We start from the raw sequence: 144,179 nt of genomic DNA, 5'->3' as shown, positions 1-144,179 counted from the left end.
AAAAATATATTTTTGTCTAAGGGTGCTGTAATTATCGTTGATTTTGAGCGATTCCTTGAATTTTTGTGTTTTGGGGTGATCAGATGTGTGAATGCACTCAACATTGGCTAAGTCAACTCATTTAATATCTTAATAGAAGAATGTCGTGTGAATTATTTTGTAAAACTTAGTGTGAACGTTTTCATAAACATTTTTTGTTCTAAGGGCTTTGTAATTATTATTGTTTAATTTGTTTTGGGATGATCAAATATATGAATGCGCGTAACATTGCCTAAGCCAGAGTCATTTAGTATCATAATAGTAAAATGTAGTTTGAATTAATTACACACATATTTTGTCCGAAGTCTCTCAAAAAAGTGTTTGTTCGGAGATATTTGCTTGAATTTTGGGATTCCTCATTAAAGAATAGCCTCTTAAGTAGGCTTAATGATTTACAATCTGTTGGCGGATTGCGGCGATCGGACGATGTAGCCTAGCGAGAACTCAAACCAGCATAAATATGTCAATTCGAGGATGTAGCCAACCCGACTAGTGCATGTAAATGTTGAATGCAATGCCCCAATGGCTATGCACTGAGGTGAAAAGTGTCACTCTAAAGCCAAGAAGCAACTAAGGGAAAAATGCCTAAGTCTCCTGTACGGTCTATCTTTCACTCTAATGATAGTAGAAGTGCCAAATGAGATCCAAATGACATTTTTTAAGCTTGGGCCCTTGTGATCATCTGGAGTAATATCAAATTTTTATTTTTTGATCCACTACTAGATGGTATTGCCTCGATTATATTCAATGTTACTTTTGCTCCTTTGTTAGGGTTCTTGGGGCAATCAAGAACTAAATGAGTGATCCCACACTCAGAGCAATTTATGCATTTACCCTTGATTTCATTCTGAGGACAATCTCTCATCACGTGGTCACAACCACACTTATAAAAAGGTCCTTTAGGTTGCTGAGGTGCTCCTTGAGCAACCCTTTGCTGAAAAAAAGGTCTTGATCCAGTTGATCCTCCATTAGCTATAAATAGCAATGTGCATTTGTCCAAACTTATCTACCTTCTCTTGCAGCATGTGCAACCATTGTTGGTGCGCTTGTTAGAAGCGGCTAACACAAGATACACCAATTATGCATCAAGCGACAGATATGCTATGGATGTACATAATATTTCCTACTCACTTTGTATAAGGTCTTGGGCTCATTGGGAGTTTCAAAGTTGTTTATGCTAGCTACAGGGCTCAAACTTAAACCCATAGTAGAAGGGATTGTGGTGAAAGCCTTTATAAGGAAGCCTTTATGCAAGGAGGCTTCATTCTTGGGTATCCACTCTTTAGGAACCACTTTTGAGAGCTCTCTCTCTCTCTCTCTCTCTCTTGAGTGTTCACTCTATGGATGGCCTAACCTTGAGCCTAATGTCCATGCTTAAGAGGCTAGAGCTGATCCATTGTAATTAGAGAAGCTATTCTTAATCTAATCTCTACTTTCTCATTCTTCTATTCCATTATTTCATGAGGTAGTTTCACCTTTCTCATTATTCTAGATTTGAGTGTGTGTGATGACTTCTTACTTATTAACCACTCTTATCCTTCTATGAGCATTCCATTTGTGATGTTTAACATCTCTAATTAGGTTGATTCTTAATCTTGTAATTAGTGTATGTACCCTATTGTTTGCTTGTGTGTGGATGGGTTTTATGAAACTCTAGCACCATTCACCTTGCGTGTGTAGCTTTTGATGAAGCACATTGTTAGCATGTGGTGATTGGAGAGGCTAACACCAATGCAATTAGTGTGTGCTTGTTCAGAATGTGCTTTGGGATTCTAGTCTATGGTAAATTGGACTTTGGTGGGCTTAATGTGTGTAGGAGATGCTTGGTTGATGATGTAATTAGAGTTAGTGATTCATGGATAATCTCTATTGCATTGGATGAGCATACTCTTGAATCCTCTCATTCAATACATCCAATGCTCGTGCTTCCATGCCATAGCCGGTTTGCCGATCCTAGGACTGAAGTGTTTTTTGGTCTTGGGTTGATTAGGATATGCTATGGTTGCCCTCAACATTTGGCGCCATTGCCGGGGATGGATAACCTAAGCTAGTGAGTATAGGATGTTTGGAATAGAGTAATATCACTACTAGTTTCATTGGTTGTTGAGTGGGTGTAACTCAATTTTGATTTGATTTGATGATGTTGTGCAAGAAATTGAAGCTAGTTATGAATACCCCAAACCCCCAATTTCACTAACTTCACACTAACCCTTGCTACTTTTGCTTCATTTCCATGCTAATTGTATTAATTTCATGCTAATTTTTACTAATTTTTTACCAACTTTGCTAACCTAACCGTTCACACTTGATGTGTAATGTATGTTCAATCCCCTTGTACACTACAACACTAAATGAAGATATCGACGCGCCTATATCGACGGCCATGCCTTTCCACGCGTATATCGACGACATTAGCGGACGTCGCTATACACATCGCAATGTGCGTCGATATACGCGTGGAAAGGCTTTATTTTCCACGCGTATAGCGACGCGTATATCGACGCCAAAAAATTTGGGAGAAAAAAGCGAAACCCGCGCGCAGGGGCCATTTTCGCCTGCTCGGGTCTTGGCCCAAACCTGCTGCGCAGGTGTTATGTCCATCTCCGCCCTCACCAACCCCTCTCTCTTGCTCTCTCTCTCTCTCTCTCTCTCTCTCTCTCTCTACCTCTACATCGTGTGTGTGTGTGTGTGTGTGTGTAGGAGAGAGAGAGAGAGAGAGAGAGAGAGAGAGAGAGAGAGAGAGAGAGAGAGAGAGAGATGTGTGTGTGTGTGTAGGTAATCAAAGAGAGAGAGAGAGAGTTTTAATGTATGCTTAGGAAATTAAAACTAAAGAAAAAAAAATTAAAGAGAGAAATGAAATGAAATGTTATATTAACGTCTTCGAAAGGCCAAAGTGACCTATGAGACATGAGACAAGAAAGTTACAATGTGATGGATCTGATACAAAGTCAGAGTAAGAAGATGACAAAATAAAATATTATGGAATCCTAAACTGCTGGGTGTGGACTAAACGGCTAAACGAGCTAGTTGGGATAGGTAGATCTCCTCCATGGTCAGTACTCTGACCGGACCTTGTGCATGTCGAGCCAAAGTGACCTAGCTAGATCCTCTGATGCAGCCTCTGTCGATGTTGTGTAGTCCTCCGCAGTCGTGGGCGTCTAGATCTTCCTAGATCAGTCGCTCGTTCGATCATTAGAGAGATAGGGAAGTAGAGAGCAAGAGAGAGAGAGAGAGAGAGGTAAGTAGAGAGAGAGAGAGAGGAAATAGAGAGATAGAGAAAGAGATTTATATATATATACACACACACACACACACACATATATATATATATATATATATATATATATATATATATATATATAGAGAGAGAGAGAGAGAGAGAGAGAGAGAGAGAGAGATAGGGAAGTGGAGCTCCAGGAGTTATGGCAGAGAAATAGAAAAATAGAGAAATAGAGAGAGATAGGAAAATAGAGAAAGAGGGATAGCAAGAGCGAGATCGAGAGAGAGAGAGAGAGAGAGAAAGAGAGATAGGGAGAGCGAGATCGAGAGAGAAAGAGAGATAGCGAGAGTAAGATCGAGAGAGAAATAATGAGAGATAGGGTACGTAGACAAAGAAGAAACTATGGAACTAAGAGAGGCAAAGGGGTTTTGCCTGCTACATGCATTGCCATGTACACCTGGGAGTGCACGTATGTGTCTACCCATATAGGATTTGACCAATAAAGATGAGATTTTGACCCGGTGGTCCTGATCTCCGTACACCCCTGGACCGAGGTATACGGAGATTGGGCAAGACTAGAGAATGCGAGGTAGTTTACATTGTGAGGAGTATATATATATATATATATTAAAACAACATTCATAATCATTGTAGATGGCAACGTCATCAACTAACATGGAGGAAAATATTGCATGCTCGTGCACGCTCTACAAGTATCAAATCCTGCGCAAGCGTAGGATATGTAATGAGCATGTGCACAAGTACGGAGAGTTTGCTAGAGAAATCGTACAGAATCTGCGATACGACTACTACGAAACGGGCATTGATTTCCACGACATGACACCTACATCTAAGAGAGAGAGAAAAAAAATATTATGTGTGAAGGTCCGACCAATATAGAACCACGGATAGAAGCAGAAAAGGGCTTACAGACAGAAGACGACGGCATGGAGGAGATGCTGGATGCCTTCTTCCAGACAAGCGAGGAGAACGCGAACGAAGCAGCACCAAAAGCCGTGCGCCTATCTCCTGAAGACATGTTGAGAAAGTTGGCACGCCAACCAATCTATGAAGGCGCCAAAATATATGTGCTTCGTACTTGTCTGGTGTTTTTGAATCTTCAGTCAGTGTACGGGTGGTCAGATGCAAGCGTCACTACTTTGTTTAGGTACGTAATTTACAAAAGAGATTTTCCGATTGCAACGGTGATGTGCTCGGAGAGCTTTAATTTTAATTTAATGTGGCTTAAACAGGTTATTGCAGGAGCAACTTCTCCCGGCTGATTCGAAGGCTTGGAGGCACATTGAAGATACTTGGTCACATTTTAAGAGTGAACCACGCAATTTGCGTTTGGGCATGGCAATGGATGGAGTCAATCCATTTGGCTTGAGAAGCTCGTCATGGAGCACTTGGCCTGTGTGCCTTATCAATTACAACCTCTCGCCGTGGCTTGCTATCAAGAAGGGTCATTTGATTTTAAGCTTGATTGTACCTGGTAAGTTCAAAGCAAAAAACATGGATGTTTATCTAGCTCCACTAGTTGACAAGCTCTAGGAGTTATGGCATGGGATCGACATAGCAGATGCGGTTGAACCAGTAGGACAACAGCATGCAAGGATCCATGGACTTCTTATGTGGACTATGCATGATTGGCCAGGATACAGAGAAGCTTCTGGTAATGGTTATTGATTTACAAAATTCTCGCTATTCGCAAGCCCTTTGCCTTGGCCTGATTCATGCTTTGATATATGCAGGACTAACAACTTCGGGATACAATGCATGTCCAATTTGCGGGCAGTCTTTGGATGTGCGCTATTCTACCTCTCTTCGAAAGACGATTTATCAAGGCCACCACCGTTATCTTCCAGATGACCATCACTTGCGTGAAGGCCAGCTTGGTCGCGTCGAATGTCGTCCTATACATGTACAAGAGCAAATAGATTCTACAATGACTTGGACAGATGCGAGTGACACATTTGCTCTCCCCGAACATTGCGAGCAAGTGGTCTTTGTACCGGACTCTCGAGAGCGACAATGGTGGTTTGTGGTTCAGGTTGCTCTAAGAAATAAACAAGCATTTGAAGGGCAAGATCTCCAAGAGGAAAGTCAGTCAGACGACGTCCATACTACTGTGACATTAGATGAGATGGACGAAGGTATGGCAGAGGAAGCTGACAGATATACGAGGGATGACCTAGACCAGCCAGAATTGACACTTGTAGATGAAGATGCAATGGATGAAGACAATCTGCCAGAACGAGTTGGGGCAGAGTTATGTTTGCAATTAGAGATAGACGATGATATGGTGCAAGATCTTATTGATGATGCCTCACTCGTTGAGGCTTAGGCTTGTAAGTGTTTGTGTGAAGACTTTGATTTAAAATTAAGCTTAAAGTTAATTTAAACAACTGTTTTCTGACGCTTTATTTTACTTTCTTTGTGCAGGACTTTAGTATGGCAAACGAGATTCTAGATCCCGCTTCCATGAGTGCAGATGCATTCATGGGCTTCGTTACACGGATGACGCCTGCTCAGATGGTAGAGGCTTCTCAGTACTGGGTAGCCAGAGGCACGGGTACTACGCCTCCGGGCTTCACACCTGAGGGTCCGACGCCTAGGGGGGGATGCCTACGGGGTTCAGGATGCCTATGGGTACGACGCCTTCTTCTCCCATCACGGCCGCTTCGACACCTAGGGGTGGGGCAGAGGCGGGTACGTCCTCATCTCCACAGCACAGGCACACTCGCCGATCTCGGCGATCGTCAGGTGGAGGTGGTGGTTGTTGTGGAGGAGGGTCCACAGATGCTTCGACCCCTCCTCGCTCACGACCCCCGTCTTACCCAGGCACACCTCTCGACACACCTCTTGATACACCTTGGACACCTTGAGGGGCACACGATCCTAGTGCCTCCAAGCTCTATACTGTACGGGGAGATGGTTCTGTTGACATGGATAGAGTTGGGACTGAGATGCGACAGCGGATTCGCCAGCTCGTGGAGCTGCAGTTTTCGACCAGCATTCTGACGTCTTGGGATCAGCAAGAAAAGGAAAAAGTCACTTACATAGTGGAGACCATCCTGAGAGAGTACCAGTCTGCTCCGGGTTCTTCCGTTGTTTCGGCGCGGTGGATCAAGGGTGTTGCATGGGACACCATCAAACATCGACGAGATGCAGCTCGGAAGGCTTTCAGGACCGGCTTGCCGAAGCCTTCGGGCATCCCACAGGAGACGTGGCTGTAGATCAGGGAGGATGAGCGGACAGCGGCCACGCAGTTCAGACAACAGCGTGAGACCGCGCAGGTACGACAGATGACTAGGGGGACATCTCATCTTGGCAGCGGAGGCTTCGACACCTTTCGCTATGAGTTTGTGAGTTTCTAATCCAATCTTAACTATGGCGTTTTTTAAAACGCGATGAATCATGTATTCTTATTACTTTGATTTTTGTATAAACGCAGAATCTTGCGATGCATTGAGCTCCATCACGCGAGGAGGAGTCAGATGGATATCGCAGAGGTATCTATGAAGTACTGAATGATCTTGAAGCTTCAGGAGCGCCTGTAGACTGGGAGGCCTTACAGTCTCGCTGATCACTTGAGGTGAGACGTTAATATGTGTGAGTTGATTTAATTAAGTCAGTATATGTGAGGTAATATCAATACTAATTTTGTGAGTTGTCCTATGTGCAGGTTGCGACGCCTAGTCATTAGTGGACCAGATTTCATCTATATGCTTTGTGAGACACAGACACGCTTCTGTGTCTCTTTTTTGTACAAACAGTTAGTGTTCAGACAGTTATTGTTTCCCCTATGGTTATGATTATTGTCATTGTCATTGTATAGACAGTTATTGTTTCTCTTTCTGATTATGCTTATGGTTATTGTTAATTTTGTTTATGGTTATGGTTATCTTCATTATGGTTTTGATCAAAGTGGTTATAGCCGGTTATGGTTTTAAGTTATGGTTATGCTTTTAAGTTATGGTTATGGTTCGTTATGGTTATGCTTTTAAGTTATGGCTATGCTTTTCAGTTGGTACGGTTGTCTTTCATTGGCCTTAAATCTCATGTGAGATCCTACATGGATAGCATGTAGGAGGCGTATACATGATATGGTTTTTTTGAAAAGTTTATGTAAAAACAAAGGGAAGTCTGCTGAAATTTCTGCGCGCAGGAGCATGGTTGATATTTTGGTGCTGCTCGCTTTCTTGGGCAGAGGGTAGGAAGTCTGGTTGTGGCTGTGTCCATCTTTTAACTGGGCACAGGCCAGGCTACCTGCCCTCTGCCCAAGAAAATGTTTTTCCTGCTATGGTCGTTGCTATGCGTGTCGCTAATAGCGACTGGTTTCACAGCGACGCGCATAGCGACGGGCCGCGTCGATATCTGCGTCGATAACACATTTTTTGTTTGTAGTGGTAAGAGGTGGAATTATCACTTTAATCAAGTTAATTGTGCTAATTTATGCTTTATTTGATGATTTGAGTGTTCGATTTTTGGCCTACAATGGTCAATTTTGGAGCCGATTTGATGGTGCACACACTTGTCTGTTCAATGATGCATCTTTGCATGGATCAAAGGAATAGCTTGGAGTGTGATTATGATGTAAGTGCACTCACTTGCTCATGTCAATTCTTGATTGATTAATGTGGTTCAATGCTAATTATTTGCTAAAATTAGGTGTGTAAATCAATTGACCTACACTTTGCACCTAATTTGATTCACTTGGAATGAAATTGATGGCCAAATTTTGACTAATGAACTTTGTGTGTGTCAAGATAATGCTTAACTCTCATCAAGAATTCATGTATGTGCATAAAAATCATTGTGTGTGTAATGCACCAAAGAGGGAAAAACTGCCAAAACATTCAAGTGTGTGTGCACCTAGCCTTGAGTGTGTGCATGCATATAAATTGATGGAATTCATGATATGTGAGTATGCAATCATGTAATTGATGTATATGTTAAGCTAATTCAATCATTGGATAAGCCTAAATGCCAAAAAATTGAGCAAAAATTGAGTGTGTGTGCCCATCCAAGACCACTTGACTTTCAATGATTGATGGTCAATTGGGACACCAAATGCTTTTTGATTATGAAATGTGCATGAAAAGTGTGTGCAATCATTAGGTATAAGCCTAAATGCATAGCCAATTGAGCCAAATTTGAACTTATGTGCTTAATTTTTGAGTGTGTGCATTGGTTGATTGGGTCAAATTAGTGTTGATTTTTTCGAAATTAAGCACGCGTGCATTCATTTATGCTTGATCGACTTTGCAATTTGGCCATTGCAATGAGGAATTGATGGATTTTTTGCATATGATTTTAGTTTAAATTTGGGTGTGTGTGCCTACTCAATGGCATTCAATATCCAAATTGGGGATGAACAATTGGTAGCAATTACCAATTATGATAATTAGTAGACCTAAATATTAGAGTGTGCCATTAGGAAAGAAATGGACTCATTTTTGGGCCTTTAGCTCTAGTGAGAGAATGCCTCTTAGCCAATAGGAAGAAGGCTAACGTTACGTAGAAAAGTCTTTTTTCTCATTTTTGAAAATGTCCATGAAAATTATTTTGGTGAAATTGTCATCCTCACCAAAAAAGTAAGGTGCTTGATAGTGACATCTTGCACAAGCGCCAAGTGCCTTTTTATGACCCGATGTTGCTATCTCGCACAAGCATCAATCGCCTTTTTGTGAGGTACCCACAATTCAAATTCGAACGGGTCGTACTCGATAGCGAGAAATAGGTCCTATTTAAAACTATGAAGAGGTCAGACCAAGCGAATAGAGGCCCATGAGGAGTCTCTTGGGCCTCTACTCACTTGGTACTGACCTCAGGAGGCCCTAGACTTGAAGAGGCTATATCTTGAGCTAGAGATGTCGGATTTTAGTGTTTTAAAGTGCTATCCTAAGGTTTTTTGACGTTCTGGATGCATCCGTGGTGTTCTTTTTGTATTTTGAAAACATTTCTTATGTGTTCTCTACCCCTCTACTCGCTTGGTACTGACCTCAGGAGGCCCTAGACCTAAAAAGGATGTATCTTGAGCTAGAGACATCTAATTTTAGTGTTTTAAAGTGCTATCCTAAGGTTTTTTGACGTTTTGGATGCATCTGTGGTGTTCTTTTTGTATTTTGAAAACATTTCTTATGTGTTTTCTCTCATCTCACATCACAACACTCATTAAGATTCACAGACATGGATTTTTGTGCACACTTAAGTTGGGCTCTCGCAAAGCATTTTGTACGAGCATGCATTTAAGTAATCCAGCATACTTTTATGTATGTACTATGAGAAATAGAATTCCAAAAAACAACTTTTATATTTTTTAGGATTACCTCTCTCTATGCTGAGTTGGCATTTCTTACAGGGCCCAAAATTGAGTCCAACTTTCTCCTAATGTGACTGATCGATTTGGGATTTGAGATGAATGACTCAATTTGTGCATAATTGGGGATGATTGAGGTGCAATACCATTATCACATATGCTAAATTGATTAGACATGGTGTACGTTTAATTTTCCATAATCACGTATAAATGATGAACCCAAATGGGAATTGATTGATTTGGAAGTTGGATATGAGCAATTCAAAATTACAATGATTAAAATCGGATAGAAATTGGATTTTGAGAAGTAACATGCACTATATTCATGTGTGAATGCAATGCTTGATGTAAACGGCCTTTAATATCAAATTTTTGAGATTGCATTCCTATATGATTGGGTTAATTATGTATGATATTCTTTCAAGAGTCGAGATTTATGTTCTCTCCCTTGTTTTTTGGATATAAGCTCCTCAGGAATTTTCCCTTGCTTCTCACTCTTTCGTCCTTCTTAACCTCGCTTGCCTAGCTCAACATCATACTCACTCCTTTTCTAGGCTCGTGAAGCCGTGAGACCCCCTCCTAAAGGGAAATTTTCAGAAATTAAAAAAAAGAATAATAATAATAACTTAATTATTGTGAGCATGCTTGGCTGGCCAGTTTTGGTGCTAGCAAAACCCATACACACACACACCCCATGCCTGGCTTTAGCATGGTAGCTTTTTGACTTGGCTCAGCCCTGCATTCTCGCTCACATAGAGTCATACATACACACACCCAGCCTATATCAAGCTACTCTCTCCGACTTTCTCTTTGTCATCCACACAAGCTGCCAAAAAACTGCATCGTTGTCACGTACACACACGACAGTGGTGCCAATTACGGCCATTACCTCCTTGGCGCATGTGGCTTGATCCTTTTTCTTGATGACTCAAAGAGCCACCAATAAACCACCAAGAAACCATAGCATGCACCAGTTGCACCCATCATCATTTCCCTCAAGACCCTCCATCATCATCCTTCCATCTCTCTCGCGATGCCCAGCAGCTACTCCCCAACTTCTGCATGGTTCAGACTATACACTTACACTGCTGCCTTCAGGCTTCAACCCTTGTATTCAGAAGCTCGATACCATCACTTCTTGTCGTGACCAGGCCCACACACATTGTAATTATCAGTGATTCACCATGTGCGGCCTACTATTGGAGGAAATTTAGTGCGCCAAGCTGTTGGTGCCTGCATTTTCCATGCCTACCCACACCATCCTCAACAATGCTCACCCTTCACATGCTACCACTCGAGGCCCACATATTACCCTATTTCATCAAACAACCACACCCTCCCTGAGCTACGGATACCATGCTTTGGGATGCGGCACACACCGCTCTCTACCACACTTGCCCCCCTTCCAATACCTGCGGATTGTGCCATCACATAGTTCCACTTGCCTGGCCATTGCATTTACATTCACAGGCCCCGAATTCTCAACCTTCGGACCTTGCTCTCTACCTGTATCGTTGCCCCTCTACAGATCTGATGAACCATAACTCAAACATCAATGTGAAAATGAATTAAATCAAGCTTGTATTTTTAAAATTAAGAAAAAGCCTGACAATGTAGGTTGCAAGGGTCATTAAGTGTAAGTGATAATTCATGCTAGCTCATAGCTTGGTCTAAAGTGAAAATGTTTTCATTCAATGCCAACTTTTTTGGAGAGCTTTAAATTGGAAAATTTGGCTTTCAAGAGCCACTTAATTTCATCAAAGTTGTATTATTTTTTAGCTCTTGGATTGTTTTAAATTCCATATTTCAAGTGAGCTAACACTTAATCAACTTTTTAAATCATGCATGAGAGATTGTAAAAATTGCAAAACTTGCTAATGAAGAAGCATTAGCTCTCTCAATTTTTGATGTGTATGCATACATTTTCTATCAAAGAGAACCATGTGCATAACCAAAAGCACTTTTTTCCCTTGGGTTTTTTCCCTTTGGAAAATTCGGGTATGCAAGACCCTAGCTTTAGGTTTTCAATAATGTTTTCTGTGTGGCTTACAATAAAAGGCCTTTGGAGCTTGTGTTAACTCTAAGCTTCAAGAAGCTTAGCACTTTGAGGCATTTTGAAGCACTTCTAAGAACTATGAGGCTTTTCAAAGTGTTTAGGGTGCTTCAAAGTGCCTCGAAGTGCTTCAGAATGCCCTTGTCAAGCACTAAGAAGCAGTTAAATGTGCCCTCAAGTTCTTAGAAGTGCTTACAAGATTTAGTAAGCACTTTGAAGCACTTCTAAGGGCTCGAGGGCACTTTGAAACACTTATTATCACTTTGAGAGTTTTCAAAGTGCTTTGAAGTTCCCTTGTTAAGCACTTTAGAGTGGTTAAATACCCCCTCCAGTGTTTGAAAGTGCTTGCAAGCTTTAATAAGCTCTTTGAAGCAATTCTTAGCACTCTGTGGAATTCTAAATCCTTTCTAAGCACTTTGAGGCTTTTTAAAGTGTTTAGAAGTGTGCTTCAAAGTGATTAGAAGTACTTCCAAGTGCTTAAAATTCATGTAATTGGTAAATTGTACCTGCACAGTAGTGACTTCCTCCTTTATATTTTAAGCATTTGATAACACACCACTCTGGCTCAGCACCCTTGTGAGTCCTCTGATCTCAATTTCTTTTTAGAGGACAAGAGTTGCATTCTCTGTTGGGGCTGCATTCAGTGCCCGTAGCTCTGCTCTCAGCCACTCTGTCTCCATAATAATTGGAGTACAAGCATTGTGGCTACCTTGTTATGCAGCCATAAATCATGCTTCTCAGCCAATACGACCTTAATGGAGGCGACCTTGTCTTCAACTTTATTGGCTTGGCGGTCAAAGTCATTGGCAATTCACTCAACCCACTCTGTGTACACGAACTGGATTGGGACTTAAAATTCTTTGATGGTAGGTTGGACAGAGTAGCTCCGTAGGAGTCTACACCAAAATCCCTTTATCCTAATAATATAGACACACCATAATCAGACTTGAACTTCATCACCTTTCTATTCAGGCCCCCCTTTTGCGACTTCACATACTCCAATATCATTCCACTGACAATGCCCATGCAATCTTGTGGTCTTCAGGAGCTACTTTGATAGCAGCACAATTTTCATAGGTAAACCCCCTAGAGAACTTTGTCATGAGTTCACCGTTGGAAGGGATGGCTTGGTACACTTTTTGGTAGACGAGGTGACAATCGTTGTAGATGAGGAAGACCTTCGTCTTCTTCCTCTTACGGACCTTGAACACAGTCAACCATTGGTCAAGTGGAAAGTCCACTTCAGTGAGATCCTTGGGCATCTTGCCCTCAAGGCTCAAGCCATACTCCTCATGCAGCTCTGATTCTTAGAAGCAAAAACGTAACATGTTAGCAGCAAGGTACCACAGATACCACGAATACCATTTTTTGGAGTTCTCATTGTAAAACACTTATTATTTTGATAAAACAAGTATATTGTAACTCCTATTTTCTGAGATAAACTTTGTGATTGATGAGCCAAGGCAACAAGCTTCCAGATTGTATCAACCTGTCATTACCCATCTTTGGTAGAACTCCTAGATTATTAGTTTTGACCACTAAAAACCTTGGCTACGGTATAAAAGCCAATTTTTGTAAGTTGTTATCAAGTTTTGGATAATGAAATACACAGCGTGAGCTAACGGCGCTCACTCCTCTCCTTCTCGCGCTTCCTACTCCCTCCCCGGTTCTCACATTGCAGTCGTGTTTGTTGCATTACAACCGCAGGTAAGAGCTCTACGCATTGACGTAAACACATCACAGTATTTCATAATTTTTGGTGTCGCCGACTCACAGCCTAATTTCATCATAACTAGGAATTTACACTTTCCAAATAAAAAACTAATGGCATATGCGGGGTATTGGGGCATCATTGCTAAACATTTAGATGCATTCTGGGTCAAAAACAACTAGGTCAAAAATCCACTACTGTTAATAATCACGATTTTTGAACTTGACCTAAAGTGGGGTTTGAGACCATAAGCATGTGTGCTTAGGTCTCATAAACATGTCCTAGAAGTTTCCTTACATATGAATGTCATTTGATGCTGCAATGAATGTGGTTTGTTTGCCGATGAGCGATTGGCTTTTGGTGATTTCAGTCACTTGAGTGTAGCTTGAGTTAGATGCAAGTTGTTAGTTGTTTTCCAAGAGATTGACACCCTCTTGTAACCTCTATGCACTAGTCGAGTCAGCTTCACCCCATGGATTGACAATTTAATCGTGGTTCTCGCTAATACTGCAATAAGATAGGATGGTGAGGTTAGACAGCGTCCCACATTTGGCGCCACTTTTTTGGATCGAAAAGACCTAAACTAGGGAAAAACATGAGCGTCATGTGAAGTTATCCTTTAACTTCCTTTAGGATCGCCTAGAGTTCAAAACTTTTTTTTAGAAACCGCATAGCCTAAGATTGTCATCTTTTGTCGTGTAGAGGTAGCTTGGAAGTAATCGTACCTGTTGAGTGCCTTTAGGATTGTAGGATTATAGAAATAGATTAGGATTTTGAGAATGATTGATAGACGAGATAAGTCTTAGATCAATGCTCAAAAAACCATAAAAGACAAGAAAACGAGTGTTTGTGGACACTTTTCACAACCCCATTGCATGAGAATCTAGGAGTAGGGTAAGTAGAATCCGAGGTGGATTTCAAAACATTGCTCTCTATGAAAGAATCATTGTGAGTTGTTATTGGAAGTTGCAGAATTTCAAATCTATGGCTAGAAATAGCATGAAAAGACTCCAAACGACTTAATCCGACTGAAGAGTAAGCTTAAAAGTTGTCTGAACCAGTGGCTAAGCTCAAGGACACTTTGAGGTAAAAATTTCAAGAGTAAGCCAAAACTCAGATTATTTACTTTTTCTTAACATTTTAGGCCAAATTAAGTTTTGACTTGATTCATAGGCTTAAAATAGACCATAGAAAAGACTGTCGATTGAAAAATTACAAAAATTGGTTCATTTCAAGCCTGAAGTTGCATGTGTACAAACAACTTTTGTAAAAGCACAAAAGATTTGGATCACCAAACTGACAAAAAACTGGGTAAAAAATAAAGTTTGTACTGACTTTCTAAATCTTGAGTGTAAATTGCGGAAAAATTTGTCCAAACTTGTAAAATTTGATTCATAGGCTTATATTGAGGTTACAAACATGTGTACATGCTCAGTTGACCAAAAAGATACAAAAAGTTATCAGTTGTAAATAATTGTAATTATTTCCATCTATCCCATTTTTCAACTTTTTTGACCAAGTTGGCATACCACTAGTTTTACCATGTTGTAATAAGATCACAAACCAAATTTGGTAAAGATTTGGATCATTGGATTGAAAATTGTGACCAAATTTGCAAAGTTAGTCTACAGACAAAAAATTGATGACCATTTAACCAAAACTTGTCCAAACTTGTTGAAACTTGGCTAGAGACCTTAACTTGACGTGCTTAGCAGATCTGTGTCAAAGTTAGGATAAAAATTTACAAACCATTAGCTGAAGTAAATAATGACGATTATTTACATCTGCTTCAAAAAGTGAAAATTTTGCATGTTTGAGCATACCACATGGTCAAGCATATCAAGTAGACCACCCAAATCAATTTTGGTGAAATTTGGATCACAAAAGTGAGACTTAAGCCAGATTCTTTAAATCACACTCTGCGAACACAAAAAAGTTAATAAACTTGAACAAAAATTGTCTAAACTTGTTGAAACTTGTCCAGGGACTTTAACAGGTTGTATACGTGCCAAACCAAGCCCAAAAGTGCAAAAAACTAGCAAAAGTAAATAATCACGATTATTTACTATTGCTACCCAGGGACACCAGTTTTGACTTTTGAACTTATACAGTGTTAAACCAGGATAATACAAAGCCACCGGGCAATTTTCGGTTCAATCGGATCCAAATTGGTACATGTTCACTCAGTTTCCAAGTTGTAGATTCATCCTTTGATGTTTTGCCAAAGTCGAATTTGAAAGTCATTTGTTGACTACCATAGCTTGATTTGAAGTAATAAACACAGACCAACCACAATAGTTAGCAAAAATTATACAGTCTTTATAGAATAATAGCTAACTTGATTAAATTTGTACAGGAATCAGGTTGCAGATGAGGAATCTGTAGCTTGACTAAAAGTTGCAATCGAGTCAAGTGGAGAATGACAACAAGTCAATCCAAAGGTAAGTACTCTATCCAGGGCTTCACAAGTCTTTATGAACCTTAGATCTGGTCGTGTACTAGGAAACCAAGGCATATTTGGAGAAACCTCCAGTAGAGTATCCATCGAAGAAAGTGTGAATCAAGGAATTCCTTGCACACTATTCCGGAAGAAGTCTCAGACACTTTTTTTGATTCGACGTCCGAAATGTCTTCTTATTCGACTCACTTGGAAACCGGAACGACAATGCGCTATAAGCATATACTCACCTTTTATAACACTAATCTCCATGGAGCTCAGGTTTACCTGGATCCTAATGAGTACGCTGTTTGCATTGATGACCATTGTATTGAGCTCGAAGAAGAAATTAGGGCAGACAAACAAGGAAAAATGTACATAGATCGAAACGAAACTTAGTATTTACAAGTTGAAAACCTTGACATTATAGATAAATGGGGGTTAGAAGTAAACACCATAATCCCAGATATGTCAGTGAAAGAAGGACCACCAACCTTAGAGTTCGAGGGATACGATCAAGTAGATTTGAAGCCTTTGAAATGGCTTAGTACGGATGATCCTAGGATCGGAGTCTACTGTTGGGAGAATAGAAACGTAAAAGATCTTTTGTGGACTTTGCATGCCAAATCAAGACAACTAACAGCCATGAAGATCATCTATATCTTCAAGATCAAAGATAAGGGATCAATAGACCTACCAACCTACTTGTTTAGGGATTCTTATAGCAAGGAGATCTAGGTTTGGCAACCTAGATGTAAAGATTGTGTTTGATCGTACTATGTTTGATGCATTTAAGAAAAGATTTAAAGAGCCCTTATCACAAGGGGTGTTCATAAAAGCCACATAGAATGAGTCTTAGCATGAGAAATATTGGAGTACCATCTTCCATGCATTTAGTCGAGATGAAGTGTTTTCAACCAATGGATTGCAGCCTATCTTTTGTATATGGTATGCACTTTGGTACAACATCTATCAAGCTTTTCTTTGAGATATAGGGTTTGTGGCTTATTACCAACATCAGATAATGCAATGTTCAATCTTGACAGCACTCGAGAGAATACTAACTCTTTTACTACCTTCACCCATAGTGGTAGGCTAGTTTCTAAAGACAAATGGAGCTTTCCACATCAACAAGGAGGACATAAATGGAGGACTCTTTGTACAATCTTGGGGATCATGATTCTAAGTATTTTCTTGGAAGGAGCTAAAGTAATCAATTATCCTTTCACTTATGGTGGTTACAAATCCTATCCATGAAGCAAGAAGTTTTATTATTAGGACATTGCAACAGGTGACTATCCTATTCTTTACCTAGGATCTTGCAGGATATTGGCACAAAATTTTGGAAGTCGTAGGCTTCATCTATGTCTTCAAGATCAAAGATAAGGGATCAATAGACCTACCAACCTACCTGTTTAGGTATTTTATAAGGGATTGGATATTGCAACAAGGACCATAAACAATTCCAAGAGATGAACACCGTGAGAGATCATATGAGAGTAATGTTAAGAAACCAAAAACCACCTCATCACAAAGAAAACCGGGTGACACTAAGGCCAGTCTAGGGCTACATGAGTCACTATTTCCAACAGACTGGTTTGAAGGACTTGAAACAGGACCAACTGCCAGGAGACCGAGAATTGAACCAAATAGACACGTCAGACCAGTTGATTTTCAGAAATGTGTCATGGCACCGGCAAGGCCGGACTAGACAAGGGCAGGGCCGGGCTAGGCAGTGTGGAAATGGAGTCCAACTAGGGCAAAGGGCCAGGGGCTATGCTATATAGTGTGTGGAAATGGAGTCCAACTAGGGCAAAGGGCCAGGGTCTATGCTATATAGTGGGTGGTTGGGTGGTCGACTCCTAGGTTCTAGTTCCCCTTGTCTAACATTGGTATCAAGAGCTTGGTTTTGTTTTGGGAAAGGCACATCCCTGAAGGAGGAGAGTCACACAACCTTGCATGATCATGTTTCATGTTGGGGTCACCAAGTCGTGGAACACCACTCCTGTGAGGAGGATGACAGAGCAAGCAGTCCGTGGGCAACCCCCCTTGCAAGGAGGAGCCACCGAGGCGGACGTGCATCAATAGTGCCCCTTGCGGGCTCTACGGCTGCGCGCCGGGCGGGGGAGCACATCAAAACACTGGGCCGATGCCCCTTGATCACCACAGTGACGGCCACTGCAGATTCACTTGCTCGCGCGATGCTCTGAGCGGCCATAGCTGCTGTGTGAAGTTTATTTCCCGCTACACGGGCGCCCAACCCCTTGGGGGTTAGTGGCCACACCCAATTTTCAACACTAAGGGGCGGTACCCACAGTAGGTACCCCATCTCCTTTCTGGTGTGTTGCATGTTGCTACACAAGGGCAAGGCCCTTCTAATCTAGGGCAAGGCCCAAATGTTGATATGTTGCATACTCTCACTGCAAAAGAGGTGGATGAATTGTTGGAAAACACCAAACCACCGATTTTTAAGGGAGAAGACCAAGACCGCAATAAGGATGCAATGAATATCTTTCTCAGCAAGTGGGATGGAATTCACGCCTTGCGGCGTACTCCAAATGCAGTCAGATCTCTGCAAACAAGCTTAACTCTGAAGGCAAGGCCTACAAATGGTGGATGTCTCTCAAGGAGAAGAACATCATACCACAGAGTTGGGTAGCTTTTGAAGTTATGTTTAGCAAAGAATTTTTTCCTACAAATGAGGCAGATCGGAATTGGACGGCTTGGGACACATGTTCCATGCACCAATACCCATCATTTCTTGAATATCTCTCTCACTATCGGGATGTTATTCTCAAATTGGAAGTCTTAGATAACTTTCAACAAGTACCGGGGTTTGTAAGAGGTCTGTCTGATACCAGAACTTAAGAAGTACGTCAAGACCCAAGATCCTAAAACACTTGAGGAAGCCATAGTGAAAGCACATATTCATGATGATCTATATGAAAAGAAAGCACATAATAGTCACGTGCCTGCTAATACACATGGTAATACACGCACTCAGTATGGGCACAATAAAAGGAAATTTTTAGTTGCCAATTCAGAAGCATCTAAAAAACCCAAGGGGTCCGGGGGTCCTCTCTCTCCCGAGGACTTTGATAAAGCTAAGAAAGAAAAATTATGTTTTCAATGTTTAGGAAGGGGTCATGGCAAAAAGGATTGTCCCAAGGGGAAATCTGCTACTCATGGCAAGGAGAAAGTAGTGCACACGGTGCAACTGCTACTTCTTGAGTCTTCCTCACACTTCTCTATAGTGGAAGATACACACACAAAGGTGGTACATGAATGGTGTCTCACAGCTTCCATGAGGCAACAAGCCTTTGGACCACATGAGTTAGTATGTATGCACAGGTCTCTGCAAGGCCACAAGGTGTGCATCTTGGTAGATGACGGTGCTACTCATAATTTCATCAATTATGGATTGGTGAAAAAACTCAAATTTCCTCAAACTCCGTACCCACCACTACAAGGTAGCAATGATGAATGGACATGATACCAAAATATGGGATACTCAATGTCGCACTATTCTGTTTGAAGTACAAGGTTACTCCACGTGCCTGGATTTTCAAGTTATGAACATGGAAATGGAATTGATGTTTGAATCCCATGGTGCACGTGTGTTGTTGTTAGGAGAGAAGGATATACCTTCATCACCATTGATTTGTACCGCTCAGCTTATGCAGCTCGTTTCTAATAATGAAATAGATCAAGTTTTCTTGTGTTACTCACTGTCTCATTTTCTTTTTAACATTGAAACTGTTGAACATTCCTCAATGCCGCATGCTTCTCTTTCATCTCTTCCACCAATGGCTAATTCTAAAAAAGAAAATGTTGCTAGTGAGTTACAAAAATTACTAAAGGAATGTTTTTCCTAATGATTTGCCACTAGGATTACCGCTGACACAATCGGTGCAACATAGCATCGACATGGTTGCAGGCTGTAAAACTGTCATTAAACCTCCTTACCGTATGAGTTACTCTGAAGCTGCTGAGGTGGAACGTCAGCTTGCTGACTGCCTTAGCAAAGGGTATATACAACCCAGTTCTTCACCATGGGCCTCTCCTATCCTATCAGTGAAGAAAAAAGACGGCAGTATGTGCATGTGCGTAGACTATCGTGGCTTAAATACGGTTACGGTTAAGAACAAATACCCATTGCCCAGAGTAGATAAGTTGTTTGAAAAACTCACTCATGCTCGCATTTTTACAAAAATAGACTTGCGGTCAAGATATCACCAAGTCCATATTCGACTTGCCAAGATATCCAAAACTGCATTCCAAACACGGTTTGGACACTACGAGTTATTGGTGATGTCCTTTGGGTTAACCAATGAGCCCTCAATATTCATGACACTTATGGATAGTGTCTTGAAGCCGTATTTGGGCAAATTTGTCATTGTTTTTCTCGATGACATACTAGTCTATAGTGCTTCTAAAGAAGAACACTTACAACATCTCAGGCAGGTGTTTGAGTTGTTACGCACAAAGAAATTATATGCCAAGGAATCTAAGTGTGATTTTCTAAAAGACGAAATTCACTATTTAGGGCATGTTATTTCATCTAATGGGCTATATATGGATCAATCCAAAGTGGATACCGGCCTTCTCCTAAAAATCTGGAAGAGTTACAATTTTTTTTGGGATTTGCAGGTTTTTATCGAAGGTTTGTTAAAAACTATGCTAATATTGTTGTTCTCGTGACAGATCAACTAAAAGGCAAAGGCAAAGCTTTTCAGTGGGGATCCGCTCAACAACACAGTTTTGATACGCTCAAGGATGCATTAGCTACATCTCCCATACTAGCTATTGTAGATCCTTTGAAATCATTCATTTTGGAAACAGATGCCAGTGACCGTGCTATTGGAGCAGTCCTGTTACAAGATGGACGGTCGATTTCATTTGAAAGCAAGAAGCTTGATGCAGCTCAGCAGAAGAAGATATGCTAAGAGCATACGTCAGCAAAAAACAGCCAGGCTGGGAAGAATACTTACCTATTCTCGAGTTTTCCTACAACAGTGCTAAGCATGTCACAATGAGATTTAGTCCTTTCATGCTCATGTATGGGTTTCAACTTAGGTCACCAATTACGGTGGGGTTGGCAACCGAAAAACTCCAACAGGTAAAGGATTTTCTCCAAGACCACATGGATATGCTCAAACTTGCTCGTCAGAATGTCTGATAAGCACATGATCGGTATAAGAAGTACACTGATGAGAAACGTCAGCAAGTTACCTTCGAAGAAGGGGAGGAAGTATTTTTACGTATGCCAAAACATTCAGAAAGTCTGAAAACTGGACCAACACCTAAATTATCTCCCCAATATTGTGGGCCTTTCAAAATACTCAAGCGAGTAGGTGATCATGCCTACAAATTATTTCTATCTTCACATTCTCGTATTCATCCGGTGTTTCATGTAAGCCATTTACGTAAGCGGTTACATGGGGACGACAATGTCATTGACCAACATATTTTGGTAGATTTCATTGAACCTCCTACCTTACCGCATGAACCTGAATGTGTTCTCAATTATCATGAGTTGCGTACATGTCATCATGTGCGTCAACATGCCTTAATCAAGTGGAAAGACCGACCTGAGGAAAGTGCCACTTGGGAAAACATTGTTGTTCTTAAGAAGAAGTTCCCCACTTTTGTTTTCGAGGAGAAAAACTCTTCTTAAGGGGGGAGTAAGGTCAGGACATCGGCAAGGCCGGACTAGACAAGGGCAGGGCCGGGCTAGGCAGTGTGGAAAGGGAGTCCAACTAGGGAAAAAAGTCCAGGGGCTATGCTATATAGTGGGTGGTTGGGTGGTGGAGTCCTAGGTTCTAGTTCCCCTCGTCTAACAAAATGGGTCAAAAAATAAAGTGGATCAAGGGATCCATACGACCACTTAGCAAGCTTTAAGGAAGTGTTAAGAGCAGAACGTATATTCAATTTCCATACTCAATTCGAGGGGTTTGGAATGACATTAGAAGGAAAAGCATTGACATGGTTCGAAAACATTCCACCAAGGTCAATCATGGATTTTAACACTTTAGCTCAAGGATTCGTAGCTACTTGTTCCAAAACTGGGATCAAAATAGTAGCTCAAATTTAGAGATTTAAAGAGAAACATGGTGAGGTTGTTAGGGATTGTGCAACGCGAATGAAGCAATACATTGCCAGATGCCCAAATCTAGAGATACTTGTAGAAGAATGATTGGTATCGTTGTTTCTAGAGGGACTGCTAAACAAAGAACTTCATGCTATACTCTATTTCAAGAATCATACAACCCTAGAAGCATGTGTGTCAGATGCGATTGACTTAGGAGACAATTGTGAAACTTTCAATGAAGAAGATGTCCCTAAGGATAACCAAAGCAAGAAACAACATCCACTAAACCAGCACAAGTGGGAACAGCTGCTACATCACCGCTTTCAACCATAGAAGATATGCTCAAAAGATGAACGACGTGCAAAAAGCACCTATGAGGGGACTAGGACAAGGGATACCTCAACAGGGACAACCAAATAGGCCACAAAAATGATGTGCAATCGAGGATAAATGGACCAACCATGATACCCATGAGTGCTACTTCCGTCCAAAGTATGATGGCAATATTCAATACGTGCCCATGAGGCCACAAGGACAACCCATGTACAGATATGAGCCTAATATGGACCAAGCTCAAAGACCTCCAATGGGTATGGAAAGACCTCAACCTGTGTTGGGTCAACAACCTTTGTATCCAGGACATAATGTAGTGCATGTAAAGCACATGCAGTCTGAAGGAGTCTAGATGAACAAGCACTAGTTCCTGTTACACCTTATGCATAGCCTAGTCCATTTATAGTAATGGTAGAAGGAGATTGGTATAATTCACAGCACAACCACCACCAATGGAGGAACCTATGACTTATGCTCCACCAGAGCTCGCACCAATGTATTATGTAGCTAATCAAGGTGTCAAACCTCCAATGGTAAGACCCATGGTTAAGCCAAGAATGGGAAACTGTCACAACTGTGGTGCAGATGATCATTGGAAAAATGAATGCCCAGCGCTTGACAAAAAACTCAAGCCTATTGAAGCTTATTGCATACAATGTTGCAAAAAGGGAGGACACTTCCCAGAAGATTGTCCTAAAAATACTTTAAACAAGGGTAAAACAATAGTAAACGTAGTCCAAGTGATACCTAGTAGCTCGTCTGAGAGTGAACCGATTTTTCCAATCAAGGTAATCACTAGAGCTCAGGCTAAGAAAAAGAAACAAAACTCCTATGATGATTCAGAGACTGCCTCTCAAAAGACCAAAAGAAGTAGAAGCAAAAGGTATGAGTTGAGAAGATAGAAACGAGTTGAAATCGAGGAGAAAGCAAAAAAGCTATTCCAAGAAAAGTGAAAGAAATTGGAAGTGAAATCAAGGAAACAACCGTGAAATCTGGAGGATCAATTTTTGTTGATAAAATTTTTTAGCCTATTAATGCAGCCTTGGAAGCTTACCAAGCAGGACTTAAAGCATGCAAAAACATGGAAAACAAATGGAAGAACTATCCTTCTCCAGACATGGAAGCAGCTAAGCTTGAAGCTTATCAAAATCTGGTAAGAATCACGCAAGAAATGCTAAAAAAACAAAAACCCAAGCTTGAAAGTATCCCAAAACCTGAGGAGCTTGTGTTAAGAGACACTAAAGAAAAATACAAAGTGGTGGTAGAGCCCCACCTAGAAACAAAAGAATCAAAACTTATAGTGCCGGACAGCGAAGACACCTTAGACGGAATTCCATTCGTGGAGGAAGACTAGCCAGGACACTTATGGGAAACAGTTAGAGAAATCAATGATGGGAGCCTCACTCTAAAGTCAGCTCCTATAGAGGAAGTTTGGTTAGACAACCTACCTCTTGATATGAGCATGTGTGACATTAGGAAATTTCAGAGGTCATTTGGAGGGCCATATGAAGAGAGAGAATAATAGAGTGCGTCCAATGAGCACGAAGGCTACGTTACGTAGGAAAGTACGTGGAAAGACTCAAAAAATAGGAAAATAGCATAAAACTTTCACGAATCTAGGATTATAGCATCGTAATTTCCTACCTTTTACCGAGCTTTTAAGTGCTTGCATGTGGTCCCACTTCTGATATTCTCTTATGGTCATTAACGTAATGGAGGGTGACCATTAAGCCCGCACAAGATATTGGAATTCTAAAACACTTTCCCTCCATTAGAATGCTTTCAAAGTGAATCTCCCTCCACTAAAGCTTTTCTCTGAGAGCTATGGCTTCCACGTCTTCTCGCCCAAGAGGCTCCAGGTGTTTACTGTCTCTCACACCAACAACCAACAACTGCACTTTGCCTAGAAGGCCAAGTAGTAGCATATCCTCAATTACAATATCAGCTTCAATAAGTGCAGAGAACCAATGGGTTGGACAAAGGATAAACAAAGGTTCATGGGTCCTCATGCAACCAAGAAGACCCAAGAGGTCTAGTGGTATCAACATTTACCGCTCAGCTTGGAAGGCCAGAGTGTTGGATTTCAAAGTTGAAATCGGCAAAAGATCTGTAAAGGAAGTTCTTGTTCAGCATGTGTTTACCCATCCAGAGGTGATAGCAAACGGTGGAAATGTATCAGATATACATCAACCACGTTGCAATTGTAAGTACTCTTGACATGTGAACTTACTGATACTCTCATTTTAACTTTTCTTATATATTTTGCAATGTTTCTCCCGCTTGTTATGAGCAATGTCTCCATTCTTCACAGCTCAATTACATTAGATTTGTCATTTGTACTTATTGATACTCTTAGTTTAACTCTTCTTATATATATTGCAGATGTTTATCCCTCTTCTTATGAGCAATGGGAGCCTGTGGAGTGCATAATAGGCCTCTTCCATGTTGTTCATGCCCACATTGGTTCTCTACAATATTCAGGGAGGAGCAGCAAAAGACTGGCTGATGAGGGAATATTTTTTTATGACCACTTCTACCAACTCAGCTCAGGGAATAAGAATGGCATGTTGGTGAAAGTGCCTCTACCAACCGATTGGAACACTGTGGACTGGCCAATTCCCGAGGAAACAATGGTGGAGGCAATGCGAAGTAAGCTCTACAAGGATATACAAAGGTCTCTACGTAGATCTATTCCCACCAAACTGGTTAGAATTGCAAACTTTTGTCTTGTTGCACTCTTCATAGAGCTGTTTCATAGCTACAACATCCGTGTTACGAAAACTATGTTCATGTGCAAGTCATTTCAGCAGTCATCCTGTGACAAACTTCTTGACAGAGGATGGTATGCAAAGGAAGAGATTGGTTTACGGTGTGAGGTCGTGCTTGATACTCTAGTTGTCAAGTACATGATTGCAAGCCAATCACTGTTACTCTCGTTTTGGTATATGCGAAAACAAATGCTCAACGGTAAGTACATTCCTATGGACCAGGTTTCTGCAGGTTTGGAAGATAATCCTGCTGTGGATGTGGAAGTGATTGATAAAGCGCATGGCCTACTATTGGTGGTTACAATAAGGGAGCTATACAGTCTTCAACATTTGCGGCATGACATAATTGAAGAGTCAATGGACAAGGACCTATCAGATTTTTCCTTTTTCCTAGCTGGCCGTAAGGTGATGCGGCGAAGGGAAAAAGATATTTTGTGCAAAGAGTGGGATGGTCAGGTTGAAGTAGTGTCAATGTAACAGATATTCTTGTGAACCCAAGTGTATACAAATGACTTTCAAGACATGAAGTTTATTGAGCTCATTTTTCAATTGTGCCCCGTGAAAAAGTGTGCTTGAAATACATTTCTTTACCATGTCAAATCTCTCTCTCTCTCTCTCTCTCTCTCTCTCTCTCTCTCTCTCTCTCTCAATGTTAGACAAGACAAAGACATGATAGAAGAGTCATCTTAATTCATTACAAAGTACAAACTCGTCCGTGAACAATGGACTGAGATACAATTTCTGTAAGTATGGAATCAGAATGTCTTCAAGGTAAAAATCGAAGGAATGCCCCTCGAAAGAAGGTGGTGAGATAGTTGTTCCCGGCGGATTTAGTTCTCCCTTTTCAGGAGTATCATCAATCAGTAGTGTATTAGTTGCATCAAAGGGTACACCGATTTGGCTAAACGGTTTGTACAAAAGAGGTAAGTGTGGTTTTTTAGGGTGGTAGTGGCGCTCAACGGTAACGCATTTTCTTTGATCATACAAAAAGGAAAAATCTGACGTGTGAGCGTGGCATACACTGCAAACTATTGTAACTAGTGGCGACAAGTTTTGCCTTTGCATTGAAGACCATATGGCAACTCTGAAGCGCGGAAGAAGAAACTGAATAAATTCCTTGGTTCCTGGACGAACCACGACTCGACAAGTTCCCATCCGAAACGTTTGCAAATCCTCAAAGGGTTCTTTGTCACCGAGAGGCACCCGCATCAGCAGCAATCCATTGACGTCCAAGATAATCAACCTCTGTAAAAGTTGACAAGTACATATAAGTAGTTAGAAGCTGAACATATTTTGCCATACTTGAATAGAGATTACTGGAACAATCGTATCTACAGGTAGCAAGGGTCCATACTGGGTCTCTGTAGTGTTCATGTCGTTGTTGCTCTCCTCTGCTTTATCTTCATAGTCATCATTCACATCTTCATCAGGGGTCTCCCCCATGACTCTTTCTGCCTCGTTCAAGGTTTCCTCCAAGGTATTTTCCTCTCCCTCGGTTGATCGGCTTGCCTCATACATCCTTGCCTGATCCATATCAGTTTGCTCATCCCTAGGCCTGCTTTCCTCATCCATATCCTTTTGCTCATCTATAGGCCTGCTTTCCTCATCTTGGGTTTCAGACATAGGCTCTTTTGGCTCCTCCACTGGCTGACTTGGCTCTTTCATTGTCTCCTCTGGTTGTACACTAGCACCTTCCATATGCTCATTTGACCTTTCCTCATCCTCGGCTCTTTCATCTTCTGTTGATATGACCCCCTCGGCCCATTGTGATTCCACTGTATCGGATGTAGGGGTTTGCCGTGGTGGCACGTCATGTTTGTTAGATCAATAGTGCGGTCATCCAAGCCGCTATCTTCAAGCTCTCTAGGGCTAGACATAGTAAGCAGGTGTTGTATTAAACCTACCTGGTATCTTTGCAAATAATCATATGTGTAGTTTTTTAAAGCACTCTGCAAAATTGAAAGACCACATCGTGAGAATTCTTTTATAGACTAAACCAAAACTAACTGAATGCATTTCCAAATGGGTACCTTAGTCATGAAAGGTTTTAATGCAAAGTAGCTTTGCAGGACATATTCTTCATGGAGAAGACATCTCCAGCCGCAAGAATTTCCATCGGTTTGATTTGGGACAGGTACATCTTTGATTGGGGCCTTGTATAATTCATACCTTCCACATAGCTTGCCATAGGCAAGCAACAACCTCTTTATACAACTGCACAAAGCAATGTCAAGATGTTAGCATGAGGCTTCAAATTTACATGGATATCTATAAGAAACACTTTCTGATACAAAACACTTACAGCCTAATTTCAGGGTGGGTTCCTTTTATTGAATTGAACACCCACACTGCTGGTTGGTCAACATCAAGGCATATGAGACTCCAGTGATGGTTGTTCTCATATGGAAAGATGATGATCGTAACTTCCAGCATAGCACAGTGGAGAAACCAACTCTCAAAGGTCCCATATGGACTGTTCTTTTTTCTAATAATCACTGACATTTGTGGATCAAGAAGAAACGCCTCTGTGTGGGTGTGCAGCGGGAGTTGACTTTTGATCAGGCTGCAGAGACTCTACCTGAGTTAGCAAACCTATTATCTGAGTTTTCAAAGCTAGCAAGATAGTAACACTTAATTAAGACAAGCATAGATAATTGTGTCTGAAATCTGAGCATCTGGATTCTACAATAAATTAATGTCCACTTTTTCCAGAGCTAGCTTTCTGGCTCCATCTACAAATGGTATCTCTGCAAGCAAACCATCCTTCATTAAAAGTAGAGTTTCTTGATTGCTTGCCTCTATGGACAGGGTCACATTGCATTCTGTTTGCCTCTGGGACTCCAGTGCTACTTTTGCTTTCTCCTTAAGCTCTGCTTCCCTCATGTCCTCTGTTTGGCGAGCAATAGTCTCTGCCCTTGCCCTTGTATTCACATCATGTGTGACCTCTACAACTGTGAGTTGTGGCACTAGATCCGGGGGGTATAACAAAATTTCCCTCAGTTTCTTATCCTTGCAGACATTGGGGACCAGTAGTTTGTCATACCTCCACCTTATTCTTTTCAGTGTCTCACTATCTTTGTCCATTATAGTAACCTTGTGGGCATGGGCTGCAACAATGGTCATGTCACTGAAGTACTCCAGTAGGAAGTCCTCTGCTGCTTCTTGTAGAGCCATTAATGCCACCACCTTCCACCTTTTGGTGCCCCAGGTAGCTTCTTCACATATGGACCTCACCATCCTCTGGAAGGGCAGCTTTGGTATGCATAAATCTACACATTTCTATGCCTTTCTTATTTCTCTGAAAAGTCCCATGCAGGTTTGTAACTTCTTCACCCTTGGCCCTTTGAGAATTTTATTGGGTTTTCCAGGTCTTTTCTTTGGGGTTGCAGATCTGCTACTTGCTTTAGATGCTAATCCTGGTCCCTCGCCTGCCTTCCTTGCAGTGGCTTTTGTTCTAGCCATTTCACTGTACACAAAAAGAAGAGTCTCTCTCTCTCTCTCTCTCTCTCTCTCTCTCTCTCTCTCTCTCTCTCTCTCTCTCTCTCTCTCTCTCTCTCTCTCCTTTCTATAACTTAGCATATTTAAATAGAGAGAGAGAGAGTGAGAGAGCCCATTACTAAAGGCACGCGTGGAGCACGTTTTGACCTCAACAAACACCTCCGTGCGCCGTTAGTATAAGGTAAAAGAAATACTCAATCTCTCTCTCTCTCTCTCTCTCTCTTCTCCCCGCCTTACATCCTCTCTCTATAACACTCATACATACACTGGTCAATGCACAGTACTAACGGCGCGCATAGAGACATGCACACCGGTTATGCCTCTCTACGCGCGCCTTTGGTAGAGAGAGAGAGAGAGAGAGAGAGAGAGAGAGAGAGAGAGAGAGAGAGAGAGAGAGAGAGAGAAGAGAGAGAGAGAGAGAGAGAGAGAGAGAGAGAGAGAGACTATGTGTGTGTGTGTGTGTGTAAGTTATATTTGTGTGTGTGTCTCTCTCTATGTGTGTGTGTGTGTGTGTGTCTTTGTGTGTGTATGTTATATTTGTGTCTCTGTGTGTGTGTGTGTATGTTTCATATGTGTGTCTGTGTGTTTGTGAGTGTGTGTGTGTGTGTGTGTATATGTGTGTGTGTGTATGTGTGTGTGTGTTGTGTTTGTGACTGTTTGTGTGTGTTGTTTGTTAAGACTGAGCTTGGTACTGTGACAGAAACAGAGATAGAGAGATAGAGGCAAAGGCAGAGGGAGAGGCAGACCTTCGTTATGTCGATGGGTCGGCTTGCTGTCGGAGACGCAGACGACGGCTCTTGCACTCTCTCTCTCTCTCTCTCTCTCACTCTCTCACTCTCTTTCACGAGGTGTGGTTTTTCTCTCTCTTGACCTCTATATATGACGTACAAAAGTATACGGTCTCAATAATGACCGCACGTGTGACAACATGCAATTATACTCTAATTTATAGTAACACGTGGGGTGCCACCGTGTGTATCCGTTATAAGTGTGATTTTGAGAGAGAGAAAGAGAGAGAACAATAGAGAGAGAGAGAGAGAGAGAGAGAGAGAGAGAGTGAGAGAGCGAGAGAGAGAGAGAGAGAGAGAGAGAGAGAGAGAGAGAGAGCCATAGAAAGAGAGAGAGTGATAAAGAGAGAGAGAGTGATAGAGAGACAGAGAGAGAGAAAGAGAGAACAGATTGTGAGAGAGATAGAGAGAGGGAGAGACACAGATTGAGAGAGAGATAGAGAGAGGGACTCCTTACTCTCAGAGAGAGAGAGAGGGAGGGAGAGAGACAGAGTCAGTTTGACACACAAAAAGCAATGGAGGAGACACCTCCCTTGGAGTTCCTGCAAACCCCACCAACAAAAGGTGATCTCTCACTCTTTCTGTCTGTATTTCCAACAGTTGGTTCAAATTGTGTGTGTGTGTGTGTGCGTGCATGCGTGCATGTGTGTGTGTGTGTGTGTAAACAAAGAAAAACCCAGACTGTTGTTCAACACACACACACGCACACCTCAACACATACTTCCATAGACAGAGACACACACACACATACACACAGACACACACACAGAGATATACACATTCTCTCTCTCCCTCCCCTCTCTGTCCCCATTACTAACGGCGCGCAGAGCCAACCAAACACTGGCTGCAGCTCTCTCCGCATGCCTATAGTATAGTTACATCCTTATGCGCCTTTCCCTCAATTGTACTTAAGGCGCGCGTAGAGAGTTGCAAAAAGCACGTTTTCATCCTTGCACGCCTTTAGTACAAATAGACACATACAAAGAGAGAGAGAGAGAGAGAGAGAGAGAGAGAGAGAGAGAGAGACTATGTGTGTTTTTGTTTGTGCTTTGGTGAGAGACATATATATATATATATATATATATATATCTGAGAGAGAGAGAGAGAGAGAGAGAGAGAGAGAGAGAGAGAGAGAGAGAGAGAGAGAGAGAGTGAGACTTGTCATGTTTCCTGATGAATAGGATTAAGGTCCAGTAGGCAGAAGAGGCTGAAACCAGACCCAAAGCTTGTGCCAGGATTTCAACCTTTGCAGGCTCAGTTGCTTAATGTTTCTGCCAAAAGAACTGTTGACTTTTGTCAGGACATATCTGAAGAAAAGTCAATTGGTGAAGATCAATCAGAGAGGTCACCAGGGCAAGAGGATCCCTCACCCTACAAGGCTGTGGTGCCCTGTACAGTACTTCTGAAGAAAAATACAAGAAAGAGGAATATAGACTTCTCAGATGATGCAGATGTGCTAGAAAGTAGTCCCTGTGCAACTAAATGTAAAGCCAAAGAGGATGTGTCTTCTCCGGAAGACCCAGCTGCAACTCATGAGAGGCTGTTTGATTTTGCAGCATCTTGTGGTGCTGGGGACAAGTTTGATCTAGTTCATTCTATGTTTAATCCAAAGTTTGACATTGAAGACCTGTTAGCTCAGCACAGTAATTTCTTGCAGTCCTACAGAGATAAGTTTGAAGTGATGGTGCAGGTAGGGAGGGTTGTTCTGCCTGCTATGACTCTTGTGCATTTAAATGACTGTGGTGGAAAGGGACAGGGACTGAAGAAGTATTGGGAATTACCACCTTCTTGCCGACATTCAGCCTGCCCTTTGCATCAAAAAGAATGCAAACTCATTCAGGAAGCCTTTGGCTTTATGATTTACCTTAACAGCCTGTTTGGATTCCTCATGCAGAATCCTGATGAGGTGTTAGAGGAGCAGGATGCAGCACCAGATGAAAAATGCGAGGAGAAAACTCATATACAAGAAGTCGAGGAGGTTGAAGACACGGTCGACCTTTAGGTTGAGGCAATTGAAGTACAAAGAAGTAAGATGCTCTCTGTGAAAACCACAGAAATCAAACTTCCATTGGATGTCAGTAACTTCACTGAAAAGCATGCTCAGATGATGTTTCCTGCTGTGCCTGACTTCAGGATTGGAGACAGGACCTATATCTTCTTACATGATGTGCAAAGTGTCTTTTATTTAAGGGAGGATTTCTCCCTGGCTATTATTTCCAGAGTCCAAGAGGAGAGGAGTGGATTTGTTTCAGAGGATAGTAGTGATGATGAGGCAATGGAAACATCCAGCAATCCAATGGAATGCCTTCGAAGATGCTTTGAGAAAGCTGAAAAATACAAGGAGACACTACCTGATGAAGCCACCTTCCAAGCAATAAGACAAAGCCTAAGACCATCAACAAGTAACAAAGAAGTGGAGGATTGGTTTAACCATTCAGGTCAGGGGTCAACTACATCTGTAGACCTGTGGCAAGAAAACCTCTTTCTGCAGGATGAGAGCTTCATGGTAACTCTCTCTCTCTCTCTCTCTCTCTCTCTCTCTCTCTCTCTCTCTCTCTCTTTGTGTCACTTCTGACATGATATGTGCAGTCTTGGATTGCTGACAAGGATGACTTCCTTCGGCGCCGGACTCGAGAGTATCGAGGAAGGGATGCGGCCCTAGCGCAGTACCTTTCAAAGCTTTGCGAGTCGCCGATAGTAGTTTTTTACAATTCCATGTCACAAGAGGGTTCAATAGCAACTTACACATTCAAGACACTATCACGCTTCTTGGGTGGACCGGTGCTGCCCAAAAGTGCAGATAAAGTCATTCTTGTGGACAAAGTGTTTGCTAGAGATTGTTTTGGTTACTGCCCGGGCTATACAGGTGGTCGGGCAGCGTATTACTACACCTACACAGCAATGGCACTAGCTCTTGGTAGACAAAGCCCAGATGAAATTTTAGAGTATGGCAAACATCTCATGATTCGTTACAAGGGTGACGTGCCAAAAAACAAAATTAAACCTTCAAAATCTTGATACACTTCAAGTAGCAATTGTATAAGATCATGTATTACATAAATTTTGTACAATGTCATCCACTCAGAGTATCTTTCTCCACTTGTGATTCACATACACCATTGTCTCTCTCCACCTTCGTTGACTTTCACGAGCTCCGGAGTTGTTGTATGCCATTGATCTTTTAACTTTTTGTTGTTGTAAATGTCTGATGGCTTGTGCTGTTGCTGAATTTGCCAAGACTTCTTTTGCCTGCATTCGATGAATGATTCTACGATAGAACCATTCAAATAGTTCTCTCAAACCGTTAGCCTTGATTCGAGAGCCACCATGTCGTGTGTGCCTGAAATAAGCATTTCTCGCCATGTAATGAGACTTTTCCATCCCTTGGGTATTCCATATTGCTGGGTTCCCATACTTTTGTATAAAATATGGTAAATTATTGAAGATGATGTGCTGGATATGAAAACAGATTAGTTAGAATGTTTTACAGTCACATATTTGCACATAAGAGAGAAAGAAATACACGATAATACCATGTAGTGAGAATCTGGGTGTCTGTCCATGCTGTCTTGAATGATTTTTTCAGAAGGTTGAGATTTTCCTTGAACTTGTTCATATCACCTTGTGACCAGTCATCTTTGTCGCACATCAAAAATAGGATGTCTATTGATCGCCAAACCTCAGCCTTCGCGTTACGAGTAGTTGGTTCTTGGTCTTTGACTGCAATATGTAGCTTTTTCCAGCTCTGATACTCTACCTTGCTAACATAAGATGTGTTATATATTTTTCCATGTTTTGTTAGCTTCGGATCTCTTGTACCTTGGGGCTTAGATAAAAACCTCCGTGCCTTCACCCCACCGATGGATGGTTTGCATGGGACATCCTTCTCAGCAGTTGATCTCTTTTCATCCCGCTGGATTTTCACATTGCCACCATGAAGCCCCATATCCGACAGTACCATTTCTAAGCACTGCAGGGCTACTTGTCGTTCTGCGGAGTTCTTAATCTTCCAAGCAAACCCGATGTATAAGTAGACCGATTTCTCCACAATTCTACAAAGGGCATGCATTGTACAAATGTGGACATTCACAAGTGGTATTTTCAAAACCGGTCGAAAAGCAGGATCCTCAATGTGACGTGTTGGAGCTTTTCTCCACCACTTTGGGTCCATGACCTTTGCAAGCTCCATGCAGAACAAACACGGCGACTTTGCCATTGCACCCATTCCACAATTATACATGCACTTTAATGTTTTGAGGTCACCTGCAAGATGCCACTGAACTTGAAAGTCTCCCCTTCCATCTAGACGTAGTACCTCTCCCTGGTTAGTCTGTCGATCAATCACCTCCGTAATATTAGTTCGATGGAACACCCAATATAGAATCTCATGATCTTATTTCTAATTTACCTGCAACACAAAATAAATGAGACTTAAGTAGATATGAACATTTGAGCTTACCTGAGAATCTTGCTTACCTCAAATGCACCAAGCCACCATATGTTAGATTCTGATTGAACACTAAAATATAAAGGATCATCACTGGGACACTTTGAGAGGGCTCTATTCATTAAAGTAATAGTAACACGCTCTAGCTTTTTCTCTTTAACAAGCTCACACTCATCCAGTTTTAACACAAAATGTAATACCCCTCGTGACTCTTCAAATGTGATGTTGTAAAACTCCACCATTCTCTTCTGTAATATCCGCAGGTCCATAAAAATATTGTTGAACTCATCATATGCCATGTTTGCTCCATGGCCACTGTAAGTTGCTTTAATATGAAAGGGCTGTCCAAGATAGTCTCCCTGTGCCTCGTTAAGCTGAAGCCTCTCTTTCCAAACACTTGAGGCTGATGGTAGAAGTTTGGATTTTATACCCTTCCTAACAAAGATGGATGAGACAGACTTTTGGATAGCCGAATATCCTCTTTTGCTTACACCAAGTGAATCAAGTGTGCCTTGTTTCTCTTTTGCAGGCACTGAGTTCTCTGAAATAAAGCGGTCCACTACATTTCGTTGTAGGACCTTAAACTTCTTGTCATGTACTATATCTGCTGCCAGGCTTCTACTTATAAGTGGCTTCAATCTCTTTCCTATATTGGCTTTGGCGTCAATGTTTTCCTTGTCAGGATATATTGAATCTCTACATGAAGACAATGCATAAGTAAATAACAGAAAATTTGCTTCACTAACACTATTTAGGCACATGAAAACAATGAATAACAAGAAAAAACAAAAAGATTACTTAACTAAGACAATGTAGCCAACCAAGAAGCATCACCTTAATGCTCGGATTCTTTTCTTGAGACCTCCTGATGCAACCTGCAATGTTTCAAGATTGCGCAATTTCTTCTTTCGGATACGACCACCCAAGATGGTGTCCTTCATTTGACAACTTCGCACCTTTCCTTTCAGTTCTTGTACCTCTGTTTTATGTTGCAAAATGGTAACTTGATCTGTAGAATGTAAATGTGAAAGGCGAACAATCTCACATTGTTGAGCGTGGAGAATGCTCTTGTAAGTTTCAGCTTCTCTTGTAAGAGATTTACAATAACCCAGAAGGCCCTTTTCTCCATCACCAACAAAGGTCAATAAGCTTGTAGGATTGACAAACGATGGAGACGCATTAGTCATTGGATTCTTAGGGTAGAGAGAGCCTCTCGTCCAGATATCTATGTGTTTAGCTCCCTGAGCTTTGAGCGTGTCTATGGAAGCGGGAGGTATATGTGTGTTTGTTTTACTGCGCTTAATCAATGGTTGGTACTCATTGTCCAAATCAATGTGAAGGTGATATTTGACTCATTTCTGGGTAAAATTTGTGCCATATGAGGAGTGCGCCATTAGCCAAATGTGCAGGTTTAATGGAAAGTGAATAGCGGCTGCGCCTTCGTCCCTCCATGTTAGCCTCATTCCCTACATATTGACGAGGTTCATTCAATGCAACTGAAAAGAGGATTATCCCTCAATCACTACGAACGAATGTTCAGAAGAGTAAGGAATCTACTTAAAGTACACTTTTTGAACTTTTACCATGAAAGACCCAACTCTTTTATTTGCCATTTTTTCTAGAGAGAGAGTGCAAAAAATACATTTTCTTAGAAGGCCTTCCAAATGACCTCCGAAATTCCCTAACTCGTCCCCACCCCGCCGTATCAAACAGTGGATTTGATGGTGAACATGGTGGCCACTAGATCTATAGCGGAAGCAAACAAAATGGTTCAGGGTTCAACTAGCGGATGATCTCTCATCACAAAGTGAGTCGAGTTCGAGCCTAGTAGCAAGGAGATCTAGCTCCACCTCGCAGGGGAAGCGTACTTAAACTATCTAGCGATCCTAAGACCCACCTTCCAAGAGGAGAGAAATCCCGAGTGCCTTTTTCCCCATGTTTCAGAGGCACGTACACTTGATACTTCGTCGCTCTAGGGGCAATGAGTATCACTAGTGTCGATTTAAACACTATGGGGACAGAGAGTTCTCGACCAATTGGGACCACCCATCTCATAGGCATTGGCAACCTGAGCCAAGCCCCCACTTTCCACCCCCACACTCACACTTCCTTGTGTGACCTAATTACTATCACAATGATTGTTCAACATAAACATTCCTTGATTAATTTCGAATCACATTGTTCATTAAGATAGCCCTGCAATCAGTATTGCAAAGCGGCACCAAGACAGTATTCTAGTAAAAATTCTACTCAAACTTATTCATTAAAATTCCAATGTTCTAGAGGTACAACATCCCCCCTCCAGCGAGAGTTTACTCCTCCCGTTGTCGCCTAGCTGCCCATACAACTAGGTATGTCCACCGCATAGAAAGCACGACATGGAAATTCCCACCACTTAACCAGCAGTCGTGGGTATCTACCGCTTAACCAGCAATCGTGGATTCAAGAGCCCTTAACCAGGAACTCTGCCCCTTGTGATCAGGAGGGGGTTCATGACTAATTCAACATTGGAAATAGAATGAACATGTGGAGCTAAATTTTCCCTAGCAGACATTCTTTCCTATTGCAACAGTATATCCGTCAATCATTTCTTTCCTACTTTAGACTTTAATATACAAATGAATTCAATTGCTGAGGTTTTCGTCGAATTTCTCCAACATGTTTGGGGATATGTTCATTCCTAGCTAAACGTATGCAATGTTAAATTAAACAACTTGAGTAAAACTGTGATCTACCTCTTCCATTTCTTTGTCATTGGCTCGTGAAATGGCCGGTGCTTGTTCGCCCATGGGAGCTTTTCCCTTTCCATTCACATTGCTCGTTCCCGCCTCGCGATCGTGGGCACCACCGAAGTGTGTTCTCTTAACCGGGGCCATTTTATACTCACTACTTAAACTTGAAGAAAAGAACTAAAGTGCGTGATTAGGGGCTGAGAATCCTCTGATTTTTGTGATCCAATGAATCCTCAAGATGAGAATTTCGGCAGCACCTCCCTCCTTGCTTCTCCTTCAAAAATTGTGTGTGTACCGGTAGCACCTTCCCAAGGTGTGTGTAGGTGTGTGTGTGTGTGCACTGGGTGAGTGTGTGAGCATGTGTGTGTGTGTGTGTGCATGCCTTTAAATAGGCCTCCTCAAGCTGAAAATTGATTTGTGCTGCTATAAGCATCTGAGTGAGCACTCAGTCCCTGCATGGCAAGTCTAGTTGCCCACCCACCAAGTGTCCAGTTGGTTTAGTTAACTGGTTCTCACACTTAGTTGGAAGTTTGGAAACTTCCCAAAGACTCCCATAAGGCAAGAGGGCACCCCCTAGCTGCTAAAGCTGGTCTATAGTGGCCTGGAACCTGTTCCCACACAGCCCCGGGCCCTATATTTAGAAAATTTTCACAAAAATTATTTTAATTCACATTTCGAAGCTTTATAACATTCTAAACATCATGGCACTGACAGAATTTGGAAAACTGATAAAAATAGTAACTTTTTTTATTATATTCATTTCATGGTACAATGATGCTCTTTTTTGGTCGGGGTCAGAGACCTTACAGCATGGATGTACAATCCTTGTATGGGGATTGCGGATCTGAAGCTTCAAGAATGTCAAAACCATTGACCTTAAAAACATTACCCTCTTACTTGGGAGATAACAAAGATGAATCCATAGTGTGTAAGACCACTCAAGTAAAAAGAGTTGAACAGACCCTAGAAGTAGATAACATTCATTCAATCATGTTTACACCCATCCAATGCACTCTTACCTTGGGAGAACTGTTGAAACTTAGACCATATTTATGGAATGATCTATAGAAAATCCTAGAGAAGGTGATGATAACGGGGCTAATCGAAAAAAAAACTAGGAAAACTGAAACACGAAATGGATAACAAAGAGATTCGATTTGTTCCAATGAACAAAGTCAAAAAATATTACGAAGGAGAAGAAGGAAACACAACCCTTCCAGTGAAATATAATGACATTGAAACCATGGCAATACTGGATAGTGGAGCAGGTATAGCCATAGCCACGAAAGCAGTATGGGAATCCTTGGGACAACCAACCATTAGACAAACTCGAATGAAATTGAAATTGGTTGAGGGACATATTTAAAGACCCTTAGGAGTGCTTGAAAAAGTGATAGTCAATTCCTGTGGAATTGAATATCAACATACTTTTGCCATAGTAGACTTTGAAAAAAAACTCAATTACGAAATCATATTGGGAAGACCTTTCATGCGACAGGTACAACTTATCCAAGATTGGAGAAACAGCTATCTGCATGTGAAGCAAGTGGGATCTATAGCAAGGGTAAATCTAAAAGATCACACTTATAGAGATGTCTTGAAAACACCCATACAAGAGTTTGATTCAGTCTGTTCCGTTAAAACTAAGCTTCCATCCTGGTCAAACAAAGATACTCCTATTTGGATGTGTGAAGACTCAAAAAATGGAAGTTTAAAATGAGAAGAATGTATTTTAGAAAGGAATTGCACAGACGAAGCATATGTACCTAAACCCTTTCCGGAATATTTTTTTGAGCCATTTGAATGGACTCAAATTTTAGCAACAATGGATGTATGTGTGAATACGTCTATGTCTACTTGATTTTTCAATGAGGACGGCTATGATATAATTCCTATACAAATGATTTCAACCCTCAACATTGAAGATGAAATTGAGGAAGGAGTTAGAGGAACACTCAGCTACCTCAAAAGATTCAGGGCCAAAAAAAGAGCATATGAGAGCAAAGCTACTTATGAAATGAGGGGAGGAAAAGTTTTTTGACTTTCTAACCATAAATCGAGAAAACAAAAAAGGTATAGAAGCAAAAGAGACACTAAGAACGTGAAAGCTAGACCTATGTCATCAGTCTTTAGTAGAACACAATTCCTGATGCAAATAGATGCACATGATTATGTCAAGGACAAAATCACTGGCATTCAAAATTGTCAAAAACATCGAGAAAAACAAGGAAGGATACTCAAGCAAAGAAAACAAACAGGATAAGGAGCCAAGCATGACACGAGTTGAGCGGAAAAAGAAATATCAAGTTGAAGAAAGCTCTAAAGGAGATATATACGATCGAAATGAAAACCACAAAAGAGGATGGTAAGGATGTAATGAGTGTTCCCTCCCATTACAAAAAATATACTCTCCAAGATCAAAAAATCATAGTCGAACATCCTGTTAGGGAATTACAAAAACAAGGTGAATCCTACGAAGGGCCTGAGAACACGAAAAAGATAGACTTGGCTGAACCAGGGGAAGAACCTAGGCCTGCCTACATTACAAACGACCTATCAAAGGAATAAGAAGAGCTTTTGCTAAGCTTGCTAAAAGAATACCGAGATATCTTTGCTTGGTCTTACAAGGATCTCAAGGGTTTTGATCCATAAATTATCTATCAACATACCATACCCATGAGAGATGATGCAAAACCAAGTAGACAGAGGCCATACACATATAATGAAACATTTTCCAAAAATATCAAAAAAGAGATTGAAAAACTAAAGGAAGCCGAATTCATTTACAAAATTGAACACACAGATTGGGTGTCTCCAATTGTGGTAGTACCCAATAAAATTGAAAAATTATGAGTGTGTGTCAATCTCAAAAAAGTGAATGCAGCTACCATTAGAGCCAACTTTTCTCTTCCAATCATTGAGCATGTTTTACAGCGAGTTGCAAAAAAATAAGCGTACAGTTTTTTAGATGGCTTTTCGGGATACAACCAACTTTTGGTTGACCCAAAAGATCAGCATAAAACTGCTTTTGCAACAAAATGGGGTATTTTTGCTGATCGGGTTATGCCCTTTGGGTTAACTAATGCTACAGCCATCTTTCAAAGATTAATGAGCCATGCTTTTAAAGAATATCTTAAGAAATTCTTGGAAGTATATATGGATGATCTATGCGTACATTCATCAATGTGAACTGATCATTTTGAACACCTCAAAAAGGTATTCAAAAAATGTGGACTTTATAGGATTTGCTTAAATCTTGAAAAGTGCACATTCATGGGTAGATAGGGAAAATATAGTGTTTAAAAATGGCATAGCTACTCATATTGAGAAAATTCATGTCATTGTTGATTTGCCTAGACCAACAACAGTCGAGGGGGTTCAAGCCTTCATGGGGCATTGTGGATATTACAAACGGTTCATTTACATGTACGCTATAATTGCAAAACCCATGTATAGCTTGATTACACACTTTCAGTAGACTGAGGCATGTGAAGAATCCTTCATGAAGCTTAAAGAAGCTCTCATCTCAACTCCAATATTGAAAGCACCAGATTGGAATAAGATATTTCACATACATGTAGATCTAGGTTGCATGATTTGTTATTCGACATTCATTTTATTCGTGAATAGGCTAAAAGCACGCTTTGGTGGTACAAAAAGGATTGTCCTTGACAACACCTTTGACAAATCTTTGAGCTACAATTTCTACATGTCACATGAAAAACTACCTATCATACTATATATCAATGGATAGGTCTTCAAAAGAAGAATCTAAAGACACTAGGTCTGAAAAGTTTTGACCTAAACTGAAAACAAATTACCAGTCCCCACTTTTTCATTGGTAGAAGTAAAATAGGTCCCTTTTTTGTACCACCAAACCACGCTTTCACCCAATAATGGTCGATTAATATGTTCTAAAGATTTATTTGTGTGTATTATTCGTTGCCACGTCAGCTTTCTTCAAAAAATATTTTATTGCTTACATATCGATCGATAGGCTTTTGATCAATAGTTTAAATCGATCTATATGTGTTTGATCGATATAGTAGTAGTATATAAAGCCCAAATTTGTGTGTCTTAGCTACAACTCCCTTCACCAAAGTGTCAGGTTACCTCCGACATAGAAAGGTTGAGTTGTCAACTTAAAAAATATTTGAATTTCTAAGAAAATATTATTTTTAATGTTTATACATTAAAAATAAAATAGTTATATAGATTTGAATCACCTATAATTCTTAACAATAGAAGTTATTCTTTAACTCTTTTGCTAAGTTTAAATAAATTACATTGAGAAATAGAGACTATACTTTTAGCTCTACTTGTTTAAGAATAGATAAATATATAATTGTACGCATTAGAGGCTACTTTTCTAGCTATAGTGCGAATGTATAATTCTAAACGTGAGAAGCTATACTCTTAGCTCTATTTGTCCTAGAATAGATACTAAAAGTGATATTTGATAGTTAAAATTTATCATAGCTATAATATGTGCAAATAATTGTGTTAGTTCATACATTTTGGAACATATACACATACATGTAGGGTCTTTTGGTTGTCATGAACAAATGTTCTTACTTCCATATAGACATATAATAGGTCCACTTAGTTCCTCTTGGTTGTTATGAGATGGTTATCTTACTTTCAAGTGAGGTTTAAGGTATGAATTAGGATTCACTTGGTTGCATAGAATAGGTCCACTTAGTGCCTCTTGGTAGTTATGAGATGATTCTCTTACTTCCAAGTGAGTTTTAAGGTATGAAGTAGGATTCACTTGGTTGTTATCGAGATTATGGTCTTACCTCTAAGTGAATATGGTGGATTACCTATAGAATTCACTAGGTTGTGATCGAGTGAAAGCTCTTACCTCCTAGTGAATATTAGTCATGCATAGTACTTCGGAGTCACATGGATGTTATCGAGCTCATGCTCTTACCTCTATGTTGATATAGAAATTAGAGACCTCAGTTATTTTAGGGTCGATTAGTTGTGTTTGAGCGGTAGCTCCTACCTCCAAGAGACATAGATAGTGGAATGTGAGATGACTCCATCGCTCATCTAAGTTGTCTTGAGCAAACGCTCTTTACCACCTAGTAGCCAAAATTGATATATCCATTGGTGATCTTCCCTAAAATATTATCTTAACACTATTCACTAATCATTTTAATTTATTGAATCATATCTATAGCCTTTTATCTTTCTCATTACGCTATTATGGTGAAAAAATATAATCATAGTGTATCTATTGATTGTAGGATATATTTTTTTGAATTCAAAAAGCATGGTGCGAGGAAAAGAGTGGTTGTATGTGGAGAAAAAGAGAGAGGCAAAACAATTTCATTTTTGGAATGCAAAAATTGTGGGCATAATGTGCCATGCAATGCAACTCGCATCAAAGAACATTTATTTGGCACTAATCTCAATGTGAAAGAATGTGGAGCACCACCTAACGACATATGGGTCCATTTTGCAGGGTATGTAAAGAAATACATTGCTAAGAGAAAGGAGGGTATGATACGTGCGTCATTTGTCAACATAGAAAAGTGAGTGTAGATCAAGAAGACATGCGAGCTAACCAAGGACCTTCATTGTGATAGATGGGAAAATGTAAACATCTTTTCATGATAATGTATCTCACTTTTTCTCACTATAGCTCCCTATTGAGCTATATATCTCACTTTTTTTATTTAGTAGCAACAAAGTCAAGTATTGAAGAGAATTCGCATAAACATGAGTATTGAGGACATTGCTTGGCAATCAAATAAAAAGACATTGCTTGACTCTCAACAAAGTCATCAATTAGCAACTCCAAAACAAATTCATTGCCATAAACATAGAGAGAATACAATGCGTCTCAAAAAAGGACGAGATAAATTTCCATTAAAATTTTCAACTACAATCTACAATGTCTTTAAGAAATTGTGATATCCACTGCTTCTTCAATATCTGCATTCAATGTTGTCTCAAGTATATCCACCATTTCTTGAATATCTGCCTCATGACTTGGTCCTATCTCCTCAAGCAAGGGAGAGAGAGGACTGTACCATGCTTCGTATTTGGAAATTTTTCTCTTTAAAACAACTACTTCTTCTTCTTTGGTTGCCAACTTCTCTTGTAGAGAGAAAATGCTCTCTCCTTGGCTAGCTAGTGTAGTGCCTTGAGACACAATATGAACAATTTTTTCATGATCATCTGGTAGGAGCACAAATGGCCTCTTTTGTGCAGGTGGATATGCCTCCCCACGATGCGCTTGTGCCCTTTCTTTAGATCTCCCAAGTCCGACACCAGCTTTGAAAGGATGGTATGTCCAAAGGACGCACTTCTTCATTATATCTTTCACGAAGACTTGCTGGATGAAGTACATGGCAACTTGATTATTGTTAGGTAGATTTCACTCCTTTTGGATGAAGCATAGAAGCAACATACGCGTGCGCCCTTTAAGTTGCAAATCTGAGATTTTCAATGGTGTCGTCGCCTTGGCACGAACTGGCCTCCTGAACAGTACATCTTTCACAAAAAAGAGGGACAACACTTGCGTACTTCTTTCAAATTCATTGGTTTGCCCTCCAAACCTTTGGGCTCTACGGCCTCAACAAAGAACGAGAAGAGGTCTTGAGCTCTGTAACGCATGCTCTCCTCTTTGAGGATGCGTTGAGACTCTTCGTGATCGAGCTCATTGTCGACATTGGGAGGAGCATATGGGGCTGCCATTTTATGTTGAATAATATGACAATAAATAATTAGATTAAAAAAATAGACACATTGATTAAAAAACTACAATCAATGGTACAATCAATGTTAACATTCACACAATTTAAAATTCACATCTCTCTCATCAATTTGACAATAGCAATGTAATAAAATAGCATGAAATTTCAAATCACTGGATATGAGACAAGACAAAACTGTATCATTGCAAAGTATAGACACGTTTTCAAATTACAAGGTATGATTTCAAATTTCAATCATTGGATGGCCTCAATCCTACACTATCTGGGAGTGTGCGACCAACACACTTAATGCCTTGTAACATGCTGAGGAGATCATGTGAGGACTTGCGCTGGGTGGGATTGGTATATACACACAGTGCGTAGGACTTCCTGAAAGCGTCTAAGGAAAGAGATATAATTAGTGTCATCATCGTTAGGTAAATATTTAAGGAGTTCATGAATGTATTTACAAAGGGAGTAGATATCTTGGTTGCGCGTGAAGATTGGAGGATTTGTCGATATACATTTTGGAGCCACCCACCAATATCACTTGCTTTAGGCTTTCCTTGTCAATGGGAGAAGATCTGGAAACTTTGGAAATGTGTACTCTGTGGAGAACAAGGTTGCACTACCCCAATCACATACGCCTATATATACTTCATCCCATCCAAAATGTAGCAAGATATTACTCCCATGAACATCATTGTGAGTGATGTTATTCGCGTGCAAAAAGATGAAGGTTTGGAGCAATCCATTAATGATAGGCCATATATTCTTCTTGATGCCTTCAACGATCCCCACGGTGTCTCTGAAACCCTTGCTCATGGCCACATTCTTCCCCTCCTTTTGGAGTCTTGAGACGATGATTCTTGGAATTCCCTAGATGCGAACATACAAAGCAGTACCAAATTGGGATACAAATTAGCTCAAGCTATCACCTAAAGGTGGGCAACTCATTGTTCCAATTGCACCCACAAGCAAGGAGGAATGGAAAGGAAGCAATCGGCAGACCAAACCATGAATTAATCAATCTTCTCCATCCTCTCGACAAGCAAAGGCTACAAGTAGCATGCAAGGAGTCGGGAAAATTTGGGTACCAAAAGCACAGCTTAAAGATAAGCCGACTCAAATCTAGATGCCCAAAACATCATCGACAAAACAAAAGAAGGTTCCAAGGGTCAAAACACAGAGACGAGCATCTCCAAGAAAGGAACCTAACTTGAAATGGATTTGGCAGAAAAAGGAGCACTTATCTTCTCCACAAATCGTAAAACCAATCAAGCAATGGAGAGTCGTTAACTCTCAAAAGACTCCAGCACACCATTCCACACCAAGCAAACCAACCTACCAATGGCGACAAAAAGCTCGACAACAGTCAAAAGTGCTACCAATAGCTCAGGCAATCAGCGTGCTGAAGCATCTTGATGGTACAATCAAATAGAGAGTACACAAGCTACAAGATTTTCTCTTTGGAAGATAGCATCAGAAAGCCTCGACATCAGAAACCCTTGAGTTAATTACAGCATAGTGGTTTGAATTGCATTGATCTTCAGAGCATGGTAGAGCCAACCACATCTATGCATAGACACAATTGTTCAACACATGCACACAGTCTTCTTGGAGTATGCCATCTAGGAGGGGTGGAAGGGCACTAAGTAATTAAGGGCAATGTTTGAAGAGAGAGGAAAAGTTCAATGTTAACGTGTGATTTTTGCAAAATTACCTAATAATGCCCTTATAATTCATCATCAAGGAAAATTCACTGATAATATCTTTCCGATGAGTGTAAATAGTGTATATACTATCTGAAAATCATCAAAAAATAGTCCTTTTCGATTATTTTTCATCATTTTTCTTGATAAATGGACTTAAAAGTGGAGAAATCCAACAAAAAATAATAAAGCTATGTTTTTCAATGGATTTTCCTAATTATTGGATTTTCACTTTGCTTTTTTAGGACATTTTGTTATTTTCTTTGATTTTTTCAATAAACAGGTCAAAACTTAATAATAAATAGCAAAGGAGCTCATATGGAAAACCAAAAGACACGATGGTGATCAGAAAGACAAGGCGGACAAGCACAAAATTTTTCAATGAAATCGGAAGATGGAAGCGGGAAGCCTAAATTAGGCGGCCAGACCTACTTTTGCAAAATTCTTGCATACCGAGCTACAGGAATCCGATCAGGGAAGTTTTTGAATCTAACATAGATTTCACGGCCTAGTAGGACTAATGGAGGAATCTAGGGAAAAATGGTTCGGGAAGTCCGGGTATAGATATCCTAGGTAGGCTAAACAATCTCATTTCCACTTGTCACCTTTGCAGAGAGCTTTTCGACCTCTTTAGCATATACTTTCCGGAGTCTACAGTTGCCCGTTTGCAGCGCCGTCTCACACAAGACATGAGGGCTAAGTTCTTTACTCATCAATGATCCATTTTGTATGGCCAGTAGCTAGTCTAAACCCCTAGAAAAAACCCTAGAATCCGAGCAGTACACGAAGACCTACGACCAAAAACTGACCAAATCGGCCTATCAGCTCAACCAAATCATATGGGATTTGAATTGTATCATGCCCTAACGTAATAGAACCTTTCTATATCATGAGTTGACCATTCGGCAGGGGTCGAGGGGGTCCCAATAGAAAAGCTAGGTTTTTGGCAAATGCCAGAATTTGGTTCTGACTCCATAGACAGCTTGCCTACGAGGTTTATATACAATGTATATGATTGGTTTTGTGAAATCAAGCAAGCAAAGCCCTCAAAAAGGAGAATATGGTTCGAAGATTACAAAGCTTCAACTTCAACATATGAGGTCAAACTGACTCCAAATGAGCCAGAATTGGACAAGTTGCTTCACGACTATGTTGCGGACAAGTCCAAAGCCTCACAAGTGACAAACCAACTCAATAGGCAGTGTAATCACAAAAATCGATGATTTCAGAGTCAACAAAGCACAAAGTGATGCTGACAAGACCAAACTTGACAAAAGTCAATTTAGGACTTGTTCTAGGTGTATAGAATGTGTTTTGGTAGAAAAACACATCTTGGTAGAAAGATTAATAATCACAATTATTTACTTTCTAGCCAAAATGGGTGAATTTGGATATTTTGCCATCATACATCCAAAGTACATGATATGTCAATCCCATTAGCCAAGTTTGAACCAATTTGGAGCTTAAAATCACAAATTTCTGTTATATCTACTGTTTCAGAGACCTAAAATCAAAATCTGGAACCATTTTCGCCGTATGCATCCAAATGAGCCCATATTTCACTCATAGCATGTATTTGGTATATACTTCAAGCCTGTGATGCCAAGTTTACAAAAAGTTGAAGAAATTACTCAGCTTTAAATAATCGCAATTATTTACTTTGGCTGCAAAATTTTGTTTGAACTTTACAATTTTGTTCCTTGCATGTTTTTATGCATCTATGCTTGTTCAAAAATTGATTTGAAGCAAATTGGACCAAAATTGTCAGCATTTTAGACTAAAGGACATTTCTGAGAAAAATCCATCAAATAAGTTAACTTTGACACTCTATTCACTGAACAGGAGCCATGCAAGCAGCAAAGAGGGCCAAGAAGAAGCTCAACCAGAAAGAAAAGTTGCAAGAACTACCAGCATACCAACTGGACCCCGATTCACTCAAAACCGCCAAAGAAACCTATCTCTCAAAAGAACAGCTTGAAGAGCATCACACCATAGTGTTCACCGGCAGATTCAAGAGCAAGGAGGGACATCAGGTAGAGTTGCAACTCCTACCAAAAGAAGTGTATGATGTCGCCGCCAAGCCTGAAACCAAAGATGCCAACCGAAAACTAGGACTTAGAGATTGTTATGAGCAAGAGTCGTGCGGAGTGGACTTCCAAAAATCTTACGAGCTTTTGTCCACAATCAAGGAAGATGGAACTGCACAGATTTTTGACCCACAAGGGAACAAAGTTGAAGTGGTGATCACCAAGGAAATAGTGGCAGAGGCACTCAAATTGCCCACATAAGGAATCACCATGAGGGCAAGGGATAGGAATACGACCGGAACTTTCAAAAAAGAAACTACCGTGGCCACCTTTGTGGACCTTATTCACAAGTAGGTGGAAGGGCCAGCCAAGTTATACCACCAACACTTCCATTTCCTTGCTGAGAGGCCGCCAAGGTATACCACGCCCAATCATGCGGTTGCCACCACCTTCACGCAAGTCCTCAAGTCAACAACCAAGAAATCGATTGACCATGCTCAGGATGTCTTCACCACTTTGAAAGGAGTAAAGAAAGAAGAAAAGAACACATACCTGGGTGCACAAGAGGTGTTGACAAGAATTGCATACCATGCCATCGGCATGGTCAACAACCTACCACCTGCCCCAGATCAAAATACTTGGATAGTGTCAGCTCCACCATCTCCTCGAGCTACAAGATCAGCCAAAAGATCATACAGGTCAGATGAGAGTGTTGAAATCTTGTAGGAACGGCACAGTAGTGAGAGCGAGCTCGGATAACAAAAAAATGAGACCACGCATAGAAGAGATGAAGAGAAAATACGTGATAGGACACCAGGAGAAGCGTGTTCAAAAGCAAGCCCGGTTTGACAGAGAAAAACATTCATACCAATGCAGTTGCCAAGCACAAGGAAAGGACCCGGAAAAATGGATGCACGCTGAACTTAAAGGACCAAGAACCAAGTATCACACCAAGAAGCAGGCTGAAGATCCAACGAAATCCTTGGAAAAGATGTACCAAGAAGCAGAAGCTTTAAAGCTGAAAGAAGCCAAAGAAGCGGCAAGAAAAGCGAAAGAGGCGGAAGAACATCAAGAGCAAGTAGACGAAGCCACTGCACAAGCAGAAGCACAACATGCCCAAGGTAATGTGTCTCCCCGCATCTCTTCTCTTGTCTCTAAACACCAAGATCAACCAATGCCGAACCCACCACCATCACTGCACTTAGAACCACAACAAATGAGCCAACAAAAGAAGCAGAGCCTGAACAGGAAAAAACAATTGAAGCTACACAAGAATCCGAACAGCAAGAAAAAGCAGAAACAGCACAACCAGTAACTATCTCTAATCAAGAAAAGCAAATAGAGAAAGAGCCAGAGAGAGAAAAGGCATCCCATCGTGCACCAAAAGAGGACACCACACAGTTTGAGTAGCCAAAGGAGCAGGAGGCCGAGGAAACACCCTCCACATCAACACAGCAAGATAAGGCTGATGTACAACCCTCTACCTCCACAAAAAAAGATCAACAGCCACAAGGGCAATAGTAGCAACCAGCAGCCATGACGCAGCCAGAGGTAAAAGAATCTGCAAAAACATCAAGGCAATTAACACAAAGCGAAGACTGGAAATTGAATGATAAATTCATCTTGCAAGTGAACAAATATGCTAAGAAAATGTAGGAGATGAGAGAAAGACTTTGCTCAGCAGCACTTGGCCGTAGCACACGGGCCAAAGAGTTAGAGATGGTGATTGACGCACTCCAAGAAGAGTTAGACGACAGACTTAATGTCATCACCAATCTCCAGAGGCAAGTGCAGGAGTTAAGAGAGGAAGATGAACAGCATCAGCTAGCAAGAGACAAGCAATAGAAAGAAATGGAAGAACTGGGTGAGTTGCTTACCAAACTGTCAGATGCATGCAAAGCTAAGGATGATCAGCTGACGGAAGTGAAAAATGAACTTCTAACTACCACTCTATCAGCTCAAAAGATCCAAGTACAGTTAGATGTGGAAAATGCTTCCCTACAGAACAAAGAATCAATGATCAGGCAATATTCTTCCAACAAATACGAGAAAATCCAACCATCGCCTTGATCAAGGGAATAGATGAGGTCTACAAGGCCCTAGAAAAGAAAAATAAAGACCTCAAGCTGGAGCTGAAATTAGAGAAATCTCAGCATAGAGACCTGGCCTTGATGTGGGTCCAAAAAGAAGACGAGCTGCTAAAGGAGATAGTTAAACTCAAACAAGTCAACCAGCTACTGAGAGAGGGAAGGATAGACATGCAAGAAGAGGCAGACACTTCGGAGCCACCTTAGATAGAAATCCCCTCAGGTACATTTGTTGACATGGAGACATAGGCCACAGTAGAGCTGAGCAACGAGGAAGAATTTTAGGTATCCATCACAGAAGAAGACATAGTGCCCATGGTCCAGCTCTCAAAGGCTGAAGAAGATGCACTGATAGAAAAAGTTACACAAGAGGTAGATGAGCAGTGGAAGGCAGCAATGGATTGGGAGCTGAGAGTACTTCATTTTGTCAATGACAACTCACTCCCAATCAAATAAATACGCAATGGCACCAACAATCCCTACCCTACCCTCTGATTAAAGTTGAGTTGCTACAAGTAAAAGAAAGACTTTACACAGACATGCAAGTCGAGGGCGCAGATAAAGACCACCCGAAGTAGAGGTTGAGCTGGCTTAACAAGAACCCAAGGTACTTGATTCTGTTCATGAGAGCACCTGCAGCCTTGCAAAAGGATCCCACCTTTTGTCATGTACCAAGAGTAAGGACGTGGATAGCACATGAGGCACTACTAAAGAAGCAGCCAACTTGGATGAATTATCCCAGATTACCTGCTCCAGAAAAGGGACCCACGATTGAAGAATACATGGTGAAAACCCTAAAGGGCACCATGTCATTCTTTAAAAGTCTACCAGATTTGTCATGTTCTATGCTATACAAAATCTGCGGAATGTTTCTCATATGCATTGAAGTGTTTAATGAGCCAGAGCAAGCAGGTCCCCCTTGGATGTCATTCCTTGAGGGTAACAAAGGTTTGTGCTATGATCTCAGTGGCCAACCTTCCAAAGAAGTCCTCTATGGCTTCTACGCCAGATGCATGTTTCTACCTTCTCACAATATGATTACCACTGCTCACACACTCCACAAATACACCACACCACGCACACCTATTGCCAATACATGTCTCCACCCTTGTATGCACACACAGCCACTCAATCTCACTCTCTCACTCAAAACATCGTTGGTCCGGGGGGGCACACACTTCCACACAGTCGGCACCAAGGGAAAACACCAGAGCAAGAGAAAGAGAAGGGGGAAAGGGGAAACAACAACAAGACGAGGAAACAACGACTCGATTGCACTCCGCAAAGCACCTGTACAGACTCACATTGCCATCACCATGGCCATTTACACAAGAAAAAATGCAAAGGGCTTGACAGGCACACTCCTCTGTCCAAAAGATCCCCTTTTCAGGCTTCCAACGTGCTCCACAAGCCAAGAAAAAACTAGGCCAAAAAGACCCTCATTTGACTAATTTTTGACTTTTATAGGGGGGGGGGGGGGGTCTTCAATTTGGGAAATTGCACTTCAATTGGTCCATATGGCACCCATTTTTGGTATCTTTTGGGAAGGGGGGCATCGCCTTACTCCATCTGCTCCCTTTCTCTCTTTTGCACTTGGGGGGTGGGGGGGGGGCATTAGCAATGCCGCTATTGCCCCCTAGCCTTCTTATTTTTTATTTTTTATCTTTCCTTTTTTACTCTCTTTAGGCTCCTCTTTGCACTGCTCCTTTGGCTTGATTTTTTACCTTTCCTTCTCCGGTCCCTCTTTTCATTTGGCCTAGCCTCCCCTTTTTCTTTGCTTGGCCTGGACGTGCTTTGCAATGTCCGGCCTTGGAGTGGCCTTTTGGCTCTTTCTCTCTCTCCATTGTGGGACTCCCCCCTCTCGCTAGCAATAGCGAGGTCACTATTGGGTAGGGGGTCCCCCTTCAAAAACTAGGGCCCTTTGGCAGCGGGAACAACTCCCCATTGGGCGGCCACGTCATCACTAGCTATCACACCCTTACATGCGCCCTCTTGGCCCTTTGGAGACAAAAACCACCCTTGTCTCTTTTCCCTTTGGCTCCCAAGCCTCACGAGGCAACAAAAAGCCCCCAAAAATGATAAAAAAGACCTCTTTTTAGAGGGGGAGCACCCATTTTAGCATGTTTGTCCTCTTTCCGACACATGGCGGGCTCTTTTAGACATTCTCTCATTCTCTCTCGCTTTCCCTACTGCTGTGGGACTTTTTCCTTACACGAGGGGGGGGGGGGGGGGGGGGGCAATAGCGATGTCGCTATTGCTCCTTCCCTTCTTCTTTAAAATTTTGGTGCCCCATGGGCTCGCGGGACCATTCCCTATCGGGGCTCCCATGTCATCACCATCACCACCGGACTCCGCCGCTACTCCTTGCGCGGGCCACCCTGTCGCCACCTTGCTCACCTCCAAAACCGCCGTATCCGGCCACCCGCCGCCTGCGCAGAGCCTACGGGCCACCATCGCCATTACCCACGAGCTCATGGAGCTCCTCCACTTCACATTGTGATACCAATGAGAGGCATGCGCCCCAGCCCATATAGCCCGAGCTCATTCGTTGCACGCCCACATGTGGGATCACTCTTCTCGCCACGTGGCAGCCTCACAAGGCTTGCCCCTGTGAACTCCTTTGAATCTCCACCAACCTTCAAAAACCTTCATTTTTTACCTCTTTCAAATGAGTATAACGTACTGCTCCCAAGCTTGATACTCGAGCCATAAGACCCGACCGAAAGCTCGTATTGCTGGCGCGGATCCACACAATCCTAATTATCTCTTGACTTTCCGAGGCCTGCTCAACAAGGCCGCCAAAAAACAAAAAAATCATTTGCAACCTTTCATTGTCCAAGGCTTCCTACTTCATCTCCCGGTATCTGGCCGACCAAACATCCGATTGACGTGCAATCGATTCCTACTAGCTCCACATGGTAACACTCCCACCGAGAACCTTGGCGAGGCTCAAAAAACTACTAGATGGCACATCTCCCAATGCAGTGAGATGGGCTCAGACCCGTCCCTCGGAAAATGGTAACACTCCCACCGAGAACCTTGGCGAGGCTCAAAAAACTACTAGATGGCACATCTCCCAATGCAGTGAGATGGGCTCAGACCCGTCCCTCAGAAAATCTTCACCTGACCATATCTTGCTATCTAGAGCTCCGATTTGCATTCCAAGAAGACAGGAATGCTCCACAACTTGAGCACTACACACAAATGCACTGACATCAGCCCGGGCCACCTCTCCCTAGCTACCTTGTCCGTCGGGGATCTACTACACACTTCAACTTTAAACCGCAATATCTTGAGCACCGGGGCTCCGTTTGACGAGCCGTCTGGACTGGCTTCTAGAGCACACTGATCACTACATTATAGCACAAAAAACCCACATCTTGGACACAGTTGGTCAGAAACCTTCTTGGCTCTTTGCAGCACACCTTTGGCCTAAAAAAATGCTTCAAGCATACACATCCGCTATCCTTGGGCTGCCTAGGGCTTTGGTACCTGTCCTAGCCTTTTGCATTGCACTCACATGCTGTCTCTGCCTGGCATTGACCATCTCCTAGCTTGGACCAACTTTGGCTGCACCATCATTGCCCACCCCCTCGTTGAACATTTATGTTCAACCACACATGGCCTTATTGCACTAAAAAACTGTACACCATAAACAAACTCTCTGTACACTTCAAAAACACCTAACATATGTACAAAACTGGCAGCTGCTACCCACTTTCTTTGCTCGTGCGGATTGCCCAACCCCCTGCTTTACCTGTAATCACCCTCCTGGGTAAAATACCTTCCATTGGTCTCCTCCATCCACCTGCAACAACCTTGCATAGTGCCACACCAAGGCACATACCCAACTGCATAACCAAATTGCTAACATCATGCTTCTACCATTCCAAGCACTCCTTGACAAACTGCCCACTAGCAACAAAGCACTCCCAAGAACACCAAATAGATCACTTTCGTGCTCACCACCCTGCTCAACCAACACTCGCGACCTACCTGACCTGCCCTCCCATCCATCTAAAGCTAGATATTCATCTAGCAGTACCTGCTCTTCAGTATATTGCACAACTACCTTGATCACCATTCCCTTCAACCACCACTCACAGACTTCCTTAAAAAGCTTGGACATTGCCTTGGAATCCGCATCACCTGTCATAGAGGGCACCCATTGCATAGGAAGCACCTCTAACTTTGACTCCACTTTGCCTTTCTCACCTGCCATGAACTCAATTACAGCATCGTCGAGCTCCTCCTCGTCAACTGGCCCTTCAAGGTCAATAAGCACTGCTTGCTTGTCGACTTCAACCACCTGCTCTTCTACTTCTGCATCCTCCTCGTTCTCTTCCATAGGTACAACTGCTTCACACCTTTTAGCACAACTTTGCACCTGCTACACCACTATGGCATATTCCACCGCTATCTTCATCAACATAGCCATTAGCATGGCACTGCACACCAGCTTTACCTGCTCTCCACCACATGTAGGGCTAAATTCCTCCGCTCGGTCTTCACTAAGCACTTCGGTTTGCACTTCCTGCTGCTCTTCACACACATTCACTGCCTCTCCACTCACATGTAAGAGGTCAAACTCATCATACCTGGATTGGGATGATTCGGTCTCCCAACTCGTATCAGCGTCCATAGAGCTACTATCACTCGACATAGCCTCCTCTTCGGTTTCAAGCTTCGAAATCTCCTCTAGCTTCACCGCTTCAATCTCGTCTGCAAACCGCACTCTTTGCTCTTTACCTCACTTCAATGGAGCTTCAACAGCTTCACTCGAACTTGGTAGCACTTCCTTTGCCCACTCTGGAACCACCTGCACTTCCTCCACCATTTGAACTGCTCTAGCCGGCATCTTCGGCATAGGAACCAACTTGTCTCTTTGTAGCCAAAGAACCCTCGGTTCTTCTCGCACCTGCACTTCTCTTTCAATCACCTATGGCTTGGCTACCACTGTCTCACACTGCTTAAGCATCACTGCACTTGGCAAACCCTGCCTAGCCTCACGCTTCTTCAAAATCTTCTTGGTTCGCCCTTTCGCTAGAGCTACTGCCTCTTCATATAACATTGGACCATCTATTTCCACCTTATCTCTCACTTCCTCATGCAGGCAATCCATGAATTTACACAATTTCAAAAAACTGGCATTCTCTGCAGCTGTTACTTGATTAACTTTCCCCAAAAGGCTTTGAACTCCCACTTGAATGCTTGAAAATCACCCTCCAAGCTTTGCTTTAAAGTGTCTAGCTTTCGCTTTACTTCATCTAGTTGCGCATCCGCTACAAATCTGCTTCGAAAAGCCGCCTCCAGGGCTTTACAATCTGCTTTTTCTTCTTCACCCAGGCCATCGAACCATAGCCTAGCTTTACCACGAACCAGGAGCGGGAACACCTGTATCGCACTATCCTTTCTCGATAAACCGCTCTTTAACACGAACAAACCGTAGTCTTGAAGCCAAGTTTCCGCATCTTCAACCCCAGTGAGAATGGGAATCCTGCCCAAGCCATCACTAGCAGTACCTGCTCTTCAAAGGCCGCACCTTTGGCATCACAAAAATCACTGCTTCGACTTCAACTAGGAGCATAATCATACTCCTCCATAGGGGCACCAGAAGATGGAGAGGGGGAATGGGGGAACACGCCCGGCACAAACAAAAGGGCCTCTCTATAGCTCAGAGCACACACAGCACCCCAATCCACTTAGTGAGCACCTTCGACTCACAGAATTCATACTATCGCACACACGATCAAACACAGCTTGGCTCACCGCAGCGCACACGCACTCAAATAGACCACCAATCAACCCGCACCCACAAAACGGATGCAATCATCGCCTATCCTTTCACACATACCACACACACACTCTCTCTCTCTCTCTCTTTGCACACACACTCATCGGGGGTGGCGCACACGCCATCACACACCCAGCATCACATGCAACAGAACAGAGCAGGAGAAAGGGGGGGGAAAGGAAGTAGCACGACAAGAGACGCCCGTTTTCAACGGGGGAACTCACTCCCTGCTCAAAAAAACACTATAGCCGCACTCGGCTTCACAAAACACATCGGGGGAGGCGCCCTCTCGGCCCTCTTGAGATAACAACCACCCTTGGCTCTTTTCCCTTTGGCTCCCAAGCCTCACGAGGCAACAAAAAGCCCCCAAAAATGATTAAAAAGACCTCTTTTTAGAGGGGGAGCACCCATTTTAGCATGTTTGTCCTCTTTCCGACACATGGCGGGCTCTTTTAGACATTCTCTCATTCTCTCTCACTTTCCCTACTGCTGTGGGACTTTTTCCTTACACGAGGGGGGGGGGGGGGGGGGGCAATAGCGATGTCGCTATTGCTCCTTCCCTTCTTCTTTAAAATTTTGGTGCCCCATGGGCTCGCGGGACCATTCCCTATCGAGGCTCCCATGTCATCACCGTCACCACCGGACTCCGCCGCTACTACTTGCGCGCGCCACCCTGTCGCCACCTTGCTCACCTCCAAAACCGCCGTATTCGGCCACCCATCGCCTGTGCAGCGCCTACGGGCCACCATCGCCATTACCCACGATCTCATGGAGCTCCTCCACTTCACATTGTGATACCAATGAGAGGCATGCGCCCCAGCCCATATAGCCCGAGCTCATCCGTTGCGCGCCCACATGTGGGATCACTCTTCTTGCCACGTGGCAGCCTCACAAGGCTTGCCCCTGTGAACTCCTTTGAATCTCCACCAACCTTCAAAAACCTTCATTTTTTACCGCTTTCAAATGAGTATAACGTACTGCTCCCAAGCCTGATACTCGAGCCATAAGACCCGACCGAAAGCTCGTATTGCTGGCATGGATCCACACAATCCTAATTATCTCTTGACTTTCCCAGGCCCGCTCAACAAGGCCACCAAAAAACCAAAAAAATCATCTGCAACCTTTCATTGTCCAAGGCTTCCGACTTCATCTCCTGGTATTTGGCCGACCAAACATCCGATTGACGTGCAATCGATTCCGACTAGCTCCACATGGTAACCCTCCCACCGAGAACCTTGGTGAGGCTCAAAAAACTACTAGATGGCACATCTCCCAATGCAGTGAGATGGGCTCAGACCCGGCTCCCGGAAAATCTTCACCTGACCATATCTTGCTATCCAGAGCTCCGATTCGCATTCCGAGAAGACAGGAATGCTCCACAACTCGAGCACTACACACAAATGCACTGACATCAGCCCGGGCCACCTCTCCCTAGCTGCCTTGTCCGTCGGGGATCTACTACACACTTCAACTTTAAATCGCAATATCTTGAGCACCGGGGCTCCGTTTGACGAGCCGTCTAGACCGGCTTCTAGAGCACACTGATCACTACATTATAGCACAAAAAACCCACATCTTGGACATAGTTGGCCACCAACCTTCTTGGATCTTTGCAGCACACCTTTGGCCTAAAAAAGTGCTTCAAGCATACACCTCCGCTATCCTTGGGCTGCCTAGGGGTTTGGTACCTGCCCTAACCTTTTGCACTACACTCACATGATGTCTCTGCCTGGCATTGACCATCTCCTAGCTTGGACCAACTTTGGCTGCACCAACGTCCTCCAATGCGGTCAAATGAGCAGAGACCCGTTGGCCCCAGGAAAAAACTAACCATATCTTGCTATCCATAGCTCCGATTCACAATTTGAGAAGACAGATATTCTCCACAACTCAAGCACTACACATGTATATACTGACACCATCCCGGTCCACCTGGTCCCAGCTGCCCTGTCCGTCGGAGATCTACTATATACTCTTTCTTTAAACTGCAATATCTTGAGCACCGGGGCTTCGTTTGACAAGTCGTCTGGACCGGCTTCTAGAGCACACTGAAGACCACATTCTAGCACATAAAATCCACATCTCGGGCACATAAGGCCACCAACCTGCTTGGATCTTTGCAGCACACCTTTGGCCTAAAAAACTGCTTTAGACATACCTTCCCGCTATCCTTTGGCTGCCTGGGGCCTTGGTACCTGTCCTAGCCTTTTGCACTGCACGTGCCTGCTACCTTTTCTTGGCATAGACCATATCATAGCTTGGACCAACTTTGGTTGCACCAACGACACATGCGAGGAGGGGGGAAATGTTCTCATTGTAATATACTTATTGTTTTGATAAATCGAGAATATTGTAATTCCTATTTTCTCGTAAACTTTGTAATTGATGAGCCGAGGCTACAAGCTTCTAGATTGTATCAACCTGTCATTACCCATCTTTGGTACAACTCCTAGATTATTAGTTTTGACCACCGAAAACTTTGGCTAAGGTATAAAAGCCAATTTTTGTAAGTTATTATCAAGTTTTGGATAATGAAATACACAGCGTGAGCTAACGATGCTCACTCCTCTCCTTCTCATGCTTCCTACTCCCTCCTCGGTTGTCACATTGTAGTCGTGTTTGTTGCATTTACAACCGCAGGTAAGAGCTCTACGCATTGACATAAACACATCACAATATTTCGTAGTTTTTGGCATCGTCGACCCGCGGACTATTTCATCATAACTAGGAATTTACACTTTCAAATCAAAAACTAAGCATAGGCGGGGTATTGAGACATCATTGCTAAGCATTTAGATGCATTCTGGGTCAAAAACGACTAGGTCAAAAATCCACTGCTGTTAATAATCGCGATTTTGGAACTTGACCTAAAGTGGGGTTTGAGACAATAAGCATGTGTGCTTAGGTCTTATAATCATGTGTGCTTAGGTCTTATAAACATGTCCTAGAAGTTTCATTACATTTGGATGTCATTTGATGCTTCAACAAATGTAATTTGTTTGCCGATGAGCGATTGGCTTTTGGTGATTTTAGTCACTTGAGTGTAGCTTGAACTAGATGCGAGTTGTTAGTTGTTTTCCGAGAGATTGACACCCTCTTGTAGCCTCTATGCACTAGTCGATTCACCTTCATACCATGGATGGTTGATAATTTAATCGTAGTTCTCGCTAATACTACAATAAGATAGCATTGTGAGGTTAGAAATGCGTCCCACATAACAATGTCAGGTACTCTAAAGATGTTGCCAATAAGAGTTGGAGAAAGTTTTGTTGCACCAAAATTGATTTGCATGTGCATAGAAATGACTCTAACATGCACTCATTACATGCATTGCATATAGATAAGGTGAGGTAGCACAATACCTTTCTGAGCAGACTTAGTTGTAAGGGGCCACTTTTAGAGAGAGATTGATAATTTGCACATGCAGATTCCGGCACGGTGGAAGGAGTCATTTGAACAAACTCTGCAGGTTTGTCGAACTCTCTCTTAGACCTCCATGAGGGTGTTTTCCTCTTGGAGGGAGTGCTCATTTTTGCGTGTAGTGAAGATCAAATGACAGGGAGATTGTGCTAAGAACATAGAGGCAAAGTAGCAAGGTGCAAGGTTTGATGCAATAATTTGAGTCTAAAAGAAATGCAAGAAGATTCTCAAAGCTTGTACAAAGGACGGCACTGAGGAGACTAGCAGGGGCCACAACTTTACATTAATGCCCTTTTGAAAGTATGGGAGGCCACACATGTGGGCTGTAGTCATCCAAATATATTAGCTAGATACACATGTACACCTTGCATGCTTTTGTAATACCTTAATACCCTTAAAAACATAGTTTTCCTCTCTCTCTATTTTTAAATTTGAAAAACACTCAAGTTGCCTCCTCCTATGGGCTATTAGGGGGCTATTAGTGGTACCACCAAAGGTGCCAAAAGTGGTACCACCTATACATGCCATCACCCATATACCTTCCGTGAGTTATTTGAACCAGTAAAAGCTCATATAATCACCCAAAAACTGAAGGACAACGGCCAAATTCTGATAATTGACCAAATAGTCATTGAAAATCATTCAAACACTTCATACAGAGTGTCAAAAGACTCATCAGACAGAAACTAGCCAGCAGAAATTGCCTAGGTTCAGAAAGTTCACTAGAGGCAACTAACACGGTTGTTGCCATTTGTTCTAGTTTAAAACTTTGGTCATACCATCTTAGAGGCTATCTTGAAAGGTTTCCAAAAATACCTTGGTTGAACCAAACAGACTCCAGAATCACTCTCAAGACCTTGTTAAAGGATTATGCCTTGATTTGTCAAATTCTTGACCTAAGTTTCAAAAATTTTATAACTCTTTGAATTTCAGTGGAGATTCCGGAGATAAAATTGGACTAATCACTCAAAGGGACAAGAGGCAAAGTGCTTGATCTTGTGTACATAGGTATCCAAGTTACCCGAGAGCAAAGGTTGCATAAGGGGTTAGCTAACCTCACAGATAAGAGGTTGGGATTTTTGCAAGAGTGTGTCATTATTTTTTCGTGTATTTGATATCGTTTAGGTATCTTCTAAGAGATGGTAGAGTAACAACTGACCAAGGGTGTCCAATATCAAAGGAGAAGAGAGTAAACCAAGCTAAGATAGATCTCTTAGCTCCAATCATAGAAGAGGGTAGTGATACTGACACCTCTTCCAAAAAAATCATATCATTGGATGGCTAACCAGCAACTAGGAGGCTTTCAATAGGAGAGGGCTAAAGGGGATAGCACTTCCCAAACCCCTTTGACCACACCAGAATACACGGCAATGTTCCTGAAGGGAACAAACTCCCATGGAGCCCTAGTTTATCCGGATGCTTGCGGATGTCAGTGCATTTGTATTGAAGAATGGTCTTCTAGAGGATTATAAATAATCCTAGTAAACAATGATGGTGATAGATTCCATGATTAAGAAGAGAGCCACTACCTCATTTTCAGAGACCCAAAAAACTACAATCAGTATGGAGGCAACGTGGAAAAAGGGAAGATGGCCATGTGGAGACCCAAGAACTACCTCCTAAACTTAACCCTCCAGGAGCCTTTTACATTTATGAAGAGAGTGGCAAGAGTGACTATAATTCATGAAAATAGTGGCATATAGAAGCAAAGAGATGGGAGGGTCATCTCTTACTACCGTTGCATGGAACCCCATGTAAATGAATTAAGCATAGACAAGGTCCTGTACTTAGTTTCTTATGACACGGTAACAAGAACCAATATCATTTTTGTCAATAAATATAAACAAGAATATGAGCCAATCCATCCACCACGGGATGTAAAAAGGGTGATAACGCTTGAATTGTTGACACAGGCTTCTGCAGAGAAGCAAAAGCCCACACATACCCCTAGAAAATCCACACATCCCTTCTCAAAATACTATGATACCATGTCGCATACCACTGGATTACCACTACCCAACCCTCAAAACCCATAGGCCACACTGCTATCATTTCAAGCATGGATTGAGCAATATGCAACACCAAAGCAAAACACATATAGAGGTGGTTATCAAGTCATGACAGGGCTAGGAGCACCACCAATACCATTACTCCATCAGCAATACCAGGATGAGAGTAGTACAAGAATGTCAAATCCGACAAGGACCAAAGTGCCACATCAAGAACGAGAACAAGAAGAAAGGGTCCAAAGAGAGCAACGACCACCTACAAGACCATCTAGAAATTATGGATTAGGAGCATCCCTAGGGAGGAACACTTACCATACCCTAGGCCAAAAAAAGATAATAGAGGAGGACTGGGAGACTCTATTCTTAGATTGATATATCACTATAGGATCAGATCATCTCAGGTCAAGAAGTGGGTAAACAAGAAATATTCTAGAAATAGAGATTTGAGGGATCACGTGGCATCATGTGTGCATATCATTAGAGCTGAGGAAGTCCTAGACTTTCCAATGCAATTTGCAAGATTTGGACTAACCCTTGAAGAGGACGCAACCACCTAGTTTGATTCCAAAGAATGTAGAGATTTCAAGTCGATTGAGGAGGTATTTTACAAATTTATTGAGGAATTCTCTCGAAGGGGGATAGCTCACAACACCATCTTGAAAATCCACAAGTTCAAGCAGAAAGAAGGGGAATCCATACGAAGAAAATCCTTACGACTGAAGAGATATGCGAAAACTACCAACCAAATCAAGGTTAATGCTCATTGTTATCCAAGGGTAGAGAATGCAGATCTGAAGAAAGACCTACACATGAAAAAGAGAACCACATTCAATGAGTTGACGAAAGAAGCTCTCTACTTGGTAGATAATTGTGATGTCTACAAGAAAGGAGAATACAAGGATTTAGATTATGAGTCTTTGCCACAGTATATAGATCGAAATTTGTTAAGTCAGAAAAAAAATCCAATTCTCTGTTAAATCAAGAACAAATCATTGAAGAGGTGCTCAAGAGGATTAATCCATTTGCTAAGTTGTAGGCTAAGCAGCCTAAGTGGTGTTTAATAGAGCAAAAATGAACAAATCACGTGATTGAGGGGTGATATTAAAACAAGGGGTATGTAAAAGAATACCAGTATGCCCCACAAGTCCAAGTAGCACAAGCTCAAGCCCCACCAGTGCCGAGATACACAATAGGAATTATTTTCTGACCATTAGGAGTTGAAAGACCACAACCAGTTTTAGAACAACAACCCCCACTACTAGGAACAAGACCTATAGGAGTCAGATATGCAACAACTATAGAAGAGCATGAGGAGAAAGCACTAGTACCAATCCCAACATATTACAAGGAACCTAGTGGATATATGACAAAAATAGGATACTATCCACTTGAAGAACCCAAAGCATCCAAACCATGGAGCATGATCGGATCTATTGGTGTTGGGGGAAATTGTAGCATAGCCTAATCAACCCAAGACCAACAAAATTATCAGTCCTAGGATCGGCAACCCGGCTATGGCATGGAAGCACGAGCATCAAACGTATCAAATGAGAGGATTCAAGAGTATGCTCATCCAATGCAATAGAGATTATCCATGGATCACTAACTCTAATCACATCATCAACCAAGCATCTCCTACACACATTTTAAGCCCATTGAAGTTCGACTTACCATAGACTAAAATCCCAAAGCACACTCATGACAAGCACACACTATTGCATTGTGGTGTTGGCCTCTCCAATCACTACATGCCAATCAAGGTGCTTCATCAAAAGCTACACACACAAGTTGAATGGTGCTAGAGTTTCATAAAACCCATCCACACACAAGCAAACAATAGGGCACATACACTAATCACAAGACTAAGAACCAACTTAATCAACCTAATTAGAGATGTTAAATATCACAAATGGAATGCTCATAGAAGGATAAGAGTGGTTAATAAGTAAAAGGTCATCACACACACTCAAATCTAGAGTAATGAGAAAGGTGAAACTACTTCATGACATAATGGAATAGAAGAATGATAAAGTAGAGATTAGATTAAGAATAGTTTCTCTAATTACAATGAATTAGCACTAGCCTCTTAAGCATGGGAATTAAGCTCAAGGTTAGGCCATCCATAGAGTGAACACTCAAGAGAGAGAGAGCTCTCAAAAGTGGATCCTCAAGAGTGGATATTCAAGAATGAAGCCTCCTTGCATAAAGGCTTCCTTATAAATCCTTTCACCACAATCCCTTCTACTATGGGTTTAATTTTTAGCCCTCTAGCTAGCATATACAACTATGAAACTCCCAATGAGCCCAAGACCTTATACAAAGTGAATAGGAAATATTATGCACATCCATAGCATATCTCTTGCTTGATGCATAATCGGTGTACCTTGTGTTATCCCTGCTTCTAACATTTCCCCCTTCCTAATTTGGCACACATCCTCATGTGCCGATGAATCAAAACACGGTGACATGGTAGAAAGCAAGTCCATGGAAGAAATGTTCAGTTGCAAAACATAAGAACAAGTAATGAGCATCAAAGGCCAATAAGAATTAAAAAAACACCAAGTACAATGAACAATCATGCAAAGTGAATTTTTTGCTTCTAAAAGATGGGTGAATCATAGTCAAAAACTAAACAACATAAAGCAAAAAAACACTCAAGCTATCATGAAGATTAAACCACTTGAAATTTCAGTTTTATGCATGAAACACAAGCAATCAATTATGACCCTAGGCTAATGCAAGGTCATAAACCTACTAGTCTAAAAACTAGATGCCTACTCTTAATAAGGCATTCAAGTCTATCATGTCTATGGGCTATAAAAAAGCTCCTAATCTATTAGTACATTATCACAGCTTTTTTGAAGCTCATGGAAGTTTTGAATTTGTCATTCATTGAAAAAAATAAAACACAATACAAAGCTACCACCCCAAGGCAAGTCTAGGTATGACTCTCGGCTCCTTGAACCCTCAAGAAGGGGTTCCAAAAGCCTACTAGCCTACCAAGGCAAAGGCTAACCCCTATCAGCCCAAGGCAATGGTTTAGGGCCTTGGCCAAGCGAGCCAAGGTGGTTCCGTAGAGAAGTCTCTTGATCTCTTTAGTACAATCAAAGTTCTTATTAAAGCTTGTAAGGACTAAGCACTTGAGGGCACTTTTAATTAGCTCTAAAGTGCTTCAAAAAGCCCTTGTTAAGCACTTTGAAGCACTTTAGTGCTGGAAGATGCCATAAAATGCTTGGAAGTGCTCACAAGTGATAGAATATAAGTGATTTAGAAGTGTTTTTATCAATATTCAAGCACTTTGGAAATTCCTAGAACTACTTCAAATACAAAGAACTGCTAAAAAGTTCCTACAGGTGCTTCAAAGTGCTTATAAAAGCTGTATAGTGATTCAAATAGCTTAAAAGTGCTCAAAAGTGCTAGCATCTAAGTGATTTACTTGGTTTTTTATTAGTTTTCATGCACTATGAGTCATTTCCATGCACTTTGAATCATTTTTTAGTACTTTGAAGTGCTCATAAGTGAAATTGTGCTTAGAAGTGCCTAGATGTGTTCCTGAGTGCTTCATGGTTGATTATGCAATCCATTATCTTCTATTTTTCATTTTGTATAGACAATACTTTAGAAAATGGAGAGGGTGCATTGTGATCTTAAAAGGCATGCCTCTTTCATGGAGGCCTGCAACTTTGTGAAGTGAGAGGGCAGGGCCCTGCTTGTGCCTACCCCACCACCCAAGACTGTGTTGGATGTTGATACTACAATAATTGGAGGGAACTGTGTGGCATGTGGCCAAGTTCTGTCAAGACAACATGCGTTCAGGGTTTATTACTTGTCGTGTGGCCACAAGTACGACCCCCTCTCCTTTTCCGTTGTCTACACAACTGAGCTTAAATTCATTGTACCCAACTGCCGATGCAAGATACCTACTATAAAAAAATGTTGGGCACAAGGGACTGTGTATCAAGAGCCCATAATTAAGTTGGTGATTTCATAGAACAAGAACCAAGCTACTTTGGTATGTATACTAAATGTCTTCATTGTGCTAGGTGAGCGAGTGGTGGTTGACCAGGTTTGTCACCCAAGAGCTTCCACATCATTCACACATGATGTGGACGAGCTCTTTAACCTCGATGCCATGCTAAGAAATTACAAGAACTTAGAGGGATCTACCCAAGGTTAGGTTTATTTTTTTCTACATGTTATCCACACATTTGTGATCCATGGTTAGAGAGATCATTATGATCATCATTTACTACCTGATCTTCTCACATGCTTTTTTATTTCAAATCAAGGTATTGATATTGGGAAGGGTGAGGCTACTAATATTGGGATCTGTTCTCCCATGAAAATTAAAGAGCCTATTCATGCTCAAACTGTAGAGCCAAGCAATGTGAATCAAGGTGTTCCATCTGAGGAAGAAGTGTCGTTGGAGCCCAAAATGGAAGCAATGCTCCAATTTGTTGTTGAGGAGCTACACAAAAGGGGGGGAAAAAAAGCAAGTGTAGGATGGGTAGGCCCGCGACCCCAAAAAAGGGTACTACTCCCATCCAAAACCCGAGCATGCTAGAAGATTTATTTCTTACAGCTTTCTAGCTTTTTTTACCATGCTATCGTATTGTCAGTCATTGACATGATATATAAGTGCTATTTCTCAGTTTTTGTGTAGTGTATTAATTTCAGTTGTTTTGACCATTTCATGTGTTATGTAGTTAAGATTCATGTCGTTGTCTCAAAACGCCAACCATCCACAGATGAGGTAGAGCAAATTGAGTGCAAAGTGTTTACTCGCTTCATAGCTTCATTGGTAGACGAGATTTAGCAGTCAATGTTGACTTCAACAATTTGCTTGCATACGTGCATAAAATCCAAGAAAATAGGTTGCCCCCAGCTGTATCAATGCTATACTTTAGCAAAATAACTAGAGATGACAACATCAGCTATTACATGCAGAATGATGTAGAGATATTATTACTTGCATTGAGTCAGGTAGCAGACGTGTTTCTATGGACCTCAGCACTAACATGAACTTAGAAAAAGCTATTGAAAAGTGCCTCAACCAAGGCATAAGATGCCTAAGTGACCAGATCTCATAGGCTGCTTTCCATATTAGTAGTTGGAAATTTGATAACCCTCCAAGACCAATGTACTTCAAAAAGTTAGAAACCTTGTGGTATCTTTTCCCTCGGTTCAATAAGTCAAGCACATTAGTGCTAGATGATTGTTTCTATAAAATGTACTTCAATGATCCTACATGCTATGTCATTTTGCCTAGCTTGGAGAATTAAGACTAGAGGTAGTGGGAGAATTCTATGAAAGAGGATGTGGTGATGTTTGTTTACGAGCGGGCTGAAAGTGCTGACAGAGTGAAATCTATCAGTGAGTTTCATTTGATGCAAGGAATGAGATGCTTGCACAATGGAATTGGGGCATTGTCATTAAAAATGTAAAGTACAAGGAAGGAATTGATAGTCGAGACTGCTCAAGATGCCAAGCAATCAAAAGTGGCCATAATAGACACCTTGTGTAGCTAGTTATTGTCTCCGTGTCACAATGGTTGAAAAAGATTTCACACGAATGCTTTTGTGTCAAATATATACGAATGTATGTAATATACATGAATACTTGTGTGACTACTTGTGTCAATGCCTATTTGATTTTTATCTTAAGGTGCTTTGAAGTGTTGGCCAAGTTGTGGAACGCGTGTCTAACCTCACTATCCTATCTTATTGCAGTTTTAGCGAGAACCACAATTAAATTTTCAATCCATGGGACGAAGCTGACATGACTAGTGCATACAAACTACAAGAGGTTGTCAATCTCTCGGAAAACAACTAACAGCTTGCATCTAACTCAAGCTACACTCAAGTGACTCAAATCACCAAAAGCCAATCGCTCATCGACAAACAAATCACATCCGTTACGGCATCAAATGACATCCAAACGTAGCAAAACTTGAACTTCTAGGGCAAGTTTATAAGAACTAAGCACACATTCTTATGGCCTCAAACCCCACTTTAGGTCAAGTGCCAAAATCGCAATTATTAACAGCAATGGATTTTTGATCTAGTCGTTTTTTACCCAGAATGCACCTAAATGCTTAGCAATGATTCCCCAATACCCCGCCTATGCTTAGTTTTTTATTTTGAAGTGAAAATTCCTACTTATGATGAAATTAAAGCTATGAAATAATGTGATATGTTTACGCGTAGAGCTCTTACCTGCGAAGCAAATGCAACAAACGCGATTGCAATGTGACAATTGGGGAGGGAGTAGGAAGCGTGAGAAGGAGAGAAGTGAGCACCATCAGCTCACGCTGTGTATTTCATTATCCAAAAAACTTATAAATAACTTATAAAAATTGGCTTTTATATCTTAGCCAAGGTTTTTGGTGGTCAAAACTAATAATTTGGGAGCTCTAACTAAAGATAGGTAATGAGAGGTTGATACAATTTGGAAGCTTGTAGCCCTGGCTCATCAATTACAAGGTTTATCTAAAAAATAGGAGTTGCAATATTCTTGATTAATCAAAAATAATAAGTGTTTTACAATGAGATCTTTAAAAAATGGTATTTGCGGTATCCATGTTAGCTTGCTGCTAACATTCCCCCCTCCTCGTCTGTGTCGTCTCTTGACATAGCTTTATGGGCTGAAGTAGTCTTCGGGTTGACGGTTGATGAGGCGGTCTTTAAGTGCATTGAGTGCCTTTTGGTATCTGATCTTTCTCTCTTTATCTGGCACTTGCAAGAACTACATGGTGACTTTGTTCTTCAGCTCCACTGCTGAGTAGCCTACAAGGCATGATGTCAGGTTGTTGATCACTGGCTCAAATATTTTCATTCGCCAAGTGAAGAACCTTGTGTAGAATGCTTCCTCGAAGGCCAGCATATTGTGGGAAGGTAAAAACATACATCTGGCGTAGAAGCCATAGAGAAATTCTTTGGAAGATTGCCCACTGAGATCATAGCACAACCCTTTGTTACCCTCAAGGAATGACATCCATGGCGTGCCTGCTTGCTCTGCCTCATGGAATACTTTGATGCAGGTGAGCAGCATTCGGTAGATTTTGTATAACATTGCACATGATAAATCTGGTAGATTGCTAAATAAGAGCATGGCACCTGTTAGGGTTTTCACCATGTACTCCTCCGTCGGTGGTCCCTTTTCTCGAGCAAGCAATCTAGGGTAATTCAGCCAAGTTGGCCGCTTCTTTACTAGTGCCTCGTGTGCTTGCCAAGTCCTTACTCTTGGTACAGGACAGAAAGTAGGATCCTTCTGCAGGGCCGTAGGTCCTCTTGTTAACAGAATCAAGTACCTTGGATTCTTGTTCAACCAGCTCAGCCTCCACTTTGGGTGGTCTTGATCTGCGCCCTCGACTTGCATGTTAGTGTAAAGCCCTTCTTTAACTTGTAGCAGCTCTACTTTAATCAGAGGATAGGGCAAGGATTGTTGGTGCCATTGCACATTGATTTGATTGGGAGTGATTTGTGTAACATTGACGGAGTGAATAAATCTCAGCTCCCAATCCATCGCTACCTTCCATTGCTCATCTACCTCTTGTGTAATTTTTTCCTTTAGTACATCTTCCTCAGCCTTTGAGAGTTGGACCATTGGCACTATGTCTGTTTTGGTAATGTGTACTTGAAACTCCTCATCGTCACTTGGCTGTTCAGCTGGTTGTGTCTCCATCTCAGCCAATGAAACTGAGGGGGTCTCTATCTATGGCTGCTCAGAAGTGCCTACCTCCTCTTGGGTTTCTGGCTGTCCCTCTCTCAATAGCCGGTTGACTTTTTTAAGTTCTGCTATTTCTTGCAGCAGTTGGTCTTCTCTTTGGACCCGCATCAAAGCCAGGCCTCTGCGTTGAGACTGCTCCAATTTAAGCTCCAAGTTGAGGTCTTTATTCTTCTTCTCTAATGTCTTGTAGACCTCATCTCCGCCTTTGATCAAGGCCACTACGGGATTTCCTTTGATTTGCCACAGGAAAATTGCCCAATCATTTATTCTTTGTTCTGAGTACTATAGGGAGGCATTGGCTACATCTAACTGAACCTGAATCTTCTGAACTAACAGGGTTTTCATTAGAGATTCATTTGTGACTTCTGTCATCTATTCATCCTTTGCTTTGCATGCATCTGACAATTTCGTAAGCAATTCACCAAGCTCCTCCATCTTTTTCTCTTGTCTATCATTTGCGAGCTGATGTTGTTCATCTTTCACTCTCAACTCTTGCACTTGCCTTTGTAGATAGGCGATGACGTTTAATTGGTCATCTAACTTCCCTTGTAGTGTGTCAATCACCATTTCTAATTCCTTGGCCCATGTGCTACGGCTAAGTGCTAATGAGTGAAGTCGTCAGTCGTGTCCTGCATTTTCTTAGCATACTCATTAAATTGCAGGATCACTTTATCATTTGATTGCCAATCTTCGTTTTGTGCCAGCTGACTTAATGTTTCTGAGATTCTTGTGTATCCTTTGGCGGCGTCATGGCTGCTCGTTGCTTTTGCCCTTGTGACTGTGGCTGATCTTTTGCCGTTTTGTCATCTTGAGGCTTCGTGGATGCCTCGACCTCTTGTTCTCTTAGTTGTTCTAACTTTGTGTTGTCCTCTTGTTTAGGACTCACTATCCTTTTGGGCTCTGGCTCTTGCTCTTTGTACTGCCTGTTGTGCCAATTCAACTACTTCTCTTTGTTCAGGCTCTGCCTCTTTTGTGTGTCAGCTTTTGTGGCTTTGCTTGTTGGTGAAGGTGGTGGACTCGGCATGGGGTGATCATGCTCTTCAGAAACGAGTGAAGAAGGGCGGGGAGACACCTCACCCTGATCATGTTGTGCTGCTCCTTGTTTAGTTGTTTCCTCTGCTTGCTTTTGCTGTTTTGCCACCTCTTTCACTTTTCTAGCCGCTTCTTGGGCTTCCTTCAGCTTCAAGGCTTCTACTTCTTGATACATCTTTTCCAGGGATTCCGTGGGATCTTCAGCTTACTTCCTGGTATGATGCTTGGTTCTTGGTCCTTTCACCTCAATGGGTACCCACTTTGCTGGGTCCTTGGCTTGTGCTTGGTGGCTACATTCGTAAGATTTCTTTTCTATTTCAAAGCAGGCTTGCTTTTGTATAGGTTCCTTTTGGTGTGCTGCCACGGCTTTTCTCTTCATTTCCTCCCGTCGTGCTCTCTTTTCCTCGTTATCTAGCTTTTACTATTGTGTCTTTTTGGCGATCTTTCAGCAAACTCTTCATCCAGCTTATATGATCTCTTGGAAGACCTTGTAGCTCAAGGAGAAGGTTGTGCTAACACTATCCGAGTGTTTTGATCTGGGGTAGGTGGCAAGTTGTCGGCCATGCCGATGGCATGGTAAGAAATCCTGGTCAAAACCTCTGGTGCTCATCTCCCAAGTATGTGATTTTCCCTTCTTTCTTTGTCCCCTTCGATTTGGACAAAACATATTTTCCATGGTCAATTGGTTGCCTAGTGGTTGATTTGAGAACTTGCGTAAAGGTTGTGTCAACGGCATGATTTGGTGATGTATACCTTGGTGGTCTTTTGGCAAGGAAGTGGAAATGTTGATGGTACAACCTTGCGGGCTGTCCACCTGTTTGTGGATGAGGTTGGCAAATGTCACAGCGGTGGTTTCCATGGTGAAAGTACCTGCCATCTTCTATCTGTTTCCCTCATTGTCATTCTTTCTGTTGGCACTCTGAGTGCTTCTGCCACTATATCCTTGGTAATCACTACTTCAACTTTATTACTTTGTGGGTAAAAAATCTGGGTTGTTCCATCTTCTTTGATCATGGATAAAAGCTCATAAGCCTTTTGGAAGTCCACTCCACACGGCTCTTGTTCATAGAAATCTCTGAGTCCTAGCCTTCAGTTTTCTTCTTTGGTCTTGCGATTTGCAGAGACATCATAAACTTCCTTTGGTAGAAGTTGCAGCTCTACCTGAGGTCCTTCCTCGCTCTTGAATCTACTGGTGAACACTGTGTTGTTATGCTCTTCAATCTGTTCTCTTGAAAGATACGTTGCTTTTGGATTTTGACTTAGTCGGGTCCAGTTGGTATGCTGGTAGCTCTTGCAACTTTTCTTTTTGGTTGAGCTTCTTCTTGGCCTTGTCTGCTGCTTGCATGGCTCCTATTGAGTGAATAGAGTGTCAAAGTTAGTAAATTTGGCAAACTGTCTCTGAAATGTCCTTCAGGATGAAATACTGACAATTTGAGTCCAATTTGCTTCAAATAAATTTTTGAACATGCGTAGATGCATAAAAACATGTAAGGAACAAAATTATAAGTCCAAACAAAAAAATTGCAACAAAGTAAATAATCGCGATTATTTACAGCTAAGTAACTTTTTCAACTTTTTGCAAATTTGACATTACATGCTTGAAGTATATATCAAATAGATACTCTGAGTGAGATATGGGCTCATTTGGATGCATAGGATGAAAATGGTGCCAGATTTAGGCTTTATGTCTCTGAAACAATAGATATAAAGAGATTTTGATATTCTGAGCTCCAAATTTGTTCAAACTTGGCTAGTGGATTTAAGACATCAAGTACTTTGGATGTATGATGGCAAAATTGTAAATTTCTCCCATTTTGGCCAAAAAGTAATTAATCGTGATTATTAACTTTTATACCAAAATAGATCTTTTTTGTACAACTTGGTTCTAGGCATTGAACAGACCTTGTACATTTGATATAAAGGGTGATTTGGATCAATAAATGTGGCTCATAACTCAAAATTTGACTTGCAAAGACTTCTTTGCGTTTTTTGGCAATTTTCCAAGTTATATGTTATCATTTTGGGTCATACTTGAATTTTGGCATGTATTAGGTGTGCACAAGTGATAGGTAATGTGATGATACAATTTTCAAGCAAAAATAGTGCAAAAGTAAATAGTCGCAATTATTTACAGCAGTCACATTTTTCTTGCAAAACTTAAAAATTTTAACCTAAACACATTCTATACATCTAAAAAGTCTGAAATTGAATTTGGTAAAATTTAGTCTTGCCGGAATCACTTTGTGCTTTGTCGACTCTGAAATCTCTCATTTTTGTGACTACACTGCCTGTTGAGTTGGTCAGTCACTTTTGAGGCTTTGGACTTATCCGCAACATAGCCGTGAGGCGACTCATCCAATTTTGGCCCATTTGGAGTCAGTTTGACCACGTATGCTGAATTTGACGCTTTGTAACCTTCGAGCCTTTTTTTTTTTTTGAGGGCTTTGCTTGATTTATTTCTCAAAACCAATCATATACATTGTGTATAGACCTCGTAGGTAAGCTGTCTGTGGAGTCAGAACCCAATTTTGGCATCTGCCAAAAACCTAGATTTTCTACTTGGGAGCCCCTTGACCTTTGCCGACGAATGGTCAATTGTTGCTATAATAGATGTTGGGGCATGCTACAGTTCAAATCTCATCCGATTTGGTTGAACTGACAGGCCGCTATGGTCGATTTTTGGTAGTAGGTCTTCGTGCACTGCTCGGATTCTAAGGTTTTTTTCTAGGGGTTTAGACTAGCTACTGGCCCTACAAAATGGATCATTGATGAGTAAATAACTTACCCCTCATGTCTTGTGCGAGACGGTGCTGAAAATAAATAACTGTAGACTCCGGAAAGGACGCGCGAAAGAGGTCGAAAAGCTCTCTCTCCAAAGGCAACAAGTGGAAATGAAGTGATTTTAGCCTACCTTGGGTATCTATACTCGGACTTCCCGAACCAATTTTTCTCAGATTCCCTTGTTAGTCCTACTAGGCCATGAAATCTATGTTAGACTCAAAAATTTTCCCAATCGGATTCCTGTAGCTCATTCTGCAAGAATTCTGCAAAAGTAGGTATGGCTGCCTAATTTAGGCTTCACGCTTCCATCTGCCGATTTGATTGAAATTTTTTGTGCTTGTTCGTCTTGTCTTTCTAATCACCACCGTGTCTTGAATTTTTCATATGAGCTCCGTTGCTATTTATTATTAATTTTGACCTATATATTGAAAAAATCAAAGAGAATAACAAAATGCCATAAAAAAGCAAAGTAAAACTCCAATAATTAAGAAAATCCATTGAAAAACACAGCTTTACTGTTTTTTGCTGGATTTCTCCATTTTTAAGTCTCAATTTTAAGAAAATGATGAAAAATAACCAAAAAGGACTATTTTTTGATGATTTTCTGATATTATATACACTATTTACACTCATCGGGGAGATATAATCCGTTAAATTTCCCCTGTTGATGATCTATAAGGGCATTATTAGGTAATTTTGCAAAAAATCACACGTTAACATCAAACTTTTTCCTCCCTCTTCAAACATTGCCCTTAATTACTTAGTACTCTTTCACCCCTCCTAGATGGCGTACTCCGGGACGACTGTGTGCATGGGTTGAACAATCTTTTCTATGCATAGATGTGGTTGGCTCTACCATGGTTTGAAGATCAATGCAGTTCAAAACATTATGTTGTGCAAGAGGTGGGTCTTGAGTGATTAACTCATGGGTTTCTGATGTCAAGGCTTGTTGTTGCTGTCTTCCAAAGAGAAAATCTTGTAGCTTGTGTGCTCTTTGCTTGATTGTACCATCAGGATTCTTTAGCATGCTAATTTCCTGAGCTATTGGTAGCAATAATGGTTGTTGTCGAGCTTTTACTTGCCATTGATATCTTTGTTTGTTTTGGTCAGAATGGTGTGGTTGAGGTTTCTGAGACTTAACTCTCCGTTGCTTGATTGGTTTAGCAGTTTGCGGGGAGGGTAAGTGCTCATTTTTCTTCCAAATCCATTTTGTGTTAGGTTCCCTTCTCGGAGAAGTGTGTCTCTGTGTTTTGACCCTTGGAACCGTCTTTGGTTTTGTCGATGATGTTTTGGGCACCCAGATTTGAATCGGCTTGTCCTTAAGTTGTGCTTTTGGTACCCAAATTTTCCTGACTCCTTGCATGCTACATGTAGCATTTACTTTTCGATAGGATGGAGAATATTGATTACTTTATGGTTTGGTCAGCTGATTGCTTCCTTTCCATTCCTCCTTGCTTGGTGCAATTGGAACAATGAGTTGCCTGTCTTTAGGTGCTAGCTTGAGTTGATTTGTATCCGAATCTAGTAAGCATACAAACTGATGAGGACATGAATATCCATGTACTATCACATTCAAGTTGACTACTCCCAATGTTGGTGTTGGGTTCTTGTTGCATCCTTTGATAGTCGCTATTCCTGCTGTCAATGACTGAGTTGTTGCTTTCTTGTACGTGGAATAACTGGCTGTATTTACTCTAGCTCCTGTATCGTTCAACGCATTTGTGCAATGATTGTTGAGCTATACTTTGATGTGAAGGTCCATTCCATCTAGCCATTCATCATCTATTGACACTGCGTCTTTCGGCAATTCCCATTGTTGGTCATCTATTTCTAGTGTGTTGAAGGGAATAGGTATTTGTTGATTCTTGAGAGCAACTTTCCTTTTGAGCACCCGAAGCTGAGCTTCTTCTTGGGATTCATCAATAACCTGCTATCATTTTATCTTCCTTTGCTTGGCTGCATGCATTCTTTCTAGCAATTCATTGTCAGAGGAAAATTGTATTTCTTTAAACGACACTCACTAATCCAATTAGCCATTGGTTCACCATCAAGGGTGGACAACTTAACTGCTCCACTTGGAGATACATCTTCAATGATAAACGGTCCATTTCCCTTTTTCTTAAACTTAGGAATGTGTTGCTTAAGGGAATAGACTAGAACTAAGTCCCCTTTTTTGAAGATTTTTGTAATTAGATGGGAATCAAAAAACGATTTTTGTTTTCGCTTTTGTGCGTAGATGTGAGCTATAGTTGTTAGCCTTTGCTCATTTAGATTCTCTAAATCTTCAAGTCTTTCTGAAAACTCATGTCCAGTCCACTTGATATCCTTTGTTACCCTTAGTGTCCACAATAGAAATTCTATTGGCAGTATGGCATCAAGACCATAAACAAGGTTAAAGGGTGTAGCATTTAAAGTTGTTTTGAATGAAACTCGATAAGCCCATAGAGCAGCATGGAGATTCATTTCTCAATCTGTTCTTTTTTAACTAACCACTTTAGTCAATACCAAGCTAAGAATCGTATTAGTATGCTCAGCTTGTCTGTTTGCTTGTGGGTGATAGGGAGCTGATTTGTTATGGATGACCATAAATTCATTAAGCAGATACTCGATTACCTCATTGAGGAAATGAGTTCCCCCTATCACTGACAATTTCTATTGGCTGTCCATATCCCGTGAACACATACTCATATAAGAATGCGGTAGTGGTTCTGGCATCATTCTTTTGAGTTGCTTAGCCTCTGTCCACTTAGTCAAATAATCCGTAGCTACAATTATATATTGAGCTTAGGTTCTATAAGCAGGTGGCTGTATTGGCCCAACAAAGTTTACACCCCATTTTGCGAAAGCTCTAGCTCCCATCATTGGTCTTAAGGGCGTGCTATCTACTCGTGTTGGCATTTTTTATCGTTGACAAGCATCACATCTTTGAACATATTCTTTGGCATCTGCAAAAAGTGTTGGCAACCATATACCTGCCATCAAGATTGCTCTTGCGGTGGTCTCACTAGAAAAGTGACCTCCAACTAATCCGGCATGTGCTTGTTCTATAATCAGAATATATTCGTCTTCATTTACACAAAGACACAGATGTTGATCCTTACCTCTCCAATACAATTGATTTCCTATAAGAGCAAAGTCTCTTGCTTCAGTTTCAATTGCTCTTTGACGGCGTTTACTCATATCCTCAGGAAATGTTCGGGTCGATAAGTAAATGACTAAATAGTTACTCTACTTAGGAACAGGTGACATTTGAAACAATGTTACGTGAGGTATGGTGTTTGTTTTTGACATTGAGGACATTCCTTTACATAAGAGCAAACATCGCTCCTCATAGTTGGCCAAAATACTCCAAGTCTCAAGATCCTTTGCATAGTTTGGTCTTCCGCAAAGTGAAGTCCTACTATGGTAATATATACTTGACTTAGGTATTGGTTTTTCTCTTCAGAATTAATGCATAAGAGCAATATTCCATCTTGGTTTCTTTTGTATAGCCTACCAGCTAGTAATTGATACATAGCCAATTGCTCAATTAGTCCGATTTTAATAGGAAGTGGTATTTGCAAATCCACTTGAGCTATGGTCATCAATGACACCACATGTTTTACCATCAAGGTTTCATTTCTTCGGAGAAAAAATAGGCATCTGGTAGATCATCATCTACTCCTTTAGGTGATTCCCCTGAAACAATCCTTGACAAATGATCTACTCTTTGATGAGTGGTGCCCTTTTTTACAACTTCTGTAAAAATCAAATTCCAGAATAATGATGAACCATCTCACTATTCTTCCTGTGCTGCATGGCTTGTTGACCAAGCACAATAAGGCTTGGTGGTCCACAAATAATACAAAGTTGTTTGCTAATAGTTAATGTCTATACTTTTTTATGGCATAGATCATTCCTAATCCTTCCCTTTTGGTGGTGGTGTAATTCTTTTATGCCATGTTCAACTGTAGGCTAGCATAAGAAATAGGAAAATCAATTTTCTCGTCTCCTCGTTGAGCTAGTATACACCCTATGGAAAATTTGGAAGCATCTACATGTATGTGAGATATCTTATTCCAATCTGGTGCTTTCAATATTGGAGCTGAAGTGAGAGATTTCTGAAGCTTCATGAAGGATTCTTCACACTCCTTAGTCCATTCAAAGTGTGTAATCAAGCTATACATGGGTTTTGCAATTATAGTATACATGTAAATGAACCGTCTGTAATATCCACAATGCCCCACGAAGACTTGTACCCCCTTGACTGTTGTTGGTTTAGGCAAATCAATGATAACATGGATTTTATCCACATCAGTAGCTATGCCATTTTTAGACACTATATGTCCAAGAATTTTTCCTTGTCTACCCATGAATGTGCACTTTTCAAGATTTAGGCAAATCCTATAAAGTCTACATTTTTTGAATACCTTTTTGAGATATTCAAAATGATCATCTCGGATTGATGAATGTACGCATAGATCATCCATGTTTACTTCCAAGAATTTACTTAGATATTCTTTAAAAGTATGGCTCATCAATCTTTGAAATGTGGCAAGAGCATTAGTTAACCCAAAGGGCATAACCCGATAGGCAACAATACCCCATTCTGTTGCAAAAGCAATTTTATGATGATCTTTTGGGTCAACCAAAAGTTGATTGTACCCCGAAAAGCCATCTAAGAAGCTGTAAGCTTCTTTTCTTGCAACTCATTCTAACACATGCTCAGTGATTGGAAGAAGAAAGTTGTCTCTAATGGTAGCTACATTCACTTTCTTGAGGTTGACACACACTCTTCATTTTCCATTATTCTTGGGTACGACCACAATTGGAGACACCCAATATGTGTGTTCAATTTCATAAATGAATTTGGCTTCCTTTAGTTTCTCAATCTCTTCTTTGATCTTCTTGGAAAATGTTTCATTTTATGTGTATGGCTTTTGTCTACTTGGTTTTGCATCATCTCTCATGGGTCACTATGAGAGATCGTGGTGTTTACCGTGGGCCATTACCGCAAAACAAGAGAGAGGAATTCAAAATGAGGAGAGAGAAACCCTTTTGTTGTTCAAGCGGCATTTTACCGCCTGTATTACCGCGTGTATTTCCGCGATTATTGTAGCGCCCATTACCGCTAAGGCCATAGACTCCCTTTCCCCTCCCTCTCCCCCCCGCGGGTTACCATTTAAATCCAATACAACTCAAAATGTATTTACACACTACAACTCCTACACTCTCTAGAATGCTTGCTCACTTCACTTAATCTCTCTTTCACTCTAAAAATTCTATACATAAATCATTGAAGTCACAACAAAACCATTACAAATACTATTCATAAGCACTTAAAGAAACATTTTCAAATTAATCATATACTACACCAAGTGAAAGAATGGAGAGTTTTATTAATTCTCATCTTGTATAAGATCTCTACAAGCACTAGGATCCATATTTAGACCCATAGTATTCAAATCAATAAACAAGTTTAGAGATTCTTCCTCCTCTCGATCACCTCTTGTAGAATCATCATCGCTTTCTCCCTCTTCCTCCTCCTCAAGATGACTATTTGCAAGGCTTGGCTGACCTTCTTCAACTTCTACTACATCTTCCTCTGCATCTTGTGGTGATGGTATGATGGGATCAATTACTGGCTCAATGTCCGTCTCTGCAAAGATAGATCTACCCCGCGGCGTGACTGGAATGAGATACCAAAGTCTTCTTTGATATATACATGGCACATAAAAGACCTGTACGTCACACACAAAGAATAAGCTGATATACATATATTAAATTTTTAATTTAAGTTAATTGCACATAGCCTAAATTACCTGCTCGCAACTACTATGATACACCAAGTTGTCAGTTTTTCCCCGATGGAATTGGGTGGAATCCACCATAATGAGCCCATTTTCATGTCTTTTGACCTCACCCACAAACCATCGGCACTCAAAGAGGAATTTGTGAAAAGATCTGAAATCCACTTTGATTATTCTCTCTATAGTACCACAATATCTGACCTCATCTGTTGTTGTGTCAAAGTTTCCCATCACGCCACAATCATTAGTGGTCCGACGCTCATCGATCTTACGGGTGCGTACAATCACAATGCATAAGAGGTTACATCGCATTTCATTAAGTGATTTGCATACATGCATACATTACATATACACACTCACCTTGCGCAAGCATCCTCTCGCATACTCCCATTCTTTAGGGCTTATTTGTTCTCCTTGTGCTTTGGCATTGGTCATGGCATTATGGATCCACTCTACTTGAATCAAATCAGGATATTTTGCAAGCTCTTTAGGAAAAGGAGGTGCACGTCTACCTCCATGGGACCTCTTCCATGCATCTCTATCCCTTTCTCTAGCTACGCGGGCTTCCAAGTACATATTGACCCATTTGGTCATGATAGTGGCATTGAGTAAACAGCAGTTTTTGACTATGGCATGAAACTCTCTATCCATGACCAAGAGTGAGCCTTTTCCACTGGGAATGGTTGAGTGCTTCCTAGGATCCTCCTCTTCACTCCATAGACGAGGCAATGATGGATCCACTGTGATGAGATACTGTGAGACATACACAAATGTCTCTTGCACCACCCAACCTTCTGCCATGCTCGCCTAAAAACATTAAAACCACATATTTTTTATTAGTAACTCCATAGAGTATAAATGCTATCTATATTGTATTGATTTTACATACCTCTGGTTGTGACCTCAATCTAACAAAATCCTTTAAAGTATTCAAGAATCTCTCCAAGAAGAACATCCATCTAGAGTGAACCACCCCACAAATGGAAATCTCCTCAACAAGGTGAAGCAATAGGTGTATTTGGCTAACAAGGATTGTACGTGGGAATGTATCCTCAATAGCACACACTGCCTCTACTGCTAGCTGATGGGCTACTGGTATGGCTTCTACTTCTATCTCCTTGGAGCTCACAAATCTACAAGGCACAAATAATATAGTAGATGAAAAAAAATTCCATTGTTCATGCATGCACAGCATGATATAGTACTTGAAAAAAACCCATTACCTCACAATCTCACCCACTTTGTATATTGCAGCCTTCACCTTAGTGTCCCCATAACCACTAATAGTTATGGGAAGTACAAAATACAAACAATAAAAACTCTTAGTGAATGTCAACCTATATATAAGGACACATAGACACCACAAACTGTTCTACTCTTACCTGAAGGATTTTATGCCAATCATGGGATTTCAATCCATACAATTGAGTGGAGCCACTCTTTTTTGTAATGATCATCTGCACCACAGTTATGATAGTTTCCCGTTCTTGGCTTAATCATGGGTCTTACCATAGGAGGTCTAACACCTTGATTAGCCATATAGTACATTGGTACAAGATCTAGTAGAGCATAAGTCACAGGTTCTTCCATTGGTGGTGGATGTGAATTATACCAATCTCCTTCTACCATTACTGTAGATGGACTAGGTTCAGCATAGGTTGTAACAGGCATCTATGGCTCCTTCTAAATGCATGTACTTTACAAGCACTGCATTATGTCCTAGATACGGAGGTTGTTAACCTAACACGGATTGAGTATTTCCATACCCATCGGTGGTCTTTGAGTCGGTGCCATGTTAGGCTGGTATCTGTACATGGGTTGTCTGTGTGGCCTCATGGGCACATACTGAACATTCCCATCATACTTTGGTCAGAAATAGCACTCATTGGTCTCATGGTTGGTCCATTTATCCTCAATTTTACACCATTTTTTTTGTCTAATTGGTTGTCCCTATTGAGGTATGCCTTGTCATGGTCCCCTTATAGGTGTGTTTTTCATGTTACTTATCATGTCATTCATCCTTTTGAGCATGTCTTCTATGGCTGAAAGGGGTGCTACAACAGCTGTTCCCACTTGTGTTGGATTAGTGGATGCTATTTTCTCACTTTGGTTATCCTTAGGGACATCTTCTTCATTGAAAATATCACAATTGTCTCCTAAGTCAATAGCTTCTGACACACACTCTTCTAGGGTTGTATGCTTCTTGCTATAGAGTATAGCATGAAGTTCTTTGTTTAGCAGTCCCTCTAGAAACAATGACGCTAGTTGTTCTTCTCTGCAGGTATCTCTAGCCCTGGGCATCTGGCAATATATTGTTTCATTCGAGTTGCACAATCTCTAACAGACTCACCATGTTTCTATTTAAAGCTGTATAACTGAGCTACAGTATTGTGTTTGATCCCTGTTTTGGAACAAGCAGCTACAAATCCTTGAGCTAATGTGTTTAAGTCCATGATTGACCTTGGTGGAATGTTTTGGAACCATGTCAATGATTTTCCTTCTAATGTCATTCCAAACTCCTCGAATTGAGTATGGAAATCGAATATGCATTCTGCTCTTAGCACTTGCTTAAAGCTTGCTAAGTGGTCATATGGATCCCCAGATCCACTCTATTTTCTGACCCATTTTTGAAAATCAGCTGGTCTGACGTGTCTATTTGATTCAACTCCCGGTCTCCTGGCAGTTGGTCTTGTTCTGAGTCCTTCAACCCAGTCTGTTGGAAATAGTGACTCATGTAGCCCTCGACTGGCCTTAGTGTCACCCGGTTTTTTGCGTGATGAGGTGGTTTTTGGTTTCTCAACATTACTCTCAGAAGATCTCTCACGGTGTTCATCTCCTGGAATAGTTTTTGGTCCTTGGCCCAAGATCCAATCCCTTATGGAATATCCTTGATATTTGGTTTGTTCCATCTCCTCAGGAGTCATCATAACAAAGTTTTTATAACAATCCCTAATTAGGTAGACTGTTAGATGTGTTGGCCTCTTTTCTTTTATCTTAAAGATATAGATGATCTTTATGGCCGTCAGTTGTCCTGATTTTGCATGTGAAGTCCATAGGAGATCTTTTACGTTTCTATCCTCGCAAAAATAGACTCCGATCCTAGGATTATTAGTACTTAGCCATTTCAGGGGCTTCAAATCAACTTGATCGTATCCCTCAAATTCTAAAGTTGGTGGCCCTGCTTTTGCAGCCATATCTGGAATTATGGTGTTTACTTCTAAAACCCATTTGTCTATCACGTCAGGGTCTTCGACTTGTCAATACTGAGTTCTGTTTCAATCCATGTACATTTTTTCTTGTTTGTTTTCCCTGATCTCCTCTTCAAACTCAATACCATGGTCATTAATACAAATAGCATAGTCTTCGTTAGGATCCAGGTAAACCTGAGCTCCATGGCGATTAGTCTTGTAAAAATAAAGTATATTCTTATAGCTCATTGTTTTTTTGGTTTCCGACTGAGTCAAATAGGAAGACAGTTCGGATGTAGAATCAAAAAAAGTGTTTGAGAATTCTTCAAGGATAGTGTGCAAGGAATTGCCTTGATTCACGCTTCCTCCAGTGGATACTCTACTGGAGGTTTCTCCAAGTATGCCTTGATTTCCTAGTACACAACCGGATATGAGGTTCATATAGACTTGTGAAGCCCTGGATAGAGTACTTACCTTTGGATTGATTTGTTATTAATTTCTTCCACTTGACAGGATTGCACTTTTTGTCAAGCTACCAATTCCTCGTCTACAACCTGATTCTTGTACAAATTTGATCAAGTTAGCTATCCTTTCACAAAGACATTATAATTTTTGCTAACTATTGTGATTGGCCTATGTGTATCACTCTAGATCGAGCTAATTGAGTCAACCTTTGCAATTTTCAAAGTGGACTTTAGTAAAAATCAAAGGACTAATCTGCAACTCAAAAACTGAGTGAACATGTACCAATTTGGATCCAATTGAACCCAAACTTTCCCGGTGGCCTTGTATTATGTTTATCTAGCACTGTACAAGCTCAAAAGTCAAAATGGGTGGCTCTATGTAGCAGTAGTAAATAATCGCAATTATTTACTTTTGTCAGTTTGGACAAGTTTCAACAAGTTTGGACAAAATCTATTCAAGTTTATCGGTTGTTTTGTGTTTGCAGACTCTGATTTCTAGAATCTAGCCTAAGTCTCACTTTTGTGATCCAAATTTCACCAAAATTTATTTGTGTGGTCTACTTGATATGCTTGACCTTGTGGTATGCTAAAATATGCAAGATTCCCAAATTTTGAAGCAGAGGTAAATAATCGTAATTATTTACTCTGACTATTTTTTTGCAAGTTTTTTGTCCCATTCTTGACACAGATCTGTTAAAGTCTCTAGCCAAGTTTCATCAAGTTTGGACTAATTTTTTGGTCAAATGGTCATCAGTTTTCTGTCCGCAAACTAACTTTGCAATTTTGGTCACACTTTTCAATCCAAAGATCCAAATCTCACCATATTTAGTTTGTGGGCTTATTACAACATGTTAAAACTAGTGGTATGCTAACTTGGTCAAAAAAGTTGAATAATGGGGTAGATGTAAATAATCACGATTATTTACTTCTGATAAATTTTTGCATCTTTTTGGTCAACTGAGCATGGACACATGTCTATCACATCAATACAAGCGTATGAATCAAATTTCATTAAGTTTGGACTATTTTTTTTCCAATTTACACTCAAGTTTCAGAAACTCAGTACAAACTTTAGTTTTTTTCCAATTTGGTGATCCAAATCCAATGTGCCCTTACAAAAGTTGTTTGTACACATGCAATGAGTCACTGGTATCAACCTTGGTTAATTTTGAGCTGAAAGTAAATAATCACGATTATTTACTTTATGCCCAAACTGGAAAAAAAATTGTACTTTTTTCATGAATAGTATTTTCATGAATTGTTTTAAGCCTATGAATCAAGCCAAAACTTCATTTGGCCTAAAATGTCAAGAAAAAGTAAATAATTTGAGTTTTTGCAAACTCTTGAAATTTTTACCTCAAAGTGTCCTTGAAATTACCCACTGGTGCATACAACTTTTAAGCAAACTCTCCAGTCGGATTGAGTGGTTTGGAGTCTTTTTGTGCTATTTCTAGCCGTAGACCTGAAATTCTGCAACCTTAAATACAACCCACAATGATTCTTTTGAATAGAGCAATGTTCTAAAATCCACCTCGGATCCTACTTACCCTACTCCTAGGTTCTCATGCAATGGGATTGTGGAAAGTGTCCACAAACACTCGTTTCCTTGTTTTTTTATGGTTTCCTGAGCATTGATCTTAAGACTTGTCTTGTCTATCAATCATTCTAAAAATCTTAATCTAGTTCTACAATCCTAAAGGCACTCAACAAGTACAGTTACTTCCAAGCTACCTCTACGCAGCAAAAGACGACAATCTTAAGCTATACGATTTCTAAAAGAACGTTTTTACTCTAAGAGATCCTAGAGGAGGTTAAAGGATAACTTCACAAGAAGCTCGTGTTTTTCCCTAGTTTAGGTCTCTTTGATCCCCAGAAATGGCACCAAATGTGGGACGTATGTCTAACCTCACTATCCTATCTTATTGCAGTTTTAGCGAGAACCACGATTAAATTGTCAATCCATGGGATGAAGCTGACTCACTAGTGCATAGAGGCTATAAGAGGTTGTCAATCTCTCAAAAAACAACTAACAACTCGCATCTAACTTAAGCTACACTCAAGTGATTGAAATCACCAAAAGCCAATCGCTCATCGGCAACAAATCACCAAAAGCCAATCGCTCATCGATAAACAAATCACATCCGTTATAGCATCAAATGACATCCAAACGTAATGAAACTTCTTGGACAAGTTTATAAGGCCTAAGCACACATTTTTATGGCCTCAAACTCCACTTTAGGTCAAGTGCCAAAATCGTGATTATTAACAGCAGTGGATTTTTGACCTGGTCGTTTTCGACCCAGAATGCACCTAAATGCTTAGAAATGATGTCCCAATACCCCGCCTATGCTTAGTTTTTTATTTTGAAGTGAAAATTCCTACTTATGATGAAATTAGGCCGCAAGTCGGCGATGTCAAAAGCTACAAAATATTGTTATGTGTTTACGTCAATGCGTAGAGCTCTTATATGCGGTTGTAATGCAACAAACGCGACTGCAATGTGACAACCGTGGAGGGAGTAGGAAGCGCGACAAGGAGAGAACTGAGCGCCGTTAGCTCACCCTGTGTATTTTATTATCCAAAAAACTTACAAAAATTGTCTTTTATACCTTAGCCAAGATTTTTGGTGGTCAAAACTAATAATCTAAGAGCTCTAACTAAAGATAAGTAATGATAGGTTGATACAATCTGGAAGCTTGTAGCTCCGGCTCATCAATTACAAGGTTTATCCAAAAAATAGGAGTTACAATATTCCCGATTTATAAAAAATAATAAGTGTTTTACAATGAGAGCTCTAAAAAATGGTATTCGTGGTATCCGTGTTAGCTTGCTGCTAACACAAGTGCTTTGAAAACTTTCTGTGGCCAAGTGGTTGCATGTATGGACCTCTACCCTATTCATTTTTTCTCGCTCTATTGAAATGGATGTTGTGATCTATGGTTCTTGAATTTTTTATGAAGTCTTAAGTGCTATTCTAACCTATGTATATAAAAAGGGTGTTTAAGGTGATGATGGCCCAAAGCCTATCAAGTGGATCTAAAGTGTTGAAAATTGGTAGAAAGTCCCTAACAAAGCTAGCCCAATGCCTGTAAAGTGGATCTTAATTGATGGATAGTGGTTGAAAGTACCCAACAAGTGCTAGCCCAATGCCTGTAAAGTGATCTGAAGTGTTAGAAACTGGTAGAAAGTCCCTTAAAAAAGCTTTCCACGTGCCTATTAAGTGGATTTTAAGTGCTGTAAAGTGGTGGAAAGTCCCTAGCAAGTGCTAGCCTTTCTTTTGTCAAGTGGATTTAAAGAGCTAGAAAGTTGTAGAAAGTCCCTAACAAGTGCTAGCCCGGTGCCTGTCAAGTGGATCTATAGTGCTGGAAAATGGTGGAAAGTCCCTAGCAAGTGCTAGCCACAAGTCCCTAACAAGTGCTAGCCCAGTGCATGTCAAGTGGGTCCAAAGTGTTGGAAAGTCCCTAAAAAGTGCTAGCCCAGCTCCTGTCAAGTGGATCTAAAGTGTTGGAAAGCGCTAGAAAGTCCCTAACAAGTGCTAGCCTAGTGCTTGTCAAGTGGATATAAAGTGTTGGAAAGTGGTGGAAAGTCCCTAAAAGGTGCTATCCCATTGCCTGTCAAAAGACACTTAAGTGTTGGAAAGTGATGGAAAGTTGCTAACAAGTGATAGCTAGTGCCTTTCAAGTGAATGTAAAGTACTGAAAAGTGGTGGAAAGTCTCTAATAAGCTGATCACATATATAGAGCTTACAAGTTCTCCTATAGGGGCATGCTATTATAGATTTTTTCAAATACATCAGTTGACAGCTCATATACATTAGTCTCCCCTTCTATTGGGCACATTGGGAGCTTGATGCATCACACTAGGTCAGAGGGGATCACTATGTATAAATTGTGTATATCACGTGCATTCAAAGACTATTTTTAAAACCCCTTATTTGTGAATTTATGACAAACAAAATACACCCTTTTCCTATTACGAATTTGTAAATTTGTTTCGCAATCTCATTTATGGTACCCCTCTGTATGTAAAAATGTGAGAAAAAATAATAATAAATGACCCCTTCTGTTGCACCCACGTGATAGTCACATATTATTAATAAGTGACCCCCCCCCCCCCAAGGAGTAGATAAGGGTAGTGGTATTGTTGTCTAAAAACACATAGGTACTATCTCGCCCATTTACCTTGTCATAAAATAGTCCCTCAACAACAAATGATTTGTTCTGTATATGGTTGTGCCAGTCATCCCTTTCATAGCTCTTAGTCAAGCGCTTTGTATTAGTGCACTTGAGGATGTAGAAGTCTGCTTTTGGCTCCTCTATAGCCAATGAAAAGTTTTGGACAACCACGAAGCATCATTGAGGTTGTTGTGGTGGCCAGCATATATGGGGGCATATTCATCCTCATCATCGTTGGATGCTACACTATCGTTTTTGTCCCTAACTATGGGTTTTATTTGCAAGTACTCCCAGCCCTCCACATGGTCTTTGTTTTCTCATCTCCTCCATTGACCTTTCATGCATGCATGGCAAAAGCAAGACAATAGTCTGCACCTTAGCTCATACATATTTGATTAGCTATAGCCATTGACACAATGAAAATATCAAGCCCCTTTGATTTGCATGCAATCCCACTCTGTGTCTCTATGAAATAACCAAGCTTGAACTCCAGAATAAATGATTGACTTTCTTGATTTTCTGTGGTTCTTGTTTCTAAAGGGTTGCATTGAGGTATGTGACCATAGTTGAAGCATTATGCAACACCCATCCGTCAGGTTTTAGATGCTCATGTGTGAGTGCTCTTTTTTGCACTGCACCAGCCTCATCATGTTCACACTTCCCATGGCTAGAAGCAAAGAAGTTGTGCATCATATTGATGCCAGTCATATTGAAGTAGTGGGCTACAAAATAGAATGGTCATCTTGCTTTAAACTGTGAAGCGGCACCGTCATACCAAACCCAGTGTCGCTTGACACTATAGCCTTGACGTTTTTGTCAATCATTATGTAGCAAAAACCAATGTTGCACAAACAAAGTGTCATGCATCTTGTCATCAATAATGTAGAAGTGGATCATCTTTTGAATGGCACCAAGCACATCACGTAAGTATGAAATGTGAACCAAAATTGTGATCTAAGTTGAATACCAATGCATTGATTGAATCTCACTCAGCACCTTGAAGGAGTAATTCTCTAAAAAATCCACTATAGACATCACTACATTGTCAGTAAATTTATCCAAACACTCCTTGAAGTATTGAGCTTGCCATTTGTACTTGTAGTTGTGTTTGATAAAGTTCCCAATTTTCTTTCAGGCAAGGAAATGAAACTCATCAGATGAGGTCTTTTTGAACTTTTCTTGTATCTGTCTTGTCTACGTCTTGTATAGGAACATCCTCAAAAAGCTACACAATCATCAAAGAGATGACATTAGTGTGTTCATGTGGACACAATGAGAGCCTTTCAATACCACAGTGTTGGCATGTTCCCAAAATACATTTTCTATTGTGATAAGAACAGTCAATGGGATTTGGGTACAATACAGACTCCCATTGGTCTGCTAAACTCGGAATGTGGCACTTGATGCTATACACTACGCTATCTCACCATGGGGTCTTCAAACAACGCACCTACAAAAGCATGACTTTCCATGTAACCCACATCTTCCTTGGTGCATCTTATTGAAGGCTTCCTTAAGGTAGACAAGCTGAACATGGTATTCACAGCAACAATGTTATTGTCCTTCATCTTGTATACAAAGTATGGCTCCCTCAAAGCATCTGAGGGATATCTCTATGTTAAGATGGGCCTCTTGGAACCGCAGGTAGAAGTTTCTCTGTAAGCATAGCAAGACACATTTGGGTACCTTTGACATGCTTTTGGAGCTAATTGAAAGCCCTCAAAAGCGTGTCAAAACACACAGATTCAATCACAAGCACATAAAACTAATTGGCAGCACTTGAAGGAACATGGAAGCACTTCAGAGCACTTCAAATTACTCAAAATCACTCATAGAAGCACCCTGAAGCACTTAGAGTCTTTCTAAAACACCTAGAGAGTAATTTAAAGCACTCGAAGGCACTTAGAAGCAGATAGAGTCACTTGCAAGCACTCAAAGTCACTTAGAATCACATAGAGTCACTCACAAGAACTTGAAAGAAATAAGACTCATAATCATCCATGAGCACATACAAGCACTCTGAAGCACTTGGGATCACTTATGACCTCTTGAAAGTACTCATTAGTATTTTGAAGCATGCCTTTGGAAGCCCCTGAGAGAACTTAGAAGCATTTATAAGCATTTTGAAGCACTTGACATATGTGGAAATCACTAAGAAGCATTCAAAAGTACAAATATACTTAAAGCACTCTAAGAAACTTGAAAGCACTCATAATCTCTCCAAGGCACTTAGAAGCACATAGAGGTCCTTCACAAGCACTTGAAAGTAATTAGAATCACTTGGAAGCACTAGAAAACACTTGGAGTGCATTACAAAGCACGTAGAAGCAGTCTGAAGCATTTTGAAGCACTTGGAATTACTTTGAAGCACTTGACCAACTCAGAATCACCCATGAGCACATACAAGCAATCTGAAGCACCTAGGATCACTTATGAACTCTTGAAAGCACTCATAATTATTTTTAAGCAAGCACTTGAAAGCACTTTGAAGCGTTTATAAGCACTTTGAAGCACTTGACAGATGTGGAAAGCACTTAGAAGCGTTCTAAAATATGAGTGTACTTAAAGCACTTGGAGGCACTCAAAAGCACGTAAAAGCTCTTAGAGACACATGTAAACACTTATAAACCTCTCAAGAACCATAAAGCACTTGCAAGCCTTGAGAGACATATGTAAACACCTACAAACATCTCTCAAGCACCATAGAGTAGGGGCAAGCACTTTAATGCATGGACAAGCATTAGAAAGCTCTATCAAAAACCATAAAGATTGGTAAATTATTGGAATGCACTAAAAAGCATTTGGGTCCGCTTGGAGGCGGTTGAAAGCACTCAAAGACTCAGAAGCACTTGAAAGTACAACAAACTATAATGGAGTAACGTACACATGAAAGAAATTAAGAGATTGGAGGCACCTTCAAGATTGATAAAGCATTTGGAAGGGATTCCAAGCACAGAGTAAAGCATTATGACACTCTCACATGTTTGGGGTGATATACCTGAGGCAAATTGAGTAGATGCATTGGATGCAATACATGTGCACTCTTGCCTATTCTCTTTTGAACAACATCTTTCTTGTTTGCGGAGATGCGGGTTTCCACCGTCCAAAATTGAAACACAATTTTCCTAACTTCAGTCACTATGATGCTTTCTCTATGCACTTGACGGTGACAAGCGTCTAAGAGAAGTGATCCTTCCTCCGCATCATGATGAAGCCAAAAATTTGTAGCAATGACATTTCCTCGGTGCAATCCTAAAGCCTTGGCAACATCTCTATTGCTCATTTGATCAACACCACCACCCACTCCATTTATGCATGCCATGATAGTAGCCCGTTTCAAAAACAACTCAATATTTGAATGGGGTGTCTTCACTTCATATAATGTATGATGAATGTTAGAGAAAATAACTCTCTCAATTGTCTCCGACATGTGTTGCAAAACTAAGAATGTTGGATGAATGAGGAGTTTTTGCAAGGAATCAAACAACACCAACTTGATCAAAAATTGGCATAGGTGGCAACAATTGCGGCAGCTACCACTAATGTGATTTGGAATTTTGACACTTTTTGCAGCTTCTCTATCACTTGTAGAGTCTTTTACACCTATGAGTGTCTTGAGGTTTTGGAGTTTGACTTGTCAAAAGGCACTTTATTTCTCTAGGTCTGATCACTTAGCCAATTTTAGCTGGTTCTACCCAATTTTTCAACTTTTCGACCTGTGGAAAGTGGATTTGGGCTTGGATATCCTGCTGGTATTCTCTGGAGATGAAAAATTGATAGGTGGTAGCATCCACTAATATCTGTTTCCTATCCAACCAATCCTTGTAAGTTCCTTACTTGCGGGGCTTTCCAATGACACCATGTATCACTCAAAATGACCACTTTTTGACCTCTATCCAAAGTTTTAAGTCCAATTTAGCCAATTACTACAGGACCTACTCTAACTCATAGCTAATGACTTAAACAACAACTAACATTTCTAGATATGTCCCCCTAGACTATATGCAAGTGCACAAATAATAATTCCTCAATTCACATATCCCATTCTCAAGTTATGCACACTTCTTGCCTATTCAGTCACTTTACTGCCAAAAGTTGCAATATGGCATCCGAAAGCAACTTTGGCTGGTCTAAGCGACATCAAAACTTAATTTTAGCCTAACTACTAATCTTAAATTCATCCTAAACAACAAAATAACAAAATATTAAACAAAACAAAGTGATAGCAAGGTAGATGATAGAAATTGTTTTGAATCAAGTCCCAACTCACCACAACTACCTACCAAACACAAATTACAACAAGACTCATATCCTGGCCTCAATGCATGTAGGAAGGTGTTGTAGCACGACCTAATCGTAACCCACCTAAAATTATAAAATTCGTGGATCGGTAACCTGGATAGGGCATGGACGCACGAGCATCGATGAATAGAAATAGAGGATTCAAGAGAATACCTCACCAATGCAAGTAGAGATTAGCCATGGCAAGACTAACTCTAAACATACTCTAATCACTAATCAATCAACTCCTACACACATCAACTCCACCAAAGTCCAACTTGCCAATCTTATGGAGTCACAAGAATACAGTCGACACAAGCATCAATGATCAAAGCACACACTAATTGCATTGAAGTTGGCCTTCCCAATCTTCACATGCCAACCAAGTTACTCTAAACACATCATACACAAGTGGCATTGAGATCAAGGCTCTTAAACCTTCACACGCTTAAGCACACAATTAGGCACAAACTCTAATGACATGACCACGAGTGCACACACACTACACTAATCAAGAGAATTAGAGAAGTAATCAACTAATTGAAATACTATTTAAGATCAAATCAAGAAGTACATACATCTCTCAAATTGAGAATAATGAGAGTGTAATACTACCTCATGACATAATGAAATGTAGAGAAGATAAGACTAATGAGAAAATATGGATTAGATTAATCAAGCTTCTCTAATTACAATGGATTATTCCTAGCCTCTTAAGCGTGGGCTATGCCAACCATAGAGTTAACCCCCCCCCCCCCCCCCCCCCCACCCCTTCCTAATTTGGCACACGTCCTCGTGTGCCAGTGAAGCACAACATGGTGACATGGTAGAAAGCAAGTCCATTGAAGAAATGTTGAGCTGCAAAACATAAGAACAAGTAATGAGCATCAAAGGCCAACAAGGATAAAAACATGAAGTACAATGAACAATCATGCAAAGTGAATTTTTTGCTTCTAAAAGATGGTGAATCATAGTCAAAAACTAGACAACATAAAGCAAAAAAGACACCTTAACTATTATGAAGATTAAACCACTTGAAATTTTAGTTTTATGCATGAAACACAAGCAATCAATTATGACCCTAGGTTAATGCAACTTCATAAACCTATTAGCCTAAAAACTATGTGACCAATATTAATAAATCATTCAAGTCTATCATGTCTATGGGCTACAAAAAAGCTCCTAAACTATTAGTACATTTTCAAAGCTCCTAATCTACTAGTACATTGTCAAAGCTTTTTGAAGCTCATGGAAGTTTTGTTTTTGTCATTCATAGAAAAAAGTAAAACACAATACAAGGCTTCCACCCCAAGGCAAGTCTAGGTGCGACTCTCGGCTTCTTGAACCCAGAAGGTGTTCCAAAGGCCTACTAGCCTACCAAGGCAACGACTAACCCCTATTAGCCCGGGGCATCGGTTTAGGGTCTTGACCAAGAGAGCCAAGGTGATTCCCCTCACCTGCCAAGTGCCAACAAGGCACTAGGCCTCACATAGACACAACATAACATAGAGAGTTTCTTTTCATGTGTCTAGTAGCATTTTTGCTACTTTTTCTTGACACTTTGTTGCTTCATTGTTTCATTTTTTAGCACTTTTTTATCGCTTCCTGAAGGAGTACGAGCGGAAGTGCGACGCGAGAGAGAGTGCGAGAAGAAGAGCACGACGATATGGTGAACTCGCTCTACTGTAATGTGTAGAGCATAGTGAGTTCTTATTAGGTTTTTACAAAAGAATATGTGTACATACCTGGCGGCCCGCCCACTTACCTGGGCGACCACATTGGGCTTTATACCCCAACAACCTCCCACTTAAAGTCCAATGTGGTACTTTAAGTGTGAGAGAAGCTACTATACAAGCTAATATACAAGAGATGTAGAGAAGTGATGTACTACCCTACACCTAACTGCTTGCGAAAATGCGCAAAGCTCTCTGAGGGAAGTCCTTTTGTAAGTAGATCAGCAGGATTTTCTGTGGTGTGAACTTTGACAAGCTGAAGTTGCTTATCCTCGAGCATTTCCCTGATGAAATGATACTTCACATCCACATGCTTTGTCTTTGAGTGATAAACTGGATTGCGAGCCAATTGTATAGCACTTTGACTATCACAATATAACACAGGCATCTCTTCTTTGATTCCCAAATCTGTTACTAGTCGATTAAGCCAAATTGATTCTTTGCATGCCTCTGATGCTGCAACATATTCAGCCTCTGTAGTAGATTGAGTAACACAATCTTGTAGTCTAGAACGCCATGATACTGCTCCACCAGCAAATGTAAAGACATACCCTGACGTAGACCTTCGGTTGTCTAAGTCACCTGCATAATCTGAGTCTGTAAAACCCTTTACACTTAGCTCCTGACTCCCATAGCATATACGCATACTCTTTGTAGCTTTCAGGTATCTCAATATTCCTTTCACTGCCTCCCAATGTTTCTTGCCTGGGTTTGACATGTATCGACTTACTACTCCCACTGCAAATGCAATGTCTGGGCAAGTAGCAATCATTGCATACATCAAACTACCCACTGCAGACACATATGGAATCTTATCCATTTCAGCCTGTTCTTCCTCAGACACAGGAAAATCTTGTTTGCTAAGTTTCACATATGGTGGCAATGGAACACTCAATGCCTTTCCCTTCTCCATATTGAAACGTTGCAAAACCTTGTCAATATACTCTGTTTGAGATAACCAAATCAACTTCTTTGATCTGTCTCTCTCAATGTGCATACCAAGTATATGACTTGCCTCACCCATGTCTTTCATGTCAAACGATTTTGTCATCTTTGACTTCAAAGCTGAAATTTCTTCCAAGTGCTTGCCAGCAATCAACATGTCATCCACATACAAAATAAGGATCAACCAACTACCATCCTTAGCCTTCTTTGTATATAGACAGTAATCGAACTCACTACGCTTGTAGCCTTGAGAAAGCATAAACTTGTGGAATTTATGGTACCATGCCCTCGGTGATTGTTTTAAGCCATAAAGACTCTTTAACAACTGGCATACCCAATCTTCCTTGCCTTTCTCAACAAACCCTTCAGGCTGCTGCATGTAAATTTCCACATCTAAATCACCATGCAAGAATGTTGTCTTGACATCCATTTGGTGCAACACCAAATCTAATATGGCAACCAATGCAAGAAAGCATCTCAATGTAGTCATCTTGGCCACCGGAGAGAAGACTTCATCAAAGTCAATGCCTTGTTCTTGCTTAAAGCCCTTGGCAACAAGCCTTGCTTTGTACTTTGGCTGACTATCATGAGCGGTGATCTTATACCTGTAAACCCATTTACAAGGTAGAGCCTTTTTGCCCTGTGGTAATTTAACTAGCTTCCATGTCTTGTTTTTATGCAGAGCTGTCATCTCTGACTGCATGGCCAATTGCCAATTCCCGGAGTCCTTCATTTGCAGTGCTTCCTTGTAACATGAAGGCTCATTTCAATCAGTCAACATGACATAGTTCATAGATGGAACAAACCTATCAGGAGGTCGCGTGACACGTCCAGACCTACACACAATAGGTGGATCAGGCTCAGCCACAACCTGTGGTTCCACTCTATCCTGTCCTTGCTCCTCTTGAGCCCTGACATTTTGTCTTGCACGTGCAGGTCCATCTTCTTGGAAGACAACTCTTCTAATCTCCTCAACCCTCTCTGGTTTAGAATGATATTTGGATTCATTAAAGTGAACATCATTGCTGCGGACAACCTTTCTAGATTCGGGATCCCAAAGTCTGTACCCCATCTCACCAGAATTAACATAGCCTAGAAAGATGCACTTTCTACTCTTTGGCTCAAGTTTGTTCCTAAATTCCTTTGGAACGTGAGTATATGCCTCACAGCCAAAGACTCTGAGATGCTTGTATGAGGGCATTTTGCCTGACCATACCATCTCTAGCACTGAATCCTTCTGCAAAACCTTGCTAGGAGATCTATTTACAAGATGAACAGCTGTTGATACAGCTTCAGCCCAAAACCCATTTGGCAGCTGTGCATTAGACAACATACTTCTGACCTTCTCTTGTATGGTCCTATTCATCCTCTCAGCAACACCATTTTGAGGAGGATTGTAAGGAGCAGTAAGTTCACGTTTTATACCTTTTGACTCACAAAAGTCTTGAAAGGCCTTTGAAACATACTCTCCACCATTGTCAGTGCATAAGCATTTAAGCTTCTTGCCACTCTGATTCTCCACAAGTGTCACAAACTTTTTGAAAACACTAAACACTTCATCCTTGTGCTTGAGAAAGTAAACCCATACTTTCCTCGAGTAATCATCTATAAATGTCATAAAGTAAGAAGCTCCCCCTAGAGATAGGTTAGGCATAGGTCCACACAAATCACTATGAACAAGTGCCAACTTTGTATCTCTTCTACTGCTTCTATGCTTATGTGGCTGCTGTGTTTGCTTACCATACAGACAATGTTCACAGAATTCAAAATCATTAAATGAAAATCCAGGCAAATAACCAGAACGAGACAAGATTTCCATTCCCTTCTTGGACATATGTCCTAACCGGCTATGCCACAAAGAAACGTTCGGCTGCTCGGCTACATTGATTACATTTTTAGAGACATTTGATACATAAATCATGTAAAGTCCTCTAGACTTTACTCCATGTGCTACTATCATAGAACCCTTGGATATCTTCCACATGCTCTGTCCAAAAGTGGTGACGTAGCCAGCATCATCAAGTAAACCTGTGTTGATCAAGCTCTTTGTAATTGCGGGAACATGTCTCACATTCTTCAGCGTGAAAGAAGAGCCATTCTGAAACTTCAATTGAACATCTCCAACACTTAAGATCTCACATGTTTGCCCATTGCCTAGCCGAACATGATCTTTAGTGGTCACATAAGAGGTAAACCACTCCTTGTTTGGAGACACATGAAGTGATGCCCCTGAGTCTATAATCCAGTCAATCAGTGCATTTCCATCAGATGCTGTAAGAAGAGCTGAGTCCATTGTATTCTTCAAGAAGTAGATGTCTCCTGACACTAGACTATCATCCTCTGCAACAGTGTTTGTCACATTTATTTCTTGAATCTTCACTGAGGACTTGTTCTTCTCACCATGGTCTTCAGCTTTCTCTTTGCCTTTTTCTGCTTTCCATTCTCTGCAGTCTCTTTTCATGTGACCCTTCTTGCCACAATGGTAGCATTCTATGTCACTTTTGCCTTTAGCACTGCGGGACTTGCTACGAGACTGATTCCTCTTTCCACCTTTGTACTTTTCTTTGGTCCTTCCCCTGACAACTAAGGCTGTTCCTTTGCCTTTGTCCATTGTCTTTCTATTGGTTTCTTCAGTAAGCAGACTTCCTTCTACACCTGCTATGTTCAAACCATCTGGAGGTGCAGAATTACTCAAAGCTGTGCGAAAAGTGTCCCAACTTTCCGGCAATGTGATCAACAGGAACATATCTCTAACAGGTTCATCAAACTTGACACCTTGAGCTGACAACTGACTGTAGATTGTGTTGAATTCATTCAGATGATTGGGCATAGGTGTCCCTTCTTTCATCTTCAAGTCAACAAGCTTCTTAAGCCAGTATACCTGTGAAGCTGCACTCTGCTTCTCATAAAGATCACTCAGCTTTAACCATGCTTGATAAGCCGACATCTCGTCTCCTACATTGAAGTAAACGCTTTCTGCCAAAGTCAGCATAATGGTAGAAAGTGCCAATTCATCCATTTCGCTCCATTCATCTTCGTCCATATCTTCTAGTTTTATCCCCTTGAGCTTTATAGGTTTTATCTGCTTCTTTTGTACCAACACGTGCCAAATCTGCTTCTTCCACAATGGGAAATTGGTTCCATCCAGCTTCTTGTTATTGTAAAGAGCGGTGTCCTGTGATCCACCCATAGCTACGCTTCACAGTAGTTTACTTTCCTGGGAAAAATTCGGCAAAGTTTCCCCTGTAAACTGACCTCTGAACCAATATCAACCTGATGAACTAGTGGATGTCGCCTACAGTCTGTGTGTAGATGCGCCCGTGTCGTATGTGACACGCCTCCAAGAACTGCGAGCCATCCTTCGATGTGTAGACAGCCACAAATCAACACTCTGGGAGTGTCAATTACCTCAGCACCTGCAGTCGTAGGCCGAAAAACCTCAAATTTGCAGAGTCGGATATGCACCCGCCGAGACCACGTAGTCGAAAATGGCCTGCGCAGACGTTTGTCAAAGCCGAACGGTGGCCGAGATGACCTCAGAATGAAATTCTGAGAACATTGAGCCCTTCCGGCTCACCCACAAGATTTGGGGCCGTGTCTTTGCCTGTCGAATTTCACTCCAATCTGAGCTGGTGACTCTAGCCTCCTACAGTGCTGCCCCGAGCCTCGATCTGAGCTCTGATACCAGTTGAAGGAGTACGAGCGGAAGTGCGACGCGAGAGAGAGTGCGAGAAGAAGAGCACGACAATATGGTGAGCTCGCTCTACTGTAATGTGTAGAGCATAGTGAGTTCTTATTAGGTTTTTACAAAATAATATGTGTACATACCTGGCGGCCCGCCCACTTACCTAGGCGACCACATTGGGCTTTATACCCCAACACTTCCATCATGAGATGCTAATGGCAATTGGACTAAATCCTAATCATAGCCCTAGGTCATGTTAAAAATGAATGGAGTATTAATATTATCACTAAGAGTCTAGGACTAATGAGAAATGAACCTACATTAACCTAAGGTCAAGGCCAATTACCTATTTTAGTATGCCTAACTTTTGAAATGAAAGAACCATAGCTTAGAAGCAAGATTTCACTTAAGCCAAGCATAGAGAATGAAGAGATAAACAAAAGAGCAAAATCATGGAAGGATTACACCTATTCATGCTCTTTGTGCATCCTTGAGCAACCATCCCCTTTGTAGAGAAGTCTCTTGATCTTTTTATTTGCAAAAGAAGCTAATTTGAAGCTAAGTGTAAACACAAGCTCCAAAGGCCTTTAATTGAAAGCCAGAAACACACTAAAAAAACATTAATGAAAACCTAAATCTAGGGTCTTGCATAACCAAATTTGCCAAAGGGAAAAAACCCAAGGGAAAAAAATGCCTTTGGTTATGCACATGATGCTCTTTGTAGCAAATTTATGCATACATACCAAAAAATGAGAGAGAAAAATTGCTTCTTTATAAGCAAATTTTGCAATTTAAAGCCTCTCATGTATGATTCAAAAGTTGATTAGCTTCTAGATCACTTGAAGTATGGAATTTAAAACAAGCCAAGAGCTGAAAATAATGCAACTTGATGAAATAAAGTGGCTCTTCAAGCCAAATTTTACATTTTTAAAGCTTTCCAAAAAGTTGGCTAGCAATTAGCTCATGAAATTCTACAATTTTAGAGCACGCTATGAGCTAGAGATGACTGCAACTTGATGAAATGAAAATGAATGGCTCTCAATAGCCAAATTTTCTACTTGAAATCTCTAAAAAAGTTGGGTAAACACTAGCTCAAATGAAAACATTTGCATTCTAGACCAAGCTATGAGCTAGCATGTAAACTTTTAGTCAAAAGAAGTGGAATGGCTCTAACTGGCCACATTTTGCAATATTTTTCAATGATGACCCCTTCTTGGATCAATTGAAAGCACACACCTTCGCACAACCCTTCAAAATGGAGCTCAATTGTTATTGCATGAAAGAATTTGTTATTCAACACAAGCACTAAAAATTTCATGATCAATCACAAACTCAAAATGATACTATACGGCCACTAAAAAACCTCAATTTTAGTGCTATGCAAAGATTTTGTAATCAAATCAAGCACTTAAAATGCACAATCAATGCCAAGCACAAACTTTAATTATCTCTTTTGGCTATCAACAAGAAAACCAAGTCCAAGCACAACATGTCTCGATCAAGCATGAACGTGTCATCAATGTAACTCTCAATTGAAGCTCTCATGCATTTCAAATAGAGCTTGCCAGTTAGTGCAATGAGAATTTCAATCAAGCTAAGCACTAAACCACGCAGGAGCCAAATTTTTAGTGCAAGTAAGGCAATCACAAAATCATAGCTTTACTCGATGTCCACACGTTGCTCTTACATAGCAAATATGACATACTTGTAGATTTTTTTTAAGTCAATCAAAACTCGAGGTTGTATCTTTGGGCCAAGGCACGTTCCAAATAATAAAAAGTTTTAGTGCTAAAGATATTTTTCCATAAAAAATTCAACCCAAGCACTAAAATAATCATGACTTATCAAAAACTCTTGCAATGTTTATGCATCCCATTAATATTACAATGGAAATGCACAAAGTTGATTTCTCATGCTCTTATTAGCAGTTTTATCATGCAAAGAAAGTCAAAACAAAGAGAATATTTGTTGTAAAGAATTTTGCCATTTTTACCTCGCTTTTGATGATTCAACAAGCACATAATGAGCATTTTCTAATGGGCTTTAAAAATAACCAAAACTTTACATGAAGCAAAACTCTTGGGGTCAATCCTTCAATACAAGATTTTGCATGCTTTTTGGGCCATCTTGAATGTTATGAGTCCGGCAAGGCTCACTTGAGGTACCTTTTCGATTTTATTCTCAGCATTTTTTTATGATAAGGGGATGGGAATGTTCGATTAGATTTTTATTTTTTTTTTTAATTCCTAAAAATTTTCATGATTGCAAAGGCTACAGCTGCAGGGCCGACTTTCAGTGCAGGGTCTCCAGAGAGAGAGCTGTAGTTTGATCCACCATAATTGGCATGGGTGGGGGTGGGGGGGTGTGGGTGGGTGATGGACAGTTCGTGCGCGCTCAGACTTGGAGTGTGGGCGAGATGGTGCAATGAGCAGATGGCGACAATGAGCACAACGGGAGCCAAGGCCACACGCCTCAATGCAGATTTTGCAATGACGAGGAGCTTGTGGGGCCAAGAGCAGGGGTCAAAAGATTCAATTCAATGACACATGTAATAAGACAAGCAAAGTTTGATAGATTCTATGAGTGGCCACAAGGGAGACTAGACTGTTCTTCAAGTTTACAGTGTTACAGTAGGCGTTTTTAGTTTCGAATGCCAATTTTTGCTCCCCAAATGAATATCCAGGGGTTGAGAAAAGGGTTCACTTCACTCGTTGTTGTCAGCAAGCCAATGAAGAATGTGAGAATCCATCAAAAATATAGTAGCTATAGGTTGTAGCTAGGCTGGCCGCTGTAGCGAGAGTCTTGGCATTTGCAAGTTGTGAGGGTGAGGGTAGGAAAGTGAGAACATGGGATCATGTTGCTCTGGCTCGGCTAACTCGGCTTGAAGGTTGGCAGGATCTAGGATCTTGAATGAGCTGGCATGACCACTTGTATGCGCATGATTTGAGAGTATTCAATTATTGGCACTAATGGTATGGTAGGTAGTAGAAAATAGGGGGAGCGACTCTGTGAGCAAGCCATTTGTGTGGGTATTCTGCAACATGGCAGCATGATGCAAGATGTGGAGACCACTTGGAAATGGGAGAGAATCAACCTATGAGAGTGTGTCTACTTTTATGAGCATAAAGAAATCCAATAGGTTTGATGGTTTTAAAAAATAAAGTGTGTGTGTGTGTGTGCTGCAAAAACGCCAAGGGAGCCAAAATTGCCAGGATGTGTTCCCACACAAATTATCGTGTGTGTTTGTGTGGACGAAATAATTGGACGACCATTTTTGCACCAAAAGAAATCATCTAAATGTGTGTGCTTGCTTGCAAATGAGTGTGTGTGTGTGTGTGTGTGTGTGTGTGTGTGTGTGTGTGTGTGTGGAGATGAATCTTCCCTTGAGCAAATTTACGATGAGAACTCAAGATAAAATGGTGGAGCCACATTGTTGTGTAAGAGGTGACGCAATATGAATCAAATTCCTTAGAACTCAAAACGGCCAAGATAAATTTCTCTTATATACATAATTGAATGCTCGCACACCATGAATTTACCCCACATATATCACTTGATTGTCACGCCGCACACACAATAAATTCAATTGATTTCAACACAAATCTCAATAACAACCCATGAAAACTCCCTTGTTTTGGAATCATTGATACATTCACACTCCAATTTCAATCATTTCATAACACACAAACAAGTCAACAAAGACATACGAATTAAAAGAAGAATAACGCATACACATTATTAAGTGAAAAACTTACTCAAGCATTATTCAGTTAATTGTTGATTATGGTGGTTACTAGATCTTTCAATATCTACTATTCTTTCTCTTTCACACCTCTCACAGCCAGGGCCCAATGCCTACCCAGCTCACGTTTTGAACACACATCCCCCGACATCTTTGGTGAACCTGATGCAAAACCAAGCCGGCGTGGGAGGTAAAGATGGAGATGCTAGAACAATTGAAGCAATTTATTGACGATTTCAACTCCAATGGATTTGATAAAAATCTAGCAGTTGCAGATTTGTTAAAAATGTTGGAATTAGTTCATGGATGTTTGAAAGAAGCAAAAGACATGCAAATAAAAAAGCAGATTGATGATGATGTAGAGCTAGCACTTGATGTTGTAAGGGAGCAGTATCATAATTTTCAGGGATATGATCCAGAAGATTTTATTGCATGTTATGAAGCGGAGATGAAGAGCCAAAATGTTCCAGAAAATCGGATGATTGCAGCTTTTGAAGAGGTTGTAAACTTAGATTTTAAAAGGCAATTTCAAGAACTAGCAGAAGCATAACCCACACGGTGAGACTATTTTGCAGAGGAATAAATTCGCAAAAACTCAAGGATTCTAGATCTGGAAATAAAAGAGATTACTGAATGAAGCCTGTAAAGGTGAAGAGGATCAGAAGCAGTTCCTCAACTATGATGAATTTTGGAAAAATATTTCTGCAGGAGTAAAGCCAAAGAAAATGTGGAATTAAAAGTAGCAGGTTCAGTTTTAGAAAAGCATATTTTGAGCAACGTAGAAAAGGTAAATGATGGATTTAATGCTAAAAAAAATTATTTGAAGTTTTTTCAAAGATTGCTCTTATGGACTCTACCTCCAATAATGGTCCCAGTAAAGACGTAGACTGTACACAGCAAGTGGTTCACAAGCTGCTAACCTTGACATGGGTTATTTTGAAGGAGTTCATCAAGCAGATGAGTTGCTACCAAAACTATCTGCATTATAGCTGAGGAGGACAACATGTTTGCTGCAGATGATTGCATAAATAAAGCTATTATATACACATTAGCTGATGAAGTGACCAAGATTGTGGACCCAGCACAGGATGAGCTTGAGAATGTCAATGAACCTATGATTGCTACTAACAACATGTTTGCAAATGCTGCTATCATAGAAGAAGATGCCATAATTGATTATTTTTTGTCTAGATTTGAAGGAGATAATCATGACACTATAGAAGAGCTTTCTGATGCATGTACCTCTTCAGAGGGGGTTCTAGATGAACCTTTGCAGTGCTATGATGGATTGCTAAGTAACAGGGATGTAGATGAGGAATTAGATGATGATATTGATGAGTATGAAGATTTCCTAGATCATGTTGATTGTGAACAAATTATTGACATGGATTCTACATCTACGCTTGTACATGGGATACATGAGGAGATAACTCCTACAGTTTGATGAATGTTGAGACTTCCAAGGGTGATTCTCTCAAGGATGCTATGGATAAAGATCTACAAGATAAAGATGGTTTTCACGATCAAGCTAAAACCCCAATAGGCAGCTAAAAATTCCTATGATGATACAGGTCTAGAAACTCCCAAGGTTTTTCGTGATGGCTACGAATCTAGAGGGGGTGATGATGCTAAAGCATCCTTGATACTACCAAAAGTTCACATGGTTTTCTATTTCCTTGGACAATGTGCCAAATGTGGCTACAATTGGATGTTATTCCCAATGATGCTTATGCTAGTGATGTCTTGGTTGTGAGTAAAAGGAAGTCAAAATTCTTTAATGATTTTTGGTGACGAGATTAAGTTGCTAAAAGTTTATGAGATGTGGGTGTTGCACTATGCTTCAGGTGAAGCTCTAGTATATCAATGCTATGTGATCTCAATGGTGTTTGATCCAAGAAATTTTAAAGATATTCATAAGAAAATTCAATATGGATGGGTATTGATAAGTATGCATAGTAATTGCGTGCTATTTGAACCAAAGGTAGCATATTTGCACCAAAAATGCTTCATGTTGATTGATACAGGAAGTGTATGCTCATGTGGATATTATGATGCTCCAGTGTGTGGGCAATTCCTTATTATTCCATTTGATCATGGGGGCTACTAAAGTGCCAACTGCAGATTTAAAGGATACCAGATGTCTCTTGTAGCAGGTTGCATGGTACAAGGTTTTGTTTTCTATCTTCACATCTTTTGAGTTGATTCTACTACCAGAACTTGAAGTAAAGGACTTGACGGCCATTTTGTGTGCAGATAGAGTAAGGTATACTTGAGCTTGACAGGGTTCCCTAAAGCGAGCTTGATGATCAAGCCATGTGCATCATTAACTAGAGCACTTGAGTCTCGTGGGCTTCCCTAAACATGATTTTTATAATTGAGTGCTTTGGAGATATGGCAGATACGGTTTGGCATGCTTATTTGCATGAAATGGGCAACCCGTGCCCATTGCATGAAAATAAGCATGCCAAAACCCCTCTAATAGAGGGGCCAAATGGCATGAGTTTAGCCCCTCTATAGAGGGGTTTCAGCATGTCTATTTTCATGCAATGGGCTTCCCAAACGGGCTGCCCATTGCATGAAAATAAGCATTCCAAACCTCAATAGAATCCAAAAAATCATGAGCATGGGGGATAACCCGTGGGCTCATGTGAGCCTTTACCTCGACCATAAGCGCAAATAGACATTAATTTTAAAACAAAATGCATGCCAAAAAAATAAAATAAGTGCACTTACATTGGAAATGTGTTGCACTCGTTGTTTTTGATGTGTCTCCTTACCACCAACACTCCTTTGCCACTCTCTTGCCGCCAACAGAAGAGTTGCCGCCACCGCCAACTCTCCTTTGTCACTCTCTTCCCACCAACATATACTTGCCGCCAATGTTTGCTTGCCTGTGTGTGTGTGTGTGTGTGTGTGTGTGTGTGTGTGTGTGTGTGTGTGTGTGTGTGTGTGTGTGTGTGTGTGTGTGTGTGTGTGTGTGTGTGTGTGTGTGTGTGTGTGTGTGTGTTTGAATTTAAAATCCCATCATTTAGAATCATATACTGAGAGACTTAAATACTATTTGAAAAAGACTTTTGTGTAAAGAACAAAATAATGAAGCATTTCTTGATTTAAAATTCATTACAAAATACTATGATACATGGCAAATTAAGAGCTTAAGTCGGAACTCCTATCAGATGAGAGTAGGGATCTTTACCTGTCAACCAACCACAAGTACAATTAATTAGAATTAATTTGCACTAAATGGGGGATAGGTATATCAGGCAATCCCCACTGCTAGTTATTGTTGTCACACCCTGGACCCCAACCATACTCCTAGAAATATCTTATGTTTTCTTTTTCCCGTCTATGTAAGTAGGCTCGATTGCGGTCTGTGAAAGTTTTTATTTGTTTACACGGCTTAGAGATAGGGTCTCTAATTTCTATTGGCTTGGTTCTCTTTTCCCATTATGTGCCACCATGAGCTTGTCCCAAATTTGTTGTATTGAGTGATGCTCATCCTAGCTGTTTGCATGTACCCCTGTTTGTCAGCAATATTTACACACATGTGGTTAATATTTTTATGTACTATACATAATTTTTTCCCCAATTATTAGTGTATGACTCCCACTTTCTATGGTATATACGATTTTAAAAAAATTTGGCAGCATTTTGTTTGTAATACCACTCATTTTTCAAAAAAAAACTTTGTTCACATTTGACTTATGCCCTCATAGGAGGTAGTCATCAAAAATGTTTCATATCTTGATCCCTAAAAAAGCTTTTTGGTACATCTAAAGAGAATACTTTAAAGGAACTTCATATCCAAAAGATACTTTGAAAAAGGTAACTCGTATACAATTTCTTATGTATCAATTTACCTGGTTACTCCTTGTTGTCGCCATTTATGTTACTCCTCTTGTATAGGTTTATTATCGATTGAAATGTATACCACCTTTGCTATTACCTTCAAGTGACACACTTTGTTAGCAGCCTTATGATGTTACCTTTTTTATCAACTTCATGCTACTGCTCTTTATCTGCTATATATACTATTCATAATCCCTTTCTCCTATGCGTATGTGAGACTTTGCAAGTGTGCTATCCATATATGTGTTTTTCAATACATATGTGCTTTCCAAGTGTGCTATCCATATATGTGTTTTTCTATACATATGTGGTTTTATACCCACCTATGTATGTGGACTCCAAAAAAACTATGTGTGTACTTATGGCCATGACCATCCCTATTTTTACAGTTCTATTTGTGTAAACCTTGATGGTGGTTCATAGCTGTTTTTTTCTTCTATGTTTTTGAGACTAAATCATTTGTACTTCCCAACCATGTGTGCGTACTTATTAGAGTTTTTATCACCAATCTTTTTGTGCAGTAGATGAAATTAACCTCTACCTATCGTGTGTGTGAGACTGAAATTACCGAAGCCATATGTGTTCTACTTGATTTGCGCATACACTTCAAAAAAGAAAGCACCAATTAATTATGCTTGCAAAAAATAACCAAAAACCGATTACCGTCTCCGTTTTCCGAGTATTTGAAGGTAGCCGGGGTAGGTGTTTCCATCGTTTGCAATGTTGGAGTGCTTGTGCAATGTTGTAGATGCGCGACTAGGGTTATTTGCCTCTCTGTTGAGTGTTAGCGCAATTGCTTGAACTACTTATAATACCTTAATAACGTATTACTTATCAGTGTGGTGTTGTATCCTGCGATAATCTCATGCGCTATATGTGAGGCTTTACTGCATGCGCTACAGAGTTGTGGCCTATGTGCTTCAAACGCCACTACGTATGCTAATTTTGAAGCTTGCTTTATGTTCTGTGCTTTAACTGCTCGCATGTTGGTTGCGTTGTTTTATTCCAGGCAAGTGGCACCGCCTACATCTAAGCATTACTTACTGGCTTGACCTTGCTAGAGTATCACCTTTAAAAAAATTGGCAAGGATTGATCTTTACCATTTAACCCGGCTTTTGGTAAAGATATCTTATTGTTGTGTTGTAGCGAGACGCATATTGTGTTTTTAACTTAAAATTTTCCAAATTTGGGCAATTATGTGAAAAAAAACTTTCCACTGAATATGAGGATTTTGTTTGGCTTCTACTCTACATAGTTTACACTATGCTTGTAACGTACAGTTTGTGCATGTTTTTCAAAAAAAACCAATGGGCAAGATTTACGTTATGTAGTGCATATTCAGTTCGTATGCCAAACATTTATAATATTTTGAAACCGGTGTCTTAACTGGCAATGTGCTTGTACCCTCCTTAGTGTAAGTGTGGCCATTCTTGGCAAAACATAATAACACCTTATTATTTTAGGGGCATCCCCTTTGCACTAATTCAAATCCAAATGAGATAATATCTCTAATATTGAGATTTTTGGTTTTTAAGAAAAAGGTTTTGTACATATTTTCCATAGAGACTTGCTCCATGTGAGAATTTATTATACAAGAAAAACTATGGCTTTTATTAGCAAACTTGATGTATTGCTTGGCGTCTCCATCCTCTTCGGTTGCTTGTCATTCGTCTGCCAATGAAGTAGTTGCATGTTGCCAAGCTAACTGATTAACAAAATTGTCGTGTCATGTCCTCGGCTTATGTGCCATTTTATTCGTATAAGTTATTGGTACATTATGTATGCATACGTGTGTGTTCGTGTGTGTTTTGACAAAGACTGATATATGCACACTACAGTATGTGTGTGTGTGTGTGTGTGTGTGTGTGTTTAGGTATGAAAGATTCCCTCATAATTGAACCATACTTAGACAATTGTATTAAATAATATATTAAATAACAATATTTTAAGACAAGATGTGATAAACCTCAACTAGCATTTCATATACACCAATACAACATTCTGTATCTAATGGATAATACAATCATTTAGATCAAAAATTTGATCTTTGATCACTACAAAATATTATCTTAGTGTTATATCTTATGTGCCCATCCTTTGGGATGAGTTTCCAGTACATCTACATGTAGAAGGAACCAGCTAGTACGTTAGCTGGTACATTGGACGACCTTCCGTTACTGCTGTAGTTTTTGTTGTAATCCCAAGGAAATAATCTCTTACATGTCACCATCCAAGAAACACAAGCCCATCAGAACTGGCATTACTTGGGAAGACAGGTGTCAACGACTCCCTCCCCTTGTTATTGGTGTCAAAAATTACAGCAAAAGCTAACAACATAACATAGCTCGAATATTATATTAAAAGACTGAGCAATTTAATTCCGATATTGTTTTACATCTTTTAATTCTAGAAAAAATCCGACAGCATCTCCTTTGTAAATTGGATCAGTTTTCAAAAGTCCAGTCTAATGCCATCTCCTCTGAGACCCCCACTTGAGGATTAAGGCTCTTTTAACAATCATTGGATTAATTTCAAAGCAAATTACAACCCTTTGTTTCAAAAATTATGCATTTATTCATCAAGAAAGGATAGCATCAAACAACCTGAGAATGCACCACTGTATACTTACCTTTATCAAAACTGAGCTCCTGCACAGAAGTACAATTTAAGAAAATTGGTTTTTACTAGTATTTGCAGTAAGTCGTATTGCATCCTTCTTTACCCATGTTTACAGCTATGCATCTGTTCTTACTAGCCTTGAACACAAGATAAGTTATTTTCAAGCTAATAAAGTTGGGTAAGGTAGCCTTGAAATGATTCCCTGCTTCCGGTACTAAAGATCTCTTAAAAGAAAAAATTGGGCAGCATCTCATTTGTAAAACGGATAATATTTCAAGTTTCCATTCAATGCCATCTCTACTGAGACCCTCACATGAGGTTTAAGGCTCTAGCAACCAATACATATGTGTTATTTTCAAGTCAAAAAATCCATGATGCCAAGCTTGGTCATGCCAAATTCTGAAGTCTACAAACAATTCTCTTAAACTAGCCATGTATGTTCAATCATCAGTTAGACCAGTCTTGAACAGTCAACAAAGACCAATGGTCATACCTATTATGCTAATGATAATCATTTTACTTCCATACATTTATTATTACTTTTGTCAAGTCCCAAGAGCAAGCAAATATCTTTGACCACTATATACTTACCTTCATCAAGAGTGTGTTCGTGCATAAAAAGATAGAAGTAAACCAGCTTTATGTCCAGGACAAGTTTATGTAAAATATTGTTGCTGGAATTTCAATCAGCAGTAGGGTAGCAATTAACATTAACCCAAATCTATCCATCTTGAATCCTATATATATCACTATTGAAGTCCCAGAATATTGAAGTTTTCTCTATACAATACCACCGATTCTCAATTCAAAAGTACATCCAGCCAAAGTGTACCGTTTAAAAGTTAGAACCACTGAATAATCATATCAAAAGTATGAGATATACACTAGGTATATATCGTACGGTTAGTATGTTTTGGCATTTTTCTACTCTGTTTTACGACTATACATACGATTCTGGTTGCCATTACTTGAAGTATTGTATGTAGGTCACAGCATGTATAAAAACCATGTAATGACATCAAAGCAGACATCATCAAAATGCCCTATGCAAGCATGATTGAATACACATCCAATTAATCAGCTAAAAATCGTTTACACCAAAAGGTTTACTGATGTTAGTATCCGTTATAAATTGGAGGTAAATTACCTACAAAACCCAATCGTAAATGCTGTTTTTAAGCTCAAATTTAACCAAAGTTTGACTTAGTAGGTGCAACGGCACCTACTTGTACCGTAGTTGTTGATAGAACAGTCAATTGTATTGTCACGAGTAGTCCAAGGAGTCATTGATAGCTGCTGAGTTGCAAATGCCATTGATCACTAATGCAGGTATGGGTACTCCATAGAATAGAAGACTAAGAATGATATGCCCAGCATGCCTAGTATGAGGCTCGTATCCCAAGCTAGATTTAAAATGTGTGTGTGTGTGTGTGTGTGTGTGTGCGTGTGCACACACGTGTCCATAATAAGGTCCGAGTGTGTGTGTGTGTGTGTGTGTGTGTGTGTGTGTGTGTGTGTGTGTGTGTGTGTGTGTGTGTGTGTGTGTGTATGTGTGTGTGTGTGTGTGTGTGTGTGTGTGTGTGTGTGTGTGTGTGTGTGTGTGTGTGTGTGTGTGTGTGTGTGTGTGAGAGAGAGAGAGAGAGAGAGAGAGAGAGAGTGTGTGTGTGAGTGTGTGTGTGTGTGTGTGTGAGTGTGTGTGTGTGTGTAGCAGTTCTAAATATATAAACCTATATATACGCAAACGAACACTACAGTTCACAGACCACTAATTCTAGGACAATACAGTGGAATTGTACAATAATCTATTTGCAGTTGAAAATAAATTTTGTACAAGGCAGTAAAGATATCAATGTAAATCATGGGGTGAAGCCGTCCCCAACTTCGGAGTAATGTAGCTTCAAGTTAAGCGAACATCCATAGTCATCAATAACTTAGAACTGAATGCTTTAAAAGAAGGTAGCCCTCACCTGCACCCATAGCCACAAGAAAACAATTTGTTAGCACGTGACTGTACGCAGGTGATGCTGGGCATCCCAGTTGTTATCCATGTCACTTTTAAAATTTCACACAGTTCTTATCTAGTATCTTGTTTAAAATAAGAAAGATCCATGGATTATTGCCAATCCAATACGGAAAGTGAATTCATCATAGTGTAGATATTTAATTTTAGGATTCTCAAAACTTAAAAAATTTCCAAAACCTTAGTAGGTTTTTATAGGCAGATTATCCAAGCCAGACACGAACTACCTTCTTAATCAGACAAGAGAGAACTACAAACTAAATGCCATTAAAGGCCAGATTTCAGTTATGGACAGCACCTAATTCGAAATGAGAAATCTAAAAAAAAATTCACTTTCGGACCAGATCTTAATCCAAAAACATTTCCAAGTATATATATATATATATATATATATATATATATATATATATATATATATATATATATATATATATATATTATAAACCAGAGATATTTAACTACTTTTCAGATCTAAGCCTTTTCAAGCTATAATCCAAAATTTTATAAAAAACAGCCGCTGTCATTATGCAATGACTGACAGCCTTTTTGTCAAAGTTTGTAATAAAACCAGACATCATACAATAGTTTTTTAGATAGCCCAGTCAATAGAGCAAGTCTAGACAATTTCCGAAATATAATCGAAGTAAACGTATCAAGCCAAGAACATATTGCATACCAGTAGGCCAAGTAAAGTTCACATAAATACGAGATATCATCTACGAAGAGAGTCAAACGCTGTCAAGTTTATTTGTTTTACTCAAGGAAAAAAAACAGTCCCAGCCAGAAGCAGTCATTTGATAAGATAAATCAGAGATTCGCCAAGCAGACCTTCCTTTACATTAACCATCTTGTGAAGTATTATGGTAAAAACAAACAAGGGAGAAGAAACATAACCAAATTTCCAACAAATTAGGGTATGCGAAGTCATTTTCAGCTTTCCAAGCCTCATCCAATTAGGCAACAACTCAGAACAATGTTATCAGTTCAGCCAGAGTCTCTTTAGACTTTTCACGACATTAGGTATAAGCACCAAGGACACAGTCAACGGTCAGTAAATGTACCCATCGTAAGTCGAACCTCTAGTTTTACAACGTTATCATGGAATCCGACAATCTCTGCACCCAGTTTTGAGCAATACATATTTTATATTTATTTTTATAAAACCATCAACCCGATTCAAATCCCTGCAGTAATCTGATTCACACTTATCTTCTTCAAGAAATCGGCATCCTCAGCCAGCCAGAGTAATACAAATAATGAGTTACAACAATTCCTAAAAAGTTTCATTTTGGCCTCCAGATTACAACTAGTAAGCAACAACCCCGGCAAAAAGTAATGTCAACAGACATTTTCAAGTTTTAAATGCTTCAAATCAAAAACCATTTAATGCATAACATCAATATCTTCATCCCATTACATCCCACTAGGCTGCCATACAGTAACCTGCTCGAGTCACAGTCATCCGGTAACACTATGCCCTAGCCACAGTTTCAAAAATTCCATCCAGTAACCAGTCCGAACAATTCCTCAAGCACCAGATCAAGTTGAAAGAGCAGTTAAAATTTACCAATGTTAACTGATATCTCAATCATAATTTTGAAGCATTAATTCCCGTCAAGCAAACAGGCAGCATCCGATTAACAGTATCCCCCTTTTTAAAAAAATTAGAAATCAACAGAGATATAACTTGCAAATTATACCTTAGTAAGCAACAAACCTGGCAAAAAAGCCATGTCAGTAGACATTTTCAAGCTTTAAAAATTTCTTAGTTTAAAATGCTCTCAAATCAACAACCATTCAATGATATGTATCCCATCAACATCCTCATCACATTCCAACCCATTCGGCTGCCCTATAGTAAACTTCTAGAGTCATAATCATCTGGTAGCCAAATGCCCCAGCCATAATTTCCAAAATTCACCCAGTACCCAGTCCAAACACTTCCTCAAGCACCAGATCCAAGAGCAGTTATATTTTACCAATGTTCACTAAAATATCATTCATAAATTTGAAGCATGACTTCCCGTTAAGCAAACAGTCAGAATCCGATTACCAATATCTCTTCTTTTTTTTAATTTTAGAAACCAACAAAAATATAACCTGTAAGTTTGAAGCAGAAGCCTCCATGATAGCTTTATCACTTTTTTTCGGCATGATGAAGTCACACAGCAACGCAGAATTGAAAGCAACACAGAGGTCACAAATCACAGTGCTAAGTGAGCATAGGCGCTCACCTGATGATCCATTTATAGGCGAGCTTATGTCACGCTACAGACGGGTATGAATACTGCACGCTTCCCCATCAAGGCCGGCCTTCAATTCCATTCACTCCGGGATCATACTCAGCATAAGATCTGGGAATGAGAAGCCAGAAGAGAGCTCACGAAACATCTCAGCTCAACAAAGCAAGGGAATTCCTTACAAGCGGCAGAACGCCAGTGCGCGATACACACAATCGGGTACTGCAAAGAATACGAAAACCTCATACGGTGAGAGTAATACAGGGAGTCTTTTCCCTTTATGAAAAAGGCGGTCCCACATTCACAGTAACACACTACAACAAATTATCAAATCAATTTATGTGTTAACTTGCAAGTGGCAATAGATAGCAAGTGTATGTAAGCCCATTTTTTTTAAAAACCGATATACGGTCTTTATACGAGCTAGTGCTCTCAATCTTGGTTGGATACAAACCGCCAGTAATCCATAACATCTTATCCCTTCCGAGTCTAAGGTAAAAGCTCCGTACACTAGGACAGTTTTAGAGACAGAAGCTAAAGCAAAACTAGACGAGGCCTACAAAGTAAAGTTCTTTTTTTCTTGTTAAACACAAACATTGGGTTCAGTCATCAATCAGTCTATATAAGACGAGCATCTCTTTAACAAACCAGTGTATAGCAATTGTTGAGAGTAGCTGATTGCGAGTTAAAAGTAAACATCAACCATTGTCATTAGGTGTATTCTACATATTTATCTGTTATGGCTCATACTGGGGAACATGTTTTAGCAATATCTATTGCACATCTTCAGCAATCAAGTGAGTCTACTAAGCGAGCCACACTCCTCCGTTATGAACGGCTTTTATTTCCACAGTTAGGCACATTTGTGACTCAGACGAAGTGGTGGACATATCAGAACCGAGTGACCAGGATGACAATTTGGGGTAGAGAGAATTTTAGGAATAACATTCGTCTGGCGATGGAAAGTGAAGCAATGGGTATAGGACCTCAATACTATTATGTAGAATACTCAATGAAGCGAGGTTTTTCAGAACGATTATATCTGCTAGCACAGTTTCTTCCATTTCGAAAGATTTTTTTGTATCGCAGTTATGGCCAGCCCCTCAGAGGGTATTTCAATATCACACCACGAACCTTGGAGTATGGTGTCTTATCTACTCGAATCCTACCTTTGTCAGAACGACCAACCACCTGTTTCTACTGTGACAGCTGTTTGTGTGATCATGTCATGGATGGTCTACTAGACATGTAAAAGTGAAGAGCAAGGAGGGGGCTTTAAAAAAAAAAAAACCAAGTTTCTTTCAAACTAAATAAAGTGGTGACACTTGAGAAACAACTCGTGTATCAGTGTGTGTGTGTGTGTGTGTGTGTGTGTGTGTGTGTGTGTGTGTGTGTGTGTGTGTGTGTGTGTGTGTGTGTGTGTGTTTTATGTTTTAATCCTAACCACAATTGGAATCATATGCTTAAGTACAATTTAGATTGAAGTTTCAATACAAAATAAATTATCTTTATGATCATAAATAACAAAAGAACATAGCATTAATCAGCTTTACAAAGATAAATTTACAAAGAAATTGGATTTTGTAGGAGATGCTTTCTGCCACAAGCATTCCTACCTGAGGGATGAGAGACTCACCTGCCAACCAACCAGACAACACATAGTTAGAATTAATCATGTATTGAATGGGTGACAGGTGTAAAGCGCCCCCCATCCACGTGTTATAGTTGTCCCATCTAGCAATGTGTAGCATCTTGCATTCTCCAATAATGAGGTACATTATCCATTGAGAGAGAGAGAGAGAGAGAGAGAGAGAGAGAGAGAAGGAGAAAGAAAAAAATAATCACCATTTAATAGAAATGAGTTTTAACTCCCAACAATCTCTTATTTTGTAATCACACAAGTTGAGAACATCTTCTCAAGACATTGAATTCACAACAAAAATATTATTGTAAATATGCATGTATCTATAAATCTAGAGGGTGTGTCCATGAAACTTATAGATTTAAAACCATCACCACGTTTGTAGTATATAATCCCCTATTGTATTTATCACAAAACCCTACATTTCATTGTATGGATGTAACAAATAAACCAATATACATATGCACTATGCAAAAATTCTTTACTTTGTGTTTGTTTGTTTGTGTGTGTGTGTGTGTGTGTGTGTGTGTGTGTGTGTGTGTGTGTGTGTGTGTGTGTGTGTGCGCGCGTGCGCGTGCAGGCACGCGCTAATATTAATTAGAAGTATATTTAGTTATAATCTCTAGCTTTGCTTACTTACATTTGAATGAGTGATTGTGTGTGCACACGTGCACGCACGTACGCACATGCGCACAGGTGTGTGCACATGTACGTGTGTGCACATGTGCACACACGTACGCACATGCGCACAGGTTTTTATACATGTGCATGCATTTTTGTAGGTATAGTGTATTTTCAAGTGAGGGTGTGTTTTGATTTGCTTTTGTGTGTGTGTGTGTGTGTGTGTGTGTGTGTGTGCAAGTGTGCATGCGCACATACATGCACACGCATGTATGTACCTATGGGTGTGTGAATACATATGAAAACATTTGTACAAAAATTGCAACAATTTCTTCACCATATTTAAAATTGATGACAAAACGATGAATTAAACAACACCTGTGAAGTTGTGGCAAGAAGTAATGTCATGTTGCAAATCACCTCCAAGACTCTGATGTCCAACGGTACCTTGATGATTGATATAGTGCTGCAATTTATACTTTGATTGGCTTCTCAACATCTGTAGCTATCATAGAATTATGCTAAATTGAAAGTAAGCATATAGTCTTTCAAGCTCTATTGTGTAGTACAACTCAAGCTTGTGTATACTCAAGGCTCTCTTGGTAGGCAGCCATCACTCTTCTTCTCCTTTTATCCTCATATGTCCTCAATTTGTTGAAGAGTAGAGTGACCTATTATTAGATACACCAATTTCTGTTTTACATAGAGACAATATTGTGAGTGTGTGTGTCTGTGTGTGTGTACATGTGAGAAGGAGAGAGAATGATAAAAGACAACAAAGCTGCAATCCGTTTCCTTCTCTTTTAGCAATACCCTTTTATTTAAAAATCAATGCCTAGGAGAGAGTTGTGTGTGTGTGTGTGTGTGTGTGTGTGTGTGTGTGTGTCCAAAACTTCTTTTGTTTGGTGTGCATGAGAGCTAGTGGGAGAAGTTTTTAGAGGGTAGGGAAAGTATTTTACCATCTTTTGTCTTTGTTTGAAAAGAAAAAGTATAGGTAATGGTCCTACATGTTTCTTTGTCAATGCAAATGCAGCCACTACATTTTAAAACAAGTGAAAGATTTTCAAAAAAGTATTTGGATATCTTATTTGTACCCTTCCAATTTGTATAGAAAGAAATTGAGAGCTGCATTTATATGACTTTATTTTTTGTGCATCTAGTGAAAAGGTAGTTTTAATGAGCCTTCAAAATGCAAATTAGGGCCACCATTCAAATTGGAGGGTTGGGTGAGAGTCACACCCAAAAAACATTTTAAGCAAATAATAATAAGATACCCACCAAAAAAAAGGGGGGGAGGGGGGATCTCCTAACTTTGAGAGTGAGCGTGTGTGTGTGTGTGTGTGTGTGTGTGTGTGTGTGTGTGTGTGTGTGTGTGTGTGTGTACATGTGAAAATATACTGGAGCTTTGTAAAACATCAAAACCTAGTGTGTGTGTGTGTGTGTGTGTGTGTATACATGTGCAAATCATACTCTCACCATTTTTTGTGAATCAAATAAATTGATATAAGTTTAAATTTTATTGATACAATTTCATATAATAATAGTAAAAAAATGGGTGATGGTCTAACTCACTCTCTATAGAACATGGGTATGTGTGCATGTGTGTGATGCATTTTTGTACATGAGGTCTTTTTCAGTTTATTGTGTGTGTGTGTGTGTGTGTGTGTGTGTGTCCCTCCCCCATCCCTAGGGAAAGGTCAACATGGTGGGGGGTGAGTCCAGCATGTGGACCTCCCCCCCACCAAGAAATGCTATTAGCATATCTTTATCAATCTTTAAACAAGGAAATTCATTACGTTTCAAAAATTCAAGAATGTTACTTGTAATTCTATTTTGATTAAAACCATTCTTTGTAAACAATGATATAAGATGCATTACATCCATGTATGCTATTGAGGTGTGTGATGCATTATAAATAATTGGCATTACTTGAGATATACACACTTTATCTGCCATTTTCTTAGGTCTATTGCTAAAACCATGTATAAATGAGACACTTGAACAAGGAAGCTTTTCTTTTTTCCAAGCTGTCGATGTTTCATAATTACCAATAAAGGGTCAAGTAAGTGAAATATAAGTGTTCAAGTAAGTGGTATCATAAGCGTTTGTGGTATTCTTTATGGTAATGATATCCAATGGGTATATAGTCCCCACATCTGTGTGATCAGTGTGATTTGTAAGTCCTAAACTTTGCAACACAAATTCATTGTTAATAAACAACAAGTCATCCATAAACCTAAATGAGAGAAGGAAAGCTTTTAGTCTATTACTATAATTTAATCGCGATAGACGTCGAATAAAATCTAATTCAAACCATGCCAAATACAAATTACACCATAATGGGGAACAAGAATATCCCATAGGGATTCCCTTAATTTGTTTGACTATATTGAAACCTAATTTGCTATAGCAATTATCTAAGACAAATGCATTGATGCTAATAAAATCATCAAAATGAACAGATTTCTCTTTTTGTTTCTTAGTGAGAATATAAGTGCTTCTAGATTTTTTAAACCCTTTATAACCTAAGGTATTTATTACTTTCAATATGTTTTTAAGAGACTCAATCAAGCTATTGGGACCATAATGAGGAATAGCTTTATAGCATGATTTTATATCGAAAGTATGTATGCTAAAGATTGTTTTAGGTAAATTAATTAGACAATCATATTGATTTTGAATAATCCAATAAGCATTGGTATGAATGTGTGTGAATGTATATATTTTGTTGTGTAAGGACTCAATGTATTCCATAAGGCCATTATTTATTGTCTTTAATAACTTAGTTATAATTGATGTAACATTGGAAAACATGCATCCATGTGCATTAGTGATCCAACGGAAGTCATTTTTATGAATTTTAAAATTTCCCATTAGGTATGGTAATGTATAATGCAAAGGTGAATCAATATTATTATTCAAAGAGAATTTACAAATTGCTTCAAATATAGTATTTTCCTCTACCATGGAGTATTCGAACTCACTAGAAAATATCCTTAATTTAGCGGCATTTCTAATGAGGTTTTTACGAATAAAAGTGGGTGTTTGGGCTGACTTATCCAATCCACAAATGAAAAGATGAGTAGTAAGATAAGAAATCTCATCTAATAAATCTTTATTTCTATACCAAGATTTTTTATTCTGTCTATGATTGGGAAAAATGGCAGAGAATTCTCTCATAACTATCTTTGTTATAAATATATGATGTGCTACAGACTCTTGATGCACATTAATTTACACACTTTTGGCCAACAATCACATAATTCATTAATGATTTCTTTGGGATTCAATGGTTCATATGGAATATGATTTAAGTCTTTACTAACCACTTCTTTAAGCAATGGATGTCTACATATCTCTTAGTTTGTAGTTACTACATGGCAACCATAGTTATCAAAAGTTTTGAGAAATGGTTTGAATCTTTTTGAAGTGGAACGAATACATTCTACTAGTGGGAAAGAGAAGTTGCAAAAAGTTTCTAAGGGTTTGTATAGTAAGGTGGATAAGTTTTTAGTGTATTTCCATGCAAACCCGATGTTTAATTCCTTAAATTTTTTGTTAATATTAAATTCTTTCAAAACCTCTTTAAACACAGTTTCAGGGGATAAGAAATCAAAGAACTTATTAACAAATAGGACATGAACAAATCTCTTACTACGTTTCTTCTTAGTGGAAAAAGAGAAGAGATGATTAGCTTTTCTAGTTAAGAAGCGAAACTGGTCATCATCATCATTGAAATCCAAAGATTTTGAAGTTTCTCCCAATTCCTCTGATCCACGAAACTGTCTTGGATTTTTGGTAGCGGATTGCATACTTCCAGGGGTATAAGGAAGCCTTTTGAATGAGTCTTTGTTTTTAGAAGGCTTACGAATAGACTCAATGGTGTTTGCAATAGGAGTATTTCCCCTCTTGCATTGACATTTTAAAAAACGTCTAAAGGTATTCCAACAATTCTTAAGGATTTTTTTTGGATCCTTGGATTTGTCTTGGTTAATGGACCCTTTTGTTCGTGCTATAAGTGACAAATTAGAGCATTTAGAAGAATCTATATCAGAAAGCTTGATTTGGCTAAGCTCAAAAAAGAAATCAGAAGATAGTAAGTGCTTTGCTTGGATAGCAGTGGCTTTACAATTCTCTACAAGATCAGGGGAGATGCTACAAATAAGGGCTAAGGATTCTAGTGAGAAAGGAGCCCTATCTTTGATCTCTCACCACTTTAGCTGATCTCACCACTGTAGGTCATGTGCGCAATGAGCAATACAAGCATTGATCGTCTTTTAACGTTAAGTAAACTTAGAGTTTTACAGCTTATTTTCAAAGCTAATTGATATATAAACTTTGCAACTAATGGTTAAATAAACTTTGATTTTTGCAGCCTGTTATTGAAGCTACTTTCAAAGGGTCATAGTCTGCCACAAGATTTTTGTTGTTTGGGCTAGGTTAGTCTTTTGAGTTGCAATTTACTAATGATGAAACTTGCATCATTTTTCAAGGCATTCTTATTCTTTAAAATCTTGTTGTAGGATTTGCAATTATTGTCAAGGTACAAAGCTTCCTTCATCACTCCTTTTAGGGATGCAAAATCCCTCAAGTGAAGATCCTTTCTGAGTAAATCATTCTTTAGATCTCCAATGAAAATGGCACTACCAATGGTCTTGCTATGGTACTTCATGTGGTGGACATATCTCAAGGTATTGTTTAAATCCCAATGAAGCTTCTTTCACCTTTTTGCTATCCTTTTTTTTTTTAACAATAAATTTGGATATAGTGTTATGCCTTATTCCTCCCTGTTTAGAGAATTCTTTTGAAATTTTGTTAACATATTTCTCTAGAAAAAGCTCCTTCCTTTAGCGATTGGAACCAAGTCAGTGTTATTCCTTCCAAATTCAATCCGAATACCTTATACTCAATATGAAAATCGTAAACTTGCTCTACTCTCAAGACATGCTAGAGATACATGTTGTCGTGCCACTTTGCAGGCACGATGTGAAAGAGGAGGATCTGTAAGGCTTTTTAGATTTTGCCAAAGTTATTACTAATGCTAGAATCTGATATGATAGTAGGATTGATTGATATGTATGTCTATCGTGGGTTTCGGGGCCAAGAAATGAAGATTGAGGCCTGCAAGCCAAGCTATGGTGATGCTATCAAAATGACATTTTATAGGTCAAATTTGTAGTACTTGGAATGCTCTACAAGCCTATCTTTACAGCATGTCGATTGGAGTCCGGATGAAAAGGTTATAGGCAAATTAGTATTCACCATGGGCCAGATCTGCTGACTTTACATCGAAGTTTAGATGCATGCTCAAGTGATCTGTTTTAGCTTGACAGGGTTCCCAGTGATAACGTGTATCACGGGCTAGAGTATGTGTTTTACAATGCTCCAATTGGGCAATCAGTGCAAACAATTTTCTAAGCAGTCTCAGACATCTATGTGTAGGGAAGGTAATGTTGAAGCAATTAAGGTTGTTCTTGGCATTGTTTTAGTTGAGATTTGGGTAGATCAAGCTGATCTTCAAATTGTCTTGACTATCAATATGGCTAATGTGACACATTTGTCAAAGTAGAGACCGTATTTAACAATGCTTTATGTGATATGTAAGCCGTATGTGATGTTTTTATGAGAGAACATTAAGTTCTTGATGGGATACCTCTTGCAATGTCGTTATTTGGAATGCTGCATTTTTGGAGGATGTGGTCAGGGAATTTTGGAAAAGAATGACATGCTAGGTAGTGCTTTGGTTGAAATTGTATGCCACCTAGGCTATTAGTAAAAAACAATGTGCTTGGTGATGCTTTCAAAGCTTTTTTGCTAAATGGGGTGGGGAAGGAAATGAAGTGGTCGTCCATTGGCCGCCCAAAAAAGCAAAGGGATGGCCACCTAAGGAGTTTGAATGGGGAGTATATTAATGAAATGTGAATTTGCAAAGGAGAGGGGAAAGGGGGGAGAGGTAGCGAGCAGAGGGGAAAGCAAGGCTTTTAGGTTTCGCAACAATGAGCGTCACAGTGTTCAAATGACGATGCCAAAGAAACAAAAAGTGATGAGCAAAGCATGGTGCTCCTATTCCACATCCGTGCGGTTTGAAGAAAGCCCTCTTATCTTTGGCTTCGATTGGCTATAATGGTGAGATTTCTCCCTCATATGCTCCATCACTTGGAATCTCTCTCTCTCTCGCCTCGCCATCCTTAAGATGCTTTCATATCTTTGATCTCTCACCACTTTAGCTGATCTTACTGAACTTTATGCTTGCAAAAAATAACCAAAAACCGATTACCGTCTCCGTTTTCCGAGTATTTGAAGGTAGCCGGGGTAGGTGTTTCCATCGTTTGCAATGTTGGAGTGCTTGTGCAATGTTGTAGATGCGCGACTAGGGTTATTTGCCTCTCTGTTGAGTGTTAGCGCAATTGCTTGAACTACTTATAATACCTTAATAACGTATTACTTATCAGTGTGGTGTTGTATCCTGCGATAATCTCATGCGCTATATGTGAGGCTTTACTGCATGCGCTACAGAGTTGTGGCCTATGTGCTTCAAACGCCACTACGTATGCTAATTTTGAAGCTTGCTTTATGTTCTGTGCTTTAACTGCTCGCATGTTGGTTGCGTTGTTTTATTCCAGGCAAGTGGCACCGCCTACATCTAAGCATTACTTACTGGCTTGACCTTGCTAGAGTATCACCTTTAAAAAAATTGGCAAGGATTGATCTTTACCATTTAACCCGGCTTTTGGTAAAGATATCTTATTGTTGTGTTGTAGCGAGACGCATATTGTGTTTTTAACTTAAAATTTTCCAAATTTGGGCAATTATGTGAAAAAAAACTTTCCACTGAATATGAGGATTTTGTTTGGCTTCTACTCTACATAGTTTACACTATGCTTGTAACGTACAGTTTGTGCATGTTTTTCAAAAAAAACCAATGGGCAAGATTTACGTTATGTAGTGCATATTCAGTTCGTATGCCAAACATTTATAATATTTTGAAACCGGTGTCTTAACTGGCAATGTGCTTGTACCCTCCTTAGTGTAAGTGTGGCCATTCTTGGCAAAACATAATAACACCTTATTATTTTAGGGGCATCCCCTTTGCACTAATTCAAATCCAAATGAGATAATATCTCTAATATTGAGATTTTTGGTTTTTAAGAAAAAGGTTTTGTACATATTTTCCATAGAGACTTGCTCCATGTGAGAATTTATTATACAAGAAAAACTATGGCTTTTATTAGCAAACTTGATGTATTGCTTGGCGTCTCCATCCTCTTCGGTTGCTTGTCATTCGTCTGCCAATGAAGTAGTTGCATGTTGCCAAGCTAACTGATTAACAAAATTGTCGTGTCATGTCCTCGGCTTATGTGCCATTTTATTCGTATAAGTTATTGGTACATTATGTATGCATACGTGTGTGTTCGTGTGTGTTTTGACAAAGACTGATATATGCACACTACAGTATGTGTGTGTGTGTGTGTGTGTGTGTGTGTGTTTAGGTATGAAAGATTCCCTCATAATTGAACCATACTTAGACAATTGTATTAAATAATATATTAAATAACAATATTTTAAGACAAGATGTGATAAACCTCAACTAGCATTTCATATACACCAATACAACATTCTGTATCTAATGGATAATACAATCATTTAGATCAAAAATTTGATCTTTGATCACTACAAAATATTATCTTAGTGTTATATCTTATGTGCCCATCCTTTGGGATGAGTTTCCAGTACATCTACATGTAGAAGGAACCAGCTAGTACGTTAGCTGGTACATTGGACGACCTTCCGTTACTGCTGTAGTTTTTGTTGTAATCCCAAGGAAATAATCTCTTACATGTCACCATCCAAGAAACACAAGCCCATCAGAACTGGCATTACTTGGGAAGACAGGTGTCAACGACTCCCTCCCCTTGTTATTGGTGTCAAAAATTACAGCAAAAGCTAACAACATAACATAGATCGAATATTATATTAAAAGACTGAGCAATTTATTTCCGATATTGTTTTACATCTTTTAATTCTAGAAAAAATCCGACAGCATCTCCTTTGTAAATTGGATCAGTTTTCAAAAGTCCAGTCTAATGCCATCTCCTCTGAGACCCCCACTTGAGGATTAAGGCTCTTTTAACAATCATTGGATTAATTTCAAAGCAAATTACAACCCTTTGTTTCAAAAATTATGCATTTATTCATCAAGAAAGGATAGCATCAAACAACCTGAGAATGCACCACTGTATACTTACCTTTATCAAAACTGAGCTCCTGCATAGAAGTACAATTTAAGAAAATTGGTTTTTACTAGTATTTGCAGTAAGTCGTATTGCATCCTTCTTTACCCATGTTTACAGCTATGCATCTGTTCTTACTAGCCTTGAACACAAGATAAGTTATTTTCAAGCTAATAAAGTTGGGTAAGGTAGCCTTGAAATGATTCCCTGCTTCCGGTACTAAAGATCTCTTAAAAGAAAAAATTGGGCAGCATCTCATTTGTAAAACGGATAATATTTCAAGTTTCCATTCAATGCCATCTCTACTGAGACCCTCACATGAGGTTTAAGGCTCTAGCAACCAATACATATGTGTTATTTTCAAGTCAAAAAATCCATGATGCCAAGCTTGGTCATGCCAAATTCTGAAGTCTACAAACAATTCTCTTAAACTAGCCATGTATGTTCAATCATCAGTTAGACCAGTCTTGAACAGTCAACAAAGACCAATGGTCATACCTATTATGCTAATGATAATCATTTTACTTCCATACATTTATTATTACTTTTGTCAAGTCCCAAGAGCAAGCAAATATCTTTGACCACTATATACTTACCTTCATCAAGAGTGTGTTCGTGCATAAAAAGATAGAAGTAAACCAGCTTTATGTCCAGGACAAGTTTATGTAAAATATTGTTGCTGGAATTTCAATCAGCAGTAGGGTAGCAATTAACATTAACCCAAATCTATCCATCTTGAATCCTATATATATCACTATTGAAGTCCCAGAATATTGAAGTTTTCTCTATACAATACCACCGATTCTCAATTCAAAAGTACATCCAGCCAAAGTGTACCGTTTAAAAGTTAGAACCACTGAATAATCATATCAAAAGTATGAGATATACACTAGGTATATATCGTACGGTTAGTATGTTTTGGCATTTTTCTACTCTGTTTTACGACTATACATACGATTCTGGTTGCCATTACTTGAAGTATTGTATGTAGGTCACAGCATGTATAAAAACCATGTAATGACATCAAAGCAGACATCATCAAAATGCCCTATGCAAGCATGATTGAATACACATCCAATTAATCAGCTAAAAATCGTTTACACCAAAAGGTTTACTGATGTTAGTATCCGTTATAAATTGGAGGTAAATTACCTACAAAACCCAATCGTAAATGCTATTTTTAAGCTCAAATTTAACCAAAGTTTGACTTAGTAGGTGCAACGGCACCTACTTGTACCGTAGTTGTTGATAGAACAGTCAATTGTATTGTCACGAGTAGTCCAAGGAGTCATTGATAGCTGCTGAGTTGCAAATGCCATTGATCACTAATGCAGGTATGGGTACTCCATAGAATAGAAGACTAAGAATGATATGCCCAGCATGCCTAGTATGAGGCTCGTATCCCAAGCTAGATTTAAAATGTGTGTGTGTGTGTGTGTGTGTGTGTGTGTGTGTGTGTGCGTGTGCACACACGTGTCCATAATAAGGTCCGAGTGTGTGTGTGTGTGTGTGTGTGTGTGTGTGTGTGTGTGTGTGTGTGTGTGTGTGTGTGTGTGTGTGTGTGTGTGTGTGTGTGTGTGTGTGTGTGTGTGTGTGTGTGTGTGTGTGTGTGTGTGTGTGTGTGTGTGTGTGTGTGTGTGTGTGTGAGAGAGAGAGAGAGAGAGAGAGAGAGAGAGTGTGTGTGTGAGTGTGTGTGTGTGTGTGAGTGTGTGTGTGTGTGTAGCAGTTCTAAATATATAAACCTATATATACGCAAACGAACACTACAGTTCACAGACCACTAATTCTAGGACAATACAGTGGAATTGTACAATAATCTATTTGCAGTTGAAAATAAATTTTGTACAAGGCAGTAAAGATATCAATGTAAATCATGGGGTGAAGCCGTCCCCAACTTCGGAGTAATGTAGCTTCAAGTTAAGCGAACATCCATAGTCATCAATAACTTAGAACTGAATGCTTTAAAAGAAGGTAGCCCTCACCTGCACCCATAGCCACAAGAAAACAATTTGTTAGCACGTGACTGTACGCAGGTGATGCTGGGCATCCCAGTTGTTATCCATGTCACTTTTAAAATTTCACACAGTTCTTATCTAGTATCTTGTTTAAAATAAGAAAGATCCATGGATTATTGCCAATCCAATACGGAAAGTGAATTCATCATAGTGTAGATATTTAATTTTAGGATTCTCAAAACTTAAAAAATTTCCAAAACCTTAGTAGGTTTTTATAGGCAGATTATCCAAGCCAGACACGAACTACCTTCTTAATCAGACAAGAGAGAACTACAAACTAAATGCCATTAAAGGCCAGATTTCAGTTATGGACAGCACCTAATTCGAAATGAGAAATCTAAAAAAAAATTCACTTTCGGACCAGATCTTAATCCAAAAACATTTCCAAGTATATATATATATATATATATATATATATATATATATATATATATATATATATATATATATATATATATATATATATATATATATATATATATTATAAACCAGAGATATTTAACTACTTTTCAGATCTAAGCCTTTTCAAGCTATAATCCAAAATTTTATAAAAAAACAGCCGCTGTCATTATGCAATGACTGACAGCCTTTTTGTCAAAGTTTGTAATAAAACCAGACATCATACAATAGTTTTTTAGATAGCCCAGTCAATAGAGCAAGTCTAGACAATTTCCGAAATATAATCGAAGTAAACGTATCAAGCCAAGAACATATTGCATACCAGTAGGCCAAGTAAAGTTCACATAAATACGAGATATCATCTACGAAGAGAGTCAAACGCTGTCAAGTTTATTTGTTTTACTCAAGGAAAAAAAACAGTCCCAGCCAGAAGCAGTCATTTGATAAGATAAATCAGAGATTCGCCAAGCAGACCTTCCTTTACATTAACCATCTTGTGAAGTATTATGGTAAAAACAAACAAGGGAGAAGAAACATAACCAAATTTCCAACAAATTAGGGTATGCGAAGTCATTTTCAGCTTTCCAAGCCTCATCCAATTAGGCAACAACTCAGAACAATGTTATCAGTTCAGCCAGAGTCTCTTTAGACTTTTCACGACATTAGGTATAAGCACCAAGGACACAGTCAACGGTCAGTAAATGTACCCATCGTAAGTCGAACCTCTAGTTTTACAACGTTATCATGGAATCCGACAATCTCTGCACCCAGTTTTGAGCAATACATATTTTATATTTATTTTTATAAAACCATCAACCCGATTCAAATCCCTGCAGTAATCTGATTCACACTTATCTTCTTCAAGAAATCGGCATCCTCAGCCAGCCAGAGTAATACAAATAATGAGTTACAACAATTCCTAAAAAGTTTCATTTTGGCCTCCAGATTACAACTAGTAAGCAACAACCCCGGCAAAAAGTAATGTCAACAGACATTTTCAAGTTTTAAATGCTTCAAATCAAAAACCATTTAATGCATAACATCAATATCTTCATCCCATTACATCCCACTAGGCTGCCATACAGTAACCTGCTCGAGTCACAGTCATCCGGTAACACTATGCCCTAGCCACAGTTTCAAAAATTCCATCCAGTAACCAGTCCGAACAATTCCTCAAGCACCAGATCAAGTTGAAAGAGCAGTTAAAATTTACCAATGTTAACTGATATCTCAATCATAATTTTGAAGCATTAATTCCCGTCAAGCAAACAGGCAGCATCCGATTAACAGTATCCCCCTTTTTAAAAAAATTAGAAATCAACAGAGATATAACTTGCAAATTATACCTTAGTAAGCAACAAACCTGGCAAAAAAGCCATGTCAGTAGACATTTTCAAGCTTTAAAAATTTCTTAGTTTAAAATGCTCTCAAATCAACAACCATTCAATGATATGTATCCCATCAACATCCTCATCACATTCCAACCCATTCGGCTGCCCTATAGTAAACTTCTAGAGTCATAATCATCTGGTAGCCAAATGCCCCAGCCATAATTTCCAAAATTCACCCAGTACCCAGTCCAAACACTTCCTCAAGCACCAGATCCAAGAGCAGTTATATTTTACCAATGTTCACTAAAATATCATTCATAAATTTGAAGCATGACTTCCCGTTAAGCAAACAGTCAGAATCCGATTACCAATATCTCTTCTTTTTTTTAATTTTAGAAACCAACAGAAATATAACCTGTAAGTTTGAAGCAGAAGCCTCCATGATAGCTTTATCACTTTTTTTCGGCATGATGAAGTCACACAGCAACGCAGAATTGAAAGCAACACAGAGGTCACAAATCACAGTGCTAAGTGAGCATAGGCGCTCACCTGATGATCCATTTATAGGCGAGCTTATGTCACGCTACAGACGGGTATGAATACTGCACGCTTCCCCATCAAGGCCGGCCTTCAATTCCATTCACTCCGGGATCATACTCAGCATAAGATCTGGGAATGAGAAGCCAGAAGAGAGCTCACGAAACATCTCAGCTCAACAAAGCAAGGGAATTCCTTACAAGCGGCAGAACGCCAGTGCGCGATACACACAATCGGGTACTGCAAAGAATACGAAAACCTCATACGGTGAGAGTAATACAGGGAGTCTTTTCCCTTTATGAAAAAGGCGGTCCCACATTCACAGTAACACACTACAACAAATTATCAAATCAATTTATGTGTTAACTTGCAAGTGGCAATAGATAGCAAGTGTATGTAAGCCCATTTTTTTAAAAAACCGATATACGGTCTTTATACGAGCTAGTGCTCTCAATCTTGGTTGGATACAAACCGCCAGTAATCCATAACATCTTATCCCTTCCGAGTCTAAGGTAAAAGCTCCGTACACTAGGACAGTTTTAGAGACAGAAGCTAAAGCAAAACTAGACGAGGCCTACAAAGTAAAGTTCTTTTTTTCTTGTTAAACACAAACATTGGGTTCAGTCATCAATCAGTCTATATAAGACGAGCATCTCTTTAACAAACCAGTGTATAGCAATTGTTGAGAGTAGCTGATTGCGAGTTAAAAGTAAACATCAACCATTGTCATTAGGTGTATTCTACATATTTATCTGTTATGGCTCATACTGGGGAACATGTTTTAGCAATATCTATTGCACATCTTCAGCAATCAAGTGAGTCTACTAAGCGAGCCACACTCCTCCGTTATGAACGGCTTTTATTTCCACAGTTAGGCACATTTGTGACTCAGACGAAGTGGTGGACATATCAGAACCGAGTGACCAGGATGACAATTTGGGGTAGAGAGAATTTTAGGAATAACATTCGTCTGGCGATGGAAAGTGAAGCAATGGGTATAGGACCTCAATACTATTATGTAGAATACTCAATGAAGCGAGGTTTTTCAGAACGATTATATCTGCTAGCACAGTTTCTTCCATTTCGAAAGATTTTTTTGTATCGCAGTTATGGCCAGCCCCTCAGAGGGTATTTCAATATCACACCACGAACCTTGGAGTATGGTGTCTTATCTACTCGAATCCTACCTTTGTCAGAACGACCAACCACCTGTTTCTACTGTGACAGCTGTTTGTGTGATCATGTCATGGATGGTCTACTAGACATGTAAAAGTGAAGAGCAAGGAGGGGGCTTTAAAAAAAAAAAAACCAAGTTTCTTTCAAACTAAATAAAGTGGTGACACTTGAGAAACAACTCGTGTATCAGTGTGTGTGTGTGTGTGTGTGTGTGTGTGTGTGTGTGTGTGTGTGTGTGTGTGTGTGTGTGTGTGTGTGTGTGTGTGTGTGTGTGTGTGTGTGTGTGTTTTATGTTTTAATCCTAACCACAATTGGAATCATATGCTTAAGTACAATTTAGATTGAAGTTTCAATACAAAATAAATTATCTTTATGATCATAAATAACAAAAGAACATAGCATTAATCAGCTTTACAAAGATAAATTTACAAAGAAATTGGATTTTGTAGGAGATGCTTTCTGCCACAAGCATTCCTACCTGAGGGATGAGAGACTCACCTGCCAACCAACCAGACAACACATAGTTAGAATTAATCATGTATTGAATGGGTGACAGGTGTAAAGCGCCCCCCATCCACGTGTTATAGTTGTCCCATCTAGCAATGTGTAGCATCTTGCATTCTCCAATAATGAGGTACATTATCCATTGAGAGAGAGAGAGAGAGAGAGAGAGAGAGAGAGAGAGAAGGAGAAAGAAAAAAATAATCACCATTTAATAGAAATGAGTTTTAACTCCCAACAATCTCTTATTTTGTAATCACACAAGTTGAGAACATCTTCTCAAGACATTGAATTCACAACAAAAATATTATTGTAAATATGCATGTATCTATAAATCTAGAGGGTGTGTCCATGAAACTTATAGATTTAAAACCATCACCACGTTTGTAGTATATAATCCCCTATTGTATTTATCACAAAACCCTACATTTCATTGTATGGATGTAACAAATAAACCAATATACATATGCACTATGCAAAAATTCTTTACTTTGTGTTTGTTTGTTTGTGTGTGTGTGTGTGTGTGTGTGTGTGTGTGTGTGTGTGTGTGTGTGTGTGTGTGTGTGTGCGCGCGTGCGCGTGCAGGCACGCGCTAATATTAATTAGAAGTATATTTAGTTATAATCTCTAGCTTTGCTTACTTACATTTGAATGAGTGATTGTGTGTGCACACGTGCACGCACGTACGCACATGCGCACAGGTGTGTGCACATGTACGTGTGTGCACATGTGCACACACGTACGCACATGCGCACAGGTTTTTATACATGTGCATGCATTTTTGTAGGTATAGTGTATTTTCAAGTGAGGGTGTGTTTTGATTTGCTTTTGTGTGTGTGTGTGTGTGTGTGTGTGTGTGTGTGCAAGTGTGCATGCGCACATACATGCACACGCATGTATGTACCTATGGGTGTGTGAATACATATGAAAACATTTGTACAAAAATTGCAACAATTTCTTCACCATATTTAAAATTGATGACAAAACGATGAATTAAACAACACCTGTGAAGTTGTGGCAAGAAGTAATGTCATGTTGCAAATCACCTCCAAGACTCTGATGTCCAACGGTACCTTGATGATTGATATAGTGCTGCAATTTATACTTTGATTGGCTTCTCAACATCTGTAGCTATCATAGAATTATGCTAAATTGAAAGTAAGCATATAGTCTTTCAAGCTCTATTGTGTAGTACAACTCAAGCTTGTGTATACTCAAGGCTCTCTTGGTAGGCAGCCATCACTCTTCTTCTCCTTTTATCCTCATATGTCCTCAATTTGTTGAAGAGTAGAGTGACCTATTATTAGATACACCAATTTCTGTTTTACATAGAGACAATATTGTGAGTGTGTGTGTCTGTGTGTGTGTACATGTGAGAAGGAGAGAGAATGATAAAAGACAACAAAGCTGCAATCCGTTTCCTTCTCTTTTAGCAATACCCTTTTATTTAAAAATCAATGCCTAGGAGAGAGTTGTGTGTGTGTGTGTGTGTGTGTGTGTGTGTGTCCAAAACTTCTTTTGTTTGGTGTGCATGAGAGCTAGTGGGAGAAGTTTTTAGAGGGTAGGGAAAGTATTTTACCATCTTTTGTCTTTGTTTGAAAAGAAAAAGTATAGGTAATGGTCCTACATGTTTCTTTGTCAATGCAAATGCAGCCACTACATTTTAAAACAAGTGAAAGATTTTCAAAAAAGTATTTGGATATCTTATTTGTACCCTTCCAATTTGTATAGAAAGAAATTGAGAGCTGCATTTATATGACTTTATTTTTTGTGCATCTAGTGAAAAGGTAGTTTTAATGAGCCTTCAAAATGCAAATTAGGGCCACCATTCAAATTGGAGGGTTGGGTGAGAGTCACACCCAAAAAACATTTTAAGCAAATAATAATAAGATACCCACCAAAAAAAAGGGGGGGAGGGGGGATCTCCTAACTTTGAGAGTGAGCGTGTGTGTGTGTGTGTGTGTGTGTGTGTGTGTGTGTGTGTGTGTGTACATGTGAAAATATACTGGAGCTTTGTAAAACATCAAAACCTAGTGTGTGTGTGTGTGTGTGTGTGTGTGTATACATGTGCAAATCATACTCTCACCATTTTTTGTGAATCAAATAAATTGATATAAGTTTAAATTTTATTGATACAATTTCATATAATAATAGTAAAAAAATGGGTGATGGTCTAACTCACTCTCTATAGAACATGGGTATGTGTGCATGTGTGTGATGCATTTTTGTACATGAGGTCTTTTTCAGTTTATTGTGTGTGTGTGTGTGTGTGTGTGTGTGTGTCCCTCCCCCATCCCTAGGGAAAGGTCAACATGGTGGGGGGTGAGTCCAGCATGTGGACCTCCCCCCCACCAAGAAATGCTATTAGCATATCTTTATCAATCTTTAAACAAGGAAATTCATTACGTTTCAAAAATTCAAGAATGTTACTTGTAATTCTATTTTGATTAAAACCATTCTTTGTAAACAATGATATAAGATGCATTACATCCATGTATGCTATTGAGGTGTGTGATGCATTATAAATAATTGGCATTACTTGAGATATACACACTTTATCTGCCATTTTCTTAGGTCTATTGCTAAAACCATGTATAAATGAGACACTTGAACAAGGAAGCCTTTCTTTTTTCCAAGCTGTCGATGTTTCATAATTACCAATAAAGGGTCAAGTAAGTGAAATATAAGTGTTCAAGTAAGTGGTATCATAAGCGTTTGTGGTATTCTTTATGGTAATGATATCCAATGGGTATATAGTCCCCACATCTGTGTGATCAGTGTGATTTGTAAGTCCTAAACTTTGCAACACAAATTCATTGTTAATAAACAACAAGTCATCCATAAACCTAAATGAGAGAAGGAAAGCTTTTAGTCTATTACTATAATTTAATCGCGATAGACGTCGAATAAAATCTAATTCAAACCATGCCAAATACAAATTACACCATAATGGGGAACAAGAATATCCCATAGGGATTCCCTTAATTTGTTTGACTATATTGAAACCTAATTTGCTATAGCAATTATCTAAGACAAATGCATTGATGCTAATAAAATCATCAAAATGAACAGATTTCTCTTTTTGTTTCTTAGTGAGAATATAAGTGCTTCTAGATTTTTTAAACCCTTTATAACCTAAGGTATTTATTACTTTCAATATGTTTTTAAGAGACTCAATCAAGCTATTGGGACCATAATGAGGAATAGCTTTATAGCATGATTTTATATCGAAAGTATGTATGCTAAAGATTGTTTTAGGTAAATTAATTAGACAATCATATTGATTTTGAATAATCCAATAAGCATTGGTATGAATGTGTGTGAATGTATATATTTTGTTGTGTAAGGACTCAATGTATTCCATAAGGCCATTATTTATTGTCTTTAATAACTTAGTTATAATTGATGTAACATTGGAAAACATGCATCCATGTGCATTAGTGATCCAACGGAAGTCATTTTTATGAATTTTAAAATTTCCCATTAGGTATGGTAATGTATAATGCAAAGGTGAATCAATATTATTATTCAAAGAGAATTTACAAATTGCTTCAAATATAGTATTTTCCTCTACCATGGAGTATTCGAACTCACTAGAAAATATCCTTAATTTAGCGGCATTTCTAATGAGGTTTTTACGAATAAAAGTGGGTGTTTGGGCTGACTTATCCAATCCACAAATGAAAAGATGAGTAGTAAGATAAGAAATCTCATCTAATAAATCTTTATTTCTATACCAAGATTTTTTATTCTGTCTATGATTGGGAAAAATGGCAGAGAATTCTCTCATAACTATCTTTGTTATAAATATATGATGTGCTACAGACTCTTGATGCACATTAATTTACACACTTTTGGCCAACAATCACATAATTCATTAATGATTTCTTTGGGATTCAATGGTTCATATGGAATATGATTTAAGTCTTTACTAACCACTTCTTTAAGCAATGGATGTCTACATATCTCTTAGTTTGTAGTTACTACATGGCAACCATAGTTATCAAAAGTTTTGAGAAATGGTTTGAATCTTTTTGAAGTGGAACGAATACATTCTACTAGTGGGAAAGAGAAGTTGCAAAAAGTTTCTAAGGGTTTGTATAGTAAGGTGGATAAGTTTTTAGTGTATTTCCATGCAAACCCGATGTTTAATTCCTTAAATTTTTTGTTAATATTAAATTCTTTCAAAACCTCTTTAAACACAGTTTCAGGGGATAAGAAATCAAAGAACTTATTAACAAATAGGACATGAACAAATCTCTTACTACGTTTCTTCTTAGTGGAAAAAGAGAAGAGATGATTAGCTTTTCTAGTTAAGAAGCGAAACTGGTCATCATCATCATTGAAATCCAAAGATTTTGAAGTTTCTCCCAATTCCTCTGATCCACGAAACTGTCTTGGATTTTTGGTAGCGGATTGCATACTTCCAGGGGTATAAGGAAGCCTTTTGAATGAGTCTTTGTTTTTAGAAGGCTTACGAATAGACTCAATGGTGTTTGCAATAGGAGTATTTACTAGCTTTGGGAGTAATGGAGTATTGGGACTATAGAGGACTAGGCCACGGGCTGCCTCTAGCATATGCTCATGAAACCAAAAGTATACAATAAGAGCAGTTCTTACCTCTATGGGAATAGTTGCTACCCACCCAATGAATGCATAGACTTCTGCTGGTCCAGAAGATAATGAGAAAAAATTGGGTAAATTTTGGAAGACAACCCATAAAAGGTGGTCTAGCCAAAGGATAGAGGTTGTGCAAGATGAGTTAGGGTCTTCCCTCTTGCATTGACATTTTAAAAAACGTCTAAAGGTATTCCAACAATTCTTAAGGATTTTTTTTGGATCCTTGGATTTGTCTTGGTTAATGGACCCTTTTGTTCGTGCTATAAGTGACAAATTAGAGCATTTAGAAGAATCTATATCAGAAAGCTTGATTTGGCTAAGCTCAAAAAAGAAATCAGAAGATAGTAAGTGCTTTGCTTGGATAGCAGTGGCTTTACAATTCTCTACAAGATCAGGGGAGATGCTACAAATAAGGGCTAAGGATTCTAGTGAGAAAGGAGCCCTATGATTGATGAGCTCAAAATCCCATAGCTTGTGATCAAGTCGAATAGAGTCCAATTCGACTTGTCTAGGAGGAAGTAAAGGAACTAAACTAGAGAAGGCAACAGAGATGTTTTTAGAAGGACATAAGTCAGAAGAATAAAAAGCTAGAGTAGACAATGCTTCTTTCTCTTCAGGGTCCAATAAGTCTAAATCCAAGAGAGGGTTGACAACTTCCACTTGAGATTTAAGCTCTATAGGAATATATGGAATACCATTTATTTGTAAAAGCTTATTTACAATATTAGGTAGGGATGAAAAGTAAAATTTCAAATCACGTGAATCTTGGCAATGTATTAATCATAACGAGATTAATAGCTTATTAAATGCCTCAAGACAATCAGTGGGGTTTTTTCGTGATGTTACGAGAAGAGAAATCCAATCATTTATAGATGCAATGTTAAGGGCAGACAGGGTTTTGTTTTCACATAATAATTTTTCAAAATCTAGAAGTTTCTTATGAAAATCAGGGACCTTAAAACAAGATAAAATGCATTGTGTACCAATGGGAGGAATGGGAATAGGAGCTTTAGTAGCAACATATCCAAGTTTAACCAATGATGGAATCCATTTCTCCTAAATAATACATGTAAACAGTTAGATCTCTAAACAAATTTCAACTAAATTGACACTTAGGTATATGATACTAGCCCGACCAAAGGATAGTTAAGAAATAGGGGTGTGTGTGTTTTATGTTTTAATCCTAACCACAATTGGAATCGTATGCTTAAGTACAATTTAGATTGAGGTTTCAATACAAAATAAATTATCTTTATGATCATAAATTACAAAAGAACATAGCATTAATCAGCTTTACAAAGATAAATTCACAAAGAAATTGGATTTTGTAGAAGATGCTTTTTGCCACAAGCATTCCTACCTGAGGGATGAGAGACTCACCTGCCGACCAACCAGACAACACATAGTTAGAATTAATCATGTATTGAATGGGTGACAGGTGTAAAGCGCCCCCCATCCACGTGTTATAGTTGTTACATCTAGCAATGCGTAGCATCTTGCATTCTCCAATAATGAGGTAAAATATCCATTGTGAGAGAGAGAGAGAGAGAGAGAGAGAGAGAGAGGGAAGGAGAAAGAAAAAAATACTCACCATTTAATAGAAATGAGTTTTAACTCCCAACAATCTCTTATTTTGTAATCACACAAGTTGAGAACATCTTCTCAAGACATTGAATTCACAACAAAAATATTATTGTGAATATGCATGTATCTATAAATATAGAGGGTGTGTCCATGAAACTTATAGATTTAAAACCATCACCACGTTTGTAGTATATAATCCCCTATTGTATTTATCACAAAACCCTACATTTCATTGTATGGATGTAACAAATAAACCAATATACATATGCTCTATGTCAAAATTCCTTACTGTGTGAGTGTGAGTGTGTGTGTGTGTGCACCCACGCGCACATATCGATTAGAAGTATATTTAGTTATAATCTCTAGCTTTGCTTACTTACATTTGAATGAGTGATTGTGTGTGCACACGTGCATACACGAACGCACATGCGCACAGGATTTTATACATGTGCATGCATTTTTGTAGGTATAGTGTATTTTCAAGTGAGGGTGTGTTTTAATTTGCTTGTGTGTGTGTGTGTGTGTGTGTGTGTGTGTGTGTGTGTGTGTGTGTGTGTGTGTGTGTGCAAGTGTGCATGCGCACATACATGCACACGCATGTATGTACCTATGGGTGTGTGAATACATATGAAAACATTTGTATAAAAATTTCAACAATTTCTTCACCATATTTAAAATTGATGACAAAACAATGAATTAAACAACACCTGTGAAGTTGTGGCAAGAAGTAATGCCATGTTGCAAATCACCTCCAAGACTCTGATGTCCAAGGGTACCTTGATGATTGATATAGTGCTGCAATTTATACTTTGATTGGCTTCTCAACATCTGTAGCTATCATAGAATTATGCTAAATTGAAAGTAAGCATATAGTCTTTCAAGCTCTACTGTGTAGTACAACTCAAGCTTGTGTATACTCAAGGCTCTCTTGGTAGGCAGCCATCACTCTTCTTCTCCTTTTATCCTCATATGTCCTCAATCTGTTGAAGAGTAGAGTGACCTATTATTAGATACACCAATTTCTGTTTTGCATAGAGACAATATTGTGAGTGTTTGTGTGTGCGTGTGTGTGTGTGTGTACATATGAGAAGGAGAGAGAATCATAAAAGACAACAAAGCTGCAATCCGTTTCCTCCTCTTTTAGCAATACCCTTTTATTTAAAAATCAATGCCTAGGAGAGAGTTGTGTGTGTGTGTGTGTCCAAAACTTCTTTTGTTTGGTGTGCATGAGAGCTAGTGGGAGAAGTTTTTAGAGGGTAGGGAAAGTATTTTACCATCTTTTGTCTTTGTTTGAAAAGAAAAAGTATAGGTGATGGTCCTACATGTTTCCTTGTCAATGCAGCCACTACATTTTAAAACAAGTGATAGATTTTCAAAAAAGTATTTGACTACATTTTAAAACAAGTGAAAGATTTTCAAAAAAGTATTTGGATATCTTATTTGTACCCTTCCAATTTGTATAGAAACAAATTGAGAGCTTTCTCAATGCCTTGAACATCTGCACTTATATGGCTTTCTTTTTTGTGCATTTAGTGAAAAGGTAGTTTTGATGAGCCTTCAAAATGCAAATTAGGGCCACCATTCAAATTTGAGGGTTGGGTGAGAGTCACACGCAAAAAACATTTTAAGCAAATGATAATAAGATAACCACCAAAACAACGGGGGGGAGGGAAAATCTCCTAGCTTTCAGAGTGAGTGTGTGTGTGTGTGTGTATACATGTGCAAATATACTGGAGCTTTGTAAAACATCAAAACCTAGTGTGTGTGTGTGTGTGTGTGTGTGTGTGTGTGTGTGTGTGTGTGTGTGTGTGTACATGTGCAAATCATACTCTCACCATTTTTTGTGAATCAAATAAATTGATATAAGTTTAAAATTTATTGATACAATTTCATATAATAATAGTAAAAAAATTGGTGATGGTCTAACTCACTCTCTATAGAACATGGGTATGTGTGCATGTGTGTGATGCATTTTTGTACATGAGGTCTTTTTCAGTTTATTGTGTGTGTGTGTGTGTGTGTGTGTGTGTGTGTGTGTGTGTGTGTGTGTGTGTGTGTGTGTGTGTGTGTGTGTGTGTGTCCCTCCCCCATCCCTAGGGAAAGGTCAACATGGTGGGGGGTGAGTCCAGCATGTGGACCTCCCCCCCACCAAGAAAGCTATTAGCATATCTTTATCAATCTTTAAACAAGGAAATTCATTACGTTTCAAAAATTCAAGAATGTTACTTGTAATTCTATTTTGATTAAAACCATTCTTTGTAAACAATGATATAAGATGCATTACATCCATGTATGCTATTGAGGTGTGTGATGCATTATAAATAATTGGCATTACTTGAGATATACACACTTTATCTGCCATTTTCTTAGGTCTATTGCTAAAAGCATGTATAAATGAGACACTTGAACAAGGAAGCCTTTCTTTTTTCCAAGCTGTCGATGTTTCATAATTACCAATAAAGGGTCTAGTAAGTGAAATATAAGTGTTCAAGTAAGTGGTATCATAAGCGTTTGTGGTATTCTTTATGGTAATGATATCCAATGGGTATATAGTCCCCACATCTGTGTGATCAGTGTGATTTGTAAGTCCTAAACTTTGCAACACAAATTCATTGTTAATAAACAACAAGTCATCCATAAACATAAATGAGAGAAGGAAAGCTTTTAGTCTATTACTATAATTTAATCGCGATAGACGTCGAATAAAATCTAATTCAAACCATGCCAAATACAAATTACACCATAATGGGGAAAAAGAATATCCCATAGGGATTCCCTTAATTTGTTTGACTATATTGAAACCTAATTTGGTATAGCAATTATCTAAGACAAATGCATTGATGCTAATAAAATCATCATAATGAACAGATATCTCTTTTTGTTTCTTAGTGAGAATATAAGTGCTTCTAGATTTTTTAAACCCTTTATAACCTAAGGTATTTATTACTTTCAATATGTTTTTAAGAGACTCAATCAAGCTATTGGGACCATAATGAGGAATAGCTTCATAGCATGATTTTATATCAAAAGTATGTATGCTAAAGATTGTTTTAGGTAAATTAATTAGACAATCATATTGATTTTGAATAATCCAATAAGCATTGGTATGAATGTGTGTGAATGCATATATTTTTTTGTGTAAGGACTCAATGTATTCCATAAGGCCATTATTTATTGTCTTTAGTAACTTAGTTATAACTGATGTAACATTGGAAAACATGCATCCATGTGCATTAGTGATCCAACGGAAGTCATTTTTATGAATTTTAAAATTTCCCATTAGGTATGGTAATGTATAATGCAAAGGTGAACCAATATTATTATTCAAAGAGAATTTACAAATTGCTTCAAATATAGTATTTTCCTCTACCATGGAGTATTCGAACTCACTAGAAGATATCCTTAATTTAGCGGCATTTCTAATGAGGTTTCTACAAATAAAAGTGGGTGTTTGGGCTGACTTATCCAATCCACAAATGAAAACATGAGTAGTAAGATAAGAAATCTCATCTAATAAATCTTTATTTCTATACCAAGATTTTTTATTCTGTCTATGATTGGGAAAAATGGCAGAGAATTCTCTCGTAACTATCTTTGTTATAAATATATGATGTGCTACAAACTCATTGATGCACATTAATTTACACACTTTTGGCCAACAATCACATAATTCATTAATGATTGCTTTGGGATTCAATGGTTCATATGGAATATGATTTAAGCCTTTACTAACCACTTCTTTAAGCAATGGATGTCTACATATCTCTTGGTTTGTAGTTACTACATAGCAACCATAGTTATCAAAAGTTTTGAGAAATGGTTTGAATCTTTTTGAAGTGGAACAAATACATTCTACTAGTGGGAAAGAGAAATTGCAAAAAGTTTCTAAGGGTTTGTATAGTAAGGTGGATAAGTTTTTAGTGTATTTCCATGCAAACCCGATGTTTAATTCCTTAAATGTTTTGTTAATATTAAATTCTTTCAAAACTTCTTTAAACACAGTTTCAAGGGATAAGAAATTAAAGAACTTATTAACAAATAGTACATGAACAAATCTCTTACTACGTTTCTTCTTAGTGGAAAAAGAGAAGAGATAATTAGCGTTTCTAGTTAAGAAGCGAAACTGGTCATCATCATCATTGAAATCCAAAGCTTTCAAAGTTTCTCCCAATTCCTCTGATCCACGAAACTATCTTGGCTTTTTGGTAGCAGATTGCATACTTCCAGGGGTATAAGGAAGCCTTTTGAATGAGTCTTTGTTTTTAGAAGGCTTAAGAATAGACTCAATGGTGTTTGCAATAGGAGTATTTACTAGCTTTGGGAGTAATGGAGTATTGGGACTATAGAGGACTAGGCCACGGGCTGCCTCTAGCATATGCTCATGAAACCAAAAGTATACAATAAGAGCATTTCTTACCTCTATGGGAATAGTTGCTACCCACCCAATGAATGCATAGACTTGTGCTGGTCCAGAAGAGAATGAGAAAAATTTGGGTAAATTTTGGAAGACAAACCATAAAAGGTGTTATAGAATTGACATTTTACTATTTATTCCAACTGACAGGTGGAAAAGACTAGACCCAGATTGGCTTATGCAAATGTATTTGTATATCATGTATATTTTATTATTCAAGTGCTCTTTTATGAGCTTTGGCCATTTATGACCGGCCGGCTAGTTTGTACTCACTTTGACCATTCAAGAATCTATAAATTAAATACGTGCAAGAGGGAAATGGTCACTCTTGGACGGGGGGAGATTGCACCCAGTGTCTGCATTGCTCTTCTCTCCTCTCTGCTCTCCCCTCTCGACGTGCTGGCATAGCACGCCACTCTAGGAGGTGCGCCTGCACGTGCTCTCTCGCTCTATCTCGCTCTCTTTTTCTCTTTGTTCGTGTACGATTTGATTATATGGTCACAGGCTTTGCCAGGTATGCATATTTGTGGTGCTTTGTTGTTCCTATCATGCTATTTGAGGTATTTTGCAGGGACGCTACGTCTTTTGTTTGTAGCAGTGGTATCAGAGTTGTGGCTATGCTCTTGGAGTTGGAGCAATGATAACTATGGAGATTATGGTGAACAAAGATAAGTCATGCTTAATTACACTTAACTTCTCCTGTTTAAAATTAGAGGTACGTGATTATTACAAACCTCCTCGCATCATAAGTATTTCAAATTTTTTAAAGACATTGGATTTTTTTAAAAGATTAATCGAATATCTATACAGGTAAAGATAAATTAGTATAGTTTAGAGCATAATATTCAATATGATGCATGCGTTCGAATTCGAGTACGAAAAGAAAGAGATTAAGCTCTCATATTGTTTATATACTTTAAGCCTAGGATGGTCGATTTATAAGTATTGGAAGTCTGATGAGTTTCGTCCGAGCTATGAGAAGAAGAAGAATTCACGGTCGCTTCTCGTAGGAATAAACCCGAGAGGCCTTGGGAGTGCACGAGTGAAGACGTACAATGGAGGAGACCCGAAACTCGATTCACTTATCCACCATCTCTCCGCTTAGTGGGAACGACCCTCAAGTTATTTTTGTGGAATCGTTGAATGCCCTAATCATGTTTTATTTTAATTAAAGCACACAGTGGAGGCATACTCCAGAGAAGGTGGCGCAAGAGGAAAATCATCAACCAGGTATGCAAGTGCCGCCCAGCTTCACCCATCACAAAGCAGGGGTAGCGACAATAGTGCCGTCAGACATGGGAAGCATTTGCAGCGCCGTCAGTGCGTGCCTCGTCAACTCGGGGCTCAACCACTACCGGCATGTCGAAGTGTTGGCCGGTGTGCCGCCCACATCTATTTCCCCCCCCCCCCCCCCCCCCTTGGCATGCAGAGTTGGACCTTTTTTTTTCTTTATCTCTCGTTATCTCTCTCCTTCTCTTGCAGTCTCCCTCTCGATGCCCATGCAGTGGCACTTTTTCTCTCTTTCTCTGTATCTCATTAGCCGCCAACCGCCCTCGGACTCTCTCTTTCTTACCAGGGCCACCACCCACTAGTTGCATGCAACTGCACCCAACCAAAGAACTCTCTCTCTCAAGCCGTCATGCAACCCACGCTTACACACCCACCAACTGGCTATGACGACCTGCGGCTCCCTTTAGTGTTGCAGGGTCGTTCAAGGCATACCCCAACACTACAAGAGGTTGTGTGCTCTTGTGACACTGTTAGCGACGGAAATACATTGGGTTTTTATAACCCCCGGCGTCGCTAAAACCGTCGCTACGAGCGTCGCTACGAGAGCATCTCTATAGGTGTCGCTATGAGCGTCGCTATATAGCGACGCATATAGCGACGCCTATAGCGACGTTTACACAGAAGACTATAGCGACGCTCATAGCGATGCTACAGAGCCATAAATAGCGACGCTTATAGCGACGCCCGAGAGAATTTTTTTTTGGTGGCAGGGCATTGAATGCCCTGCCACCCATCAACCATATTGTACTTGATTCACTTTTTTAAAAAAGTGCAAAGGTAGATAATAGACCCAAAATAGTCACCCACAAGACGCATTGTTTGCAAAATTGACAATTGTACACATCATAGGCAAAATGAATTGATTGGCAAATGTAATAATGACAATTGTACAACATCATAGGCATAAAGAATTGATTGGCAAAAGGAACTCTGGTGACAAATGTAATAATATACATGGTTCAAAAAGACGTATAAAATCCATCTCATGATACATAAGCTATGAGAAACCCTAAACTAATGCTATCTAGCTACGGCTAAACTGACGTCGTCTAGTCAGACGTCTCATCGCGTCCAAGCGGCGTATCTGTCGGATTCTGCAAAAAAAGACAATAAGACAGCTTTCAGTAAGTATAAACATATAACGACATTTATAAAACAATACAAAAAATAAAAAAGAGTAAACCCTAATACTAACCATGCCGCCGCAAGAACTGAGAATGTCCATCAAGGCGTTTAAGCCCTTCCTGCCTGCGTACTCGCGCTCGTACGGTGTGGGATCACGTCCTGTCATCGACCACTGGTCAAAACATACAAAGATTTCATTAAGTTAGAACTAAAAAACTCATAAACCCTAAACTATCGAACATGCATAAAGAGCAATGTGAAAAGACTTACAAAATCGGCCTCAAATGATGCCCATCCACCGCTCCCCAAGTGGTGCGAGCTCCCTGCCTCTACTCGCGCTCTGGTTGCATCCTTTTGTTGCTTCCACTTGTCGGGATTCTCGCGCGCTGCTTTCTTCGCATTCTTCCAATCTTCTTTGGCCAGCCAATCTGGCCTGTTCCACCCATTCTTGATTGCTTTTTGCACTTCGGAACGCTTGTGTTTGCAGTATTCGCGCATTCGAATCTTCATCAGGTCTTCATTGAAGCGCTGATCCCGTGTTGGAACGGGAAACTCTTCATGAAGTATGCTGATGACTCTGTTTTTTAAATCACTTGGTACTTCACTCCATTTGTTTAGTATGTAGTGTCTAAACAGCTGAGAGCAAAGACCACGCATGCGCGAGATCACCTTCTTGCCGTCATCATCCATGATGATGCCGCCGCTGATGTCGACGGAGTAAGGCAAGCCCTCTGGCCGGTGACGCGTGAACCTGGGTGTCCCGGCAGGGGTCTCTAGCGGCGTGTCGATGGGGGTACGGACGTCAGGTGTCTCCACCGGCGTCTGGGCCCTGAAGCGAGGAGTGTCGAGTGGGGTGGCTCCTGGCGGAGTAGGTAGAGGTGTGTAGCTTCTAGGAACAGTCAGCCGTGCAAAACATGGCGTAGATGGCGATGCAGTGGCTGGTGTGGGGGCGGGCAAAGAAGGGGAGGGTAAAGAGCCTCGTCGAAAGAGAGAAGTACTTTGTTTTTTTTTCTGTTTTTGTTTGTACTCTCTCTCTCTCTCTCTCTCTCTCTCTCTCTCTCTCTCTCTCTCTCTCTCTCTCTCTCTCTCTCAAAAACACTATGTGTGTGTGTGTGTGTGTGTGTGTGAGAGAGAGAGAGAGAGAGGGAGAGAGAAAGAGGGGAAGGGAACATGAGAATGAGGAGAGGGAAGGAGCATACATGGCTGTCCTTCCTCTCCTCGTGTGTGTGTGCGTTTTTGTTTTTGTTTGTACTCTCTCTCTCTCTCTCTCTCTCTCTCTCTCTCTCTCTCTCTCTCTCTCTCTCTCTCTCTCTCAAAAACACTATGTGTGTGTGTGTATGTGTGTGTGAGAGAGAGAGAGAGAGGGAGAGAGAAAGAAGGGAAGGGAACATGAGAATGAGGAGAGGGAAGGAGCATACCTGGCTCTCCTTCCTCTTCTCGTGTGTGTGTGTGTGTGTGTGTGTGTGTGTGTGTGTGTGTGTGTGTGTGTGTGTGTGTGTGTGTGTGTGTGTGTGTGGAGAAGAAAAAGAGAGAGAGAGAGAGAGAGAGAGAGAGTGAGGGAGAGCGTTACCTGCTCCTTGCTTGAGGGCGCCGAAAAACTCAGATCTGAGATCTGAGTTTTTGGGCGCGCTCGGTTATTTTTTTACCCCAGCCGGCGTCGCTATAAGCGTCGCTGTGTGAGCGTCGCTAATATGAAGAGCCTCTTGTAGTGCAAGGGAGGCTGCCATCAGCTACCACTGCTCTCCGATGCATGCGGACTCCAAATTGGTTGTAAATCCCCACCCACACACACACACAAACACACACACCTCTGTCATGCCGCTGCCTCTCACCCACCCACTTCAGCTAGCTGAGCTGATCGATTTCTCTCTCTTTGTTTCACAGTTCTTTGCACACCTTTTTCTCTACCCCACGCTAGGTGCATGCAACTCTCTCCCTCTGCCCCTCGTTTACTACACAAGGCGCGCACACACCCCGTTTACCCCCCTCCAAGAGGCATAGCAGTTGATGCAAACCCCATCCACTTTGTACTGTCCATATCTGCAACCCACTATGCAATTCTCTCCTCAGCTTGCCCTCCAGTCCCACACCCCCGCCACCTCATATCGGAGACAAGCTGCAATTCTGGTGCTCCTACCGTGTTGACCATCTGTGTAGTTGTCACATTATTCAGTTTGGAAAGCTTGTAGATTCCCACACATCACTGTCTGTGTGTGTTGCATCACCTCCTCTCTCTCACACAATATCCAACGCTGCAGTGGGACATGGAGGAGCACGGTCGAGCCTCAATAATCCGAGGTTGCGACAGTGACTTCATACGACATTCAGAATCAGATGAGTGCAATAATGTGCAGGAGGCGGGCACGCCAACACAATGGAAGTGTAACCAATAATTTCACGTGAAGCTCACACCTTACAATAATCTCAACAGTAATCACTACGAGCATCGATGCAAGGCATGATGAGGAAGCGTGTCAACATGAGCAATTTTGGGTTATTAATGGAGCCCCTGGAAAGCCACTCTAACAGTCTCGCTACGACTAAGTACAAAACTGGGCATTGATGAAGCTATGTAGGCGATCGATGTAATATCTCCTCAGACAGGGCATGGCGTCTGCCATCTTCATATTGATGCTCATTTTTGCTTTTACTTTACTTCATTTCATTTTGTATATGAACATTGTTTTAGATCTATAAGGCTTGTATGGTTTTGGTCCCATACGCACTAGGAGACAGTTAATATAACACTTCATTTCTTCTCTCTCTCTCACTCTTACCCGTCCCATTACGACTCCAATGCAATACTTTTTCCTGACAATGCACGATCAGACATTCACGAAGACGCGGCTGCATTTCATTTGATGATTTCAGAATTAGTTTTTGTCTTTTATTGTAATTCATTTTATTTTTGTACCCAGGTAATTAGATTAGATCCACAAGAATTTTTTCATTTTTCCTAGGTAATTTTGGTATTTTAATGATGGTTACTATAAAATTTTATTTCATTTCAGTCTCTTCACAATCCCCCACCATCCCCCTATTGTTATGTTTTGAGAATTCATGTCAATCACATTATATTTTTTTATAATTATGCAATGTATAATAATCCACTACTTGCACCAAAAAAAAAAAAAAACACTCACAAAAGACATCGCTCATATATAACTTGGACATCGGTGTGCTATCTTAATCGCCCTCAAAATTGCAGCTTCTCCTGAGCAACTTTACTCATTCTAGTTGAACATGGTCACTGAGTCGAAAACAGTCTTTTGATGGAACTTTCAACCACAATTAAGTGCTTCAAAACTGTTTGAGCACAAGTTGTCCTGCACCTACTCATACACTCGATAGGTTCTTGCTACTGTTATTACAATGTTCATAATTGTGTCCTATGTTTATTTAGCATTCTTTTCAAACGACTCTATCTAAATTTTAGTTACACACACTCTTTGTGCCTTATGATTCCACTTTTAATGCCAATGGTAAGCAGATATATCACACATTCATGTCAACTTCTCACTGTTAACATGACATGTCCCTTGTATGTCTATCACTATGATCGTTCCCATTTTGTACAAATTCTCTCTCGAATTATCAGTTTTTTTTTTTAATTGCTTTTAGTGCTTTGTTTTTTTTTTTTTCAAAAGTTTGCAGATAAGACTACATACAATGTTCAGATATCAAGCTCTAGGTATGACATTGCTTAATACATTTTGATAATACCCCCCTTGAAACATCATTACAATTATTCTTGATAAGTAAGATCTATCTATGTATCTTTAGACCTCAAAGTAATATTATCTAATTCAACACAAGCTAGTACCTATCCCATCCGGACTCTTCCGGAGATAACTTGTCATACCACTACTTACATGAGCTCAGCTGTTGTGTGATGATTGCTAGCATTCAGTATATGTTTCCACATTCTAGTCTCTTCCAATTTCATATCAAACAGGTCATTTATTTTTTCACTTTTTTTTATGCCTAGCCTAGTCCATTGGTCACGAACACAAAGATTCGCCGATTTAGGCAGTGTGTAGATACTCATCTTGGTGTAGACCCGCCGATTTAGGCAGCACATTGATAAATAACAAATTCATGATTTTTAAGCAATATCAAATGCAGATACGCCGATTTAGGCATCATTAGTGCAGATTCGCCGATTTAGGCAGCACGTCTTATTGGTGTAGATTCGCCGATTTAGGCAACACCGATCACAAAAT

General features: G+C 39.9%; 1 protein-coding gene across 1 annotated transcript; it reads right to left on the bottom strand.

Moving 5' to 3' along the window:
* Positions 1 to 68,866: 68,866 nt before the first annotated feature.
* Positions 68,867 to 140,481, bottom strand: LOC147428302 (uncharacterized). The gene is made up of 3 exons (XM_086496827.1): positions 140,227 to 140,481; positions 140,027 to 140,128; positions 68,867 to 69,133 (listed from the first exon to the last, which is right to left on the bottom strand). The coding sequence occupies exons 1-3, from the start codon at positions 140,464 to 140,466 to the stop codon at positions 68,867 to 68,869; spliced, it is 609 nt and encodes a 202-aa protein (XP_086352953.1). The 5' UTR covers positions 140,467 to 140,481.
* Positions 140,482 to 144,179: the final 3,698 nt, after the last annotated feature.

The sequence above is a fragment of the Adiantum capillus-veneris genome, chromosome 23 (genome assembly GCF_014529385.1).
Source record: "Adiantum capillus-veneris isolate H3 chromosome 23, ASM1452938v2, whole genome shotgun sequence".
In the NCBI taxonomy this organism is placed as follows: Eukaryota; Viridiplantae; Streptophyta; class Polypodiopsida; order Polypodiales; family Pteridaceae; genus Adiantum; species Adiantum capillus-veneris.
The sequence above is the reverse complement of the archived record's forward strand: the minus strand, read 5'-3'. Positions and strand labels throughout refer to the sequence as shown.

Coding starts and splice junctions, on each gene's coding strand:
- LOC147428302 (XM_086496827.1), bottom strand. CDS start 140,466: ATGAAGATTCGAATGCGCGAATACTGCAAACACAAGCGTTCCGAAGTG. Junction 140,129..140,226: donor CATCATTTGAGGCCGATTTT/GTAAGTCTTTTC, acceptor TGTTTTGACCAG/TGGTCGATGACAGGACGTGA. Junction 69,134..140,026: donor TCAGTTCTTGCGGCGGCATG/GTTAGTATTAGG, acceptor TCCCTGGAAAAG/ATGTATCAAGAAGTAGAAGC.